Raw genomic sequence first — 101,168 nt, 5'->3', positions numbered from 1 at the left:
TGCTCACTGGGCCCTAGACTTAACACATTGCCCCAGCTTATCCCACAGGTCTAGGCAGAAAGAGATTCATGGTATAACTATATATCACATTCTCGTTTTTGTAAGGACCCTCTTGTTACGCAAGCAGTACATTTTCTAGCTGTAACGTTGTCACGTCCGGGTGACCCCAAATGAAGGGCAGGGAGTGAGATCCCAGGACTTTCTCATGTTACGCCATGCAGTCAGTTTGCCGTCAATCACAGCCAGTGGAGTTCTGTAATGACGTGACACGCCTGACCAGGCCATCACACTAGGACCTCCCCATTGATCTAGCTGGTGCAGCCTGTGCAGTCTGCATATCTGAGCCACACTTGGTGACATCTGCAGGCTGGTCAGCACAAAACCTCAGTTTCCCACTTTAGCTCCAGATTTGCCAGAGGAGAGATTTCCTGCATCTTTTTTTGATGTAAAATTTCCTTATCCTGTAATTGCTATAAAATGTTTTTGGACTATAATCAAAGCCCCTTTTATGTATGCACACAACAACACAGCATTCACTGACACTGTATTTATTCCTGTCAAACAAATTATTTTTTTCAAAAAGTGGAATGCAAGTGAGGATTAGAACTTTAATCATAATACAGAGGATAATGATAAATATTGATTAATAAAAAATACATACTAAAAAGATACTTAAAATGTCATCGACAAATGTAGCTAAGCACTTTCACACACCAATGTAGCAAATGAGAGATTTTACATTTTACACAATTTACTTCAAGAGGAAAAACAATAAACAAAACACCTGTGGTAATTTGACTTCCAAACAAATACAGTAAAAGCTGTCTTTCCAACCCAGTTTATGAGACTGCTAATTAATCAAGATAGTGTGAATAGGGAAAAACAATAAAATTAAAGGAAATGTGTGTACAATGACAATTTCTGGGTTTAGAGCAAGGGAGAAATTGTAGTTTAATGATAATTATAATACAAATACTTACAATACAAATGCAAGGGGAACATCAGTACATGCAGGCACTATATGTAGACATGTTAATCCACTGCTGCAGAGAGCGAGCTCCTTGCATGTCATCTGGACTGTGTAGCGTGAAGTATGCCCAAAAATCATGTGAGCTACTTATTAAAAGCCTGTTATATTGTTTCGCTTCTGATGCACTGGGACTGGCAGTTTGAGTTGGAGATGTGCCAATGTCTCGGGTTTGAGGAGGTGTTGTGAATGGTGGCCTTTTAGATCATGGTTCATTATTGTCGGGTCATGCTCAGCTTCACTGATGGTAATGAACACCAGGTGACTCCAGTATTACTTCAATGCTTTTTATTGAAGGCCAGGGATTTCAACTACTCTATGGGTCTTCTTGTCTGTACAGCTATCCACTTGACTGTGCCGGTGAACAACAGAGCAAACAAGAGCAGCTCTTCCTGTGTCATAAAAGACACAGCTTCAGTGTTGGAACATCAAAATGGGAGCAGTGGTTCCCAAGGGGAACAATGCTCATATACTAGGGGTGTAAACCTCAGGATTCACCATGATAGAATATAATTTATATTCTTCAGGCAGCGGTTCGATACTTGGCAATATCACATTTTTCTACAATATGATCCAAAATGATCCAATATTGTAAGAAACTATCAATATATATCATCCAGCTAACACAATCATCTTACAATGTACGCATACTACCAAAATGAGGTTTAGAGTACAAAACCGTACAGCACTAACGCAAGTGGTGATGAGGTTGCATTGGAAATGTAAACAATGATGTTGTCAGTGTTGCTAGAGAGCAAACTGGTATACAATGATGGACAATTAAATAAATATTTTTTCTGTGATTCATAATGATATGGATTGATTTTTGCATGTTGTATCGATTGGAACGACACATCAATCTGGATCAATGTGTCGTTACACCCCAACCATGTATATTTGTGTGTGTGTGTGTGTGTGTGTTTGTAGTTCTCTTAAGTCCAGACCCACTGTGCCCTGCCTGCAGTGTTGTCATGAGTGGGGATGCTGTATTTGACCACTGCACCCAATGGAGGGGATGTCTGGTGCATCAAGGACAAACTCAGGTGGGTGAGTAGGGACACAGCTGTCACCATCTGTTGCCTTTATTGCGTCTGCTCCCTCCCTTCTCTGAGAAATGCGTCCCTGTGTTGCTGGCGGCCGTGGGCGGAAAGCGATATGTGCCTGAGTTTGACTTTATTGTATAATGTTTAGGAATTCCCTTGACACAGAGCCACATTCCAGCATGTAGCTTGAGGAATATTCATGCTAAGGCAAAGTGAGGGGAGTGAGGCTCATAGAACTCCATGATGAGTAGATCTACCACGTGACTTGACTGCTACCCACTGTAGAATGAAAACGTTAATTGCCTTGGATCTATGATTCATTGAGGACACATTATACCGTATGTCCACTAATTTAATTTAGTGAGACTCTCATAAGTTCATGAAGCCTCCCTTGTCTGTTAATACATACACTCCTCCTCTTTGAGCAATGTGCTCATCTGTATTTATGGAGACGATGTAGTCTACAACATGGTCCCCACTGGATAAGACCTACCTGATTGGACTGGAAAAAAACAAACAAAAAAACAGCAACATTGAACAACAACAAACTTGCATTGCTGGCAACAGTTAATCATTGAGTCATCAATTCATTAAGTAGATTAAATTTCATTATGGGGACTTCAGTTAGTTTTTTCAACTGTGAAGATAAAAGTTAAATCAAATAGACCTGAATGAAACCAATCCCACTTTGCTGAAGTAACCTTTTACAAAATGAAAACTTAATTAGCTACTAAATGTTGTCACAAGAGAACATTATCCTTTGTAAATGAAACAAAGCTAGCTTTTCCTTGAATGTCTGAGAACATGGAACAAGAATATGATTCTCGCAATACTCTGCATACAATTATTGAAATACAGGTGTGCACAGTATTTGTACATGTTATTGGGAATATAGTATGGCTGGCAAATAGAACCCAAAATGGCTCTTAACTCAGAAGTAAATTCACTAATATTGAGCCATGACCGCATGCTGTATTGCCTGACTTTTTATATGGGAAGTTATCAATCTCAAAGGCACATGGAGTCGACTTGTGTCATGTGACTGTGAGCCGGTGACTCACAGCTTTGTCACTCCCTGGGCTCTGGATAAGATTCTAGGGGGTGTTAAGTGTGGTCTTGCATGCTAAGTGTATTTTACTTGCTTAAGTTGATGATTTTCACTGCTGAAAAGAGCAGCACCCCAGACATTTTAAGAGGGCAGTTATGGTTATATGCAGATGAGAAACCGCAGATGAACATCTGGACAAATCATCAGGCGACGAGCGTGCACTCTTGACTCTGGACATCAGCCGTCCTGAGGGTAATAGAGATCCCTCTTAGCCCACTCCAGATTAAAACAGCTGATTCAATTTGTCCAATAATAAACTGCTCCAGCATAATTAAGGCCTAAGTTGACCCTAGATAGAGAAATCTCCAATTGCCAACACCTTGTAGTGAAGCTCTATAGATAAATTACATTGATTTTCCAGACATTCTAGTCCAGAGTGACTTACAAAGTAGAAGAAGATAAGTGCATTCACCTGATTAATATGAGCAACGGTGCCAGTCCTTGCAAACAACATTCTTAGAGCAGCAAGTAAACATGCAACTAAATGTTACTAAATGTTAAGCAACACATTTAAACAAAAGTTAATTTAGCATTATTCACACACAACATGAATACTGATGAGATAAAAAAGAATATAAATACTGAACAAAACAGTTACTGTAATACATGCTATCCCATGAGTATAGTGCAAAATGCATTTTATTTTTTAGTCAGACTGAATTCTATCCAGTGTCTTCTGTACTGTGTGGAATAACCAGTCTGTCCTCTTTGAGCCTCCTTCTGGTGCTTTGTCAGGTGATCAATAGGAACCTGCTGGAGTTTATGAACTGCAAGGCTAAGCTCTCTGAGATGCCCCACAAGAGGTTAGCATTGGTGTTTAATTAAAGTTCCTGTCTATGTGTGCCAAGGCACTCAGGATCCAGACAGCCAGCACTGCAATAACCGCTGTTGGAAATGCTAGCCGCTTAATAACTTCTCCTTATTGTTCTGGGCCTCCTCTGCTGTTGGAAAGAAACAGTTTGTAATCCTGAGGGGGTTCAGGTAATGAAGGTCAATAGTGAAGTGAGGTGTTGATAAAAGATGGTCTTTCTGTCCTTGTACACAGCCAAATACAGTGATGTCTATTGCTTACAAATGAGACAGTTGCCAGAGTGCATGAATGCTTTCTGTCACTGGTTCAATGGAGGTTAGAGCCATAAGGCTGTTCTGCTGACAATTATTTGGGAATGTGCATTTAGTTTAGGGACATATAATATTGTTTTGCATGGCCAAAAACTTAGTGCCGGTCCCTTTTAGCAAAGGTGAAAAGAGATCTACACATCCTCCTAACACCAAGCAATTCATTTTTGTCCCTGTTAGGGGACATGGTACTCTGCTCTTAATTATGACCCATACATTCTACTATGCTGCAATCTACACTACAAAGAACATTCAGTAAAAATCAAATAAATAATATTTTTGGAAATAGTTTCACTGCAACATATTTTTCATTTCTCAAGACACTTGTATTATGTCAAAAAAAGAAAAAAAAATGTGTGTGTGTGTGTGTGTGTGCATGCATGTGCGTGTGACAGAAACCCTTTGATAAAAGCTGACAATCTGCACTTGTGAATTGCATGATTACAAATCCAAATTTGTGGAGTACAGAGCCAAATCCTATACATAGGCCAGAACCTGTAAATATTTAATTTAACATTTTGTGTGCAGTAATCAAAATCTGTTTCTTCTCTCTGCCTCACGGCACTCAACAGTCCCAATAGTTCCACAGCTACGTGCAGGAATCCCCTCCACTGGGTCCTCTTAATACTGCGTACTGAAGTGTTTGATCAAACATTTACACACTGTCCCTGACTCTACAGAGAACTACACTTTAAAGCAAGCTTTGTGTAGTGAGAGGCAAAATGGAGGCTCCGTTGTGTTGAATATTAGCAGTAATGAATAGGAGTTGCTTAAGGTTAACTTTAAAAACATTGACACCTGCTTCCGTTCTGCAGATTGATGGCATTGAAGGATAAACTGACCAGTAGAATAATGTTTAATCCAGAGGTGGGCAATTCCATTCCCGGAAGTGTCATTATGCAGGTTACTTTACCCACCAATTCGCCTGGCTCAGTTGGGAAATGAGTTGTATATATGACTGCTGGTTCACTTGTACTGTAGATTAGACCACAGTTAAATGTTACATTACATTACATTATAGGCATTTAGCAGACGCTCTTATCCAGAGCGACTTACACAACTTTTACTTGTTCCATACAGGCACACAAAAGCACAGCAAAATCATATGTCAGTAGTAAAAAAACGATTGGGATAATTAAAGAATAGCAATGGTTGGCATAAAATCTACAAATTGATTTTGGTCCTCCTTGTCTGCCTCCTGATTTTATATGAAGTCTTTACGTTTTATCTTTTTACCTGGCAAATGATTTGTGCAATCTTACTAACTACAACCAGATTAAGGAATCACATGGACTTTATTTTCCTCTACAGTTTGTAAAGCTTGTGGGGGTTGGCAGAGGAATTTTGGTTGTTGATGAACTGTTGAGTGAACCTCATTCTTAGATGTGAGCGCATAAAATTGGTCCACAGTGCAAAAATTGTACACTTGTCTGACGCTTGAGGCTGATTAAGAAGAGACTTAATAGGGGAGAAGGATAAAGTTGAAGTACTGGTCAAATCTCTGCAATTGACAACAGAGAAGCACCTAATATTCTGGAAATAACCTTGAGCTTGCCATATTCTTGGCTTTTGAAATCCCACTAGCTAGCTAGAGTTAGATATTTTATACCTAGAACCTGCAAGCTGACAATTGCAGGTGTGAAGGGAAGATCTTGCTGTGAGACTGTGACTGTTATCTCGACAGAGCAGCTATATAACTCACCTCAGTAGCTGAATAAACCTTTAGGTAGCCAAATGAAAAATGAGTCGGTAAGTAAGCTAGGGAGATATTGAGACACAAATGTGTATGCTGGTGCAATAAGGTTTAGGGAAGCCAGTCTGATGCTAAAAAGGCACACAGAACAAAACAGTGAAGGCTGGAGAGATGGTGCATTTGTTTCATCAGCTGCTGTCCAGCTGCATTCCATCGGTAGATGATAAATATTCAAACAGAAGCCTGTGGGGAAAAGCAAGTACCATAGCTATCGATGGATTTAGCTTCGTTGCAGGAAATACAGTATCTCGACAAGCATGTATTACAAGCAAAATATGACTGTGTTTGTGAGCGTGTGTGTGTGTGTGTGTGTGTGTGTGTGTGCTGTCCTTTAGTGTGTGACGTATGCCACACAGGTACATACACACGGTTTAGATTACCTTTGGGAAAAATGTGTAACTAAGGCTGTCTCAATGTTGCTCATTTTATAACCCAGTAGGTGTTTTGTAAGCTAGAGGGTGGGTAAAGTCTGCCTTACACCTTGGGAATATACCCAATATGGCCTATATACATTATGCAGTAACTCACCTTATGATGTTTCACCTAACCAAGGCTTTTGCCTGAACCCAACAATAAAGCTACCCTTTTACCTTGCTAGTACAAAAAACAATTCAATCCTGTAGGAAAAAATTATGTATGGTACTTTTTGAAAATGACATGTAGTGATGAAAATCTAGCGTTTGAGCATGGACTGGGACAGCAATTGGAATAGAATGGGCCATGTTATTTATAGTGATCACTGTGCCATATTATCTTCATATCCATTCATTACTACTTCCTTCTGTGTAAGAGGATAGATTGCAAAAGTTATTACCATAAATATGATAGAGTCTCAGAGGGCTCTAAAAGTAATATTGAAAAGAAGTTAGCAGGACTTTCTTTGGAGATTACACAGACGGCTGTATAACAGGATAGCACATACTTCCACTCAGAATGGTTTTTGAAAAAACACGCAAGGCCAAAGTTATCTGGTCTTTGTGACTGAAATGGTGCCAAAAGTCTTTTTCCTGTTGTTTGAGCATTAGCTATTGTTTAGTTTAACATCACAGCCATATTTGCAGCACTCCTCTAGAATAGGAAATAGGAGCACAATGACCTGGAATGCAGTAACATGCCTTTGTCATTACTTGAGGTTTTTACCCGCAGCTCTCAATGTCTACACATGACGGCAATAGGCATTAGTTCACTGAACTGAAAAGCCTGAGCCTGGTTCTTAGCAGTGAGGAATTGTGCTCTTGTTCTGGTTATGGGTGAATTTACCTCATGCAGTGGGCTCTGTTTTTTATTTTTATTTGTTTACAGTCTGTTTTAGCTGTCTGGAAAATGACACGTTTATCCCTCTGGATTCCATGTTGTTTCGCTGATTGAATAACAAACTAATACATTTAAGAAATATCATGCATCTTAATCAGTACAACATTTTAAAATACATATTTCATCTGGTCCAAACATATGGGCACCGAAATAAGGGAAATTCATAGCCCTTTCTATGTGCAATCACACTGAAAACATAGACTTTTAACATAATAAGATTTCCATTTTGTATACTAGAATATTGCTGAGATCATATCTCGGAAGTACTCAGCGAATGCCACTGTTGTTGTGGGTATTAAATAACTACTGGATGCATCCTGTTTGGGAGGAAGATGTTCCTGCAGACCGCTTCCAGAATGCAGCGTTACAAGATAATTGTAAATAAGTCCTTCGGGTTTGTTTGACATGGAAACGCGCCTGATTATGGAGCACTAAACCTCCTCATCAGCTCAGTTTAGGGAAGGATGACTCGGCAAGTCTGGCTGGCTGGCTGCCACTGCAGCATGCACCAGTGCTATAGTGTAACCGTAGAAGGGCCGTTCTGCACTGTGTCCTGTGGAGAGTAACCCATTATTCAACATTCTCTTTTTCACTTCATCAACAGAATTGCCCCACTCTTGAGATGACCAGGAAACGTTGTGGGTATAAACAACAGAAACAAAAGTGACCTGAATATTTCTGTAACAAATGTATATGCAAGAAGATGAGACATCCTTTTAATAAACTAGTACAGGGAAGATGTTAGGAGCAGGGATACCGGCCAAGGCATAATATGTAATACTTTGATGTATACCAGGTTTCTTAATTTGCATAGTACCATGCAAAGTGCATTGAACAGATTTTTATTCCAACTACTTTTTATAATGACACAGTAATGGTATAATTTGTGTAATCGGTGTAATTTGTTGTATCCGGTATAATTGCACAGGTTCTCAGTAATGCACCTAGTGAAGCCCTGGGTGAGCATTAAGATTGCTGTATTAAGTAACTCGATTGATTAAATCTCATTTCATTATCAGGTTTATGGACAATATTTCTGCTAATATGGTGGGAGTGCCTTGAGATGTTTGACTCTTTGTTATGCCACAGTATCCTAATTTAAAAAAAATGTATAAACAATTTGCTTAATGCAGAGACTGAAATGTCCCATGAACTACAGGAAGGGGACTAATAACATACCTTTCATTTTTCATATATGTATTTCTGCCTAAATCTGATGACAGTGCCCACAAAGCAATTAAATGGATTCCTCCCTTTATAAGCACTTATAAACAGCATTACCACTGAAATTCGCTTGAGATAGGAGAAGTGCAAACATTCTATGGATACAGTCTGTATAACATTTATATCGATGGTCTGGTGCCAGTCACATCCGATCTAGAGGAGAGATGTTCTGATGTTTTGACATGAGAACAGCAGACGGTGGGGCCTTTTTTTGGGGGTAGGGGGGTTGAGAAGTAGCGTGTATACCTAAGAGAAGTTTCCACTTGGGAATAATTTGGATCATCCTTGAAAGCAGCTCTCCTCACCCCAGGAAACTCCGCAGCACCTTCTTGGCTTCAAAGTTAAACTCTTGATTGTGGAAATGGTTTCCGCCAGACGCGTGGGCGTTTTATGCCCTCCGTGATGTGCTTAGGTTACTGCACACACACACACACACACACACACACACACCATCTGGGGAGGCGACTAACATGGTCCTCTGGCAGATGATATTTTTACCTCCTGAAGCTAGACTTTAAATCCAGGGGTAGGAAGCAGAATTTTAGCCCATTTTAATCATGCCCGAACAAGTCTTTGATATGAACAGGAAGCACAAGGGGGACTTTTTGTTCTTTTTTATTTTACTCTTCATCCCTGGATAGTGACGGTGGAAAAAATGTGCACAGGCAGAATTTAAAAAAAAAAAGATAAGTTTTACCTCCATTGACTGATCAAATATGGAGCTACAGCAGTTCTTCAAATTCACAAAATATATCCCAGGCAACCTCACATACACCACAGTTCTAAATCCATATACATCAAATGATTATTAAAACAAATTTAAATGACTTGTCCTTGGCTCATGTACAAATGTAGCACTTATAATCTTAGACACATTCCGATCAATCTACCTCAGCACCATTTCCGAAGTCTCCACGTATCCACAGCTGTATTATGAAAGTTGCTGGAAAATACAGTTCTGGATCCAGCCCAAACAACACCCGACAGGAAGATGCATTCCCCTCTCCTACAGGTGCAGCTGGAAGGTGATGTCATTTCTCACCTTGGCAGCCCCATTATTCATCCGGTTAGCGCTAGCCCGCTCTAGTTATAGGAGCGATCACGGCGGAAGAAAGGGGGGGAAGGGGAACGGGTGAAAGAGTGTATCTGTTCACTCCGTTTCCCTGACCAATGCGCCCCGGCAGTCCTGCCCGTCCCTGACGGGGATGAATGAGAGAGGGGTCTTCTCCGAGGTGGGGGATACAAATTGGTGTCCTGCGCTTTGGTACCTCACCCTAATGGGTTTAGCGCAGAGGTGACACTAGAGAAGCTAAGCTAAACAGAGCAAGGAGGCGACACAAGTGCAAGTCCGTGCCCAGGGAAGCGTGGATATCTATCATAGTGAGAGGGCTAATTCTCAAGCTTTAGCAAGCTGAGACAGCCTATTACTGGTTCCTGATCTGAGATGTGGGTCCTCTGTGGTACCTATATCTCACTTCTTATTGGAGAAGCATGCTCCGTGGTGCCCATCTCTCGCCTGATTGAAGAAGAGTGTTCTGTGGTGCCCATCACTCTCCTGATTGGAGAAGAGTGTTCTGTTGTGCCCATCACTCTCCTGATTGGAGAAGAGTGTTCTGTTGTGCCCATCACTCTCCTGATTGGAGAAGAGTGTTCTGTTGTGCCCAACTCTCACTCCTAATTAGAGTCATGTCTTCTGTGAGATATGGCTCCTCTCAATGATGCGGGATGTCTTGTCTGACACAGGCACTCTCCCTACTCAACCCAAGAGAAAAGCGCCAAAGGTAGATGACCTACAGCCGCCAGACAGTTGGTACCATAATTCAATACCTGCCTCAAAGGAAAGTGGTGTTTTCACACAATGGCAACCCACAATGCTCCTCTTCAGCTTGCGTACTGACACATTAGCTCAGTGAAAGTGCATTGTTTTCAGAATAATGATACTGAAAAAATGATGTTGTTGAGTGTGAGATAAATATCCATCCCACTGAAACCCTGAGAGAGGGAAGAAATAATAGCAGCATTTTGCCCTGGCACCAGTCCCAGAATGCTCTATTTTCATGCATTAGTATTATTTTGAAGAAGGTGTTTTTTGTCAGGTCTGATGCTGTGCTTGGCACAGGATTGTTGCAGGAGGATAACTTTTTGTATTTGTCCCTATTTTCATAATGGGATGGGCAGGTTTGCCTGGCCAGCATCGCATGGTTGTGAATTTGAAACATCAAGAGATGATCCACATAATCTGATTTTCTAGGGCTTATAGAGCAGGATCTGGTGGTGATCTCTATAGAAGAGTGCCATGGAAGCATTTCATATGACTCTGTGGGTTTGTTTTACTGTATCAGAGTCACTAGTAGCATATTGAAAAAGCAGTTGGGTATCAGTACAGAGTAGATTGATGCTTTCAATCCTGGAGGACAATGATATAAATCTGTGAAGGCAAACATCTTTAGTGAAAAAATCCTGACAATGCATTTATCTCAAAACAACTGACTGAAATTAGTAGCAGGAAAAATTGCCACTTTCACCAACTAGATTTAGACAACCAAATTCAACTGACAATGTGGCTAGTGGTCCTCAAACAGGATCTCAGCATGTCAATTCACATTCCCTCTTAAACCTTTTAGCCTCTATTTGTTACAACTCCTCATCGGTATATTCATGCTCTAAAATACAATGTTGTTAAAAGAGTTGAGTCTTTTTTCATAGTCAAGCATACTCATAGCTTCAAATTCAGTTCAGTAAGTAACTTCCATAAGAACAGTCAGTGAGGTGGCTACCCTTTGGCTAGGCCAGCTGCATCAAAACGTCTCTCTAGTCATTAACCATGGAAGTTAAGGACTTGTACTGCTCATGCACTGAGAAGGAAAAGAAGTAAATAAAAAATTGTGAATAAAAACTCAAAACCTAATGTATTTGTATGCATAGCCTCTGGAAACGTAATGCTGCTGTTCAAGCTGCTTGGGAGTATTTTAATTGTATTGTCTTGCTCTACACCACAAAGCTGTCAATGCCCCTATATTAGCCATTGTAAAGCTTAATTCAGAACTCATTCACCTACTGCATGTAGCTAAAATATCCTTTATTACACATGAAAACTGTTGAAAATATCCAGAACCAGATATCCAGAAGCTAAGCTTTCACTTTAACAAGAGAAAATATAAATTGTTAAACGGTACATTGCTAAATAGTACGTCACATATTTTATTTGAATCCATGCCCTTAAATTGTGGAGTGTCAATTTTTTATTGTATAAAATTATTTGATGCAAGGTCTGTCTCATTACACAGATTCAAGCAATCAGACAGTCTTGCATTGGGCTGTATGAATATACATTTGCTGCCAGGTTCATAGTTAAGCTGAGCATTTGGAGTCTTTTACAAGGCAGTGAGCCAGTCAGAGTTCTCATTATGTTGTAGGATTCATAGCAAGTCAAAAGACTTTACTGGTCTTCTACAGAGCTTGAGCCGTCAGATACACATTATCCGACAAGGCGTTACTGTTCTGTCTAGGCCAAGATCAGCTGTCTCTCCTTCAGAAAATAGTCCTTTTGCCATTGCGCTGATAGATTTTCTGGGTGGTGGAGATTTTCTCTTCCGGTATGATGGGGTCTGTTTTTAGCTGTGGTGGGTGAGAGTGATAGCATGGAGGCAGGCTCTCTTTCACTCTTCAAAGTGAGTGCTGGAGGTTCCATCCCCCTCCTGGGTAACATGCTGATCGATCGTGTGAGCAACGCTCTCCCTCCATCAGCAGTCTGTTTTAGCCAAGCAGACACACCAGCCCCAAGCAGTGGCCTGATTTGTAACCAGTAAACAAGCCTTCTATCACAAAGCACTGGTTCTAAATGGTGCCTGTTAGTGCACATATTGGCAAATGCCTAACTACAGTATATGACAACATCTCCGATTATGGCAGTGGGGAAATGAAAACGGTTGTTCTCAGAACAAGCATCACAACAAGCTTTGCATCGGAATCTTTGAGTTTGATGCACCAATACAGAAAGCTTGCATCATCGGTTGTGAACTGCTCATTTTTAATGGCTCTGTGATGAATGCAATTTACTAAAAAATAGCATGCAGCTGAAAGTTGGCTAATATAATAAAACACATTATTTACATTTCCTGCAAATGTTTATTTTTGAACTGCAAGATTTTTGATGCAGACATTTCACTAAACGTAGAAGTTGAAAAAAAAAACAGTTTTAAAAGTATTCAGCTTTCAGCTTTTTAAAAATTCTAAATGGTGCAAAATGTGTTATTTTTTGGAGAGCTCAAGCCATATACAGCTTGCTCAAACCTGCTGTGGCAGTGTACCACCCACATTGCTGTCCCTTTACCAGTGGCCCACCTGACATCCTGTATTTCACAAGGCCAAAAATTATGACACCAACATGTCTTTCTGGACTGGCTCTTGGCCACCTACCCGCACCAGTGTTTCTCAGACGTTTTAGCATTTTTAATGTCTGTGTTGCAATAATTCTGCCATCTCCTGAGGAGAGAGAAGACAAACGCACCCTTAGGTTTGATTGTTTGAGAGTGTTTTTTTATTAAATAAAATATGTGTAATTGAAATTTCCTAGAGGAAAATAGCAATTTGGAAATGGCAGCTGCCTCAAGTCATCAGTGTTGTAATGATATAATTAGCTGTCTGGAGGTGTGCCAGCTGAGACAGTTCTCTTTGTGTCAGGTTGTCTTTTAAATTGCACGAACTAGGACTGGGCACAACCCTGTACGTCTGTTAGATTTACTTCAGACCTTAGTATCAGTTTGTGCAAATGATATTTATTTTACTTTTTCGTTAGTTTATCAACTAATGTAACTATTCTTATTTGGGGAAAAAAATGAACAACAACAACAACAACAAAAAAGTTTTAAAGCAATGTAGGCAGATTGAACAAGGCCTGTGAAGAGCCTGTCTTTAAGAACAGGCAGCGAACACCACTGGTACCTCTGACCTCGTGTAGCTGTGATTCACCCTGGTGGGTCTGAGAAGGCAATTTCTCCCGGTGTGTCAGACAGTGTCACGCCTGTCCTTTCCCATGCTGCAGCAGGGCGCGGATGCCGCTCAGAAGCGGGTGGGAAGAAGAGAAGCCGATGCAGTGAGCATCAGGCCTGAGGACATCTGTGCGGGCTTCCTGAAGTTCGGCGCCCACGCAAGCTGTCTGTCCAGAAGTCTCCCCCTCCTCCTCCTCGTCCTCCTCCTCCCCTCCCCTTCCTTTCCATTCCCTGCATCCTCACGCCTTTTCTGTTGGTTTTATGTTCTCCCCCCGGAGACCCACAATCCTCCTCTCTCACCGTCCTCTGGAACATCAGCACGGCACATTCCTTGGCACACCAAGACCTCTGTTAAATTCCTCTCCCCCAGGAGCAGGCTCCTCCCCTTCAAGTAACGGAGAGGGTGCCTCAAGACTGTGGGGAAACTTTCAGACCCCCCTATCCTGCAGCCGTGAGTCTCCAAGGGATGCTTGTGGTGCGCGATGAAAGAGAGCAGTGGGATGCCCTGTCCTTTGTTGATCATCCTCTTCTTTCTCTCCTTCTCTCACTGTTCGGCTCAATCGCTACACCCACTACGCTGGAACATATTCATCAAAAATAGCCAAGAATGTGGGAACAGGGGGAGGTTATATTATGTAGGAAGAATTTCTGTTTTATAAGGTTTCTTTCCCAGGTTGTTGGAGAATAAGATAAATAGAATTGGACACTGGCCAATTAGAATAGCGAGAGATCAGATGATTGATTTTATTATACCAAGTATATTTATTAAATCAATGCCAGATGTCTGTTTCTACGGCATTGCTTGGTGTATCAAAGATCAAGCGCAAAGAAATAACTTATACGAATTACATCAACCCCTGAAATATTGGCACAAATAATGGTGCACAGGTGTGTCACTGCTGACTGTATACAAGTAATCTTCCAGGAACGTATCGCCTATCTGTTATCGTTACTCAAGCCCATGTGTTTAAACTTCCCAGTGTACAGTACATAAAGCCCACCTCAGCAGCCTTTGTCCTGTGACTCTCATTGATAATTGCTTCAGCTTGCCAAAGTTGATGAAGGGTAGCAGTGCATTCATTGCCTCTGGCTGCCTAACTTCTAAAGAGACAAGAGAATTGATGGAATCCACCATGCAACTGAGTGCTTTCAGCTTTAAACTTTTAAGGGGGCTTAAAGAATAGTGTTAAAAACTTCTAGAGATAATATCATCTTCCTATTGAGTTTGTCTGAGTATTGATGAAAGGTGTCCATATGTTGGAATCAATCAGTCCCTACTCTATTTGAGAGTGCCTGATTATAGCCAGAGGTGTCTGTGCTCTAGGTTCTGAAGAAATGTATTCTCTTTCATAATGCCCGGACAGACCAGAGAGAGCTGAAGGGCCTGGATTTTGATGCCACCCCCTACTGTTAGACCTAGGGCCATACATTTAACTTGACTTCTTGTTTTGATCAGTGGTTCCATCCTCTAGCACTAAGAGTTTGGTACAAGACTTTCTGTAGCCACTTTTATGATTTATTTATTTGATGTTAACATTACAATTCTCATTGATGCAAAGTCTAGGCCTGTCAGATGCATTGCTCCAGTGTTTATAGCACTTGTTCATTTGCAACACTTGTTCAGAAAATGAATACTTATAATGTTACTACATACATATGGCTGAGCACACCGCATTGTAGCACCCAATATGCAACCTTATACCCCTGATTTAGAAACATGCACTCTTGGGCCAGCAAGTTCTTCATTCAGTCATTGGTCAAGTTCATTCGACTGCTTACCACTGATTACCACAATATGAGTGTCAAAAGTGAGATAAAGACTGAAGTACAGGTTAAAAGTTTCCCAGGTCACACAGTCAAAACTCAAGACCCTTGTTATATGAGAATGTAAAAATTAATATCATAAATTATGGTTTTCCAAAGCCAATTATGTTTTTTTTTTCTTTTGAGTTCGGCAAATGCTACCCTGATGTGCCCTTATAAACTCCTCCCAAAGGCAAGTCATTAATTTTATTCAACCAAATGCCTCTACAATGACTAAAAGCCTGTTTATTTATGAGCCTTTTGTGAGAGGGGAGGACGATCTATTATATGGCTGTGCATTTTAAGAGCGGGTTTAAATTACTTTAACCTATGATTAGAAAAAAAGGTCTAATTTTTCAAGCCATTATAAAACAAGGAAACACTAACAGATTAGAGGAAATAAAACATGGTTTTGAATGCAATTGCGAAAGCACAATATGAAAGATGCTCTTGAGCGATGACTTCAGGAGTGCGGCGACTCCTCTTCGTCCTCCGCAGGCCAGCGTTAAAGTTATTATTTATACCCCGTCTTCCAGGGAGAGCAATAAAAAGCAGGCCTCGGAGGGAATTGTGTGAATCTGGAGCCGGTGACCTCACCACACAGAGGGATGTACCTTACACGTATAGAAGACTTATGAAGGACTGCTGAGAATGAATCACCTGCTAACTCCCAGACAGAACAGCCCTGCTTTTTCCACCCGGTTCCACATATAGAAAGTCCCTTTCTCTGCAAGTTTCCAGTCTGCTTCGAGCTGCAGGAATTTTATTTTTTTTTACTGATATTTGTAATTATTAATAATTTTCATTTCACTTTGTTCACTGTAAAAACAGCATGGTGGTTGTATAGACATATAGTACCAAGCATGGAACAATGCATTCGGCTAAAAAACTTTCTCTGGCATTCATTTCCAAAAGCATATTGACTTTATGAAACATATACCAAAAAACCTCTTGAACTGTTCTTTCTGAGAATGGATTAGGGCACCCTTTAGTATGCAAGCAAACACCCCCAGTATATAAGCACTCAAAATGGCATTAAAAAGTGAGAAAAGCTGAAACCAACATTAAATCAAATCAGTTTTACCTTCAAAAACATATATGAAGCACTTATGAAGAGAAACACTACAAATACATATAATGGTTGATTCTTGGTCAATGATCATTGACCAATTTTTATTCAAATCTGTCAATGATTTTGTAAGAAACTGGTTCTGTAAGAATAGCACAAAAACCTATCCTTAACAAATTACCTTCAGTAAGTTTTAATATATTTGAGGGGCACATTATGCAATAAATTGATGTCAGCTGTGTGTATTTAGTGTTTAGCTCTGTGAAGTTTCATCAACCATCTGTCAAAATAATAGCAAATATACATTTGGTGAGTCCAAAGACTAGGATTGCTGATGGATATGCAGGATACAGCATGTGTTGCCAGCTTTGTGATTTTATTAACAAGATCCACAGACTGTAGAGTCCTTACCATTCTCACAGCAAAGTCAATAGGTTATTTTTCTTCATTCGTTTTTCAACATTCTTTTATAATGTCCTTGATGACAGATTGGCTAAATGCGAAGGAAACATTCAAATAATACATTTCCCTCTAAATTGCTTTGCCCCATGCCTGCCTTCTGCCAACATAAAATGGTTTCTGAAGAACAATCATAGTGCTTCTGCTGTGAAGAGCTGTTAGCAGCAGGGATCCTTCCTCTCAAGAATGGTCCCATGACTCATTCTCCCACAAGCTCGAAGAACTCTGGAACCCTCCAAACCGCTACTCGCAAACCGGCACAGTCAAGAATAGAAATCTCATTGTCACATCATTTGCACATCTCGTTTGACTTATTTCCACAGCCACGTTTTTCAGGAAACCGCATTTTGAAAGGTTCATTAGGGACTGCCATCTTAAAGCTTGAATATCCTGTTTCATTATCGCCTTCATTTATGTGACCCATGGGATATCTGGTCAGTTACAGAACGCTGCGGAAGAAAGTGAATTTTAAAAAATCAGCACACGCCAAAATAGCATGAAGGAAATGGACCTTCATATTTTGTTCGGTGAACGTCTGTTTACAACACAAACATTTACAGCACTAAACATCTGCCACTGTTAGTGATATCAGAGAAAGCAAATACAAAATCGAAAGGAAACGATAATGTTATTCATCAGTGGATACAGTGGCAATTATATTATTAAACTGCAAGCTGTAGTGCTATGAGGATACGTTATGCCATTGTGATTGTTCTCGATTATTTTGAAATTGAGATTTGCGTTGAAACACACTCTTCAGAGATGTAACAGTTGTCTAATTATATCTCTTCTCATTATAGAGAACAGAGTATAAAATAATGACTCCAGGCAGGGAGAGGAAATCCCCCCACCCGAGAGGGAATCTTTGAAGAGGCAGCCGGCTATTCAAATGGACAGTGGTCTTAATCTTGTGACAGTATTGTTAATGCACAGTTCTTACCAGACCTGGGTCAAATACGTATATGTTTTGGATTCAAATACTTTTCTGTGCTCCATTGATCTTGCCTGGTGTAATTGAGTCTGCCAATAAGGCGGGGTTTGCACGTTTTTGAAAGTCTTTCATTGGTTCCAATACACCAGATCAGTAAAGCATATAAAAGTATTTGAATCCAAAACAAATACGTATTTGACCCAGGTCTGGTTCTTACCAAGCAGACAATATCAGAAAGGAGCTGCACAGGGGTTGCTAGGAAGGGATTGCAGCCAGCCCAGTCAGCAACGCAAATGGTGCATGGTAATGGCCGGCACGGCATGCCACCTGAAAATGATGAGCGCAAGGCCTAGCAGGGTGGTAAACTAACCTGGGCTCCAATGGGACTAGCCTCTGCCCTGCTGTGAGGGCCTAGGGGACTAAATCTCATCACCCAGGACACTATGAGGGCACCCGAGGGACCAAATCCCATCACTCATCGTGGCATGCTTTAGTGACACATCAAACCGGATGACTAATGGCAACTTAATCTCAACCTTGCACCTTGCAAAAAAAAAAAAAAACTCAGCCGAATGTCCAACTGTAAAAGATATCTGTATTTCCCATGGTAACAGTGTGCTGCCTGCACGGCAGGGAGCCAGGAACCTTGGTGTGACAGTAGACAATAAACCGTAATTCAGCCATAATACAGCACAAGAGGATTGGAGCTGCAGACTCTCCAACATCTAAATGACCCATTTACTTGATTCAGCTCTTTGTACTTGTATATTTAGCCGGGAATACTGTAACTCTGTCCACTCCAATACTCCAGCATGCCAGACATGTCAGCATTGAAATTTAAGAAATTAACTGAAATTCAATCGACAAACTGTAAAATACCCATAATGTTCTGTGAGGATTTTTGATGTAATTAATTTAATTCATTTCCAGAACTGAAATTAAATCATCCCCAACCATGCAATCATGTGCAGAATTCTGCTGCTCAACTTTAGATTCTATTGCAGGTCTGTTCGGCATCAACAGGGACAGCCAACCCTTATTGCCATCTACAAACCCTTCATTCTCAGTTCATGTTCCCCAGTGGAGGAAGGAGCTGCTGACATCTACCAGAATGCAAGTTGTTGACCATCTTTCTTGGCAGCAACTTATCAAAAAGCCCCACTAAAACTACACCCCTTCAAACTGCAATCTCAACTTTCTCCCCTCTGAACACTTTTAGGTTTTGTAGAGTTTTAGCCAGCTGTGGCCTCTGTCGTTCTATCTGCAAATAATGTTTATTACAAGAATGGTTTATGCAGTGTAATCCAGATTTTAGCTGTGCTCTGGACAAATTTGGTTTCATACCTTGGTTATTTTGAGGGGCTTAGGTTCCGATGCAAAAATTCCATGACTGCGCAGTCTAACGTGAAGCACCTTTCAGGCATTTCCCCACCCTGGATGGGCATGACACTCTCCCGGTTGAATCATGTTCGCAAAAAAATTCGCAATAGTGTTGCAAAAATTTTGGTCCACTGAAACTAAGGCAAGGGCACCACACTGAGTACATCATTTTAGAAGACACATAAACTACTAGTCCTGAAGAGCACTGCATAAGGATTCATCCAATTACTGAGCTCGATTTTCTGTAGGTCCGCAATTTTGTCATGGTAAATCTAGTTTAATTAATTTGTCAAGTCATTCCAGAACATTGATCCCCACCCATATTTCACACTCACACTATCACCATAGACGCCGAGGCTCATGGGTACTGTACTATTTGAAATACCAAAGAAAAACATGATTTCTCCAAAACAAAGTTGTAACATTTTTAACCAAGGGCCATAACATCAGTCTATCATAATATTCTGTGATCTAGGAGACTCCACAATTCTCTGTTGTGTAATGTTTTGGTTATTGCTTCCAACAGATTAAAGTCTACAATCTGGAGAATCTGCATCAAAACACTCTTCCAGGCCCACCCACATTTCCTCTCTATGGAAGTGGCTGAATCATTGTAATTAAGATGTCTTTCAGTCAACAAATAGAGTGGTGAGAGAAAGAGAAAGTGTATGTTTTCATTTATGCAAAATGCATCTCTGGCTGAGTTGCAAGCCTTGTTGAAATGGCATTGGCAGCAGTTTTGTGTTCTCTTGTCTACATATAATACTGTGAAACAAAAGTTACATTAATTAGGAGGATTTCACATTCTTATACTTTGAAATCAATGAGAAATGATGCAATCACTATCACTGTGGTCATCTCCATTCACTCTTAATTGACACTGCAGTCAATTCTGAAACAGATTTAATAAAGATTTATTAGTCAGACGTGGGGACTTTTAAATTTCACAACCGTTGCAGCAGCTGGAGCACTATGCTTTTTGTATACCAACCAATATCCTGTCAAAATAATGCACCATCTCACAGATGATGGGATTTTAGCTTCGCAAGAAAAAAAAGAAAGATTGCAGATTCCAGATTCAGTCAAGAAAATGGCCACTAAATTAAGTAAGCATAAATAGATTTTTATTTACAGTTCAGAATCCCATCATATAAAAATAGCATCTATTTACAGTTTTTTTTTTGGTTTTGGATTGAACTTGTTTCCTTCAGCCCGTACAGTCTGAGATCGCTCAGATGTCACGTGAATGGACAGAGCAGGAGCAGACTGGGGACGCGGGTGGGATGAAAAGTGTTCCCAGGGCGATCGTAACTCCCTGGCATAGACACCCATTTACGGCGGGCCAGACATTTAAAAAACAAAATGGCACCGTGGTCAGGGAGGAAGTGCGTGCGTCTGTGTGTATTCCTGAGTGCAATTAACATAGTGTTGCTTCCATTCGACTGGAATGCTTCCCTCTGGCGAAGAGGTTTTTAGAGAAGGCAGGCTCCATTAGGTGCGGTGGGCTTCAGTTGAAGTTGAATTTGAAGTTGAAGGGCCCGGAGCCGAAGGGGTTGAAGCCCTGGAAGGAGTCCCAGCCTCCGTGGAAGTGATGGTGACCCCTGCCCTGCTGGCTCTCTGGGTCCAGAGGGTCCTCGCCCTGGTCAAACTTGCTCCTCTTCTCTGTGGAAACACAAAACCCATGCTGAATGTCAGAGCCTGCCTGGAAGTGACATCACGCAGGGAAGGTACTGGGCTGCATGTGAACAAGGGCCACAGTGCTCAGATATGCTAGTCTTTAACAGCCTTACAGATGCGACTTCAGTTATTTGAATTATCTAAACAAAGTCTTCAAACCAAACCAATCATGCATTAACAAATACCTGGTACTGTATATCGGTTCTATTTTAAAGTCTTGAGAAGTATGAAGCCTGTATGGAAAATGCACATTTTTTAAAGTCAATATGGCAACAATTTATATTTTATAAGTATAAAAATAGAATAAAACTGAGTGTTAATATGCCAGTTTTGTTTTATATAAATATAAATTTACAGAAAGGCTTACACCTGATTGTCCGAACTGGTTAGTGAATTCTCCCTTCACGCACCATTTCAATAGTGCCTACCAGCCGACAGAACAGCATATTTAGCACCTCACAGCAACTGAATGTAAATGAAGTGGTTAAGAGCTCTGCAGCAAATGTGTGGTTTTGTACAGTACCATTAACCCCAAGGACATCAACATTCATCAGGATCACATCGATGCCTTTTTTCCCCAGCAGTGGTTTCATGTGAAAACACTCTTCAGAAGTGGGATGGAATTTCAGCAGCAGGGGCAGGCGAATGAATAAAATTGATGAAATCTGAAGAAGGAAGCCTTCGCCGCCCTCTCCTCGTCCGTCTCGCGGAAGCCGCGTATGTCGAGTTGACGGGCGAGGAGTGACGGGGACGGCTCTGTGGAAGCGCTGCTCCGATAACCTCGCTGGGCTCCACCCTTGTGAAATGAACAGGAGGATGTTCTGTGACAGCTGGGGTGATGGACGTGCCTCTGAAGGACCTTACCGGGGTCTGAAAGCACCTCTTTGGCTTGGGCGATGTCGATGAACTTTTTCTCCGCCCTCTTCTTTTCCTCGGGGTCCTGGAAGTTGTCAGGGTGCCACTGCTGCGCTAGCTTCCTGTAGGCCTTAATGATCTCCTTCTTCTGTGCATTCCTGTAACGGCATCAGAGGCTGAAATTAGACTGGCCCAGCTTCACTGCCCTTTGGCTCTGCTCGTATAAATGTGGTCATCCTGTGAGAAAATAAGACTTTGGAGGAAAGAGTTTGGTTGGGTGTTCAGCAGTTCCTGATCAGCCATGTAAAGGTTTTCATCTGGCCGTTTTGAGGTTTGCTTGTTACCAATCCAACCCTCCCCCTGAACTTATTGAAACGTTACACTGTAGTCACGTAATACAGGCAGTGAATGGCACACGTTAAGTAACCTGCAGATAATTTTGCCAAAAAATGGCTCTTAGTGCAATTCATAGTTAACCCTAATCTCTAGCTTTGGTATTAAAATTAATCCAAATAAATGCGCTTACGTTGAACACTACTGAAACCTGCATGACTGACATAACCACACATATCCCTTCTCAAACCGTTTATGATTGGGTATTTGCAGAAGACACACCTCTTGACTCCCAGGACCTTGTAGTAGTCCCTTTTCTGAGACTGCTTGAGAAGTCGCTGCGCCCTCTCCAGCCCCTCCTTGATTTGGCGGTCGTTCTCGTTATGCTCGCGGGCGCTCTCAAAGTCTTTGATAGCTGCCGAGACAACAATATGGCCGTCACACACACAAAAGACAAACATCCATACTGCTCAATGAAGCCTCAGGTAACTTCCATTAACATTTTGTTCTGAGTGGTCTAGGATCAGCTCTGAATGTTGAGAATGTAGAACATTTCACTGAAAATTAAACTTATGAATTACCTCACAGTAGCAATGTTAAAACTTTGTGGTTGGTGTGATTTGCAACTCCAGTTCTGGAAACAGTTCCTGCAGGCATTTAAACCCACTCAATGCTAAGGCTCATTTGAACCAAATGCTAACAGTTAAGTGCTGACAATCAAAGACAGTCCCACCTTCTTTTCCAGACAGGGTAGACATACACCGATAGACCACAGCATTATTTAATACAAAAGAACCAACTATTCCTAATGCCAAAATTAATTATTTTACATTGATCTTTCTTGTGACCATTGTAAAATTGTGTGTGCTATTCATTAAGACTTTTGATCAATTCCTTCATTTTTACCTGGCACCACAAGGTTTAGATTTCAGCCTCAATTCTGCTCCTTCATTCTTTAAAAGGTCAAAACTAACAAGAGGAAAGATAAAAATGCAAGGCCGGACAGTAACATGGCATTTTGGAAATTTAATAGCTGCGCCTATCCTTGTGAAGTATTTTTGTTGAGAGAATAAAAGATCTACAATACCACATGGAAAAAGCAAACAGAGCATGTGCAACATGACTGACACTCCAGAAAAAGAAGCATATGCTTTAAAACAAGACCAGGTCAAAACCTAGTATATGGCTGGACCTAACACACGTGATCCGGCCAACCAATGGTGTAACTTTATCACTCACTCAGTCACTCACTCAGTCACAGGTATTTGCGTTTGTAGGGCTGGCACCGCTGTTGCGGTCCAGCCAAAAAATGAAAAACATTTTAAAATGTGGCTCGGGTATTGGCTTTCTCTCAGTTGCCAGTCTCCGTAAAGACAGCAGCTGAGAGGATGTAGGTTCTGCAGAGGTTGCCAGCTGAGACAGCATACCAGTCGGGTACCTGGCCCACGAGAGACTGCCCCACTAGCGGCCGGCCGCAGACGGAGTCACAGAACACCTGGGCCGAGTGCGCCAGGGCGGTGGTGCGTTGGCCCCGGCACCCTTCTGTCCTACCCCACCTGATTCACGGCTAGCTGCTGTGCTGCCGGGCTCCAGCTTTGGCTGAGGAACAGCGCTTGCATCACCCAAAAGAGTGAAGGCTATATCACGAAAGCAGAGAGGGGAAGCTGCTAAACCTTAACATGCTTTCTGCGTAGTCGGTACCATTGTGTTACGGCCAATTACCAACACGAACAGCACACTGGAATACCGATTTAAAACTACAGGGCCAGATCAGGTGATTTTCCACACCATTTTTATCCAAGGCTCCACTACTTCCAGATGGGTTTGACTGTAGTTTGTGTCACTGCTTTCAGATGTAAAAAGTACATCATATTTTCACAGTGCAGCTGGCAGACTTGAATAGCCGACCTGGAGTGCTCCCGGTAGCCACAGTTACTGCAGATCTACAGCCCAACAGAGAGCATCATATCAACAGCTCTTTTTTTAACAGCACTTGAGATTCTGCCAAGTGAAAGCTCATCACTGACCAAAGCCACAGAAAGGATGAATATGTATGTATATATGTATGTACAGTGAGCTCCAAAATTTTAGGGACAAAGACTTTTGTTTTCTTAAAATATACGGCTTTGTTCCAAACGTTATGAAGCTCATTGTGTGTGTGTGTGTGTGTGTGTGGGTGCGTGTGCACGCGCATGCATGTGTGGTAATGACCACAAAACCTGCATGTGAATCTCCTTAAACCTGTCAAAGATCATATGCAATGAGACAAACACCTACGCACTGAAGAGTTTTGTGCAAGTAAAAGTGCATTGCTTGACGCAAGATAGTTTCTGCTGGCATTTATGATAAGAACCTTTGTGCTGAGTGTTTATCCCTCCGGCAAAAATCGGCACCCCGATGCCCCTTGGACCTGACCGGGCACGGTTGCTACCACTGCGTCTGACCGGGGTGAAAGCCCCTGGGTGGGTTTCGTGTGGGGGAAGCTAGAGCCTCACCTTCCTCATACTGCTCGTCTTGCAGGAAGGCTTCAGCTCTGTCCTTCAGCGCATTCACATTCTGAGGGTTTGACTTCAGAACTTTACTACACACTGTGATAGCTTCAGTGGCTTGCTTGTCCTGAAGGGGAAAAAAAAGCAAAAGAGTGATCAGACAAAACAAACTAAAATGGACATCAATTTTAACTGCAGGATCAGCTGTAAAATACAAGGTGTCCTATACAAAATGCTATACCGGGGCTTGTGGATAAGAGCCAAGCATACATGCTGGAGTGCTGATCTAGGATCAGTTTTGCATTTTGGGTCATAATGGATAAGGTTAAGATATGGACGGATATCTGACCCGAGGGAGATACTTCATGAATATTGGCCCAAGTAAAGGCTCCGTCATACTGTACCTGGGACAAACAGTGGCATATCCGCTCCTGGGCCTGATTTGTGTAGTGGGAAATGTGCGGTTCTGTTTTCATCACAGATTCGTATTTACTGACTGCATCTCCATACCTGACCGAGAGAGAGAGACCACATTATCAAAACATCAGTTACTCCTATTTCTAAAAGACCTCCTTTGTCCATAGCAAACATGGGAGCATTGACCTAAATGCTCCTAAGCCTCTTAAGCACTAAAGAGTAACACAAGGACTTTCAGGTTTTACTTAGAATTTTTTACTTAAACCGCACACATATTTTACAAGATTCTGAGTCTGTTTGACTAAGATAGCTACCCTCAGAAATATGAGTTTTCTACTTGGTTTTGAATGTCTTTTCCAATGACAAGCTCCTGCTGGTAGCAACGCCTGCTTGCCTCGCTGACTGCAGGAGTGTTTTAAAGAACTCGCTTCAGAACGCTTAATTGAGCTTGTAAGTGCTCGACACATCAAAACATGATAAAACGTCGAGCTCTAAGATGCAAGCGTATTTTTAATCACCAGAGAGAAGGAATAATGTCAGCTCTGGGTACATCTCCGCAGTAGCTGTCTGGTTTGTTAAACACATCGGGAGAGGGAACAAAAGAGGCGCACCTCTGCTGTTGAATGAGCTCCTCTGCAGCGAGTATCTGCTTGTTCAGCTTCTTCACCTGCTTGTAGTGGCTGAAGCACTGCTTATGATCCGGGTCCAGCTTCAGACATTCACGTACCTCACTGGAAGAGAGGAGAGGCGACACGCAATGGGTGGCTTTCACATATGGTTTGTTCGGGGGGTTGTTCCAGAACCAAGTATCTTCGCCTTTGTCTGAATTCGTTTAATTCGTTTTTATACGTCAAAATTTCTTTGTGCGAGTCTTGAATTGGTGGCTAATCTGTAGTGTGCTTTGTAGCTTGTGAGAAAGCAAAGCGCATTGATCTGCTCTAATCCCATAAAGGCGGTAGACGCATCGTTATTGACATACTAGATCAGTTAGTGGACACACACAATGTTGATGTGACAAATGGATTATGCAAGCACACCACAGTTCAGTGTTAAACCAAAACAGTGGTGATGGAAAAAGAACACAATGACAAATGCACTCTAGTCTGGACTCCAGAAAACAAAGTAAATGTTTAAATGACCTGAAACCGAGTCATAGTGACCCGTAAACCTGTGGCATTTCATCTGGTCATCTACATCACACAGCCAGCCACAGGTGCCTGATGACAGTCACAATAAACACGCACTTTTTGTTATCAAATGTTTTTACCTATGAATGTACATAAGCGTGACAAACAGTAAACACACGTGAAGTCTTACTTGAGGGACATTTCATGGTCGCCCAGCTGGTAGTAGATGGCGCTGAGCTGGTAGAAGGCCTCAGTGTTGTCGTTCTTCAGTTTGGAGGTGGCTTTCAGGTCGCTGATGGCTTTCCCCAGCTCTCCCAACTGGATCATGCATTCTGCCCGGAGCTCTCGGGAGCCCACGTCCCACACGCATGTCTGAGGGTGGGGGGAGGGAGGGGGGTGGAAAGGGTGGCAACACCCTCATCACAGAACTGTCATGACTATGGGTCTACTCCTGGTCTTGGACAATGAGAGTCTGGGGCAGTTTTATAGTGATTTGTAGGTGGTCTTATAGGTATTGTAACAGATAACTGCTGACAAAAAAAGCGATCTGAATTGCCTTCTGATCACTTCCAATGAAGCAATTCCCTAATAGTGTTTGAATGAAAAGCAGAAAGACGTGAACGTTCAGTGGACACCAATGTGTTAGCAGATAGCAGTTGTGCCTGACATTATTCCCCAGGTTCTGATAATTTCATTTGCACCCGTGCTGGGAAGTGGCAATGCAGAGGTGTGAGTCTTTGCACTACGGGAGCACTGGCACAGCCTGCGAGATGCTCACCTCGATGACCGTGTCCAGGAGGGCCGCGGCCGAGCTGTAGTCCTTCCGCGCGAAGTCGCTCTGCGCCTGGGCCGCCAGCCGCTGGATCTCGTCGGACTTGGTTAGCAGGGCTTTGGCTTCCGCCGCCTCTTTATCGCTGGGCCCGGATTTGAGCTGGAAAGCAGCAGAAGGGGACCGATCTGATTGGATTAAGCAGGAAGGACCGCTTTGAGGCTCGGACGCGTTCGCCATTTTGTGCCGCGATAGCACCTCGGACGATTTTTTTGGGAACAGGAAAGACACTAATTACCTTTTCCTTTAGGTGTGGCAAATGTGTGAACTACTGAAAATGGAAATATGACAGTACCTGAATACTGTGAAACACTGGGGGGGGGGGGGGGGGGGGGGGGGGCTTTCTTCAACAACTTTTTCAGTTGCAAAGAAACCCCACTGTAATGACTACATTTTCCAAGCAAGCACTAACTCCAAAAAGACCTCACATTCCTCTTGAAATTTTCTGCTAGCTCAGCTCTAGCAGAAAAATTAATGTGTCTAAATGCAGTTTAAAAATGTTAAAAATGTGTCGAAATAGCATTGCTGAGTGAAGGCAGATCCATATATTCCCTCATTTTTAACTTTCTGCTCTAGAAGTCAAACTTGCTGTTAATGTTGATTGGTTGCTTGGTCTATATTAATACAGTGGCACTGCACTGTACAAGTACAAGAGCTCTTCAGATATAGTGAAGATGTTTGGTAGGGCCAGCATGCTGAAGTCCATTAGCTTTTCCACATTCCACATTTCCACTTGATTTCCACATATGGTACAAGAAAATAGGGCAATACAATACTGATGGTAAAGTGAAGCTATACAAGACCAAAAACCAGTGAAGCTCCATACAGAATTAGTGACTCACTTTATTTTCACCTATTGATTGGTTCAAATCAAAATTAATTTTGATTGGTTCGAATAGGTCATCGATTAACAGTTCATTATAGCTCCATACATTATGAGGTAGTTGAAACCTCATTCAGCCATCTTTACAATGCCAGCAGCCTGAAAGTTTATTCTGTTACAGTATATACACAAGGGCTAACTTCTGAAATTATGCATTAATATCAATATATTAGTATCAATACTTTGTGCCTAGGGTTGTGACAAATACAGTTTTCCTCTACATGAGTAATTATCCAATTTTTAACATGTACTCAAGTAATAATTTTTTATATATGAATGCAGAATAGGCCTATATGGCCATGTTGCACTCAACCATTATCTACCAGTATCAGTTTAACATTTGGACACAAACTACCTCTGAAAACTAGATTCTGAAAAAAAATTGTGTTTATTTGTAATCAATTATGACTCAAATACTCCTTCACTCAACTACAAGTTCCCAACCATAATTGCTTCATCATTATTTTTTTTTAGCGATGTAGGGTAATGACTGCATTAGACAGTATTTAACTTATTAGTATTTAACTTAATTAGTATTTAATTGCTTGACATGATAAAGATGAATATTTAGCGAACATCAGTCAATATTACTGACACTGAATTAGGTTGAGAAACGTGATTTTTACTCTAGCATAAAAGTCAGTCAAGCTGAACAAAGTTCCGTCAGTCTCTAGATTGGCCAATTACATATTTCCCCAAAAATAGTAGACTTCACTCTGAATACATTATACAAGACTTTCCACAGCACAGGCAGCCTCTTAAAATCTTAATTTTCACTTGCATTTTCAAATGTCATGCTGCTGCTGCTGCTGCTCACAACCTTCAACGTTCATTTTTAAAGAACATGAGCAAAGTACTTCTACAGCACGTTTGCACATAGCTGATGACTTGGGAATACCGCGCCTCAAAACGAGGCAAAGGAATTAAAAGCAGGCATTTATGTCTCTTGGCAAGGTTACGCTGGTTATAAAACACGTTTCAAAGTTGATGTTTTTTAGTCATTTATTTAATCAGTACTTTTGCGGAAATGTAACATAGAAGGGTTGTTTGTAATGGCAACACCTTGTGGAATATTTAAAAAGGATTGACATTTTGAGCTTATCCAGGTTGGTAATACACAGTTGTGACTGAAGGAAGTTACCCTCCGGCTCTGTACAACTGTATAGCCCTATGAAACCCTTAAAAGAGATGAAAGGAATCATGTAATATAAAAATAAAGTATCAAAACTGCATGCAGTAAAACAAAACAGCTTTCTTTTTAAACAAGCTCAAAAAAAACCTTTGAGCTACTTGATCAGGTTTTTTGAAACAAACAGGGTTTCCATCCAAACCTACAGTATGTGCAGACCATTACGCAGATATACGCTCAAATGCCAATACATTGCATAGCAAAGCACTTTCAAATGACATAGAACTGCTTGAACATGACAGCTTTGACACTTCTCTCACAAAATGAGTTTCGAGGTGGTCATCGGCTCATTTTGACAAAATGACTGCTCGCCATGCAATCCTTTCCCGCAACACTTTACTGACATCTTCTGGCCTAGCATCACACTTCAAATAGTTCCCCTTTTCCAACAGCCACGGGCTCTTGGGAGATCCATGTGAGCAGAAGTATGACTGTCCACTCTTTCCCTGCAGTGGGCTTCTGGTTATTAGATGCGCACAAGCCAGCCTCCCTTTCATTCGAGAGCCTCCGGGGGCCATTGATCGAGCGACCGCATTGCAATTCGGTTACTTACCACTTTCTTGAAATCTCCTTCTGCTTCATCCAGCTTCCCTTGTTTCAAGAGTAGATTTCCCCTCTGCAGTCTTGCCTGGGGACAGAGAAAGCGAGAGAGAGGCTCGGTTTGATGTTATTCCAAGGCAAGCGCACAGTATGTCCTCTGTGGAACTCACCTTAAGAAAAACAGGCAACTCTAGATGTCGACCACGTTCTGGTCTACACATTTCAGCTTAAATAATACTGCTGGCATTCACAATACTACTGAGTTTTGCATTTTGTATTCTACACCTGGTTATAATGACAAGTGTCTTGTTCTGTTATGTTCTCAGCAAGGAGATAAAGATGAATATGTGTGTGTTTGTGTGGGTGGATGTGTTTGGGATTACATGAGATGTGAGTGAGTGTATGAAATGTACTTAATGTTTAATTAAAATTTAGGGCAACAATAACATAAGCGTTCATGAAATTTATTTTAGTTTCAGCTTCAGCATAACCTTAATGGTAATATAAAGACAAAGCACAAAACAACAACAAACTCTTCAAGTATAAAGTGTTATCTATCTAAACAACCTAACAACCTTAGTGAGGTTTGTTCAACTTCGACCTGGCACAACCCAATACCATTTGAATCTAGATATTATATATATATATATAAGTGTTGTCAGAGCTTTCAGAAAAATATGAACAGTGTATGTCTCACTATCTTTCAGACAATGACTCTCTCAGCTACACGGTCTTACCCATTATTGGTAAATGGTAAATGGACTGCATTTATATAGCGCTTTTATCCAAATCGCTTTACAATTGATGCCTCTCATTCACCCATTTATTGTTCACATCTAAAGTTTTTTCCTGGGGTTCCTTTTTAAAAATTCTAATTATCCATCTGTTTTTTTTCCCTTTCCCTGTTAAAATAACAAGAATCTGTTGATTGCAATTCTTTCTAACAGTACAGTGAAGGAACATAGGATGTGTTAATTTATTAAGCTTGTACTAGTATTACGCTGATGCTACTCACTGGTATTGCAAACAGAACAAATATAATTTACATGTCTATTGACCCAGCATAACCCATTAAAATAAGGGGCTTCAATGACAAACAAATAAGATGTCCATGTCTTCTATAATATCTAACAACTCACATTAAAACGAGAATCATATATATGTGTTTTAGCAGGGTCAACAATGAAAACAGCAACTTCATATTTTTAACGTATTGCCATCCTCTAGTGTAAACTTTCTCCCATGATTTGTATTGTCAAATCAGCATTAAAACCTGCCCCATGGCTGCAACATGCTGTCTCAGCTCAGCTGCAGACTACCATGTTTCCTCTAAACACGAAAGCAAACAGCTGCTGCTACTTCTTTCTGCCCTGCGCAGCCTCTGCTGTGGAGGACAGTGACTAGCTAGCCCTGCTAGCATGGGCATACTGCAGGTGCCGGAACCGCGGATGCATGTGTAGCAGGTATAGCTCTCCGGTGACTTGGCTAAGGTTGCCTTTAGCTGACTGATAACGCGCTTGCCTAAGAAAATCTTTGGATGAGCGAGAGGCTCGGGTTCAAATCCCACCTCGGACAAATCTCTAACTTGGTCATTACACTTGACAGGTGACAGCGTGACAGGTAATACACTGCCGAAGCTATGCTGAAGCTATGGCCAATCATCAGTCACCCTGTGGGGTGTCAAACCAGTTGGGTCAGACATAGCCTGGATTTAATTCACTGCAGCTAGAATGATTGCTTTAGCTGGAAATACTATCCTGGTGGGCTAGTTTTGTGATATTTTTTTCAGAGAAAATACACAATGGACTGTCTAGCAAAAAGTGAGGCAGTTAAGAAGTACTTACTGCAGTGAAGTCTGGTTTGAGTTCAATGACTTTGCTCAGATCTGGGAGTGCAGATTTGGACTTTCCCATTGCCAAGTAAACAGTTGCTCTTCTGTAATATGCCATGTAGTTTTTTGGGTCCCCATCTAAAGAATACAAACCACAAAGAATTGCTATGGCAATGATATCTAAAAAGCCACCTTAGACAACTACAAGATGTTTTATAATTATTTTTCACTCAGTAAAATGTTTTAAATAATCAGTTAACTGTACTGTTCATTGGGTTACGGTGACAACACAAATGCTTTAGTTAATTTAAAAAGGCCTAAATATGGCAGCATTACATGTAACAATGGGCATGAGAAAGTGTCTGTGTACTTTAAGTGTTCTTAAACCTACCATGACCCCCCCCCCCCCAGCAAGATTCAGTTAGATCGCTATAGTCAAAAGTTCATGCATCTGGACTCATACAGACCTACAGCAGCATGGAAATGGGACAGGGCATCAGCCAGCTGTCCAGCAGCCAGCAGCTTTTTCCCCATCTCCAGATGATTCTCTACACTGTCATTCTTCCCACAATACACTCCTGCAATCAAGAAAAACAACTACAATACATGTGACTGCATTAAGTGCATTATTAGTGTCGGTCTACAGAGGAAATTTGCTTTATCGTAGTCGTTGACTATTGCAGGGTTGTTTCACAATCAGATGAAAAGAATACTTCAGTCAGCTTTATTTACCTCATTTTACCCATGTCATGAGCACATGCAATTTGCAACCATTTAACCCCCCCCCCCCCCCCCCCCCCCAATTGGGCACCATTAGCATGCAGCACAGTATATTTACACATCAAATACGAAACTGCTACAGCCAAACTAAATATAAAAACGCTGAGGATAGAGCTAGAGCAGAGTATTGCATGAATAAGACAAGGAAAGGAGGGGACTCCACCCGGAAGTAAATTAGTTATTTTTGTGACGTCATGCTGATTTGCCCTATAGTGTTATTTATATTTTCAAAAGCAAGTGTTAATGTAGCGACCAACAATATGACACGTTCTGTGATTGCTTCAGATTTGTAATGTTTGGAAACTTAAAACTGCAGACATTAATACACCCGTTAAATTAAACTAGTTTAAATACTGCAACTATGCGCGTCTTCAGAGAAAAACTGGTTCCATACAAGACAGGATTTATGGTCAGATCAAAGCATCAATTCGAGGACTAGCCGATAAACCCTTTTGATGAATATTATGCTAATTAAATATCAAAGTCCAATACACACCACCATATGGTATTTAGTGCATTACATAGAAATAGGTCTCCATAAGCACGTGGCTTACTAGCCAAGAGGTCAAAAGTAAACAGACATGAATTCATAGAGAGCGGATGATGGATGTCTGAAGCAAGTGCTTGGAAGCAAGTTGGCTTTTCGAAGTTGTCCTCCGAGCAATAATAATACACGTAAGTTCATCAAACATACCGTAATTGCGGTACTGTTAATCGTGCCATTACTCGGTCACTTGACCCAAACATATACAAACATGCGTATAAAATTGTGTAGCCTACAAAGTAGGCTCGTATAGATTTAAACATTTATTTTCTTCTGATGAAGTTGGATAGGCTAGATATTAACAAAACACAATCTGCTTTTAGGAGTTCAAAATGGCTTGGCTATGTCGAAACCGAAAGCAGAGCTTGAGATAAATAAGGTGACATATTGTGGAAATGCCGTCACCAACGCAATGGAACTGCCATCAACGCGTGTGTTATGGTTTAGAACAAAGCAACGATAAAACGTCGTATTCTATATGCACCATATTCCGAAGATACACAATGATCCACTGCTCAAGCAAGCGTGATATGTCAATGCAGTATTAGAGGCTGAAAAGCGCTGACATATTTGCGAATTTAAACGAGCTTACCTTCGTATCGCAGGTCTATCAAAACAAGAATAAAGGGAGCATAACTTAAGAGTTTGTGCGCAACGGGGTTTATTGTAACCATAACTGTTACTACTTAATACATCTACAGTCTATTTAAATAATACTGTCACAGTACCCACAGTCTTGAACAGCTGTAACTAACTCCACAGAAATATCGGTGCGCTATCTACCACATGCCAGACAGACTTTAAGTTCATCTGTAAACCAGTCGCTTGGTCGTGGGTTCTTCTCATTGGCTCTTTGGAAAGAAAACCCCGCCCTTCGAGTTTGGTTCAACTGCGTCAAGCCACGGCAGCATTAGAACTTGCAGCGTGTCAGTCCTTCAGTACGCCACAGCACTCTGTAAGGACGTACAAAACAGATGAAACCATTATTATTATTATTTTTTTAACACAAACGCTCCACTTTCACATTATTCTACGATTTTCAAAAGATATTCCAATTCATGCGTTTGAAGCGTTTGGGAGGATACCAGGTTATTCTTCTCATGATCAAACCAATTGTGTTACAGAGCTGTATTTGAATGGTTTGATACTTTAAAAAAGTAAAATAAACATTTAAAAATACAGTTTCTACAATTAGATTTTATAATGAATATGCATGGTTATGATGACGATGAAATGATGGTAATGATGATTGTTATTTTCATTACAATTAAGAAATTTTACCTCCATGCCCATATGCGTAGGTTTAGGGAGGGCAGGGGGAGACTTGACGTTTGACTACCGGGGACAAAGTGGTCCAATAGTGTATCTCCCCCAAAGTTGAAATGAAACCTATGCATATGACCATACATAATTTCAGTGTTCCTGCTCATACCTGCAACATTCTGTCGATTTGAGAGTCCGCAGATAAACATGTGGTCTCCTCTGAAACACGCCAAGGCCCTGCTTCTGTTCAGTCTGCAGTCCACCATTACAGTTCACATACACAGATCAAAGGAAGGCACTTCATCAGCTTGCACCCAGCTGACTGGAGTGGGCCACTGGTGCACAATCAGACATGGATGTTCTGATTTCTGAAATCCCTCCCAGTGTAGGTGGTGCTATGGGCTGCTATGCACTGTCCTGTGGGTCTGCTGGCCTTGAGCTGCCACTGGCAAGGTTTGGAATGAATATCAGAACAGGCCATCCAACAGCCCCCCAGATATTTATTTTACAGTTGAAGCACAGCTAAAGACCTTTTTTTTACCTCATGTCATAGCAGTCATAATGGCATATCAAGCTAAAAAAGGAGGCTTCCACTATTTATATTTGAAAACTGGGGTAGCCTACTGTAACTGGGTTTGTAACAGCAGACCTTTAGAACTGTCTGAGGGCCTTAACAAAGTTCCTGCAGTTTAACGACTGGGTCAGTACCAATGGCGTAAAGTACAGGAGGGGGGGTGATATCCTCCCCAATATTAAAAAAACAGGCAAAATAACCTCCTCAATAATATATAGCTTGATGGTGAGAAAAAAACTATTTCATATAATAAAGATGGGGATTTCATGATGTGATTGGGATATACTGATCAGTATTCTGTAATATTTCCCTTTAGAATTCACCAGAATCTAAAACAAATATGAATATTCATTTATTTTTCCATACAAGATTTCCAATTTATGCTGAATGCATAACTGTACATTTTTATTTTCTTGGCGGGGCCCACTAAATACATGAAGTCTCATGTTATTTGATCATAGCATTAGGTCTTTATTTGACAGTATTCTAAGCTCAGGGAACTACTTTGAACTTCAGGAAGCAAACCATTTCAGACCAAGCTGGGGTGAGCTAGCCTAACCAGCTCATTCTTGTACTTCAGCTCATCATTTTCAACATGGTACTTTTTTCCCCCTCTCTCTCGACTCTCATTCTCTCTCATTTAATGCACTCTCTCATTCATAAATGGCTAAATGTAGAGACAAAAATGATATGTAAATTACATTTTAAAACTTACTTTTAGAAAAAAAAATGAAGGCTGTGACCTCTATTGGTTGCTAACAGCTTGTTTTTTCCCCTTAGACAGAGGCTGGGAACACTGGGAAACACAACTTCATTTTTTCACAAAGAAAGCTTGCAACAGTTTTCTGTCTGTGAAACCAGCCACACGTGCCTGGTCAAGGTGAGTTATCTATTTACTGAATTTACCACAAAGCACTGAATGCCCCTATACCAGCCATTGTAAAGCCAATGAGTCATCAGAAACTTTGATTATTGAAAAGGTCCTTCATTGTACACAAAAACTGTCGGGACTATTCAAAAACATACATTTAAACTGAAGTTATATCAAAGAACTCAGAAAGTGAGCTTTACGATGTGCTGCTTTAACTTCACCACTAGAGGGCATCCTGTGATTGAGAAATGTCCTCTGTAAAAATTAAAGTTACAGTCTTTACAACTGTTTACTTTATTGTACATCATGCTCATGTCAGGTGTGATATCTCTTCCAATCAGTAACACAGGACATCTTGTTAACGTAAGGGGTGGCTTTTGTTCAATTTTCGGCCTATTTAAAGTAATACTTTAGATATGATTTTTGCTTGTTCCTTGAGAAACATAGGATACATGTGTAAAACTAATAAAATGATTTTTGTAAGCTTTATTTTACGTGAATTACACTTGATTTTTTTTAAAAACATTTTTGATAGTTTCTCAAGTTGTAGGATACTACATCAATTGAAATCTGAAAGGTATAAATGTATGTTCAAAACTCCCCACAGTTTATCATCAAGTTCCCCTGCCTCATGCAATAGAAATAAATGAGGAAGAGACATCATTTTCAAAATTGGCTTGAACTAAAGCCACATCTTTATTATAAAAATGAACACCTGACACCCCATCTGAGATTTTTGCAGCACATCTGATCTATTATAATTGAAATTGATCTATTTATTGGTCAACAGGGCACAGTGTGCACTGCATATTTCAGCCTAAACAAACTGTTCTCCTGGGGTTCACATTCAAATCTATACAAACATTTCTAGAAATATGTCCTAATAAATACATGTTGAACAATGAAGGAAAGCACTAATCATTTTCCAGAGTGGAGTTGCTGGTGCTCTTTAAACTTCCTTGTAAAAAATATTATATGAGGATATAAAGGCTTGGGCCATTTGAGTGTTTGGACTCAGCTCTTTAAAGCTGGTTATGTGAAGAGGTCAAATCTGTCTTATTGTCACTTTTCTGTGACCGTGTATAAACACAGATGTGTTTCAGGTGCTTTTTTAACACACGCACGCACACACACACACACACACACACACAGTTCTGTCATAGAAACCTTGAATGGCTGGTGACGGCTGCTCAACATGTTTGCACACAAGGCCAACCCAGTCCAAAAGGCATATAAAATCAGTCTATTTTTAGCTCCGCTCAAAATCTTTCGGAAATTGGGGTAACAGTATCTATGAACCATGAGCGTGAACAAAAATGCAAACAGTGTTATTGAATGAGCAGTATGCTGTCGGTCTTGGACACAGCGCAATATTTGCCGTACGGAGCAGGGTAAACAGTGGTGAGTTTGCCTTGGGAGTCGTATCAGAAACCTTTGCTTACTTCATCACCTTAGACTAAGTTGTTGCTGTTTGGACAGGTTCAAGTGGGCAGGTGGACACAATCTCCAAACGGAGCGAACACCACAACTGAGAGCCCCGCCACAATGAGGGATTTCCCTTATCTTTGCGGAACGAGACTATTCCATATCGCTGGGTTTGAAAAAGGGGCAGTTTAAATACATATAAATGTTTGAACTCTCATATGATTTTAGATATAGAACAATGGGTTCAGCTGACTGTCAAATCATGCTCCATGGTAGTTGTGTACTCAGTGTGCACCATAAACTGCAGAGGCATTCAGGTGTGTCCCAGGCTTTAGATTTCAGGTGGCCGTTTTCTAAGAACTGCGCTATTACGTCTCAAAGCGCTTTGTTCACCTGTCGGTGGCTAATTAAACAGGCTAATCTCACGATGGTGACACACATATGGCACAATTAGGAATCTGCACAGTTTAAAGTTTCTAACGGGAAGGCAGTTCCTATCAGTAGCAATGACTCAACTTGTGCATACAATAACACACAAAATACAATTTAAGGGTGTTTTGGAGATACGGCTTCTTGCTACATAAATGCTTTAAATAAAGCAAGTGGGTGTTGTGGCACTTTGCTTTTGTTCTTTGGGCTTAGAGCAAATATCACAGTTTCATTTTTTCTTTCTTTCTTTTTTGTTCTCCTGCTGGTATTATGCAGGCAAACTGCATGCCTGACATCTTATCTGTGTGTTCTGTAATAATGGGTGCTGAGGAAGAGCTCTTAAACTTAAAAAAAAAAATAATGTGATAGTTTTATGGGGTTGTAAAAAAGGCTTACCAGTTACTGCTATCTGATTGCTGTTGTGTTGCTATCAGTAACCATTGTACACCTAATTATTGCAGGAACAGTCCTTGACAGGCAAACATTGGAGCAGCTTCCTGGCTGAATTTGTAAAAGCGTTTTGTGGAGAGCCGTTTGATGATTGAGGCCTGTTTGTTTTGTTGTCTTTGACAAAATGACGGGTAGCACAGCCATAATCTGTGCTGTCACTCCTGAGACACACAATCGTATCTCCGCGCCGACATTAATAGAACAATATTTGTAAAGAGCATTGTCATGTTTTGTCTTCGACAGTCCTCGACAGTCATAATAGTAGCTATTTGTTGGCACCTGCCTTTTCAACTTTGTTTGGACGGTGGAATTGTGCTTTCAGTCAGTTAAGGGTGTCGCCTTGATTGAGTGACATACTTGCTATTGTTCTCTGCCTTGTTGAGGAGCTGACATTTTTTGTACTTGTAGGCATGGAGGTCACCATTGAACATGACCCATGACTGCTTTTCTGTTAGTAGTTCCACTCGATGAAACTGAAGTTTCTTCTTGTGTTACTTTTGGCTGATTTCCATGGGATTTTAAAAATGAAAATAATAACGCATGGACTGTGGTTGCGAAGTGGATATTGTGATTTGTGTACAGCTATTTGCTTTATATCCTTTTTTATTGTAATATTGTCCTTTAGTTGTTGGATTAGCATTGCTAAACAAAAGTATTGATATTATTCAAATTAATCATTGTTAATATTAATAAAATGTAGATCCAATGTGTTTTACAATTGTGACAGCTCCATGTTGCTGACCATGTAACTGATGGCCATGATGCATGATGTACATCCACATTTAACTTGGACTATCAGTTAGCCTCCAAACCATACTTGTTTCTGACAGCACATCTTTAAATAATGAGTCGGTGTACCATTCAGCCTGCTGACATGAAACTTGTTTTTGCTATAGGTGTGTTTAGGTTAGAGAGGATCCCTATAACTGAGTTATAATAAGATGCTTTCCTAAGGACCTGAATGCCTCTGTACTTCAGCTAGCCTCTCACCTGGGACAGACAGTAGACAGCAAAGGTCACCCCACTCTGCTGTGTGTCCCACTCCTTACAGCATTCCCTCCGCATTTACTTTAATGCATTTGTGTCCCACCGCCTTTTTATTGTGGATGAATCTTGAAGCACTCCAGTCCAATATTTCAACTGGAGCTCTGAAGCAGTATTATCCTTGAAAATAAAATCAGTGGGGATGTGGAAATGAACCTCAAAGCAAGAGCATATAGATTTCAGAAGAAATTTATCAATACCTGAATGTACAGTGCAAACATTCCTGGGGATGAATTTTTCCCACAGAAATACATTAATTAAGTTAATAAAAAAAAAGACAAATTTCATTTAAAAAAATGAAATAATAATAATATGCTAAATGCATTATTATTGTTGTTAAATGTATTATTGTTAGTAGAAGTAGTAGTAGTAGCATTAGTAATAATAGTAATTTATTTCTTGTTGATATTATTTTAGGGAGATTTACATACCTATACTTTCTTCTACATGCCTGTGTGTCTTCATGTGCGTGTGTCAGTGTGTGTGTGTTTGTATCTGTGTAGGTGTGTGTGTGTGTGTGTGTGTGTGTGTGAGTGTGTGTGCATGGTGTCTGTGCGTCTGTGTGTACGTGTGTGTGCAGGGTGGCTGATAGTACTCCCCACCACTCTGCACTTCCATCATTTAAGCGCATGAAAGGGAAGGAGAGGAGATTGGCGGACTGGGTTGTGTCACTGGAGAGAATGGATTTAAAATGCATTAGCAGTGGCAGCGAGGCGCCACCGTTGGGTTGCTCAGGTGCACCCCGCCTCCTCTCTCCATCCACCCCCAAACCCCCTCCCACCCCTCCTGCCCCAATCCACTCCAGTTATCTGCCCTGCTCTACTGAAAGGGACCCACACAGCGAGGCTCATGGGTGCGCTCTTATCAAGATGTTTTCAGGAAACAGCAATTTGCCACTGCTCCGGCAGGACCCCTCTCTTCAGCTCTGATCTGGGAGCTACAGGAAGGATAGCTGCAGTCCGTCTGAGCGGCCGCCTCGGCTTGCAGGGCGAAAAACTGGCACAACTCTCGCCTGGGAATCTTTGTCCACGATAAACTGCTAAATGCCAAAGCAGCCAAGGACCTTGCATATGTTCTCTATGTGATGAGCGATAACATTGATAGGAGCCAAAAATGATCAAAGCCATTTTCATAAGCCTCTTTCGCCTTGTTGGTATCTCACGCAGGGTGGCACCGCGTAGCTGCAAAGACGGGCTACATCACATAAATGACATTTAGAGCCAGGGCCACGCGAAGCTCTTCTGCTCGCCAGCGCAGTTTGAGTGCATCGATAATTAAGCAGGCCGCCAAAGAGCTGAATGTTCTGTGCTATTTAGCGCCTTCAGAAACACGGTGTGATGCAACCATTAGGAATTCACCCTTTGGCTGCACAGGAATGCTGGTGAGTGATAACTTAAATGATAATGAGATGACGGGAGAAGCTAAAGAGCTCAAAGTGATGTCTCCAAACACATCTGCAGATATCACGCAGATCAGCACCTTGCTCATAATCCAGTACAAGCAAACCAATGCTCAGAATGGGAGAATCCCCATTCCTTTTAACTGGAATCTTTGCTTTCCTTTTTCTTTCCCATTAGCATGCTAAATGAGCACACACACTGTGAATGAGATTAGTCTGTGGGGCTGAATGTACAGCGGCTGTAGAGTTTGAACCGATGCTGATTTGGCGTTGCCGGTCACAGGTAAGTGATGCTGGGTACTGACGGGGTTGAGTGAGAGAAAGGCTTTTGAGCGTAAGCAGCATTGTGGGTAAGGCTTTCAGCTGCTCACGCCCTCATGAAAGCTTGCCAATTTACTTTCTTGCAAATTCCCTGGAAGCTTTCAGGTCGCGACCTTTGCTGCGTGGCACCTCCAAACCCGCTTGGCCTCTGTGTGCGTTTGCCCTCCCCTTCCTGGCCTGCACGTAAACCCCGCCCGGATCATCGCAGAGAACGGAGGGAACCCGGCTGGGGAATTTCACTCAGGGCAGAGATCATATTCCCAGTAAAAAAAAACACATGTATTGGCCTACGTGTACTGCTATCTGGAGCGTTTATTACTGTATTTTTGGAGATCTCTCTTTCGGACCAGATAAGGGACGTTGCTGTAAACCCGGTATCTCTTAACAGTGTCCTGATAGGACTGCATAATGCAGAAGGAGCAATAAAAGAGGATCTCAGCAGGATGGTGGCTGTGCAATGCAATCTTGGCATCGCAGTCACTGGAATGTGATGATGATAACCCTGATGTTGAGCAGGTGTCCGGACAGCATCATTGCATCAGACTAAGTTTTGAAATGTTGTGAGAGCAGACAAGTTAACGTGCCAGTTTTATTCCATCCTGATGTACGGACTATATTAAGTGAATGGAAGGTGATAACCCGTCCTTTTGGAAATGTTATTTTTTGCTCTATCCTTTGGCAGGACAGACCAACAAATGTAATGTTTTCGAAGGACTGAATTAACTCAGGCAGCTCAAACCTTGGCTCCTGCATGCCTGCAAATCACATGCAACCTCACGAAAATGGGTTACTCTCAGCGGACGCCAGTGTTTTATAGAAATCATCCTGAAAGATGTACCGTATTGCAGTTTGCGGTCATTAAATACCTCAACATTTTATACTGCAACATTTCCGGGTTCATGTACCCTCCACCTCCTGGATATCTCCCCAAAAAGCACCCCAATGTGTCCTGGAAGTTAGTTTCACCAGCTGTCAATAAACCACATTCATAACCATTTTAATGGCCATTGTTAACTTCCTCTGCTTTTCACTGCCTTATTAAATTTAGTTATTTACTAAAATGCTTGTGGCTTGTGTTCTTTGCTGTGTCTTATCCCATATAAGATCCATAGCTTCCATCTATGTGACTATCACACCTTATTGCCAAGTGGACTTGTACCTTCCTGGTTTTGTCTTTACAGTCACGGGCAACCTTTGGAATGAAGTTCTGATACACCCTTAATATGTGGCCTGACAAGCAGACATGTAAATGTTTGGCAATACTGTGGAATCTTGTTTTCACCGTGAGCTCTCTGTGAAACATTCTGTTTCGCTAGAAGGTTTGCCAGCTTTTTCTTCAACAAACAAATGTGGAAAGGCTCAATTTTTCCCATGTCATCTTTAATGTCACACCATATTTGCAAACTAAAGTAGAATGAATTTGACATTTCTATTGAATAGTATAATCTCTGGCTTGAGGCGGAACTTGATTGTCTTATAGATTAAAGTAAGACTTCTGGTTTGATAGTACTCATGATGAAACCAACCTGTTTTGCATGAATAACCAGTTGGTAAGTTTTTTGAAACATAAGTGAGCACCAGTAAGACATTGAAGGTAGAAAACTTCTGAGTCCATTGGATACCCTTAGGTTGATCCAATGTGACATCCTCATTAACCAGTATTTGACGACTAAAAAGAGGGGTGTGAGTTCATCCTTGTCCCAAATGGTGCTATTTTAATGAGGAGATATTTAAGATAACACAGCATTCAAAGTGGCTATTAAATCTGCCAATCAAGGTCATGATCTTCTGTGGGAATTGATAAGTGATGAAGATCTTTCATGTAGTAGGTTGCCTACAAAGTGAAAATCTGGTCAAATGGTGCTCTTCCAGTCTTGATTTCTGCTTGATCTTACCCCAAACCTTGGCAGACTCTAGATTAGCTTGGGGTTTGGACAGTTCTGAAGCAGTTAGTAAGAACCCTTTGTCACCATATTGGCATATTCTGCAAGTCAGAGACCTTTTCATGCACATGCTATGGTAAGTTAATGCGTTTCATAAATCCAGTACACTGGTGTCTATTTTCAGGAGATATGTCAGTGGAGAGTAAGGTGGGCTACCTGGATGAGGTTGTTTTACCCAAGAACCTCTTGTCTGTTTATTGTCATCATAAGTGGTCACAAAAAGAAGAAAACTGAAAAAATAAAATCCCTTGTTCTTTTAACATAGCATTCCCTGACTGTCCTTTGCCTATGTTGTCAACAGTTATCAAATTCCTATTCAACTCTTACAGCCTGCAGCCTTAAGCCTAAAACCTAAAGTGAGCTCCATAATGTTTGGGACAAAGCCATTTTTTTCTTGAATTGGCTTTGCACTCTGTATTAAGGTACACACACAATTTTCCCAATCTTTAAAAACATAATCCTGTGGTGTTTATATGGTTTTCATAGATTAGAGGGGAAATACGATTTTTAGTGGTGCACTCTGCCTGTAGAGCCCTGTCACAGTCGCTCACAGTACATTACCCACAGTGCAACAGGGCCACGGGTACAGGCTTACTAACTTCTAAATACGCCTCCTTCAATTGTCCAGACAGGGGTGTCACAACTGCTCACATGCAATGTAGTGCAGATGCTGTTTTGTTCGCTCTCAATGTAACCTGCTCAATTCCAAAAAAGTGTGTGTTGCCTGGAAACAAGAACCTGTTCTCACTCTCCAGCGCTGAAAAGAATTTGCCTCCAAGTGAAAACATTAGGTTGCTTCTGACCCAGAGATAGGGGAGGTTTACTTGTGTGCCTGCCTCTTAGTCTGTAGATTTAGAAATGGCGATTAGAGCCTCTCTGGCTAACGCTTTCTCAGAGCAGGTGGGGTGTGCTCCAGGGTCAGGCACGGAACAAAGTTTCGAAAGGTGCCACAATAAAGGAGGCCGACGGAACACCTGCAGAGTGGATAATGAACACCTGAGCAGATTGGAGGCAACTCAATTAACGTCATCGACGCTGCCAGTCAGAGCAGAATGGCAGATATCAAGGTTCTTTTCCTCCTTTGTTCCCGAACAAAAGGGTCCCTAACGTATTCAATTCAGAGCAGGGCAGGCTTTGTGCAACCGAGTCCAAATAATGAATCATTGTTTAATTTAGATAGGGCTGGCCGTTTGTTCACTTGATATTGTCGTGAGCGTATACATGCGATTCATATCTCGACTGCATAGTTTAATTTCACTAGAAACGACTTATAGTTACGGATAAAACGCCCACCGCAGCCAGTGCATTTATCAAAGCACGCTACGTATTGTGAGGTAACAAAACTGGCAGATACAGTGGGTAAGAAAATATTGTGCTAATGCGCTGTTTTGTATTTGCAATGTTAGACAAGCATGACATGAATTTGACCTGATAAAGTAGCAGTGAGTAATGTTCTCAAATGGTTACACACCTTATTCTAGAGCACATTGGGTTTCTGGACTCTGTGATGCAATTTCCAGCAAGTATTTTTGTATAAATGTTGAGAATTTTTTTATTTTTTATTTTTGAAAGTTATAGAAATACCTTGCATTTACATTTTTGAAAAATTGTTTGTGGTTTTTATACCTCCAATAATAAAAATAAACTGTAAAAAGTGAAGTAAACTGTCAATGTGGAAACACAGACAAATCTGTCTATTGTCTCCCATTTCTGAGGGGTAATTCCCAATACATGTTTCAAAGACATCAGTATTGTGAACCTGGTGCTGTCCGGGAAGCCTGTGGACTTAGTTGAGGTTAGGCAGGCCTCAGTAGGTTTGATGCAGCTGATGTCAGAGAAAGCAACAAAAAAACACAAAGCAGTGTCCTGCTTCTCAGCCCAAGAACTGTAATATGGAAACAATTACTCCAGTATTACTAGCCAACACCTGCATAGTTTTCTTAGATGTGCCTGCACAGGGCAGAGGGCCTGTCCACCTTTGGGAAGTTGACAGTTGAGGGGAGAATAAGGAATTAAGCAGGCAACACCTCTTTTTTTCACTGCCGGAACTGATACAAGCTGAAGCTAAAGTTAGCTACAGGCACCCACAGAGGAACAGAAGACGTCATGCTCAGCAGGAGCTTGAATTGTTTTTACTCTTGAATGAAGCTGAGCCGAGTTCTCATTTGGCATCAAAAAACGGATAAAAGGCAACCGCTGGTTCTGGCTCCACTGCTGTGTGAGGGTATTAGGGAAGAAGACGTGTGAATAAGAAGAGAGAGAGCATTCCTTCACCGAGAGATGGTGAGAAGATGCAGAAGAGCTGAGGTGCAAGTCCGGTAAAGATGATGTCATTCCCTGGTGCCAGACCACTGGGGTGATGTTACACTGCCTCTTTTACAGAGCAAAAAAGGAGTAGTTTACGACAATGAAAGTGCCTCTGTGCCACTCTATCCTACCTATCACCCTTTTTCCCTCACGGTGTGTCAGCTTGCCCCCGGACAATCAATGGCACACGGTCAGGTGATGTTACCAAATGCTACCACAACACTGAGACAATCATCTCTCACGAAAGCCGGCGAAGATGAGCCTGCTCATGCACCCAGCCGTACAATGGAGAGAATGTTCTCCACACAATCGGAGGTATAGGAGTGGGCGTGGCTCCTTGGCCAAGTCAAAAGAAAGGAACAAAAGCCAGATGAAAACGAATCTCTCCTCCACAATACGAGAATGATGTTTGTAGCAGATACTGGTCTCACGGGAGACAAAAACCATCTTAAATGGTGAAAGCACAAAAGAACAGGAGGACAAAAGCTTTTTGTCACCCCATATAGTTTCTCAATTTTGATAAGGCAGATAATGGAAAGAGTAAAATGATAATGTTTGAACCCTTTAGCTTTGGCAATTACTGACTCAGTGGCAGAAACTTGTTTGCGACTGAAAGCTTGTTCTCTAGTTACTGCCATTCCTTGAGCTAACAACCCAAAATGTAGTTAGCTGATGTGTGTTCAGTTTATTAAGGTAATAACAGCATTTCATAGATGTACCATTCACTTGACAATTATCTTACATGCCATAAAATGTATTTACTGCTTTTATGGTCTATTTCCTCCAGAGAAAATATGGAGTCATTTGATATGTTAAAATTCTAGCTCTCATCCTGGTGGACTGGCAAATGCTTTCAAATTTTTGGTAGGTTATATGCAGGACAGCTTGGTAGCTATTTAGTAATAGTAGTAGTAGTAGTAGTGGTGGTAGTGGTAGTGGTAGCACTACTACTACTACTAGTAGTAGTAGAAGTATCTACACAATGTGGTCACAGAGGAGATGTTTTGTAACTTTTAGATAATTAAAATAATTTAAAGTCAAAGAATTAATAAAATTATTTTTAAAAAGCAGGTACAGCAATCAATTAATGTGTTACTGAAATAAGAGCAAGGCCCTCAACACTATTGCTTGTTTATTCTGCTTGTTTAGCATTTCATTGCCAGTGGCACTAGGCTCCAGTTAGCTATTAGTGCTAATCTTTCCCGTGACATTTGGCAGACAGTGCTGTACCCAGCTACATTGCTCCATGGCATAAATCAGTTGACCAAACAGCATCCAGTACCAGAATTATCTGATAAAATGAATAATTCTGGTCCTGGATGCTGATTGGCCAACCATCCTTCCTAGCAGTGCCAATATTTGTGTTATAGCATTGCTAAATTATATGTAAACATACATTTTATTGTTTTTATATCATTGTGCCTTCCACTAACATAAACATATTAGACATAGGAAACTTGTGAGCAATCAATCATAATAAAAAAATACTTTTTTAATCGCCTCATTAAACCACTGAGGCTCAATGTCCAGATCTTCCAAATGAGACAATATTTCAGCTATTGGTACACAGAGAAGGACATAGCAGTTAACTTCAAAACAACAAGGCAGGATGCAATGAATTTTTTTTTGCATGAATGCTAGCAATAAATGGAACTATAGAATAACTAAATAACTGTAGCTTTTGGAAGGAAACACTTTATAGTCTGCAAAAATATTTTTAAAATGGCTGTGTGCTTTTCTGAAGATATTTGTGGATGAATATATTTTCTCTGGCCTTATATCATGAGCTATGGGGTAGCCAGCACTGTGCTTCATGTCATGCTTAGCAATACCCCCAGCCACACCAATTTTCTAGATATGATATGAGTTCTCATTTCATATCGCTTTATTATTCTGTTTCAAACTGTTAATTAGCCTGCTAACTAGCTAATTAGCTAAGCATTTTATTTAGAAATCAGAATGTTTAATTGAACTGATAATGAGAACAGTATAATGTACATATGCAGTAGTGTACATTTTGTCCTATCAGCGAATAACCACATATTTTGTCTATGTCTATGTTCAGGAAGGAGTCTTGGCTGCTGCCACTGCAGTTTAATGTAACTTGGAGCAGATTGGATGCTTGTTAAAATGGAGATGTGGCATATAGAACTGGCATATTTGATACTTTAGAGCACACTGTGGTCATGAATGCCATGGATTGATGTGAAAACTCCTAGTGAACTCCTAGTGAAACTCCTGGATGTGACCGAGTGAGTGTAGTAGGCTAATGCTCTGTATTTGCATGCAATACTGAAAGCATTTACTGATTGAGAGAAAATTATGATTTGAATACTGCCCTGATGTGAACACAGGCATTTCCTGGACCTGTTGGTCAAACCAAAAGTAGGAGGGCGGAAAAAAACCAAATTGTTTAATGTTTTACGGTACAGTATGCATGGAGACATGGTGTATATACAGACTGTGGTCAGTCTGTGCCATGGAAACTGTGGGATCATTGTGCCTGGGACAAAGGTGGCATCATTTGGACAAAGTGCTTTTGTGCCCTGCCCATTCTGTCCTTGTTTGCAGGTGCCTTTTATAGAGCGCTCTTAATTCTTTCAGGAAGGACGATTTTCCCTCTTTTTAGAAAAGTATTAGCAGGATAGAAAAGCCCCTGATCCTGGCCATTGTTGTTCATTCTTGGAGAGACATTTCCCAGTAGTCATTGTTTAAATGGTTGTCAGGGGGAATAAAACGCAACTTCATGAACAATGCCCTAACTGGTTTATCTTCCTCTGTGGGGAGAGGCCTTTGCTGTGCTGGGATTTGCATTTGAGTAGAGCTCTTTATGTCAGGGTTAGCACTTCATAGCCCTCAAGAGCCCCCCAAATATTCTTAATAAGGTGTTTCCCCCAAGCGGAGGGAGCCTTGTTTCGTTCCAAAGTCATATTTTTCTCAGCTCTCATTTGTCAACAGTTTAGTCCATTGAAAAGAGTGGCCTTTTGTCTTTCCGTATTGTCCATATGGACAAAGACGGAAATGTTAATTAAAAGCACCTCGGGGAATGGGACCGGTTGGTCTTTGTGAGGACTTGACCTTTAAATCTGAGGCTGCCTCTGCTTTCAGAGAGTGGCCATTAGAGGATGTGAAGACAATAGAGGCAGAATATAAGGGTTCTAATGGGAAAGGTCTGTTAAAGGACCCTTGCCCAAGCCACTCAACTAATTCTGGGTTCCCTAAATGCCCGTTTCATTTTTATACCATTAGCAGAAAAGGCACTATATCAGAGGAAATACATCATCTTACGATGCATGCCATGACCAAAATACAAGCATTATCCTGTGTTTTTATTGTTGTTAACAGTGCTATCTATTTTTTCTTTTTCATGTATTATTTATTTGAGTTTTGTGCAAACTGAATTGTGATTGAACAGAGTAAAGGCTTACACCAGAACTGTATTGGGGATAGAGGTTATGTTTGAGGATATGATTATTTCAGCTAATAGAATTGGTGTTGTTCATTTTTGACTCTAACAAATAGCAATGCCTGGTGATGAACATATGCATTTTTTCTGTAATTAGAAAGCAATTAAAATCCTGCTGAGAAGCCTAAATATTAGCTGTCGATATTAGCCGTCTTCTGGAGTACGTCATTATGGGAGCCCCTGTGTCAGAAACATATTGTTGTGATATGAGCAGTACTTTAGCCAAGCGCTCTGAAACCACATAAATGCTTGATGACCATTGTTGGAGTACACTGGTGGGTGTAACTGAGAGTGAGGCCGTACAGTTTAAGTCATTGTGAGTCAGGGTTATTGTGCTGCTTTGTGGGAAATGAGAAGGGCTGACGTTATATTGGAGTGGATCAGGATAGGGATTCACAGCCCTTCTCTGGTGCCTTTTGCATGTGTGTGTGTGTACACGTGTGTGTGTGTGAGAGAGAGACAGTGAGAGGGAAAAATGTTCTTCCTTTGGGCAGCACGCATGCCAGAGGTGTCACACACACTCTAGGCCTGAAATGAAATGGAACTGTAGACGCCATAAATTCTTATTGGTCATTGTCATCTGACAGCTATTGTCAGCATGTTCAAGAATGGGACAAAAGCTAACAGGCCAAAGGAAAAATCGGTTCTGATCTCTTGCATCCACGTGATTGTTGTGAGTATTACGTAGTGCTTTACTCAGATGGGTTAGGCTGTCTTTATGTAGTTTACATAATGTCTTTCTGCATGTACAGCCATGTGTTTGGGAGCGTTTCGTGTGAGAGAGCGTGTGCGTGTGTTTCTGTCTTGCGATGTATTTTTGTAGGTATATGTGTATATGTGTGCATGCCATCACGAGTGTCTGTATGTGTGTGCATGTGTGTGTGAGGGCGTGTGTGTGTGTGTGTGTGTGTACTACCCGTGTGAGTAAGTAGAAGAGAATCAACTGATGCAGATGCTGATGGTGCGCTGGGCTCTGGCCCTTTGTAAAAGCTCTGCAGTGCCTGTGTGGTCTGTGTGCTCCCCCACAGCATTGTGCTGAGGTGAATACCTCTGATAGCCGAACAGCCAGACCTTTGGTATCCATAGATAGACCTGGGGAAAGTCTGCCACTACCATCTGCCCCAGCCTCTGTCCTCCCAGTGCTTCCCCAGGCAACAACAGTGACAGGAGGCAACCTGAAAAATGATTATCAAAACCACTGCTTTCAGAAACAGGATTGGACAGGATTGGAGGAAAAATATGAAAGTATTATTTCTCCTGTAAGTGTATTTATTCAGTTCCACTTTTAGTCTTGTAAGCCTGTGTGTATGTGTGTGTGTGAGTGTGTGTGTGTGCGCGCGCGTGCACATATGTGTGTGAGAGTCTGTGTGTATGAAAGGATGTGAATACATGTGAAATCCCTTGCAGCTGCTTGGTTGAGAGAAACTAGTGATTTATCAGGAAAAGAGTGAATTTCACAGGCTTTCTTTTTCTTCCAAACAGGGGGTGGAAACCAGTAGCTTGACTGAGCCCAAATAAGTGACTTTTCTTACCTTTTCACGCTGCACAAAGGCTTAATCCTGGCACTACTTGAGCCACCAATGTAGACAGTGACTGAGACCACCGCGGTATGTGTCAGGCCCTCCTCACCGCACACAAAACACATTGACTGCTGCTTTATGGAGTGACAATGCCGCAGAAAGGGAAAATGTGAAGGAGGTGTCCACAGTCACTTCTCTCAAAGAATGGCCTCCTCATCGGGGGCATTTGGAAGCTAAATAAAGCCCCAAAAGAGGCCACGGTGGATCGGGTCACCCTCATTGTCACAGGCTCAAGTGGAACGGCCTTCCGTTGTTTCAGCAATGCTGACCCCCGAGTTTTATTGTGCCACCTCGCGAGGGAAAGTGTGTGGAGAAAGAATTCCACCGATTTCAGGGTTTTTTCTCACACCGCGTTTTATTTTTTTCCCCTCCTTCTTTTTTCCTCTCCCCCCATCTTATTTTTTTTGAAGCTTTTTTTCCCATCGGCACTTCTTCCTCGGAATCATTGTGTTCCGTCACCAAATAAACGGAAGATAAAGGAGAGGCAGAAAAGGGCAGGCAAGAAGTCCGGCGGTACAGCGCGTCCTTGGGGAGCTTTAATTGTGGGGAGATGTTTACGCTGGGCCCTGGAACAACAGTCGCTATCAGCGGCGAGCGCAAATATGGCAATTTTCTTCAATCTTCCAATTTTGTTTTTGTACATCAAAGTCCTGATAGTATCGACTACAAAACAAAGCAATTAGGGTCAGTGGAGATGTGAATGGTCGTCGGGCACAGCAGTGCGCTCTGTCTGCATGAATGGCTCAATCGCATGCCTACAGTAGCTCTCCTTTCTAGCTCAAGAGCAATTAGCGGTAATGCTTTATTTAAACAGTTTATATACAAAAGCTTTTATCCACTTTTATGTGCACCGGGCTGTGGAGTCGGGAGTTGTCCGTTCCTGCGTGTGTGGGAGTGGGGGTGGGGGCCGGGCGGAGGGGGGGCGAACGGGACTGTGAACATCGCAGGGGTGTGAGTTCGCTCTTTCGCGGCTATCGGACGCATCTGCATGCGGTTTGGGCGTGGACTGAGGCACCCTCAGATCTGGATGGGATAACCGGTGGACCGGGCCTGCTGATGGCATCAGAGGGGGACATGGCGACAGGCTGGAGGGAGTGTCAGGGGCGGGGCGGGGCCCTAATGAACCCCGCTGGGACCCTTCCCCTCAGATAACCCGCACTGTCAGGAACACGGAGCCTTTGAGCCCAGAGGAGGGTGACCACCTTCCTCACAGCCTCAGGAGGTCACTGAGCTGTTGTATCAAACAATACAATATATGAAACAAATGACATGTGTTTTTTTCTGACCCTAAATTGTTTGCTGGAAAAACTGTTGATAAGTAATACCCCCACTCCACCTCAAACCCTTTCAAAAAGAGTTAAAAAGAGTGGGTCAGTTTAAGAAACCAGAGAAATCGTTTTTGGCCAATTACTTTGACTGCTGGGTTTAACTCCGACCCACAGTGGTGTTATATCTCCTTTAATAGCCTATATGTTTGCTCATATTTATATGAACGTCTGTAATAGGTGATGCAGGAATTCAGTGAGATATCGCTGCCTTCTCCTCAGACATTGCACAGTCTGGGAGTTCTCCGGCATGTCCTGCAGATTGAAATTTGTGTACTGTGAAAGTCTGAGGATCAGTTGTGCTCTGCAGTTCCCACTTGCCGGTTGACGGTGTTGCGCAGCGCAGTGGCGATCGCAAAGGTGGTAATACCCCCTTATCTGCACTGTAAACAGAATTGAGCCACTTTTCATTAGAAGCCAATATTGAAAGTGATCGTGCTTAAACATGCGGTTAAGCGCTCGATAACATCAGCAATTAAGGCGCTAAATTAAATTTTCCTCGCCAAGGGCAAGCCTGAGACCATTGAAAGTTTACCTGAGATTCAAATCACTCCCTCAAGATTGTCAGGTGGTCTTTAATTTCAGGGTTTGGGGCTCCTCTTTTATCTGCCGTGCAGCGATTGTGCGCCGTGCGACGGAGTTCATTTTGAAGGCAGAAGGCAGGCGTGATGCGGTGAAAAAGAACTCATTCAGCTAGCATGTATTTGAAGATATTCATCTTTAATTACTATAAAAAGTTGAGTGTTAAGTGGAAGAAAAAAAAGTTTCTCCACAAAGAATACGTCTTGTCAATGAGCATGCAATAAATTACGTGATACAACTTGAACAAACTTGTAGAAGGTCGAAGAACAAAGACTAATGCACAAAAGTATCACCAGAAAAGTAATGTTTCTGGGGCTATATACTACAGATGCAAGTAGTCAGGCACCACCATGATCAAGCGTCAATTTTTTCCATGCTATGTAAAGTGTGTACCATATTTATTTAATAGTTGCAGTTGTATCTGAATGTTTTAATCTCAATGTGAAATGACTTTTGAACTATGTAGCTGCTATGGATTCAAAGCCTGTCGTGAGCTATGTGGCTGAAGAGGTCTCCCACCGATTAGGTCAACTTATCATGTGAGATCATGCTCTATAAGTGGTAGGCAGTTCATGTTGAACTTCTGAATTATCATCTATGATATTTTATTTGCAAGTAAGAATGAGAAGCAAAAGAGTATATTCACTGTCAGAGTGAGAACACAGGGAGGGGGGTCAGTGCTGCAGTCGTCAGTGGGGTTTGGGGTCTGGGTTCAGCGCAGGTAATGTGGTGGTTTCAGGTGGCCATTTGCAAGCAGGGAGTCATTCCGTTATTGAGGGCGGCTCGCGGTTTGGGAGGCCAGAGCGATGATGCCCACAGGGTAAGGGTGTCTGTAGGGAGTGTCTGTTTAAGCTGAAGTGTCTGTGGGCACGGTTGAAACTGGAGCGGGTGTAGGAAAGGCCTGCTGGGTGTTTCAGGGAAAACCCACAAAGGAGAGAGAGAGAGAGAGAGAGAAAGAGCTAAGCGCCCTCTCGCCACAGCATGACGCAGGCATCCTCTCTCTCCTCTCACACCGCTGACCACATGACCACGCGACCACACTCTGCCTCGCGCGGTTCTGCCGCCAGGTGTGTAATCCCCTGAGGAGCCGGGCGGTAAAACCACGCGTGAGCAGTGGGGTGCGGGGCTCCGAAGTCACGCTGATGCTGCCGAGCTGACCAGCGCTATCTCACGGACAGGTGTTCCTGCAGATTGGGCTGTGGGGAGGGGGAGTTTGGGGGTGGCAAATGAAATCGCTATGGCAACCTCTGGTAAGCCCCCCCCCCCCCAAAAAAAAAGAACACATTCCCATCATTCCTCAGCTCCTCGCCATTTTCTTGTTCCTCACGACAACTTCCTGAAAGCCCCCCACCCTCCAAAAAAAGAAAAGAAAAGAGTCAACTGTGACTTTTGTCAACATGCATCCGATCAGACAGGAAGTAGATGGAAGTGGATTATAAAGAGGAGGCCTGCTTCGTTTGCATAAAGGGCAAGTTATGAATTGACCCATGCACATGCATGCACAAACACACCTCATAGTCATTATAAATGCATATTATTAAAAGGAAAAGAGCTCAGTAATGGAAAAGAAAATGCCAAGGGCCATGGCAGTTCCAAGTGCAGCTCACTTCCAATGGACTATAACTCCCATGAGCCACTACAGGCACAAAGGCACAAAACAAGGTTAATGACAATGTGACCTTTTCTATTATTCATATGTTCTTATTCAGACTTAGTATCCCTTGTCACACTATTACACAAGTGAGGTCACATCTGGATTTCTTCTGTGGAATTGACAGGTCTGATTGTGTAATTTGTATGTGTTTGCAATAAAGAGAATTTAGTTTATTCCCATGAAAACCTAAAGAGACACAATATTTTTGTTGCAGTAAGAAATGTTCAAGTAAACATATGTTCCAAGTACTTTTCTTTCCATTTTGATACTGCTGAAACTGAAACTATTGTGAGTTGCTTGTGGGTGTGTGTGTGCATGTATGTGTGTATGTGTGCTTGTGTACGTGCATGTGCGTATGTGTGTGTTTCAGAGCCATTGTACTCTGTTTATATGTCCATAATAGGTATCTGAGTTTGTATGTACATACTATTGTTGTTTCGCTACAGCCCATAGCGTTGCCTTCTTCTACCTGTCCTCCTCTCTCTGCAAAAGAGCAGTGATATCAGCTCATATTTCACACACAGACACACAGACACATACATACACACACACACAAACACACTCACACACACGCTACAGAAGTGAGGTCAGGCCCTTTGTATGTCTTACCTCAACCTGAAGTCACCCAAACCTGTATTACACTGTGGAGTTATTTCAGGGAGACTCTTATGGAATGGCCTTAATCTATCATGGTTCAACTGGAGCAAATCAGGGGATACCTCAAGGGTTTAGCAGGGGTGTCATTTCAACCCACAGACCAGAGGTCACAGAGTTCACAGTGAGGTTTGGGGGATTCATTCAGTGAAGTTGAAACTGTTAGTGTGTTTTAGTGTGTTCAGATTTGTTACTGACACAGAAAGTATGGTATAAACACGCTGTAGCACACCGTGAAATGTTTGTAAAGAGTAGTAGAAGCTTCTAGAAGGCTGTAGGATTGAGGCCTGTTGTTGCATCTTGATCTCCACGGCTGCATGTCAAAAGTAAACCGAGAGAAAGATAAGTGTGCTATGTCTCACTCTTGCCTAAGCAGTCTGATAAGTTAATGTAATGTTAAATATGCTTCTTTAATGATGATCAGAGGGAGGTACTGGTATTTTGCTTTGTTTGAGGAAGTGTGTGAAAACGAGGGAAACGTGAAACTAAATAAAAAATAAAATAAAAAATTAATTATGCAACAAATAATTTTTCAGCAGTTCATATTCAATAATCACCCGATTGAAGGTATTAAAATTAGCAGCAGGTACATGTACAGCACCTTCTATATCCTGATAGAGTTTATGACATCACTCTATGCACTGCTTCTATATGAACTGGTACAATTGGACATAGCGTTTCTCGCACATTTTCATATGAAATTTAAACTTTTTTTTTTTGCACTGGTCTTTAGCTAGACTGGGACAGCGTCAGAAGAAGTTGGGAAAATACTACTGATCCATGAAGAATGGGATTGATCACACCCATGGAGACCAATTGAAAAGAGCTGAACGATAGCATCTGGCTCTGCAATTTAAACTGGAGTGCTATTCTGTAGTTTTAATGTCATCCTCTGAGGCTGTTTCCTTAACAACCGATGTGCAGATGTAAGCCTATAGAGTCTCTTAAGAGAGAAACTGAATCAGGGTAAGATTTCACGACTTTTATCAGGAACACTGAATATCATGTGTTGTGTTTTAAGGTTGCCATTGTGGGAATGATCAGAGCTAGTTAAAAGCTCCCTCTATCTTTGTCTACTGCCACCTGGCAAAATCTTCTGTGGCGGCATGCTGACTGTTGATATCAGGCTTCACGACCTGCGACAGATGATGTCTATCGCGCCTCATGTGTTTCCTCTGGTCTTTCATTATGCCGCCCTGTTACTCGTACCCCCCTTTCTCAACTGCGCTTCACTGGAGCAAGCTTTCTGTGCTACCAAATATGTTATCAATCTCATAAGGCCCTACAGAAGACGACTCAGTAGCGCTATTCTTGTGGAGGGAGGGAGTGTACTGAAAACAATCATTGTGACATAGTTTTAGGAAATAAAATTATTACTTGTTAAAAAACACTTTTTCTCTGAAAAATTTAGATTGAAAAAATTTTGTTTTCACACAAAATATGGCTCATCCAATGTGTTCTTTATTTAACTTAGCCTTGTTTGCTTGTATTTATCCGGGGTTCCAATACCTCTGGAGGCAACTGTACAACAGACTCATCCATAAACTATTACTACAGCAACCTTTCCTAATTGCAATATAGTGCCAAGTTATACAAAGCATATTTTGCATAAAGTTGCAAAAACATTCATTGTACTATAAAGTATAGAAAAAGCTCCAAGTTATAAAATTAAATTTGGTTTAAGTACCTGAACCCATCATGGTTAGGACAGTAGAGAAGGCAGGTACAAGGTGAAGGATACAGCTTGGATCTAGTAACCAAGGTCTAGTCTGAACAGGTGTGTCCTTAAGCCAATCATATCTCATGTAGCAATATCTTTATCAGTTAACTTTGTACTGTGCACCAGTTAATCACGGATAATAATCGGTTAACTTCCTTGGTATTTCCGTTTTCTCAGAAAAGCGAGCAGGCAAAGTTGACTGTAGCCATGATTTCAAAATGGAATTGATATGTATTAAAAGGGAAAGAAAGGCACAGTCAGCCTGTGTCTTCTCAGAAAGACTGCTGAGTGAATACCGCACCGTGGAAGTATGTTCCAGCATGATCTCAGGCGAAGTGTTTTACTGCCTGTTTGTGCTCAGTGAGCAGCTCTGTCCCTAGGCACCGCATTACATCTGTCAGGTAAATTTCCAGGCCTAATAGAAAAACGTTACACCCATGTCAGATGACCTGTTTTCCAAGCGTGTTTGTGTGAAAGTGAAAACGGATGCGGGAGAAGTTGGGTCGTCACTGAGGGATTTTTGGAAAGTGAGACAAATGGATGCCTGAGGACAGCAGAAGTTCGTTTCAGCTTGCTGAAACTTTGATACCGCATTAAGAAAATGCCACCCCGGGGTAGTGTCAGGAACATTTCGGAGAGGAGACTCCCACAACCGCTCTGGGAAGAGCAGAGCTCTCGTGAAATGACAGAGGATTAGCCCTCTACCCCCAAACATCTGAAAAGCTGCTTAGGAAGGGTTTTCTCCATCATAATCATCATCATCTTTCCCTTTTCTTTTTTTGTGACCCAAATTGTTAAGTATCACAGAGTGGAGTGGAGATTTTTTTTTTTTTTTTTTTAAAGTTCATTAAGGGTTTTGTCCAGGCCCAGGTGGGTTTCCGGTGTCAGTGCTTTTCCAGATAGGGTTTCGGGCCTAAATAAAGCTGGTCTTGTCTCCCGCTGCCTGAACAATCTGGACTAGACGTTGGCCCGTTGTATACTGTGCTCAGTGCCAGAGGCCGATCCATTTCTCTCACACCGTCAGCAATGCTGAATGCAGGGTGGCGTTATTTATACCATAGCAACAGTTTCAACATCATACGCGGTAGTGCCGCACAGGGATGTTGAACATCGATTAGTACATTCATTACTGTTCTGTGTACATACATATTTTATTGTGGGTTATACAATCAATAAATGAAAAATAGCATACAAATGTAATTTTATAAGCTGTTTTGTGTTTAAAATAATTTCTGTTTTCCCCCATGTTCAGATATTGGCTGAAGTACAGGAAGAACAGTATCATTAGTAGTTAAGACAACATTAATGGCACATTTCCTCCAGCTCTCTTGCCCAGATTTATCAGACAATTTCTCCCTACAAAAGACTGATTTTTATTTTATTAAGATTCCATAAACCTTTCAATTGCGAAATACATTTACATCAGCTTTCTGTTGCCTTGATGTATAATCCAAAAATCCTGATACGTGGTATTCTTTACATTTATAGCTGTGAATACATTTATTATTCTTTCCTTCAGATTTTATTATGATAAACTTTTATTATATCATGGTATTAAAACTGAATCCATTTCATGTCCTTTTGAAAATGGAGAAATTACTTCATGGTATGAAATTGAATTCCTTGGAAAATAGTAGGCTTAGAACTGTTGGACCGCATAATGTCTTTTGAAATCCAGGCTCGAAAGTCTTGTTTCAAACTTTATATTGAATCTTCAATTAAAGCAAGTTACAAAAATATTTCAGATTCTTGATAAAAAGAAAGGTGGAATTATGTCGCCGAAAAATTATAGAGGCTGCAGAATTAAAAGAGATGAAATCTGAGCGCTAAACCGGCTTTGTGGAATTTTATGTGATGCATGAAAAAGTTGAACCATTGTTGTAGATTGCCTGCATAATGCAGATGTCCCCTTTGGGGACGCTGCTGTGTGGAGAAGCCTAGGCTGCTCAAAGTAGCTCGTACTGTGTCACAAAACAAAGTCTTGCCAACACTAAACTCAGACACATTTATTTAAAACCTAATTTCTTATGTTTTCACATTTCAAATTATTAATGATAAGGGCTTCAAAGAAAACTAAAATGGTGAGAGAAGTATTTGATGTGTTTGAGTATTAAAGAATCCTAAAAAAAAACAGTAAAAAAAAAAAAAAACGCTCAAATTTTGGAAAATTCATTTGGCAGGCCCAGGTAATGGCTTTATGCATAATGCAGTTTCATTTTCTTGCCGTATTCTGGGATTCTTTGTCCAATATGATGTTCAAAATAAGATGATTTATGTTACTTCCTAGCTAACACCCACAGCGAAACAGAAAGTATAGTCAGAAGGTATCCAAAAATCATTTTTGCATTGTTCTGCTGGTTGTCATCAGTGTAATTAAGGTCTGGTGGAGGTCCTGTTCCAACCAAACTGATGTCAGGACTTTTGCCAATGCCTATCTCCTGCCACCACAACATCTTTTATCTGGTTCAACATCAGGTGTAGTGTTGTAAATAATTTTCAAGCACTCTGTATGCTGGTGTGATGTAGGTTTATATAGATTATGGTTTTACTTTTTTATGGTTGTTTGAAAGACCACTTTGAAATACTACTTTCTATGCTGAGATTAAGATTTTTAAATATTAAAACAGAATATGTTTCAACTGTTTCTGATTGGCCACTGCTGTTCTTTATCTTAATGCATTCCAGAGTACCTTGTGACATTATTGGTGGTGTAAATGTACAGTACATAAAGAAAGCTTGTGAAACAACAACATTTTTTACATCGGTGCATATTTGAGATGACACACAAACAATCCAGAAGCAGTGTGTGGTATGATCACCTGAACAACAGCACATTGTTTTTGAATAATTGGAATAATCACCTTAAGTCACCAGATAGCCTCTCTTTTCTCCAAACATTTTGTATTGCCTCCAGTTCCAAACCTAATCTTGCTGTTGCCAACCAAACAGTCTTATCTTGATTTGTTGACAGGTTTACTGTCTTAAATGAGCTTGATTTATCACATCTCCCTGCCTGCATTGTGGATCTTGACAGTCCTTGGCCTTTCTTTTATCTATACTATTGCAAACAGCCAATACACAGTTGTTAATGTTTTTTAAAACAGCAATTATATCCATTAAATGGTCATAAAATGGTCCATTTGTTGAAAAGGCAAGCTCAGAATGGTTTACTTTTGATGTAACACTGATAAAGCACAAAGCAAACAGTGCAATGAAAGGCATGTAAACTATTTTGCCATTGTTCAGTTGATCACATACTGTTTCATTTGAAGCAGTAAAATAGGGAGTGGGGGCTATCTCCTGCAAGTTTCTTGAGTCCAGTCATGTAATGGAAATTATCTATCTTTGTGGTAAAACCTTTGACTGACTGAAGCTTCAGGTGTTTTGTCAATCTGTTTTTGTCAATTTGTCATCATAAGCTCCCGTTGGTTGAGTTCACTGTAATCATGAAGACAAGTTAGAACAAGGACTTTGAATGTGAAGTACACGTTCAAAGAGCTGGTTTGGGTGTGTCATAAAAAAATACTATTTACTTTTTACTTTTGTGGGTCTTTTCACGGACCTTGGTCAAACTGAGTATATCATCATGAATGAGCAATTCTAGAACCCAAAGCTGCATACAGGCAACAACAACTCTGCACTTGTAACTGGGTGAAAGAATAACTAACTCATTTATTGACTAAGAAATGTAACCATTTGACTATACTTTCAAAGAAACATATGTATGTCAGTATACCTCTAACATGTATGCCATGTTGCACTATATGAAAAACATCAAGGATTTTAAAAGTGCAGAAGCAGAAAATGATTTCTGGCAGTACTATGTACATTTAGCAAATTACACAATAAATATTTGATCATTAGAGATTTATTTGAAAATTATTTTTTAACTATTAAAAGGTGTTTTATGTATGTTTAACAATGCACATTAATAACATTTCTGTAAAAGTGCCTGTGCTACCCTGGAAGGATAATTTTCATCTTTAGTCGCTGGGCTACATGGCGTCGGCTGTGGGAGGAAACGAGAGTACCCAGCAGAAACCCACACGAACACAGGGAGAATATGGGCCAGCTGGTACTCAAACACAGTATCGCCTTCTTGCAAGGCAGCAGTGCCACTGCACCACTATGTTGTATTTTTTAGGCCCATACACTGTACTGCCATCATGGAGAGGAAGTTGGGCCTTTTTAATTAGCATGTAAAAGAAGTCTTTTGGAATGTTCTTTGTGAAATGCTTGATCCCCTTAGTTGTTTGTCTGGGGGGAAGGGGGGGGGGGGGGTGTTGGAAGGGTATCCTTCTGTCCCGTGACATAAAGCTACCATTCAGTTCCTTTGCTCACCACAAGTCATGGGGGATATCCCATTAGAGCTGTGGGACCCATCAAAGCACCAGGATTAATTGAAAGTAGGGTGGGGGTCGGTTAGATAACAACAGTCTGGGGGATCTTCTTGGTCTCTGAATGGGATTGGTAGCCCAGGTTGTGGCCTTTTATTGGCAGATATTGCAAGTGGAGGTTTTGGGGTTATTATTGCCAAAAGTACAGTACTGAGGAACACAAAACCCTAACACCTTGACATTATGTTTTGGTCACAGGGGTATTGTACCAACTTTATTTGTTAAGAAACATTTGTGTATAAAAATATGAAAATAAAATGGACGTGGACAAAGTTTTTGCATGAGTCTGGTTACATGGGAGAATGCTAGGTGGAAGTAATTTTGGGGTGGGTTTCTGACTTTCACCTGTAGCTGATGGAAACAATGGAGATGCTATCAGTTGAATGATAACTGAGCTGGATAAATCTGGATCTACCTGGCTTGTTAGTGAGTAGAATGATAACAGCTGGATGAGTCAATTTTCTCAGGCTGACCTTAAGAAATTGTCAAAACCTGATCATTGCTAATACCACTTATAATGTCAGCCCTGTGTAAGGCACTGTTTTTTTTGTCTATAGTATTTATTATTATACAGTACATCTGTACACTGCACTGTAATGGACATGTTTTTATACATGACCCAAAGAGAATAAATATTTTTGAACATTGACATAAAATCATAGACTGATTTGTTATGAGTACCATTATCTGGTTCCATATAACTGCTAATTAACCCATTCATGGAGGTTGTCTAATTCCTAGTCAAGGAAACGATTAATCAGTAGTTACACTTCACTCTGTTTAAGAATTAATGCCAACACTTACATGTAGAAGAGTGTACCTGCCTATAAGGGGAAATGTCATAATAATGCCAAATCTGATTTTTAGACTTCATCTATGAACACTTAATAGGTAACCTAATATTTAATGTTCAGGTTTTATGCTGACCGCAAAATTAAATTAGCGGAGAAGATAAAGTACATTTCTTCTCCGCTGATGAGACTTTAGGGGTGTTTTTTTTTTATCATGAAGTACATCAAATTACACATCAGTGGAGGCACAGTATGTTCTTGCTTCAGCCTGCTTGTAAGGCTAATCTTTCCTGCTAGCTGCAAGTTGCCCTGATATTCAGATCACTTTCCCTGGGGAACTGGGTCCAGGGCCTCCCCGGTGCTCAGAGCTGCATCGCTGCAGCCTTAACTCTGACGAGAGAAGCGATACGCGCCGAGACGACGCCTTCTTATCCGGACCTTTCGGATGGTGCGATTGTCCGCCGCCGGCGTGACTCTGAAACGCAAAAACAGGCGCATTTATTCCCTCCCGTTGCAGCGCGCGGATCATGGCGCGGCCCATCTGAGACAGTCAGTTTACACTTTCGCTGCGTGTCTCAGCAGGGCGTGTCCCGACCGCAGGAGCAGGGTCGGGTGTGTTTTTCCCCCGTGAGTCACTGTCAAATGGATGGTTACGGAGGTGGAGGGAGCTGGCTGCTCGGAGCGTTCTGCTGATGGTCCTGGCCTCTCCTTCACCCCCCCCCCCCCCAAACCCCCCACCCAGACGGACCAAATGCCTGTTATGAGAGCGAAAGTACAGAGCGCTCCACTGCTATTTCTCCCGGCTGGTTCTGATTGCAGGTTGCGGACGGGGTGGGGGCTGGTGGTGGGGTGGGGTGGGGTGGGGCAGGTCGAGTGAGGACTCAGAACCCAGCGCTCATGTGACCGCTCTTCCTCGGGGCTCTGCCGAAGTCGCCCTCATTCTGCACCGCTCACTGCTCCTGGTGCATGTTGGAGTGAATGTGTTACCCTGGGAAAACCTTCAGATTTACCTGGGAAAAGCATGGAGATGAGACTCTGATTTTTCATGGCTTACTAGGTGATTAAAACTCAGGGCAAAGAGTTTAGTTGGACCGTTATGCATCATCTCTGTAACCAGTCATAGACTTAGCCATGGACATGTACAGGGGTATTTTTCATAACTGTTCCATCATTTGTTAAGGGTAAATAAAATAACTTTGTCTCCAAATTGGAAGTGCATGTGAAATCATACAAAAAGTATTTTATTTAACAGTCATGTGTTTCAGCTGTAACTATTTTAAGACACACTGCAAATGTTGTGGAAACATTTATCCCTCTTCATCTTTTTTATCATCACTGAAAATATTCCCATTAGTTCTAGACAGTCCGGAATGTGAACACAATGAATGTTTATCGTTCCATTTAATTACAAATATCATAGTGACAGAGTGGTCCGGTCCAATCACATTCATATGGCCAGTATTTTGAATGTATACGTACATTTCACATTTTATTCTGGCACTTTGTGCTGAGTGGATATTACAAAGAAGCATTTGCTCCTAAACCAATTGAACAGCTGGATTTATTACTGTACTATATCCTCAGTGGTGACAGCAGAGCCCCACACCACGGTCTAATTCTTGATTTGCATTTGGTCGGTACTGGCTGATGAATTGACACTCTGATGGAGCAATCCATCTGATCTAACTCCGGAATGTAATTTCAACATAAATCTAGAGAGGTAGCCTCCTTTGTTGCCCATCACATACAGAAGAATATTCGACTGAGTTTATCTGGATTTGGGATGGAGTTTCTACAGGGATTACTGTAATAGGGCCAATCTTAAGCTTCCTTTAAAATGTATTTGTGATGCATTTTTCCTTGTAGCTACTTTCCTGATAAACATTCAGTATTCACTGTTCAATCCTGGGTTTATGTGCATCAGTCCCTGGTACCGTATGATGACTTCAAACATTTCTTTGTGAAATAAGAAAGGGGAATCATTTCATTTCCTCTCCCTTTGACAAAATTATCAGAAAAAAAGATCTCGTCTGTCTCAGACAGAAATTGGTAAAATACTGATTTCGAAGCCTCAACATACTGTCCTTTTATTTAGCGTAGCCTTGGCCAGCACAGTAGTGGCTTGGTAGTCATTGTTCGGACGCTTGTGTCTCCCTTTCGTCATTGTAGGCCGCTGTTCCCAGATCAGATTACCCTCGTTCTATATTGAATACCGAGACGTTTCAGAAACGAAGAGTGAAGTTTCTATAGTTGCCAATCAGGGTTTATACATGAAATCTTCTGATGCCAGCTTCTCATTCCTTTTCTGGGTTCTGACTGGAGAAAGCCTTCTTTAGAACTATATCTGATCTTGAGACTAATATTTATTTCTTTTTGCCTCTTTTCTGCAGAAAAATTGTAGTTTTTTCTTTTTTATGTCCAAGTCAGAATAAAGCACATTTTTATTGTTAGTTTTTTTTGTCGTTGAAATAGTTCAGTTTCTTATGAAACATTTAAAAACGATGGAGGTTGTCTATTAAAACTAAATAAATATTTTGGACTGAAACACAAAATCATCTGTGCATGGGTAACTTGGGGTTATCTACCCTGGTCCTGGAGAGCCGTATGGTCTGTTGGATTTTGTTATTGCTTAGTACATACAGTTAAGTTCAGATCAGTTACAGTTAACTCACCTCACTTGATTTCTTGGGTCTGAATTGGTTGCTGATTTTAAGGAGAAAACAAAATATAGGAGATCCTGCAGCCCTCCCAGACTAGGATTTGAGACCCTTATCATGCTTGATCATGGACTTTTTTGACTAATTAACATGACAACTTGCATTCAGTATTATGAATTTTTTAAAATAAAGTTATGTGCCTTATTTATTCAGTAAAAACAAATTTACAAAGTATCAGGAACATCAACTGATTGTTTTTCAGTCAATTATAGTACAAATTGAACCTAGCATTCTGTTTAACAAAGGTAGATTTTGTAGTTCATAGATAAATGTATTTTTCATTATTGTTTGTGAGTCACTCTCTTAGCTGTTAGAGGTGGAAACCAGAGAGAAAGGGAAAAAAGAAACAAGTTCAGCTCTGCTTCCATATCATATTTAAATTGGTGATCACATCAATCTTCTGTTTTGTTCCACCCACTCAGAGCACAGCTTGCTTTGAATTATGCACTACCAAGTTCTTTTTAATTTGTTATCATCACAAAGGGAGGTCAATTAAGTGGTTTCTGTCATTGTTTAATCAAAATGTGCTGCAGCTGGCTTAGCAGTCCAGTTTTTGTATGAGACAACATGTAAGGCAGACACAGACAAAACCTCAGAGCATCTTACCCTGCCCGTCAAACTAATGATCACTTACTGCAAAGTGCTGAATAGCAGCTAAGGCTAGCGAACACAACAAACAAATTTACTGGTTGCTGTATGTCTTATGAAATGTAGTAAGAGGCTACTTTTGGAGGCAAGACATCCCATAATCATAGCTTTGGTCTGATAACTTGTAAGTGTTCACGGTGAAAAGCCCTTTGCCCGTAGTTATGATGGTACCATCCTACGCCTCACCTCTAAGAAGAAATTGTGCTTATTTTTATGGTCTCTATTCTCAACTGACAAAACGTGTGTGCGTGTGTGCGCGTGCGTGTGCTTGTGTTTGTGTGTGTGTGTGTGTGCGTGTGCGTGCTTGTGCGTGTGTGTGTGCTTCTGGGTGTGTGTATATACACCTTCAGTTTTTTTTTCTCACACTCAAACATATTATGCAGGAAACATGGCCTCCATCAATCTTTGCACATGACAATTTTTAATAGCCTACTTCATACATTGATGGGACATAGAGAAAAATTAAAATTAAATAGACAATAATTTGCCATGATGTGTACATTTGTTTCATAATAGTGCCACGTGTTAATTTGTCTGTTCTTATTTGGAGGTTCTTGGTTTTAATGCAAATAAAATAAATACAGTATAACATTTAATAAAATGTATATGTTATCCCTTCATTAAAGCCAAGGACAAATTCTACGCATTATCCTCCAGGACCAGTGTTTGTAGACTGAGTTTTCATGTTTCACCCTGATTATTCAGTGCTATACTTAGCACTTAATTGGGGAGTAAAGAGGGAGGGGATTGGCGTCCAGAAATGGGGCCATGCAGTCCTTTAAGTCTGAGTGATTTACACAATTCATTAAAGATAGTAATTCCTCAGTTAGCATCATATTAAATGGTTACTTACTCTCAAGTAGCCCCCGGGGAGTTGGATTGTTGGGTTAGGAACAGATTAAAGTTTGCAATGAAAGAGAAATTGATTTCAGAGGTAATCAATAGCATAATGGTGCGTCGCGAGGAGCCCGGCTGCCTCAAATGAAATTACCATATTTTTAATCTTAATTTTCCACTCTGTTTATCTGACAGTGTGGATGTGCAATCCAAACAGATAATGAGAGAGTGCGATATTGACACTGTCGCTCTCTGGAGTGCTTGTTTCAGTGATTAAACGCCGTGATCTGTGATTACTTTGTGTCGGGTGTCAGGGCTGTCGGCCAGAACGCGGGGAGGGAGCGGCGCGGAGCAGATGTAGCATCGCGTGTCTCCATGGCACCAATACACCTGACGTAGCATTTTATGGTATTCAAAACGCGTCCGCGATCGGCGCCGCGTGCCACCGGCGGGCTGGGAACGCTCCGGGCGAAAGCTCATCAGGGTTTGCAGGTGCGCTCGCTCCAAACGCGTGCGGCAGGTGACAAAACAAACTTCTCGCAAAAAGTATGGTTGACTCGACAGCACGCCCTCTGCTTTCTGGAATACTCTGACTTTTTTTGAAACACAAATTAGATGTTTTTTTTCAAATGGCAGTGCTACCAATGTTGTGCTGGCTGCACATTGAGCGTGCAATGAACAGAATGATTGATGAATCAAGGCCGCGGAAAGCACACAGCAGCAAGCCCTGTTGCACACGTGGTGGACTGTTGCTGTAAATTATAAAGTGCAATATGTGTAATAATCAATACACAGATCATGAACATATGCAGGGCTGTACAGAGACATTTTGAGGGACCGGTGTGCGAAAAGGGCACACCAACCTATAAAATCTGACACCAAAGTTATTCGACAGAATATGTTTTATCAAAATAAATGAAAGAAGATGAATGATAGCACCAATAACAATAGCAATATAAATTTTAACAAAATAAAATCAAATGGGCACATTGGGCAAAAGGGGCTGGTGTTCACTAATCCCGCCCCCCCCCCCCCCCCCCAATTTAAAAAAATGTATTTTTATGTGCATTACTTGCTGAGAATAAGAGTTGTGAAATGTCTGCAATCACTGCACAGGTGTTTTGATTCGAAGAGACAATGGTATCTGAGAGGGCTAGGGCAGTTTGCGAATGGCGAGGCACAAAGACCTGAATAGCAGTGAGTGGTGGCGTGTCGGACGTGCTGAAAGGTCCTGGAGCAAAGGCTCGGCACTCTGGGAGTTACTCATACCTGACTGCCCCGCACGCGGAGAGCTCCTTGAATAAGAGGTGAAAGAGCTGTTTTCAGTGAGCTGTGGTAGCATTAGGACAAAACCAACATGTCATCCTTTTTTGTGCTCTGGTGTCATACAGACCATATCAGCAGATTTGAGTAGCTTTCCTCCGTGACAGTAGTTTTCAACACTTCCCCTCTTTAGCCACTGCTAACTCAAGCACCATGAGTTCGCAAGGCCTGCGATGACTGCAAAAAACCTGCCCAGGAAAACAAACTCTCATGTGGGTAACTCCACATGTACATCAAGGAACAAAGACTGCATTATGACAAGCTGTACAAGTTTGTAAATGTGTGGTCTAATATGAACTCTGAGGTTAAGCTCAGTTTTAAATAATACCCCTTTGTATGTCTGCAGCTTTTCTGCATTATTTTTGTTCTTATAATGTTATTTCAGTTCTAATAGGACCAAGTCTGCTCAACTGTATGGCTGATTTAACACCAAAATATTTTAGCTTATCTGAAACCCTAAAATAGTCATCTTGAGTTTACATGCAAAACATTTTATAATAGATAAATTTTAAAATGGTAGCTGTAACTTTATTTCTGCTTCTGCTATCTGATTTTAGCCTCCTTGTCACTCATGCCAGGGTGACGGAGGTGTGTCATGCTGGCTCAGCACTTTTGGAAATCACCTCACAATGGCCTGGGTGCTTCCACCACTAATTGCATAGGGCTGAGGTGTGTTTGTCTGTAATGCAAGGTAAGCTCTCCTAAGATGGTAAAATGTGGTTTTAACTTACCAGACTGTCCACTGATCACACCTGAGGGAACATTGGTTTGTTGTAATTCCGCAAAACACGAGAAGGCCCTTAGGTAAAGGACAAATTTAGGGTTACCTTAAAATTTGCTTTTTGTGAAATGTTACTGTTACAAAGTACACTGTATGTTCAATCAGTAAAGTATGTAATTATTCATTGTTTTTAAAATTTTATACAGGTCATAAAATTATCAATTTTATGATGACTGAAAAGCACTTTATTTGACATCTCTTATTTTGTTTTGTCATTTTGTGCTTCAACTTCTCACATTTACTTTCTGGTATAATCACATTAGGATTAACTTGAATAAAACCAGTATTTAGTATGTACACTTTTTCATAATTATGCAACAGATGGAAAGCATCTAGTTATTCTTCATGTGTAGCTTACCCTGGCCCATATGAGGAGCTTATTCTAAAAAAACCTTCTGGAGTAAGAAAAAGAATCGAGCAATCAAGAAACAAACAGGGGATCAAGAGCAAAGTTCTTCCTAAATGGTGCTGTGAAAAGAAAGAAAATAGGAAGCTAGTTGCTCACTTTAATCCTGTGCATGCTCCATCACCTTACCAAAATGCCCTTCCAATTCTTCCACTGTGAGAGAAAGGGCAAAATAGAAGGCTCAACAATAGGAGAGGGCTTATCTCATCAGTAAATAAGCCAGCTTATTGCTCAAAGCTTAAGGAGACAATGTTTATTGATGATGTCATCCCATTGTGAGAGATCGATGAAGCCTACGACACCTTCTCTGTGTGTGTGTGTGTGTGTGTGTGCGTGCGCGCGTGTGTGTGACTGTGAGTGTCTGAGGGAGTATGCGCCTGAAGTTATGAGCTCAACTTTTACTTTATTTTTTTCAAAAGGACACTTTTCCATTTGATAAACACAAACAGTATCTTCATGTTGAAGTGATAAACTTATCTTTCTAAAATTAGAGGCTTGAAGCATTTGGAAGAAACTGGGGGAAAAAAACAACAACTTTTATTTCTTTCCCCTCAGGTATTCATACACACTACTTCAATTTGCCTCAGTTACATGGGGTTCATAGGATTTTGGCATCTGACTGATAACTGCTTTCAAAGTGGGGGAAAAAAAAACTGGATTGCATTAAGGTGCAGACAGCTTATATCCCATTTATTGCTCAGGGATAAACCCAGATGGGGCAAAGGAGCCGGTGAATCTTTAGGTTACTTTCTCATCATTTGTCCTAATGTAGAGACCCAGAGACGCGATGGCAGGCCTACAATGCAGCCGTTGTATGGTCACTGTCAGCCCTCTCAAATAAGCCTTGCTGTTCATTAGGCTTCCTTTCACCTCCGCACAATGCCGCAGCTTTGCGGCAATACTGATTGGACGCCCCTCTCCTCAATGCCATGTGAACGGTTCTAAACAGTGTTTATGCAAGCCATTGTTGCCTTTTGTATACGCAGATGGAATGCACAGTGATTCGCTGGATTTCGTAGCCAGGGATACTATCTCCTCCCCGATTAGTGTTTTGCCAATTCGCCATAAACAAAAGTGGAGGTTTCTGATAAACTGGGACAGAACAACCTAAATGGAATAGGATAAATGTTTAGAAGTTACAACAATTTTTAAATGTTTCATTATGACTTGGATTTGTAATATCACAAAATTAAGAATTCTATTTTTCAAGCTATTTTATTTTGTAAATATGTACTTGGTTTGGTATGGGTATGACTCATCATTTTAAAAAATTGTTTACATAATATGTCTAAATGATATGGCATCAATTATATGCTGCCAGTTCATTTTTCTTTAAGTTGTATTTCATGTACTGATTTCAATTCATTTTACTTTTTGAAATCTTAGATTTAAATATAAACTATTTTAAAATGTTACATTTACATATTGAATGTTTATAAAAACATATTTCAAAAATATATGTCTATTTTCTGGACACATCATTTGCAATTGTACGTCCATCCTATTTCTGCAGCATCTTCCATGGATTGGAGAAGGTGTGAAGAAGAAATGCCCTAAAGGCGCGCAGCCACTCGTTTCGTCTCTGCAGTCCTCCAGCGGAGCTGTGTGCTAATTGCGCTGCAGGGCTGCATAGCCTGGGCAGCTGGCACAGGAGGCCGCAGGTACTGAATCAACCAGTGGAGGCGCCGTGCAGTGAGCTGGAAAATTCCCTGGCAGTGCTATGGCCAATCATAACTCAACCCACGGAATTCCTGGCCAGTTTGGTGGTGGCACAATGGGCACTGGATTCTGGACTGCAGCATGTACTGAGAAACAGTGCTTTGGCTAGGCAGCTGTACGTTTTGTATACTAACCATGGCCTATTATTTTGTAGATTTTCAGTCGGTTAGGTTGTCTTAAAAAAAATCATTTTGCTACCTTTTTACTCCATTTAGGAACTGCTAGTCATACTACTCTAAGCTTGGCTAGCATGCAATGCTATGTACATTCACCTTCTTCCTATGAAATTTACGCAATTCCCTTGCACATCCTCCTGACCTAACTGGACAGTACAAACACAGCAATTCTGGACTACAACACTTCCTCCTGTCTGCCTCTTATTATTCAGTGGTAGAATATATTGTTAATAAACTATTTCTGTTGTCTTATTGTCTAATTTCAATCTTATACTTTTGTGCACAAAATCTAGAATGCTCAAAAGTTCTATAGTATAGTCCCAAACTTAGTACATAAGCCGTATTCTAACTGGAAGCATAGTCAAAACACGTTTCAATGTGCATAGTCAATGTAACGTTTCATTTTCTTTCTGTTCACTATTCTAGGACATAAACAACGGGAAGAAAATGAAACGTTACATCTCACAGTGGCCTTGCTACGGCCTTACTCTAGTTTTGACATGGGGAAGTGAACAGGCGCGGTCTTTGCACATTTGCTTGAAGGACCCTAACGTGTGAAGGGGATTGTTGTCATGAGGTCACATCACAGCACCTGCGAGATGATGCCTTTTCAGCGAGGACAATTGGGATGGAAAGATAAGCTTGTGTTTGTGAGTGTGTGTGTGTTTTCTTTGCCCCCGCCGAGAGAGCTGGATCATGTTGAGGGACTGTATCTTGGGGGAGGAGGGGGAGGCATTAACCTTAGAAGGTAGACAGGTTGACACAGTACACGACTGAATGTGTTGAGCAAACAGGCGTCATATCTCGGCCTCTGTCTCATCCGCTTGGGACATTGTTCTAAACCGTATACACCGCCCCTGGGGTGTAATCGATAGGGTTCACCATTCTCTTTGGACGGGCGCACAAAAGACGGAGATATTTGCCGAGAGGATTACATTATACCTAGTTCAAAAGCATTCATAAGAAGGTATGCCGAGCTCCTCTCTATTCAAAATGCTTTTGATGCAGGCCGATGATTGTAGGTTAAAGATGTAACTGATATGGGGTGCTCATTATTGTTGGCAGATCTGGTCTGCTTGGCTTTTTCCCTCTGTCCCCCGAAGCGTCTTCCTGCCAAGTACATTTACAATTTAGCTCCAGGGTCCTGAGAAAGGAATGTGCCATTCACCCTCACTCTCTCCAGTAACTTCATACATATTAACATCTATACAGTAGAGCATATATACAAGTACGCCACCTAATTAAAACGAATGAGTCATCTTTCTGCTGAGATACTCAGTTGAAGCCCCATATTGAGAGAGACACATTGACTTTTAAAAATTGAGGCTCTAATGGTTTCAGGCAATCTTGCATTGTGTGCAAGCCTAAGCAGAAACAAAATCTGTATTTATTAGTTACATTTTTACAGATTCCTGCCAAATATGATTATTTGGTCAGAATGTCAGGGTATATAACGTATATTAATTTTTAATAGAGAGCCATTGATTTTGGACAAAATAAGGAATCAATCATGATTCTGCTTAATCTGTGGTTTCCTTGCTGCTTGTCATTCTATGTGTGAGGCTCATTTTTGGAACAACTGGCAAAACTTTGTGAGGGCATTGACTAGGCAGGTGGGGAGTCCTGTTAGTCAGAAGAGCCAAAATGGCTGACCTGAACCAAGAAGTCTGTCTGTATACAAGCACTACACAAGTTGAGGATACCAAAGCTTTAAAAAATAGATGGATTCTGAAGGAAAACAGCCTTGCAAATTGTGAATATGCTAATACTATTAACAATTAGGATTTTCAGTCTCTTTCTTGTACATATGCTGTAAGCCCAGGATGCTGGTATTTCATTTTGCACAAACATTACGGTGACATGGAAACTTGTTCATCATGTTCATCCAGTTCTTTGATTGAATCATTTTTTACCTACTCTTTTAGTTTTTTATCCAATTTTCTTTTGATAAAGAAAATGGTGTCTGTGATGTTGTCTGTGGAAAGTGCTATAAAAATAAACTGGAATTTAACTAAGTACCTGATTTGTGAAATATTTAAAGTGCATGTTTATGTGATATACATTTGACTATTACTTTCTAATTTGTTTAATATTAATTACAATTACTAGACATTAATTAATTGCTAGCTACCTAGTTAAATTTTATGCCAAAGCTGTTGAGAGATTGCGATATGTAGAGGTTTTGCTTGCTATTAGCCAGACCAGTCATCATAGGTCCAGTCATAGCATAAGTTTTCCAGCCCACCCGAATGACAGGCTTCCAGCAATGGCTAACTAGCACATTCATTTAATCTCAAAATGAAATCTAAAAACACTTTTGCTATAAATGAATGAATGAATGAATTAATAAATCTCAAATTCAAACTGAGAGTGTACATTTCAAGTAAAGTAAACTCCTCTTCTTAACTGCACGCCTTTAGGAACTATATTGTCCTCCATATACCATGTGACATGATAAATCAATCCAAGACGTTCGTTGCTGATGCAAAATTCCTTTAAGTTATGACTCAAGTTTCAGCTGACAGAGTCAGCTAAGTATTTATTTATTTTTTGTCTGTACTGAAAGCAGGCCGAGAAAGACGCGCAGACTTCACACTTAAATTTCTATCCATTAAACCATCTAGTATTTCGGGTTCTAGATGATGAATATATACGCAGAAGTCATAGAGCAATGCAATAAATCTCCCTCTTATTAAGGACAGGGTATTTTGATTAAGCGCTGAGTGTTGGCTTGTATTGCTCCTGGCAGATATTTTCATTATTGCATTCTTATCAAATAATGGAATGAGGAATCACTTTCCAGCCAAATGCTGTTACCTCCTCATTCAAGAAGCCTCCACAGTGATATGTTGTTGTGCATGCTAATTAATTGCAGTGTTCTGCATTACTACTATTTCAAGTATGATTGTTCAGCCATGTCTGATGTGCAATGCGGTCCAATACTTCTCAGTCTTTCCTTTTTCATTATTTTTGGTTCTTTTTAATATGTAATAATTGATATCACCAGAATATAATAATTTTCAGTGTCCTATGTGATGTTTCAGCTCTGTCTAGACAAAATGTTAGTGTACCCCTAGTTTTAATTCTCAAAAAATGTATGACAACGGAATAGTAATTTTTTCATCATTTAAAAAAAGTTTTTTAGTGGAATATAACCAGGTTTATCAGCATTTCCGAGAGCTCGCAAACATCTTTTGAACACCTCTTTGTGCACAGACTGCAAGCTATTCATGAAAGCATTGACTTTTGCAGTGTCAGGAATGAAATGGATAAGAAAGGAAACTACGAGTTTGAAATATTCACACAATGGCGATAATGCATGTAGCCTCTGCATTGATTTGAACTGTTGCATTAATATTCACACTTTTTCCAAATCAGCATGCTGTGTACTCAATGTGATTTATTTTCATTGATTAAGTGGCATCGCCCCCGCATCTCATAGTAGCGTTATTAATACTTACTGTATTGATATTATATCTGCATTAACCACAACTCTGCATAGCGACTGAAATTACGGGACAGATGCAGAGAGGGGTACTCCCCTGTATGGCTTCAGTGCCAATAGGTTTAATCAGAGGCACTCCTGAAGCAAGATGTTCATGTTTAATCAATCTTCACTGACAAGGACTGTGGTGTCCTATGCATTTTAACAGCGCACTGTTTTACAGTTAAGGCATTTTTCGAACACATAGTTGAACTCTGTAAGTTCTATGGAATGCTTAATGCGGGTTTCGATGTTGGTGTCTGCAGAGATGTTGTTGAGTTATGTTGGCCTTGCAGTGCAATGGGGCCAAAGACAGGAACGTGTCACTCTACAGATAAGAAAAGCCTGTAAAAAAGCCACTGATGAGGGAAGAGATTTGTTACAGTGTGTTTTGAGTGCACACCTTCACTACTGTATGCAAGCAGAACGATAAAACTGTTTAGCTTAAGTCACTTAACCAAAGTTCCTTCGTCTTAATGAGCAGGATTTTTTATTTCCTAGTGGACACATATATAATGTATATAGGCAATGTGTAAGTTCCATTTTTCCTATGTATTTTTTTGAGCTGGAAATTTAATGAAGCAATTCAGCAGCACATCAGGAGGACATACGCCTAGGGGTTCAAAGTTATAATCTCCTGGTCACAAGGGCCAACCACTAATCCACACTATTTCCCCATGAGCTGCAAAAAGAAGGGCGGGTGGGGGTCCTTTATAACACGAAGCTCAGATTTTAATGAACACGAGCCTAGCAAACCCAAATGTGATTGGTTTTAGGGAAAACTAATGAAATGCCGTCTTTAGCGATACGTTTAAGCGCCTTAGTAGTTTGTTAGGAGCGCACACTATCAGACAATCCTCAGTGTTTGTACAGCATTCCTCTTCCTGCAACCTATTGTGTAACCTGCTAGGTATGTCCATGTTCTGACAATAATTTGCTAGCTCACCAGTGACATGCTCAAAAAAGAATACAACTGTGTTTTGCCTGTAATAGTCCTTTCCTTGAAATTGTAGTGATTTTTCAGATTGTTATATTGAATATACTCAAGAATGTAGGTTGAAGATGTGAATGAGCCTGGTGTGTATAAGAGGGGATAGATATTTGTCATTTTGCACATCGTTTAAGTTATTTAATCTGAAATCGTTCATATTTTAAAATTTTCTAATTTCAGAGTTGAATGCTTTAAATGTATACAGATGTTTGAGTTACGATATCTGAAGAAAATATTCTATCCTGAAACATTAAAAGATCCCGGCTTTCTTGAAATGCCCCATGCAATTTACATGCATACAATTTTGCTACAAGCTGCATGCTACTCCTTTGATATACTGAAAACACGAATCATTGGGGCATAGCCAATATATACAGTAGTTTTATCTGTTCTGTGGTCCATCCTATTCCATGCTTATGGAAGCATATTTATTTAGGGCAGCCAAGCAAGTTATTACTGACTACCCTGTAAACTGATAACACAAATTAATGTCCATTGCGGTTGAACAATGTACAGTATGTAGAATTTTAAAAGACTGCAAATGATATATGAAGCAATGCCAGAGCCATATGTCATTAGATAGCAAATGACTTGAAAAAAGCATGATACTTAATTTCAAATATAAACGTACAACTGATATTCAGGACATAATTTACTTTCATGAATGCAAATGATTATTAAACTAGCTGAGTGGCAATAAGTACTATGGTGAAATGTAAGAACATATGATGCTATGCATGTCATTTTTGTCATGAACCTGTGGGAGAATTTTGTTCTGCCGCAGTAAAAACATAAATTGTTAACTGTATCAATACAGATTTATCTGGTTTATGTTTGTGTGTGAGGGCCCTTTCAGCTCAGTATTAAGACTGTATTTTCTGAATTTGTAAAACAAATCTTGTCATCACTTTTGCAGTACCAGTATGTGTCCCATGTTTCTGTTTAGATCATTTTAGTTTAGATTACACTAAAGGATTTTTCCCTCTCTTTTTCCCTGAGGGGAATGCTTGCGTCTGACTTGCATATCTCTTCCAGGACTGAACAGTGAACCCATTAATTCAATCTTGTCACCTGAATAGCCGGGGATATCACTGCAGTTGAAGGAACGTGTTTGTTCTGACAGCCCTTCTGAAACTCCACAGGCTTTTGTGTGCAAACCTCACTGTGTGTCGAGCAGTACAATTACGCGATTTACAGCTTTAATTAATGTGATAAAAATAGGTGCTAACTCTTAAGTGGTACCGAGGTTTAAAAGGATGATTAGGCAACATTCTGATTGTTGGCCTTAAATAAGCAAAAGGAGTGCCTGGGGCTTGTTAAGGAACCCTAACAAATACTACTTTTAACTTTTGTATCCCTCCCCCTCCCCCCCTTTCCGCTCTGCCGGCCTGATGATAGCTAGGCATTCGTCTTAAATCCGCTCTTTTGTCTGGAGGACAGTGTAGTCAGCAGTTATTCTCTGACTGGTGACTCTGAATGCTTCCCTGTGAAAGTGATGAAGCCAAAACACAAAGACAAATTAAGGGTGCAAAAACACTGCCCATTGTTCCATTGTTTGGGGTCACAAATCGTCGGGCAAAAGCCACACGGCGTGGTCAAAATGTATTCGCCTCCCTCCCCTCCAATCCCTCCATCCCTCCCTCCCTCCTCTCTTCCCTTCTTTCCCCTCCCTCTTCTCCTGCTCCTTCTCTTTATATTCATCAGATTCATTATAGGCCACAAAGGATTGCCAACAAAACAGCTTGTGATTTTAGCTGAATGCATCCCCCTTGAAGCCTGCAGGGAAATTAAAGTAGGTGACTACCACTGGAGGGGGAAGCGGGCCTGACACATCTGAAGCTTTCGATGACGCTAATAGCCAAGCACATCCAAAATACACAAGAGCTGACCCCAAACAGATTGTGGGAGCTTAAGTCATTAGTTTGCAAATGAATCAAAAAGTAGATTGGGTGAATGTAATACCACCCCCCCCCCCCTCACCCAACCCCACCCACCCACCTACACACACACACACACACACACACACACACATCATCATAACCTTTGATCAGTGTTTGTAAGCTCCATTTTCCCTCCTTCATGACTGGAAAATGACTCAAGGAAATGGATGAATCATCTGAAACATGTTTACAGGGAGAAGGTTCCTTCAGCTAACAGGGATATGGGGGCACATTTATTTAACAATGTTGTTAAATGGTTGTAAAACCATGGCTGAGGTGAGACCTCCAGGGGCTGCTCATTATTTGTTCTCGTCTGAGAATTGGTTCCGGTTTGCAAATAGAAAACAATGTTTCACCTCATTGAAATATGAAGTGCTTTGACATAAAGACAGACAATTATCTTATTAAACAAATGGAATCAACCATAAATTAACTAAACTTGTGTTGTATACCTCAAACAGGTTGAGGGGAAATTGATATAGAATTATCACTACATGGGGTTTCACAAATGGTTAATTTGACAGCAGTGGAATAATCTGATCATCCAAAATGGCATGTTTTACCATGCACTACCAGCACCACAAGCTAGAATATACATATGCCCAAACAACTGTACAGTATGATAATTGTAACTTTTGGAAAAAGAAAAAGAAAGTAAAAACAGTTAAATCTCACATTTCAGTACTTTTTAACAAGTAACACAATAAAAATAGGGTCCATACTGTATGTGCTGTACTGCTTAGGTGGGTTTTTTTGGAGTGCTGCTCAGTAATATATTTTAATTTTGGGTAGTATTTTGCACTAGTTTGTAATAGATCATGACTCTGTGAAAATGTATAGCAATTAATACTCGCCATCCTGAATGGACTGTATACTCAGTCTATAGCATCACTGTACTCCTGCTGAATATTATTGCATGCTACTGTCCACAAGGGACAAGGGCTGTGATTGGGCAGGCACAGCCTCTTTGCTCAGAAGGCGATGCAGAGAACCTGTTGCCTACCTCATGGTTCAGGCTGTAAGTTCGCTCTGGCAGTAACGCAGCACAGTGCTCTAACATTATCGCTCATCAGCCCAAATACCCATACAGCGGTCCTTCAACGTGATCCACGGTGAGGAGTGAGCGGTTATGGAACAAACAATAACCACAGGACATTTGAATATATAATAGCTCTTTCTCACGTAACCGTAGGGATGGAGGTACGGCATGAGCCTGGAGGTCTCCTTACCGAAAGCAGAAACGGCACAATGGCATTCCGATCGCGGGAGTCCCCACTGAGTCAGCGTGTTTCAGTTACCAATCACCATTGTCCTGGATTCTTTTCAATTAGTTTACATGGGGCCCCTGCCTGGAAGGGACACTCCATTGATATATTGTTCCTGCGTCCAGAGAAACCGCTCTGAGAGAGACGGAGAGGGAGAGAGAGAGAGCACGAGGCCCCCGGTTCCTTGGGCCTGTGCTGCTATCTTGAAGTGTCAGGCCAGCCTGGCTGCTCCTTAAGATCCGGTCCTTGAGGACAGACTCCGAGCTTCATAGTGCAGGACAAATGCTTGTGGCCTGATTTGCAATTTTGTTTGTTCGAAGCCCTTCCTAAACTTTATTACTTATTTCATGTGCTTATGGATTTTTTCTTAAAATTTGCTGCCTATGTTTCAATTTACTTAAACTCATTGCTTAGATTTAACTACAATACAGCTATGTAAACACAATGGTTAAACTGGGCCACTTCAATGTCCACTGATCAAAAAGGTGTTATGGTGAAAGACAATAACTGCATTTTGTTTAGGCCTGCCATGTTGTGAATGACTTTTATGCTTCATTGAACACCTGCATTTTTATATATATTTTTTGCTTTGTTCATAACCTCATTCCTTTAAGTCTCTCTTGGCAGATACGTGTGTTAAAACACATATCAAGTAATAGCAATAAAATGTTGACAGAAATAGCGGAGAAGCTGTCAAAACGAGTCTGAAATTTTAAAAGGCCCCTCCCTAATGTATATTTTATCCTTGACTGAAGATGAAAAAAAAAAATTGGCATGAATATATGGTGGGGTGCTATCATACACAAAGATCAGAATATGCCTCATGCCGAGCCCATTGTGATCTCTTAAAAGGAATCTTTCCATATGGCATCCTGTTCTGCAGGTTTCCCAGTAGATAAATGCCTGCAAAGAGGGATAAGAATGCATTTCTACAAAACTGCATTAAAAAGGAATGTTTGTAAATGACTCGGATAAAAACTTCACACTGGGCTTTTTTTTCGGATAATGCGTTGGCAGCGTAAGGATCTGATTGGTCCTCTGAGGCTGCCTACAGGTTAGCAGGCCTCCATCCAATCTCCGACTGCAATATGTGTCACCAAGCGCTTCATCCCTATTTCTCCCGTTCAAGACAAACCCTGGTTACTCTATATATGGAAATCACTGTCTTCAGGGCGAAAAAATTAAAAAAGGTGAGATTGGCACTTTAACCTCCGTGGCCCCTAGAAAATATGTTTTAGTCTGATACATTATACTAGTAGGAATTATTTATCAAGGAGATACAAGGCTGATATTTGAGAAAATAATGAGATGCTCAGGTGGCATCTGGAAAGTTCTGGTCCAGCGAGCAGCATCTATGAATCTGGGGAAATGAAGTAAATACGAAGGGAACAGGGGGCACCATGCAGAGAATGTGAAAGACTGGATTGCTGTATTTGTGTGTGTGTGTGTGTGTGTGTGTGTGTGTGTTGGGAGGCAAGGAGGGTGGGATGTCCTGAAAAGTTTTATGATATTAGTTTGAGAACAGTTTTGAGTCATTTTGAAGAGGTGTTTATGCTGACTCATTATCATTGTTCAGCATACGAGATGATGACTTTAGAGGAACAAATAACCTTGAGAAGATACGTTCTGAAGGTGCTTTGGTATTGAAGGGAAACACTAACAGATATCTGAAAGAGCTCACTGACCAAGTCTCTGATATCAATACAAAAGTCACTGAAAAACCAAATGGAAGATGTCAGATAAAAGGACCTGAAAGCATAGAAGTTGACTATGGCCATTGATATGTCCTTGGAGGCAGAATAACAAAACCCTCAAATCTCATGGGCTATCCAAACAAATCTTTAAAAAATGTAAAACAAACATTAAATTATGTCATGGTTCCCAAAAGATATTTTAGTCGTAGCTGGAAACGAAACAGACAAAGCACTTTAATTGAAATGCTATCATGCATTGTACGCCTCTCTCAACAGGAGCAAATGTATTATGATTGCACATAATCACAATTTAATTTAAAATGTACATGCATTTGTGTGTTCTTTTAACATATCATTTACATTTTACACTCAGTTTTTGTAATACTTATGTAGGTACAATATACGCAAGGACTGTGGCTGAGGATGCTGAACAGACAGGACCCAGACATTTCATGGAAAAGGGTTGTAACCATAATAAATTTTGTGAACAAAAAAAAAAGCACTTTCCAGATATTTATAGATAATCGTAACCTAAGAAGTCGAGCAGTTAACAAGAAATCTAAAAAGACATTTTTGTTTGTATTCTTCCGTGCAACTCAAAGTGAATATTAGTATGGCATCCTAACTTTTCCCAATATAATTTCCCAATAACCTGTTGAATATATATTGTTAAAAATGTAAGGTTCAGTGTTTTGTCTAAATAAATGCAGATGTTTATCAATATCTTAGACTAGCAGGAGAGTTCTAGCAGCCATGTCTTTTTTGTATGATTTTAATTTTACGCTGCATTTTTAAAATTCACAATTGACAGTGGTCTATGCTGTATGCACAACTGCAAAGACCCAATTAAATTATTTGGCACAATAACAGACAACAAAAGAACGAAGGTTTAAGGTGAGGCCTCCTGCATTTGCATTCTACCTCTTTTTTTGTATCATTTTGATTGATTTGCACTGAAAACAAAAGGGAATGCACAAAGGGATAAGGGTTCATTTAATAAACGTCTATAAAAGCTTTGTAGCCAGACACTGTGCTAAATTTACACTCAACAAAAGAATTTGCTTTCTATTTCTCTTGAGCCCGGATAACATGGCTAGTGGCAGACTACAAATGAATTGAAATGTCCCTTTTATTGGTGCGCATTTTCTGTTTAATGTTGGAGGTGACTTACCCTAAACCCCTCATTATTCTCCGTAGTCACACATTGCTCTTTTACGGATCATGTTTATTTAATGTGTCGCACCTTTGATGCAATTCCAAGGCTATAATTGCAATCACATTTTAAACATTACACACTATTTCATTCAGGTAGTTCTTTCTAAATAAATAATGCTTATATCAAGATGTTTTCCATGGAGAATTTGCTTGCATATTAATATGATCTTGTAGGATATTATTCTATTTAATGTAGCTGTTTTTCAAATATTTCTGTCAATCTTTATCTAGGGCTGGATATGATATACATATAAAGAGAATGTATAAAACTGTCAATGCAAAAATGTTCATGTAATAAAGTCACTACAATTAACAAAAGAGAACATAGAACAAAAAGGAGTTTGCAGATACATGCCATTAAAAAATGTGACATGTTCTTGTGCATGAAGATTTACAAGGCTGGTTAGTATGGGGCATGTGCTAAAAGTGCTTAGGGAAATTCATAATAGACAAAATGCCAATGTGTCAGAAGTGACATATAACAACGGGGAGGTTCTCTACACATGACGGTGTTTGCAGCTTGCTGCTGGGTGGGTAATTGAAAGAAATGAACCATGCACACATTGTTAATGTCGACACATGTGCTCCTGCCGTCCCAGGAGAACAGCATGGAGGTGCCAGAAGACCACACCCGACACACAGACACAGTGCACACAACATCCATGCAGACACAAACTGAATCACACACCTCAACACACTGAAACACACAACGTCCATGCAAACTTACACTTGAAACGCTCGGATGTATGGTACAGACTGACGCACTAAAGCACTGCGTCCATGCAGATACACCTACAAACATTGCACATTGACACATTGAAATATAACATCAGTGCAGGCATACAAGGATATTATGAAACACACCGGATCCATTCCGGCACAGTCAAACACAAGCACAGTGAAGGCTAAGAAACACACAACATCCACCCAGACAGGAAACACACACACAATATCCCGCGATACACACAGACGCATGCGCTCCGGCAGACTGAACTGAAACCAGAAGCACACTGATGTACGCTGTCTTCTGTCGTCAAACTTAACTGCCAGTCATCCATTGTCAGTAGCCGACATACACACATTCTGAGATAAACCTGTAGACCGGCTTACATCTGCAAAGACCCCCTTTGCCACTAATACCAACATGCACGCATGCCACGGCAGAGACGACGGTGCGACCAGATGTACCCGCCCCTGCACCCCAACGCCTGCAGCGCCACCCCGCGCCCCCGCACACAGACGCTAACGGGCTGCGTCGCGCGTCTCTGACCGTCCCCCCGTTAATGGGAGCACATCGGTGGCTTCTGCGCCTAAATCGCGAGCGGCGTCCCTTTTCTTCCCTAAGAATCCGGGAATAATTCCAAACCGCCCCCTCCGGCAGGTCGGGCAGGCTCATCCCTCTCCCAGCGCTCATATTTATTTGCTGTTTATTCCCCGTCTCCTCCCCCCTGGGGGTCCGTCTGCGAAACGGCACCCTCGGCTTCCCTTGAAACGCTTCTGGGGTAGATTAAGCTGGACAGTGATCAAACCCAATTTGCAGTCTGATTACACAAACTGATCCCTGCGCTGACCAGACTGAAGCAATTTCCCTTTGGAAAGATACACCACTGCTTGGTGTAAAAAATGATTAACACTGAGTGACCAAATGTGTCAGTTGGTCACATAGGCAGACTCACCGCAATACGCAGCTGTACAGTCACCAGACAGGAGTTGTGTGCATACCTCGCATTTAGTTATTTATTTATTCATTCATTCATTCAGTTTATTTGAGCTGGCCTTTTCCAAAAGATATACAGTAAAGACAATATTTTCCGTTCATTTTTAGAAATGAAGCAGTCATTTGTTTAAAGTATAAGGAACTCAACTTAATGTCTATGACAGAACTACCCAACAGGATCATTAAATTTGACTTCATTAAATCACTTCATGCTGTGCATTATTCTTAATGTCCAACATGGCAATTTTCCAATACGTGTAAGTTGAATCATGGAGATACACAGATTAAGTCACATAAACAGCAATTCCAGAGAGTATTTTTTTTTTGATTATTGCATCATAAAACCTTTGTCATAAAACAGACACCTGTATTGTTTATGGTACTTAAATCATCGTGCTATTATTTTAACAAATTACATGTCACCATTTACAGTAGATTTACAGTTCTGTTTGATGGGCTATACCTGAATTAACGTGAATACTTGTAGATTTAGTTCTTGTTTTGTGTTTCTATTTGTTGTTGATCATCTGTATTTGCTTTATGTCTTTTTGGTTATAAGGGAATATAAGGTGAAGTAAATAACTGAGAATGTCAGTTCAAAACAATAAATATCAATAATCTACTGCATGAAAACGTTTCTTTATTTTCATTTTCACCAAAAAATAGGAATTATGCCCCCATGCCTTTATTATTGTGCATTTATATAAACCACATCTTTATCACAAAAATGAAAGACACTTTCATTGTTAAAGGTGATCTAGCAGCAGTAAATGGCAACCATTGTATTGGTAAAATTGTTTGGAATTGAAATAGAGATAATATATACTGTACTGAGGATTTATGCATAAATGTAATTTCTGTATTGTTTTTAAATGCTGATAATGTCCTGGGTATATCTGACCCAGACTAACAGTTTCACAGGTGCTAATAAGTAAACAGAGCACTAGGGTTATAGACAATGCATAGACTGAATTAAGTGACTCATTCTCCTTGTCCATAAATGTTATGGCAAGCCATAACAATACATTTCATTCAGATGACTTAATTTAGCATGGCAGCAACTCCAGTCTTGTGATATCAGTTTGGACAGAATGCATGTTTACACTGTTTAAGACAAGGTGGTTTTCATTTAATGGTTGCTAATGAGTTTTTCAGTGCAAGTTTGGGTGTATGGCTAATTTCTCTATGCAGTGAATTTAGCTCACTGTGATATTCAGCTAGCTGGTGAAGCCTGGGCCTATCAGGGTGTTACTGATTGGGGAAACTTTTTCTTTCTTTTATCTTTTTATACAAACTCACACATAGATACGTGTGTGCGTGTGCGTACATAAATACTTTCACACACCAACCCACCCACCCACATACGCACGCACACACACACCCATCAGTACCTCAAAGCCAGCATTATCCTCTGCCACCTTCCTGTACATTGTGCTCACAGTACTATGGCCTCCTATTGTGAATATAAAGCACTTCTGCCTAGATACTCTAGTCAGTCCATCTTAAATATTTACCAAAATCACTGACATGAGTAGATATGTTGTGAACTGACAATGCTGAGTTTCTCTCAGCTACCTCTGAGCCAGAACTGGAAGAGCATTAATTTAGCTGTTACCCGGCCTGTATGTGTTACCCTGATCTTCTCACTGAATACCCATCAGCATTATCTCCCGCATTTTTAAAGTATTCAGCGCTCCGTTCCTGACGCGGGTCCATTTTTGATTTGAGTGCTGAAAGAAAGGGAAACATATTTCGGCAGGACCACATTATTGTGGCGAAAATGTACAAACAACTGAGGAGAATGGAGTACTATGTCCATAATGGAATCCGAAAGCTTACTTCCTTTGTTCTCATTGTCTCTCCTTCCTTTTTTGAAAGCACCTTCCTTTCTCCCGCTATCAATGCAAAGTTCTTTGGGAGAAAATGAAGAGCATTCATACACCCTGAATGGGGCTTTTAAAGTCGAGTAGAGCTCACACAAAAGCAGAGGTACGGTTAGCAGAGTGACTCAAGGTTCATTACTTGAGAATGCCAAGTCTGAGAATGCTTGTGACAGGGAAACAGTCTACAGTTAGACACATGCCTTTGTGTACAATGTAGAGAGATCTGAACTATACATCAGTTTTGGTGAAGTGTATTTATGTATATGTTCATGCATAATTTATTTATTTATGACTTAATGTAAGTTCAATCGCTTAGGCCCAAACTTGTTTAACTTCAACATGAAAAAATTAGATATATTTAAGTAAAAGTAAAGTAAAACTCTTACTTTGCAACAGAATTAATTAAAGGATATAGTTTTTTTGTCTTCACTACAAGGCACGGATTCTGAGTGTGTGCCAGTGGCAGCAGCTATACAGATATTTTTTTTCCCTCAAAGTTTGTAGCTTGTATTATACAAAAATATGATCTGTATTGATCAGCAGCATTAGAAAAGATATGCATCTTCAAGATGAATGTGCATTTACGATAGATTACCGAAGCCATTTTTCTCTGCTGTCAGTTTCCCTGGCCTCCTTCCCTCTCTCGCTCCTCTTCTCTCCCTTCTTTTTTTCACTCCGGGTTTCTCACAGCTTTCCTGGAGCTGACCGGGGTTCAGCCTCCCTGCTCTGATAAATGGGCTCCTTTGAATCGATGGCAGGCTCAGGGGAGAAAAGAGATAATCCGGGATAATGTGGACACAGTTTTCATTTTTAGTCACCCAATTAAATTGCAATTATCCCAAGTGCAAGAGCTGGGAGGGGTGTAAGGAATGGTCAAAGAATGAGAAACTGTGGCTCGCCGGGACTCTTTACGGGAGACATATTAGCCCAGATTTGTTCCATTCACGATAAAAGAAGCCCATTCCTTGCACTTGGCAGAGCACAGCGAGAGCCTGACCAGCTGCAGCCGCAGCCCGAGAGAAAGGTGCTTGTAGGCCGTTCGCACATTCGCGAAAAGTCTTCAAAAGTAGATCGGGTGAAAAAAAAGCGAGTGTATAGGTTGTCCCGCCACAAAGGCGATTTAGATGAATCGCCTTCGCTTCTATAGTTTGGCGGATGACAGAACGTTTTCACCCAGAAAGGTTTCCCGAACGGAATCCCGTGCTCATTGTCACGCAAATGGCCCGGGCATTTTGCGGGGAGGGACCGCAGTCGCACAATGGCCGCGCGATGAAACGGAACCCCTGAGAGAAGCACGCGGGGGGTTCCAACGCCCGCCAGAAACTCCAGGAGAAATGCGCGTTGGCTCAAACCCTTAGCGCCGTATTGGCTGCTTACACAACCGTCCTACGTGAAAAAGAGTCGCTTCCTCTCTAGGACTGCTAGTCCGATAATTAATACTGAACATGTGAAGCATTAGCCATTGGCAGGATAGCTAAGAAGTTAATTAATGCTCTTTGTAATTACAACTTGAGGCAATAATGATCACAAGGGCGATTTATGGATTAACCTCTCGATCTGACTTGACCCTTGGCAGGGCGAGGGGTTGGAGTGCCTCATGTCTTTGGATCAACATTTGAAGTATCCAGTGATGGGACACAGGGGCTGAAATGTGGCACTTGTCTGTGGGCGTCTCTCTAATCTTGTCTTTACCCGAGCATGTCGCACCGGATGGGAGACTGGACCATGAAAGGGACTGTTTTAAATTCATTGCTGCTCTTTGGTGTGGCTGGCTATGCGGGTGTCACGCCGCACGGTAGAGACTTTTGCTGCACATGAAAGCGTCAGTGGTGAGATTTTAAAATGAGCAATTACAAACTGCTTCATTTTTATGCCAGCGTATTTTGATTGTTGCTTTGATGTTTTTCGTTTGTTTGTTTTCAAAGGTTTCCAGGCTGAGATATCACAGTGTGCTGAATGCCCTGCCCACACCCACCCCCCGCCCCCCCACCCCCACACACACTGTTAGTGCTAATCACAACCCCACATGGCTCAGTGTTAAATATCATTAGGCATGATATATTTAAACTGATTGTTTTCTTTATTCGTTTTTGATGGCTTACATGGCTTACAATAAGTTTGTAATGGGTAGTAATGAGGTCAAATTTCTATTTTTACCCGTGGTATTGGAAGTAGGATTTTACCTGCACAATTATCATTCCTGTCTATTTGTGATCTATTCAGATTAAAGGTTTTCTGGTACAAAATCTATCCAGCCCTACGGTAAATGATCCCCAGCTACACATCCACAAACAAAATTAAATGCATTACATTACATTCATTCATCCTATCGAAAGTGACTCACGGTGTAGGAGAACATCAGTTTCAGGATATTGCAGTTTTTATTGCAGACGTTATTGAATTGGGCCAGTTGTGTAATACCATCACCCAGAGGGCTAAACGGGTTGTCAGTTCCTACAGTGTGAGTCCCTATTGCTTCCTCTCCTCTTGATTTCTATCGCATTAGAGTCACAAGGATATGCTGATCCACACTAGAGGTGGAGTACTCCATCAAAACCTGTGATCAATAATTCCTGCAAGTGCCCCTTGAGGCTGTGTGATGGAAATGCTGATTGTGCGATGCTGACTTTTATGTTGGTGCATCAACTGAATAATCAGATCCTCTGAGATAGGCAGGTATGAAGGCCCACTAATGAGAAAAGCTTTAAAATCTGACAGGCAGCAAATGAAATGTTAGTGCCATTCACCATTAACCTTTCTTTAAAAGTGTTGCCGAATGCTGGTTACTGTCGTTGGTGTTATGCGATGTTCGGTATTTTTATTTAATTGAGTTTTTTTAATGAGAGTGGGTAGTCCACTCTTCTTCACTTTAGTCACTGTCACTACAGACAGTGATGGAATTACAGTATAGAGAGTTCCGTGGTGGGGCACAAACCCTTTCCGCACTGGGATAAATATACTGGGCTGGGAGTCTAATAAAAGTAGACGGGGGAGAGGTAGACTCCCTCAGTACAGAATACAGAGATACATGGGTACTTGTTTATTCCAGCAACCATGTTTTATAAAAAACTTTTTAATGCATTTAAAAAAATTAATTTGGCAGCCAATGTGGAGCTAAGCATTTCCAATTCCCAGCCCAATTTGCAATGTCTCATCGTCTGCAAGTGCATTCATGCGCGACCCCCCATTGCCAATTCGGAAAAGTGTAGATATCTGCGGTTCTCCTCCGATACACGTGTGTCTCCAGCTGCTTCTTTTCACACCTCAGACTACAGCTAAGCTCACACGGAGCAGAGTTAGAGGAAGACCTCTTACATGCAGCTGATCTACCAGCAGGGGTTTCTCGATAGCGATGAACACGGACCCCTAACCGACTGAACCCTCCTATACCCTCGGAGACACAATCAGAAGTTGCACGTTGCCCTATGGAGCTACCGACCGCAGTTGGCACTGACGTAGTCTGGATTCAATCCGAGGCTCTGAGGGTCATCCATGCACCACAGCGTGATGCCTTCCAACCATAATGTTTTACAATGGAAATTTAATTAGTGCTGTGGACTTTTTATATCATTTTTTTGTATATATCAAATTTATGCATTATATTTATATGTATTATGTACTTTATGCATTGTGTATTGTGTTTTTTAAGGCATAGAAATGGCAACCAAACAAATTTCCCTAAAATGTGATAGTACAGTATCACATGAATTGACGTGTCATCACACTCCAGAATGTGCCACACGCTCTCCAGTATTCAGTGATGTAAAGGTAGTCTGTCTGTATATTTATTTCTAATTTAGATTCTTTATTCCCTCAAATTTCTTTTCTTTTCAAGATTACGATATTTTCAAATGTTATTCTATACATACCACTTCCTTTCTCTCCCTGTCTTTCTCACCCTGTATCAACACTGGAGAAATTCATGTGGGTGATTTTGATGGACAGTGAGAGCTGACCATACACAGCCACACCTCCCATGGTACATATTCCCCCACCCAAACACACACACAATACTCTCAACAGGCAAGACTCCCCTTACAAATGCTGCTTGCATTTAAGCACAGCAGCTCTAGGCATTAAGCTGTGAAGCAGCTATGTACTGGTACTGGTTCTGGGGTGGATTTTATAGCAGTCAGAGTGAAGTGGGTAAAAGGGAGCAGGGCTCATTGTCACTGTGTGTGCATCGGCTTTATAAATTCTCAAATATGGGACCAAATGTTATCTGTTAAGAGTTGAATTAGCACTGTTAGATTTTTCTGTGTGCAAATGTTACATTTTTGTGCATCTACTGTGTACTACTGGTTCCAACTAGAAAACAATATTTTTGCAATAATACAATATGATCATATATTTTCCCCTCTTTGTATATACATATATAGACTTTTTGAGTGAATCTTGAGAGCCAACTTTTCTCAAATTAGCAGTAGTAGAGAGACATACCCCTTTTATGATAGCATTTATATTTTGCATCATGGAAATGGTTCGTTTTGGTTTAATGCTCACCCTGTTTGCATCAGAGCTTGATACTGATAAGGAATAATTGCATTGCTATGTTGGGTTTCTTATGGGTTCGCTTGAGTGTGATGGACCTGTTAGGTGCAGAGAATCATAAGTGCATCAAGGAAATATAATTGATGATCATGCATTGCATTGCTTAACTAGTCTGGCAAACTCAAAAAGTAGTACGGTCTATAAAAAAGTACAAATTATAATAAAAACAAAGGAATCACAATAATTCAGCTAAGATTAAAATACACAAACTGAACATTAACATGTTTTGCATGAGGAAGCTTTTTCAAGGTGTTAGAAATGGGCACTCATGGGAAAATACCAACATGATGAAACCCTATTGGACTCATATGTACTCTGTTAGAGTTGAATTAACACTGGGCACTTTACTATATATTAATAGAAAGGAAAGTGGCTGATCCGATTGGCCATAATGAAACCAAACTTCAACCACACCCACAAGTAATTTATTCTACCTAATCCAACCTTTTTTACTACTCTAGTGCACATGTGCTACAGTCTCTGGTCACAAAATGAAAGTTTACGGTGAAGAGGCCACTCTCAACTGCCAAAAGGACAATGACACATGAAGTCCCAAAGTGTCAGCGGTCTGTGCCAGCAAAAAGAGCTGTGACAGGATCTTATCTCTTTTCCTACCAGGCTACCTCAATGTTGCTCCCACAAGGAAAGGGAAGACCTTACAGGGGAGTGAAGGACTACAGTATTGTGGTGAGTGGGGTGTGTGTGTGTGTGTGTGCGTGTGTGTGTGTGTGAAAAACTGTTAGGGTGTATCCATTCTCTCCTATCCCCACAGGAGCTACTGAAGTCCCTTTGAGGCAAATTATCCAGGTATGTTTCATGAGTGAGATTTTCCTCCCCCCTGGGTGAAACAACTAAAACCGTGCGCAACACTGTTGATAGACGTGGGTGCTATCTGCTGCCTGACAACACTGTAAAGCCAGCTCTCCGTTTGGGCTTGGCACTGACGCCAGTGTCCTATAGCAGCAGCAGTGGGGTAAAAGCAGCAGCGATATGGCTCCAGCTAACTGGTTCATAATCGTCATTCACAGCCTGAAGCCCTCATAAGCCCCAGGCTTGATACAACCAGCTCCTCTGCTCGGTGGTCACAGAACGAGGCCGGAGGAATGTTAGCGCCGCACATTAGCCTCTGTTGGAATGTGAAAGATATGTCATTATCATGAAATGAGTCTGAATTTCAGTTCTGGAGGTCATTTCATTCTGAGAGTATGTTTGGTTGATGGTTAATTGTTGTTTCTTTTAGCCTGGAGCATTGCACTGATGGAATATTATCTAGCATATGTTCATTGACATAAATGAAAGATGTGTGTTTTATCAGCCTTGTAATATTTTTAATATTGTGTACATTTACTTGATTTTTTCAGTAATATGCCTTGAAAGATAAGCTTGATGTATTGTTTTTTCTCAAATGAACCCCTTGCATTACATTTAAATGCTTGGAAACATTAATATTTAACCTTTAACATAATGTAAATGCAGTAACCCCTGTTAAAGCAAAGGGCTTGAATTGATGTTCAGTTCAATGCCGTTAGCCATACCCTTATCACATTGGTTGAAGCTGTGCTGGACTTAGCACACATTCAACAAGAATAAACTCATTGGTGAAGTCTGAATACATTTTGTGGACTATAATATGCTTTGACATATCTAACTAATAGAATAGAATTCCAGAAAATTGATGAGTACGCAGTTAAACTAGAGTAAAATCTATCACTGTTGATTTAGCACTGGGCATTTTATTGTGTACATATAGGGATGGCTGATTTGCTTGAAATAAAGAGAATTTCTGATTGGTTAATCTGCATAGGGCATCAGATATAATGGGTTGAATAGAAATTATGTCTTGATTCAGTAAATATATGTGTCCTTAGTTATACTATATGCAGCAGATGTGGCATATTAAGAGTTCTATGTGGGGGTTATTTACTACTCTAATTCAAACAGACACATTGGAACAAAGACACCAAATTCCACCCTGGGGAGACTTACAGATTGTATAAATAGAATAATTTTAAGCATGGGAGAAATTCTTTTTCACACATTGTGCAAAATAGGTCATGTAGTGTTTTGAAGTTTCAAAATGTCAGAATGTTAGTTTTGCCTTTCTTTCATCCTGGTTTATCTACAAACTTTTGGTATGACTCAGTGTCACTAACATGTACAGCACAGATTTTTAAATCCTTTTATTTCCTCCCTAAATACTTGGATTGACTTCCAAGGCTTTACACAATCGCATTTGACATGAAATGATATGCTTATTAAGCTGAAATACAAGCGACTTTACATTGCATCAGAATAAACTGCTCAGGTCATTAAAACTTTCTAAATAGATTACTTTGTTCATATGAGTGTATTCAGATAAAATACTGAAGCTTTTACTGTTTGATTAACTCTCCTTGATCCTCATCATTCATAATTTTTGAAGATTTTAAATGTATTTATCTTTTGAGGACTGGGCTAACCAACCTCCAGTGTGTTAGGTTGCATTTTATGGAATATGTCAAACAAGTAGTTTTGCAATTAGGCTTTAACTTGCAAGACAGACAACTTACTGAATTACACTCTCTTTAAATAAAAATCTGCTCATTTTCATTATGTTTTGTCACAGTGATTATTCTTACTTTCTCACCACTGAGAAATCGAAACCGAGGTCTGCTACATGTCCTTTGACTGTAAAGACTACATGTGCAATTGAACTGAAGTGACAAACAAAACAAAGCTGGGCAATAAAGAAACTGTTCTAACATTTTTGAATACTCAGTCAGACACACTGGCAATGCCAGACAATGTTGGAACCAACATGGTTATAGTACTGTGAGCAAATGCATTTTGCATTAAAACCAAGACGATTAATTGTTTTATGCCTGTTTTATAAGTGACCCTGGGGTATCAGCCTGTAAAGTGACAACACTTTTTACTTGTTTTAACAGAAATATTACTGTATTACAAACAGCCCTTGGCTGTGGGTGCTGTATACAGCATATTATGATATAATTTACTATAGCTATTGTGTTAATTCTTAAGGGCTACTGAAATATTACAGCAATCGATCTTTGCTGTAATCCAAAATACAGCAATGCTCCTTAGTACAAAAAACTGTAGCTATAAGCTCCTGACGCCACCTAACTGTGAAGCCATCTTTAGTGCAGTGGTTGTCTCTCCCCCTGGAGAGCCAAGTTTAAACCTTGCAGGATCCTTGCTGTTACACTGTTGTCAGCAGTCGCATGTGAGTGTGGAAGAGAGTAGCGCAAAATTGCAGTTTGCCTGAGGTGTGCCTAAGCCACTTTGCTAAAGGTGAATTCATTAAATTTGTAATCTAACAATTCACATGTGGTTAAAGTGTACGTTTTTTATTTATAAGGGTATTTTGTATACATTTTGGTTTCAAAAATGCACTTTTTCTACATAGTCCCCCAATTCAGGGCACCATAATGTTTGGGGCATTACCATTACTAAACAGGTGTTTATGATATGTCAGGTGTGTTCAGTTGCTGCCATGCAGGTATAAGAGAGCTCTCAGTTTGTAGCACGGCCGGCGGTGGCCATGGGCAGGGGTGGGCTCAGCCCACCCAAATGTGCGTCTTGCCCACCCAATCAAAAGTTAAGAGTTATGGTGGGGGGTTTTATGGTTTGGCCATGTTGCCACAGGTACTATCTCACTTGTTATACATTGATGATGTGACTGCTGATGGCAGCAGCAGAATTAATTTCAAAGTGTACATATTTTTTGTAGTTCAAACATATTCATCCAAACTATATTGGACAGCACTTCATCCTACAGCAAGACAATGATCCCGAACATACTGCTGAAGCAACAAAGGAGTTCTTCAAAGCCCAAATCCGGAATATTCTTGATTGGCTGAGTCATTCACTCGATCTGAATCCAACTGAACATGCGTTTCTTATGCTGAAGATAAAAGTTAAAACAAGAGCTGCAGTACATGCCTGGCAAAGCATCACCAGAGAAAATATTCAGCACATAGTAATGCCTGTGGGTTACAGAATTAAGGCAGTCATTGCATGCAAAGGATATACCAAAAAGCACTGAACATGACTACTTTCGTATGTTTCACATAACATTAATATGTCCCAAACATTATGGTGCCCTGAAGTTATTTCTGAATTTTGTGCGTTTACATGAGGTCAGAATGTACAGATCTCAATGTAATGGGGCTGAGAGTCTATGGTCATTGTGGTTATTTTTTGTAGGAAACCCTAAAAAGTGCCAGACTCTTTGTGCTGTGCAGGTATGGGGCATAACTTAATGGATGGCATACCTGCCATCTCAATTCAATATTCAATAAAATTGCCATTAATACATTTAAGGCGTAAAGTGTAAAGCAAAGTGTACTTTTTCTCGACATTCCGGTCACACAATGTGTTAGTCAAATTGATACAACTATGGATTGAAAGTGGTTACAGACAATATTGTTTTAATCTAATACTTTCTGTAAACACAAATGATTAATCCTAATTCTTGTTAAAGGCAACAGTAGGTAAGAGAAGGGCTCAGCCTTTTATTTGCAACGTTTAATAACCTGGTTTTCCATTATTGAAAACAGTGTACACTCTGAATTATTATTGTGTGTGCGGTGATGACCTTTTAATCTGTCACATTATTCATTTGCAAAGGGTGCTGAGAACTCTGATGTTTTATTATTCGAAATGCAGTATGAAAAGATATGAAATCAATGGCATGTATAACACCTTGCATAATGTAATCCTAAATGCACAAAGACAACGCCCACTTTTGATACCCAGAATGTATGAGTAATCTGGGTGGAAAATGGATTTGCTTTTAGCAAATATTAAAAATAATAAAGCTGTGTTTGATTAGCATTTCTGTCTCTCACTGTGCCTCCAAACCATTTGCTCTTTCTCACATATAAATATTTCATAAGACAAGCATTTCACCTTCATATAGTGCCAAACAGGAAGTGTGACTTTTCTTTCTGCAGGGTTATGCTGTGGGCAGAAAGGTCAAAGAATGGGCAAGAGCTGATCAGGTACATCATCTCAAGGCCAAACCTTTAATCTTTCACTAAATGCGCAACAATCCCTGGGTCTGATGATTTAATAGCTTGCTGTTTGTTTCACTTGAATCATTCTGTAAAATAAAAGATGCCAGAGATTCCGAGATTTTGCGATTAAAACAGAGCAAAGCACTAACAGTAAACATCCCTCTGTTCTGAAAAACAATTTCCTATTTGTGAAAGATTGCATCTTTTCCTCTTCCACGTTTTGGGACATCCGTAAACAGTACTGTAACACTGGACACTGGATACCATCTTAAAAGCGCTAAAGAAACACATTCCTTGGCGCCCATCTTTTTCATCTGTGTATCTTGCTGACAAAAGCAGGATGACAGGGTGGATAGTTTTGAGTCTAAAAGGTTGCTTTTGATTGTAAGGTGGATTGAAGATTTGAATTAATCCTGCCCTTCGTCTTGACCAAGAAAGGGTATTAAAAATGAAGACCTGCCTCCAACTCCACTCACATTTAGATAGAGTGAACCCTGCCTGTCATTTTTTTAAACTTTTCAGCCTTATCACTACAGTACGATGTGGGCTGGTAATTCACCGCTCCATATCATTGGTCTGAACCTCTCTTTATCGCCAGGTAAAATTCAGGCTTTTTCTACTGCATCTTGGAGTTTTTAACAAAGAACATTTGCATCACAGGGTCCATCTTAATCTCGACCCCCAAAACAAAAAATAAACAAAAAACTAGAAAAGCAACAGACATCAGTTACATTTCATAACTGCACTGTTTCCAAAACGATTGGTGTTTTCTTTGTGTTCTATTAACTTATTAGCACTTGTGAGACTGTTAACCTGGGTCAAATATGCTCAGGATATTATTGGGATTTCAAAATTAATCAAGAAATAAAATTTATGCAAAAATAGTATAGATTATCTTCATCTCAATTATAAACAATATAAAGGCATGAGCGGCATAAATAATGTTTATCTGTGAATTTTTTATTTAAAATTTTCATGCAGTAGCCTAGATTATTGATATTTATTGATTTGAACTCACATTCTCAATTATCTTTCATCTTAATCGTGTTTATAGAAACCATATAAAAGGCATAAAGCAGATGACGAACGTCCCTCAAACATGCCATTTCTCTTTTACTGAAAGTTTTTAAACGGGTCAATTTGGCCTAAACCACACACAACGGATAATTCCTTGGCCTTCATATGCACAGTAAAATGTTGTGTTAAATCAACTCTGACAGAGTGCATTTGATCCCTCTTAGACGCATATAAACGCTGTTAGATTTAATTGAACTCTGATCATTTTACCGTGTACTTGATTCAGAGTAATGATATAGCCCATTATGATCATGTTTTTACCCGCACGTCATAAATACCATACATTCTGTCTGGTTACAATGCTCTGCTTTCTTACCTGGAAATAATGCATTTGTTTATTCAGCAATAGCCATACTCATAATATGTTATTAGTATTGAATGTAGCGGCCACCTTTTTAACACAGTATTCATTCTTATGCAAATTGATTATGCAAATATAATATTAATAATTTATATTCTCAACGAATTATTCAAAGTTATTTAAAGAATACAAAACTATTTGATGGTTTCTTTGTGTCCTTTTTTCCCTTTTTTTTTGAAAACTCCTGGTCTGTCGGCACCCACTCATTACAACTGATCACGTTTCACCATGATATTATGAACGAGGTATATCTAAGATGCTGCTGTAAAGGTTTCACCAATGTATATCCAACATTTCATCTCTGACATTCGTTTTTGGAAACACATTGATTCGTTCAGAAACAAAGACTAGATTATGAAATTGTCAAACGAACGGACGCTAATAACCTCTTCACTAATTCTCTTTCTCTTGATATGGAATTGTAATTGAGTAACACCAAACATGTTATTCATTGAAAACAACTGTCAAGAACTGTCAAAATGTCACTTAAATTGTTGAACACCTGCGTTCAATTTTTCCCATCGAAAATAGCTGTAAGTCCTATTCTTGTTTAAAAAGCTATACGGTATTAGTAACTTCACTCTTTTTATTTTGCCAGAATTATAACCTCTTCTTCAAGATGAAAACATCTGTGTTTAAGGAGCCGTTGAGTTATTATAAGCACGCCATCTTTTACATTAAGACAAAGTAGGTTACACTGCAAGATTCGAATGCACTTGAACCAGCAGGTTCATTTTGTGTCTGGCAACGATTCCCATCACTACAATCACGTCTCAATGTTTATTCTGCCTTACCAACATTCACAGAGCTGCCTTTCAATCGTAATCCACAATTTCAATGATGCTGTTATACAACATAAACACATACATCTTTTTCTTTAAGAATAATTCATTTGAAAAATGTTGCGCTGAGTGAAGCGGGAAGCATAGCCCACCCCATGCGACGAATTCAGTGTAGCTTAATTGTTCCAACTTCATTTCAAATACACATAATAATAATAATAATAATAATAATAATAATAATAATAATAATAAGTAGACTAATAATAATAATAATAATAATAATAATTATTATTATTATTATTACTATTATTGGTGTTGTAACAAAGGTTATGTCACTTCGTTTTCCCACCGTCAGTGCCATTTTGATCATTACCAGTGACTTAAGAGGCAACACCTGAAAGTAGGCTATAGATTTATTAGACCCTACCAGGCTTTACATTTCATTGTAAAGTAGGGTAAACCACGCATTGCAATTATATTTCACTTCTATGATAGAACACGCAACCTACATAGCGTAAAGTGTGTCAACATTATATCAGCTCCAGCGAGTCAATCATGTAAACACTATTTTGAAAAGCTTTCAACTTCCGTAAATTATCTGAAGTGTAAGTGAAGAGCAAAGGCAATTCAGTTTATTAAAGCAAATTAAAGACCGTCGATTCCAGACGACAAAACATGAAAATCAGTAAAAAAGGTGTCTGTATCTTATTTTACCTTATAATCTCAGTCGTTGCAATTTGAATCCTTTCCCCTTTCCGTCACTTGAAGAGTGGTACCTGGGAAGATAGACTAGGTAGACTACAGAGCTTACTTAGACCATGAAGTTTTGTGAGATAACAGAGACTAAAAGTATTGCTACTTTTAATTATGAATGGAAACTACCTGTGGATTCTAATTCAGGTGTTAAACACGTTCATATAAGTACGTTCAAAGACAGTTAAAAAACTTACTATTGTATTATAAAAGTGATGTTACTATCAGTAGGCTACATCACATTTTTAAGTCATAGCAACAGATAATGGTAGTGGTGATGATGACGAAGATGATGATGATTGTTATTATAATTGTTGTTGTATTGTTGTTTGTTTATTTACAGTTGCATATTAATTCAGTTAATAACTGTGATATATCGTCTTTGCTTAGACTATGGTAAGACTTAAGCAGTCTAGCAGTCATCTGATCGTAGTGCCTTAAATAAATTCCTGTAGGCTATGGCCAATTTGATGAACATTTTTACTGCTTACACAAACCTAAAGCGTGTTTGCCTCTGACTGACATATAGAAAAATAGTTTCTTAAAATGGTTACATCAGTCATGGATAAGATTGGCAAATTACATTGACTGATAAAATATGTTTTTAAATATAATTTACACTTTAGGTTCATTTTTTTACATTTTATTGCGACTGAATTATTAGTGTAGGAATCACTGTTCGTTCGTATGGACAAAGGAGAACAAACACGTTGAACAAACTGTAAATAACATGCTTTAATAGTGGTACTGGCAACAAATTATCAAGAAATGGGACTAGCAAAACATTTCAGTTAACCAAGGTTGTGTTACTGACATTGACATAGTCCCCTCCCTCCTGAATACTTCTCTAAAGGCTACTTCGGAGTTACTTGCGCCCTGCTAAATGCGTAGCCTACCAAATCCCTAACAAAAACGCAGCTCGTTCGCGCAGCAGCCTCGGTCAAGGCAGCTTGAGCTCGACGTCCTGCGCATGCTCCAGGGGGCCTTGCAATACCTGCTTTTGGAGCGAGTCTTATTTCACATGGGGCAGGCTTGAGATATCTACCACTTGCTTTAATGCTGGATACGGGAGCCTTTCGTTTGACAGTCAGAGGCGACAAGAGAGAGAGACTAAGGGACTCTTACTTTTTCGTCGGAACAAGACAACTGTTTTGTTTTGCTGTAGCCTGCTTCACTTTATTCACCGGATTTCCCTGCGAATGAAAAAACAAAAACAAAAAACTTTTGAGTGGTTGATCATATTAGACGGAGCTTTTGCTACCCCTGTCTCTGTTGAAAGACGGATACATTTGCAACAACGCGATGAAGAACTGAGATTGAAGTAAGTGAACAGAGCACTTATGGTTAGAAGCTATCTTTTTAACGTCTTCTGCGTTGTGAAAACTTTTCAAATTAGCCGCATCCATGCCAGGTGACAAACTTGCATAGAATGTGTATCGAGTGAATACTATCTGGAGGTTTAACTGTAGGAAAAAATAAAACCCTTGGGGCTTTTGACAAAGGCAACTGTGAAGGTTTTCACCTTGTCGTGTAAAAGTGCCTTTAATCACGATGTCTAAACCTATGGATCACGTAAAGCGTCCTATGAATGCTTTCATGGTGTGGTCAAGAGCCCAGCGCCGGAAAATGGCTCAAGAGAACCCGAAAATGCACAACTCAGAAATCAGCAAGAGACTAGGTGCGGAATGGAAACTTCTTACCGAGTCTGAAAAAAGACCGTTTATTGACGAGGCAAAACGACTGAGAGCCATGCACATGAAGGAGCACCCTGACTACAAATACAGACCCAGGCGGAAGCCAAAGACGTTAATGAAAAAAGACAAGTTTGCATTCCCAGTGCCCTACACTCTTGGAGATCACGACACGTTGAAAGCGAACAGTTTATCGGCTGGAGCTCTCTCCGAATCATTCATTGGGAATCCGGAAAAAGCAGCTGCCGCCGCTGCGGCCGCAGCAGCGAGGGTCTTCTTCAACCCGTCTATGTCTGCAAACCCTTATTCCCTTTTTGACTTCGGGGCGAAGATGGCAGAGATCTCCCCGCCATCATTTCCATACGCTTCCTCACTCGGGTACCCTGGTGGCGCAACTGCCTTCCCTGGAACCGGAACTGTTGGAAGCGGGACACACACTCACACTCATTCCCATCCTTCCCCGGGCAATCCTGGCTATATGATTCCTTGTAATTGTACTGGCTGGCCATCGGCGGGTCTCCAGCCTCCTTTGGCTTACATCTTGCTACCGGGAATGGGCAAAACGCCGCTTGACTCCTATTCCGCTTATGCGGCAGCGTTGTGATGCGCCTGACTTTTAAGTTTTCAATGTTGTAAAGACTATATGTGCCAGAGTTTATTAAACACATGCTCGAGTCTATACATGTGATAGAAGTCATCTTAAATATCACATGGGTATGTATATAAATTAATGCCTTTATGTAAGGTACTTTTTTGTTAAGGTAACCCATCGGGAACGAACAACTGTCGAACCGTTCTGTGCAGTTAGTTTTGGAAACAGCTAGCCTAAACCCTTATCAATGTGAATACTCTAATTTACCTCCTTTTATTTCAACCTGTTGCAAATACACCTGCTAGGAGGACTTGTTGGAATTTGCTAGATGACTGTGTCCAACATATACATGGGTTGCAATTCTTAATTTAACTTGTGAAAGAAAAAGTTAATAATTTAATAGATCATTGTCAAACATAATGTTGGCTAATACAATTTACATTTAATATTAGATTGATCAAGCAATGACTCACCTACCTAAATAAACGGCCATGTCGATCTTGTTTTCAGCCAGAATGACGTGTAAATGTGTACAGTTTAATTTTGTGGTTTAGTTAATGGTTTAACCTGGAATTGACTGGGTTGTTTGACTAGAAATCCAGTGCATATTTTATGGTTTCAGTACTGTTTTATAAGTGTCCGAAATATTTATTGTTTGGAGGCATTATGATGGTCCAGTTCGTTAGAAGGCTGAGTTTGTCCAGTAGCTAATATTTGCACAATAAACTTGAAGTGCTTATAGGATGCTATATTTTATCTTTATTTCTAAGGTAGTTAACACACTCTTCAATGTCAATGCTTTGTATTATTAAACCTTATTGAATTCCACATCCATCTTCTTCAGCAGTATTTGAATTTACCATATAAAACTGATGTATAGTCATTAGCTATGGATAAGCAAACATAATATATGATAATTTCAAATGCATGCTTGACGAACAGGCTCTACTGTGCACAGATTACGCGTTGTCTAACCCATAATTGCGCTGTCTTATTTTGAGTATTATTTCATATTCAGTTTGTTTTCGTGTAGGCTACATACATCTTAAGTGGCATTCTGTTCTTTCGCGGAACAACAGCCTATAAATTAATAAAGTATGCAGACAAGGTCTTGCTGAATCGCTTACAAGATTTTTATCTGAATTGCCCTTAAGTGCTTAGTCCAGGTGAAGTGTAAGGTATCCTCCAAAGGACGCTTTTGTTCTGGCTTTGAATAGAATTACGGCAAATCTAAATCAGGCCATTGTAATAAAGAGCCAGAAACCTAGTTAATCACTTTTTTTTCGTGAATAGAAAGGAAGATTAAAAAGTATTCAGGAAATGCTAAGGCTGGCTCTTACTTCGACTGGAGAGCAGGTAGGCTCTTGCACTGATTAACAGCTGAGCTGACGACACCTTTCTAAATTTTTTAGTGCCCTTTTCAAATAACTATCCAATGAACGCTCAGCCTACATTATGCACTTAAAGGAAACAATAACATACCAAAATTGTACAATACATCCTACACGTCAGTTGGGTTAAGTGCACTGTGTGCCATTTAATTTTAGTAGACATTCATAAGTATTCCATATAAAAAATAAACGTACATGTAGACCTAATACGATGTGTGAAGTAGGGTAAATTTCGTATTAGTTTAAAAAAGTTGTGTCTTATGGATCAGAGTGATTATGCAAAACTAATTTGGACTGTCCAGGGATAATTATCTCCGACACGGTTAATTAAACCCTTTCACCGCTCCGCATTCTTTCGTGATATACCCCGATCACCTCTGTCCACGAAACCAAAAAGGTTTCCCCTGAAGATAAACGAAGCACTGCACAAATTAAACAATTACAGCTTTTTTTATGTATGAAAGACAATTATTTAGAAATCACATTTCAGTAAAAACGTTTTCTATTAAAGGTTTCCATTTGGTACTCAATTTTGCGTGAGTGGTTTGTGAAGAAAAAATGTAGGCTTTTTAAACAACTTTGATAAGGCTGCCCAGATGCACCGCTGGTGCCAGAAAAATAATCTTTATAGTAGTTAATTTGGCGTATTTCATCATTTCCTCGACACAACTACCATGAAATAACTATACTCTGTGGTGTGTTGTATATTCATTTATTGAATAGTTTTTGACAGTTTGAAAAAATATTCAAATCAAAAACATACGTCTCCAAAGGCGTCTCCAATAGGCTACAGGTTTATAACAAATGATGTAGGCTATATTACCAGCGACGACCACTTTCCTCTCTTTCTCTTGCCCCTTTTTATTCTTGGAAAATAGGAAAGAAAACTGAAAAGAACTTTTTTCTTCAGTGGGAGCGTTTAGATAGTCGAGGAGGTTTTGTCTGGGAACAAAACGCGGGCTGGGAGGTTTTTGTGGGAGTGTTGTTTGTTGAAGTGGAGCTCAGTATAAAGCGGCTGCTCTCCGTCATTGTGATGGAAGCAATCAGTGGTATTTGGAAAACTGTTAGCATTGTGCACTTCTTCTGTGTCCTTTGTAGAGGATTTCTTTTCACAAGGTTTTTTTTTCAGCCGATCCAGCTGGCCCGAGTGAATACCTCTGCAATGTGTACACGCTTTGTCCCTCCAAGGCCCTGAAGTAGCCCACACTGAATGGAGTGAGTTGACACTGCATGACAGTGAAACAAC

At 40.6% G+C, this 101,168-nt stretch overlaps 2 protein-coding genes and 1 long non-coding RNA gene across 4 annotated transcripts; 2 read left to right on the top strand and 1 right to left on the bottom strand.

Annotated features, from left to right (window-relative positions):
• Nucleotides 1-20,323: 20,323 nt before the first annotated feature.
• On the bottom strand, nucleotides 20,324-33,664 carry dnajc3a (DnaJ (Hsp40) homolog, subfamily C, member 3a). The gene is made up of 12 exons (XM_035411487.1): nucleotides 33,308-33,664; nucleotides 31,859-31,969; nucleotides 31,405-31,529; nucleotides 29,574-29,648; nucleotides 26,898-27,050; nucleotides 26,310-26,491; nucleotides 25,604-25,723; nucleotides 24,980-25,085; nucleotides 24,582-24,702; nucleotides 22,369-22,501; nucleotides 21,763-21,911; nucleotides 20,324-20,883 (listed from the first exon to the last, which is right to left on the bottom strand). Exons 1-12 carry the CDS (start codon nucleotides 33,387-33,389, stop codon nucleotides 20,729-20,731), a joined length of 1,512 nt encoding a protein of 503 aa, XP_035267378.1. The 5' UTR covers nucleotides 33,390-33,664; the 3' UTR covers nucleotides 20,324-20,728.
• Nucleotides 32,441-92,995, top strand: LOC118224210. Of its 2 annotated transcripts, XR_004764605.1 has the most exons (5): nucleotides 32,441-32,846; nucleotides 35,333-35,432; nucleotides 88,876-88,944; nucleotides 89,030-89,064; nucleotides 89,286-92,995. It is a non-coding gene; the product is annotated as an uncharacterized LOC118224210 (long non-coding RNA). The 2 variants fall into 2 exon arrangements; XR_004764604.1 differs by having other exon boundaries at nucleotides 89,030-92,995.
• Nucleotides 92,996-97,219: 4,224 nt separating this feature from the next.
• LOC118222624 (transcription factor Sox-21-B-like) lies at nucleotides 97,220-99,640 on the top strand. The gene has a single exon (XM_035408349.1). The coding sequence runs from the start codon at nucleotides 97,800-97,802 to the stop codon at nucleotides 98,541-98,543; it is 744 nt and encodes a 247-aa protein (XP_035264240.1). The 5' UTR covers nucleotides 97,220-97,799; the 3' UTR covers nucleotides 98,544-99,640.
• The last annotated feature ends 1,528 nt before the right edge of the window (nucleotides 99,641-101,168 follow it).

This window comes from Anguilla anguilla, chromosome 3 (genome assembly GCF_013347855.1).
Source record: "Anguilla anguilla isolate fAngAng1 chromosome 3, fAngAng1.pri, whole genome shotgun sequence".
NCBI lineage: Eukaryota > Metazoa > Chordata > Actinopteri > Anguilliformes > Anguillidae > Anguilla > Anguilla anguilla.
This window is presented reverse-complemented; position numbering and strand designations above follow the sequence as displayed.

What these genes read in the sequence shown, in the direction of transcription:
- dnajc3a (XM_035411487.1), bottom strand. Translation starts at nt 33,389, where the DNA reads ATGGTTACAATAAACCCCGTTGCGCACAAACTCTTAAGTTATGCTCCC. An exon ending in GATAGACCTGCGATACGAAG is followed by an intron (nt 31,970 to 33,307) that starts GTAAGCTCGTTT and finishes TCTTGATTGCAG; the next exon opens with GAGTGTATTGTGGGAAGAAT. An exon ending in AAGGTCCTGGGAGTCAAGAG is followed by an intron (nt 21,912 to 22,368) that starts GTGTGTCTTCTG and finishes ATGCCGTTACAG; the next exon opens with GAATGCACAGAAGAAGGAGA.
- LOC118222624 (XM_035408349.1), top strand. Translation starts at nt 97,800, where the DNA reads ATGTCTAAACCTATGGATCACGTAAAGCGTCCTATGAATGCTTTCATG.